Source organism: Tiliqua scincoides, chromosome 9 (genome assembly GCF_035046505.1).
Source record: "Tiliqua scincoides isolate rTilSci1 chromosome 9, rTilSci1.hap2, whole genome shotgun sequence".
Lineage (NCBI taxonomy): Eukaryota > Metazoa > Chordata > Lepidosauria > Squamata > Scincidae > Tiliqua > Tiliqua scincoides.
Genome location: NC_089829.1, coordinates 7,789,141 through 7,915,315, shown reverse-complemented (window position 1 = coordinate 7,915,315; position 126,175 = coordinate 7,789,141). Strand labels below are relative to the sequence as shown.

Genomic DNA, 126,175 nt, shown 5'->3' with positions numbered 1-126,175 from the left:
CTACAAAAGTTAAAGATTCAAGCATCTCAACAGCCCCCCCTTTTTTTGGGCCACTGGATTAAAACAGGAGTTTAATGGTCAGGGGGAATAAATGTATTTAAGCATTTAAATACTTCTTAAATACTATGGCTCTCAAACATCACTTTTGCACCCCTCAAACATTTATCATATATGACTCTTTCGTTCAGCAAGTTTACTGTATCAGTATTGGCAACCTTCAGTCTCGAAAGACTATGGTATCGCGCTCTGAAAGGTGGTTCTGGCACAGCGTCTAGTGTGGCTGAAAAGGCCAATCCGGGAGTGACAATCCCTTCCACACCGGGAGCAAGTGCAGTCTGTCCCTGGTCTGTCTCCCTGGCTATGGGCCTTCCTTCTTTGCCTCTTAGCCTCAGACTGTTGGCAAAGTGTCTCTTCAAACTGGGAAACGCCATGCTGCACAGCCTGCCTCCAAGCAGGCCGCTCAGAGGCCAGGGTTTTCCACTTGTTGAGGTCCATCCCTAAGGCCTTCAGATCCCTCTTGCAGATGTCCTTGTATCGCAGCTGTGGTCTACCTGTAGGGCGCTTTCCTTGCACGAGTTCTCCATAGAGGAGATCCTTTGGGATCCGGCCATCATCCATTCTCACGACATGACCAAGCCAACGCAGGCGTCTCTGTTTCAGCAGTGCATACATGCTAGGGATTCCAGCACGTTCCAGGACTGTGTTGTTTGGAACTTTGTCCTGCCAGGTGATGCCGAGGATGCGTCGGAGGCAGCGCATGTGGAAAGCGTTCAGTTTCCTCTCCTGTTGTGAGCGAAGAGTCCATGACTCGCTGCAGTACTGTATAGTATAGTATATAGTATAGCAAGACTATATAGTATTGAGGTTGTGGTTTGTGATATGCACATGAAGTGCCGTTAAGATGCCAGCATGGCCTAACAGAGTACCAGACTGGGGGAGTCTCTGCTTGGTATAAGGCTGTAGCATAACCTCATCACTATCCCTTAGCCCTACAGGCACCAAACCCTGGCTATTGAGTCTGGAGCTTACCAGTCCATGGGGTATTGTCATATCTTCCTTCCTGCTCTTGTCAGGATATCGCTCTGGCCAACTTCTGTGTTCCCAGCAGGCTCTATGCCCTGAATTCTGGGCAGAGTGACTGGCCAGAGAGACTTCCTGACAAGATCAGGCAGCATGATATGATGGCACCACCCAGAATGGTAATCTCTAGATGTGATGGGGAAGGCTTTCTTGTTACAGAGTAGTCTTGTGGTTTGGAAACAGCTGCTGTAGCCTATCAAACCTCCATGAACAGTTCTGAGCAATACCTGAATTATGAGGGGAAGGCAGGAAGGAGGGCTCTTAATCCACAAGACCCACTCCTTAGATCCTCCCTACCTGAACTATTGATCCTCTTTTGGCCCTGTTCTCATTTGTTCACTAGTTTATCTGCACTTGTGCTGGTACAACAAAGGGAAAGGGAGAAGAGGCACGTGACAAGCAAGCCAGGTTAAAATGATTAGAAATGTGGTGGAATTCAGCCTTCTCTAAGGCATGTTCCTGGTCTTCTGCACTGTGATGGTTTGGCTGAAAGTAGCACAGATGTCAGAGCTGGGACCCTAGACTTTTCCCTTGCATAAGCCCTTTTAATAGCTTTTAATTACCTATGAATGGCAGAAGTAGGGCCCCCTTCCCATGATGGCTTGACTTACACACATTCCCCTGCAGCTTGAGTTATTATTTGATTTGTACTCCCTTTTCTCTTCGAAGGTCACCCAAGGTGGCTAACAATGAATGAGTTCTGTGGAGTTTGGCCTGAGGTCTGTGCAGCCTGGATGCATTTGATGTGTTAGGGCAGTGGTTCTCACACATTTAGCATCATGACCCACTTTCTAGAATGAGAATCTGTCGGGACCCACCGGAAGTGATGTCATCAAGCAGGAAAATTTTTCACAATCCTAGGCTGCAATCCTACCCACACTTACCCAGGAGTAAGTCCCATTGACTGTCATTGTTAGAAGAATATACATAGTAGCTTGTTCAAAGTACTGGTCTGTAACATCTCCCCAAATGTAGTCACATACCATGGTAGCATCAAGTCTAATATATTAAAAATAAAATATTGATATGAATGGGGAGCCACCTGAAATTGGCTTGTGACCCACCTAGTGAGTCCTGAAACACTGTGTTAGGGGATGAGGGCACACAGGCTGGGTTTTCTCCCACCTGCTCAAGAGGCAGGATTTAGGATAATTTAACAAAAGCTGTGAGACTCTCTCTCCCGGGAGGAGGTTCCTGACTCAAAAACTTGCTTGAAACATGTTCCACATTCTTCGAGACCTAGTTGGGGGAGCAATTTCTTCTGTTCTCCATTCATCTTTCCTTCTCTACTCCTACCTTTTCTTGGGTGACCTCAAACCAAGAAGGAGATTGATTCAGTGCCAAAAATAAGCCCAAGGTTCAAGATCACCAGAGGAGGAAAAGCAGCTCCCTTGGCAATGTCTGCCTTTGGCCACTGGAGGGAGACAGTTGGCCGTATTAATAGGGCCTCCCATAGTCACCAACCTGTATATTATAAAGAAGCACTAATTTCTTCATCTTCCCAACAGCCAAGTCCCCACAGTGGGCCATTCTCTTCCCAGAATGCTTCAAGGAGACCATGAAGAACACTGTTCACAAGAAAAACTAAAGGGTGCAGCACCCCAGGACACCCTTCCCTCCCACCTAGCGGCCAAGGGGAAAGATGAGAATTCTGACTGTGCCACCCTACAGTGGGAGGAAGTCTCTTGTCCTACCTTCATGCCTGGAAGGCTTCCTCAACCACCAAATGGGTTCTGCAGATGGTTTAGCATGGCTGAACTACCACTCTCTCAAAGAGCAGAATTGTCATTTCACCAACAAGGCATCGGGCACTTGGTACTCTCCAAAGAGCAGCAATTTTCCTCGTTGAGCCCCAGAAAGATGGTGACTGGAAGGTGGTCCTAGACCAATAGCATCTCAACCAGCCCACCAGGTGCCACAGATTCAGGAAAGAAACAGAGACTTCATCATGGAAGCTGTTCAAACCCTAGACTTATTTCAGTCAACCAAAAGGAAGCAGACGTCCACTGTACAATTCATTCCCCCCCCCTTGACAGTTCCTAGGAAGTGTGTATATAAGTCATCTCTGCCTCTTTGTAAAGGCACGTGAAGGAGGGCCAACTTGGACACACATTCCAAATACTGTATGCCAGTGGTTCTCGCTCCTTTAGCACCGGGACCCACTGTTTAGAATGAGAATCTGTCAGGACCCACCAGAAGCGATGCAATGACCGGAAGTGACATCATCAAGCAGGAAAATTGTTAACAATCCTAGGCTGCAATCCTACCCACACTTACCCAGGAGTAAGTCCCATTGCCTATCATTGTTAAAAGCATCTTCATAGTAGCCTGTTAAATGTACAGATCTGTGACATTTCCCCAAATGCAGTCACTTACCAGGATAGCATCAAGTCTAATATATTAAAAATAAAATAGTGGAATGAATGGGGACCCACCTGAAATTGGCTTGCCACCCACCTCGTGGGTCCCGATCCACAGTTTGAGAAACACTGCTGTATGCTAAGTTGGAAAAACTTCAAACAAACGTTGAAAAAAAACCGCACCACTAGTTAAACCCAAATAACAGCTTATTTGTAGAAAAAACAGTTGATTTAGCAGTTTATTAAGGGAAATCTGTTAACCCAGTGGTTCTCACATATTTAGCACCAGTACCCACTTTTTAGAATGAGGATCTGTCAGGACCCACCAGAAGTGATGTCATGACCGGAAGTGACATCATCAAGCAGGAAAATTTGTAACAATCCCAGGCTGCAATCCTACCCACACTTACCCAGGAGTAAGTCCTATTGACTATCATTGTTAAAAGCATATACATAGTAGCCCGTTAAAAGTACAGGTCTGTAACATTTCCCCAACTGCAGTCACTTATCATGACATACCACCTCAAGTCTAATATATTAAAAATAAATGTTGAAATGCATGGGGACCCACCTGAAATTGGCTCACGACCCACCTAGTGGGTTCCAACCCACAGTTTGAGAAACACTGTGTTAACCTTTTGCTCTTTTTTGTGAGGCAGTTTTTTTCTTTCTAGTCCCTATTGCATGAAACCCAAGAACTTGAAAAATTGCTTCTACCCAAGGTTCCAGCTTTGTTCCATGGGGGGAATCAGATGAAATCCCAATAGGATAGTCCTTTTATTGGAAACCACCAAGTATTGCTCTATTTTCTTAACACATGCCCTTTAATATTCCACTCCACCATTCAAACATTTGTGTAATGCTATCAGGCAGTTTTTAAATTGCTAGATGAACCCACTTATCCTGAGGATCCAATTTTTCAAGCTTTCTTACAGTCCTATATATACCTTGAACGCATTTCTGCTTACAGAACTCTGCAACTGAAAATATTGCTCATTTCTCCCTTCCCCCTCCCTCCACAGCCATTTTTCCCCCTTCATCATTCACAATCAATCACCAGAGATGCTGATCTGAGCGTAGAGACACGAGGAGACGATTCAGTCACAGCTCCATTTTTTATTTAGTTGATTGGTGATACATGAAAGGGCCACTAATTCTCTGTTCTGTTTTTGTCAAGCAAAGCTGTCTCATCTTTCTCTGTTCTCGCAAAGAGGGTTTCTTAGAAAAGATTCTACAGGCGGAAAAGTACTCTGAAATAAAGCTCTATTACGAGGAGCGTGAGCTTGAATCTTAACAGCCTGTGTTTTTTTTTTAAGCTTAGTTTTTACATGGCTTGTTCTAAATGTCCAGCTCCCTTCATTTTCTTGCTCCTTGGGATATTGTTCTCTCTCTCTTTGCCATGGACGTTCCTGTCATTCTACCTCCAAGCAAGATCCAGAGCTCACCTTTGTAGGTTCTAGAAAACAGGAGTTGTAACATTCGGTCCAGCTGGAAAGCAACGGACTTAAAGGGTTACCTAATGCGGGATGGATGGATTGTCTTTCCCTTTAGGAAAGACAATCTACTCCTTATGGCAGGCTGGGTACAAATTTCTAACTGGCAAGATCCGTGTTAGTTTTGTAGCAGAACCCCAAGATCCATCGCCCTTAGTGGGTTGCAAAATAGTCATAGTTGTGCTCTTAACCCATTTTTGCCCAGCCCACAGGTGTACACATTTGGTCCCTGTTGCGTTGAGCAGAAATGGCTTTCAAAATGAAGGACAAGGTGGCCTCTGAACATAGGTCAGTCCAGCAGTTTCTGAAACCTAACTCTTATCACTTTCTGCATACATTTTTCCCCAAAACCTGCATTCCAATAGCCTTCTATAGGGAGAAAAACACTTTTGGGCACTGCTTTTGAACAAAAGATTCTATTCCCTTCCCCCCCCCCCCATCTACCTCATAATCAGATTCTGCCCATCACAGGAAAGGATAATGAGCTCCACACCCTACTACAACAGTCCTTCTCTTGCATTTCCATCGGCTTCAGAGATGCATGGCCCCAAATCTTTCAGGCATGCTTTCACAACGCTAAGGACTAGAAACTTGATTGCTTTATTGATTATTTTAAAAGGCACAAGCTGCACGCAGAGGGCTCCAGGGCCTTCTACGAGTCAACAGGGCTGCTGCCGCTTCCCTAGAACTGCAAAAAAAGTTTTGCACAGTTTTACTATGCTTCCGAAAGACTGCCGTCCATGTGGGTTGACTTGCTGAGACTATAGCTCGCAGAAAATAGCCACAGGCAGTGAAGCAGTTCCAAGAACTAGAAATGTTAGACTCCAGAAGCGGGACAATAGCAATCCACTGACCTCTTCAGCTGTCTGCACTGTTAATGGGGGGAAGGGAGTGGGGGCAACTTCATTGGTTCGTGTTATTAAAAGGAATGTACGATAGTTCTCCTTTGCAGACGTAGCTGATGGTTAGAAGAAATTCAGAGAGAGCCCCTCTATACACAGCAGAGTAAAGAGAATATACAGTAGGGTAAAAAGAGGAAATGTTCATTTAAGGTTTGACCTCCTGCTCTCCCTCTGCGTCCTCTCATGGCTTTGATTTGGCTGCGTTCTCCGGCTTCCTGATTTCTCTTGTCCGGAGCCGTTGGCTCAGCTCCTCAGTAAACATGGAGCAGCAAGATTTCTAAGAAAGGAAAGACGACCGTCCGTCAATCTTTTCAAGAGGCGGGAAGGGTAAAAAGGGGTTTAGCAGGCCAAATAGCGGGTCATACAGAATGGATTTTACATTTCTAGAAGAGAGAAAGCACCCATGGGCTGGTCTACAAAGCGTCCATCTGAAAATGCCTCAGATGTGAGTCTCTGCTTAGTCTAGGCACCAAGGAGCATGTGCAGAGTGCATTTCCCCTTATTTCCTGGGGGGGGGGGGAATTAAACCTACCTTTCAATACAATGATTCTCAATAGTAATTCGAACAAGCAAGCAATTTATAACCTCCATAAAACAAACAGCAACATACAATGATTGAAAAAGCTCAACATGAGTCAGTGAAACCCCAGTAAAATATAATAATAATAATAATAATAATAATAATAATAATAATAATAATAATAATAATAATAATAATAACAGGTATTTATATACCGCCTTTCTTGGTCTTTATTCAAGACTTTATTCAAGGCGGTTTACATAGGCAGGCTTTATCTAAATCCCTATTTAAATATAGACACCTGTTAACAGCAATGGGCCCATCAAAATAAACATGATTCTTTAATATTATGAAAATTTTGTTTTATGGATGTGTTTGCTTGAGGGGCATTGTTACGTTAGCCACCTTGAGGGTTTTTTTTTGGGGGGGGGTCAACTGAAATACTAACACCCCACTTTTTCCTGATGGGAGGCCCCTCAAGGCAGCTTACAACACACGTAGCAGAAACACAGCGCAATGAACTTAAAGGAACTCGGAACAAAATCAAGCAACGGCTAGCGGTGGAGACAGACGCGTCAATCAAAAAAGCAGCTCCGTGGATGTTGGGCAAAATTTAAATCCTGAGTGCAAAACAAAACAGAGTTTTAATCTCCACTGTGTGATATGTGAGAAAGGGAGATCTCTCTCCCTCTGTTAGCCAATTTGGGTCCTGGGCAGGCTCATAGCCAGGCTTCTAGAGGTGGGGGGGTGACTATTTTTTCAAGAGGGGCAATGATGCCAGGTATCTATACTGGTGGGTAAAACGAAAGGATAAGTCTGGAGAAACATCAAATACACGTAACTCCCCCAAATTTCATGAAGAGAAAATAATATGGTGGGTTTTTTTTGAAAGATGCATTCATTATCTGTCAAGCAATGTAACAATAATTTGCATAGAATAAATGCATCTCTGCATGCCATGTAAAATGTATTGCCTACATAGAAATGACATGCAACATATCCTTTCATTTACACACCAGTGCAATACACAGGCCTGCAACCCTGCAAAAGTAAAACATATCACTGTGATGCAGGTAGTATTTACTTGTATTGAAAGTGCCTACTTAACACCTATTTAACACCTATCTAACACCTATGTAGCACCTAACACCTATATAATGCCTACCTAGTGCCTATGCAACACCTAACACCTAAATAGCGCCTACCTAACACCTATATAACGCCTATCTAGTGCCTATTTAACACCATATAGTGCCTATCTGGCACCTATCTAACATCTATATAGCACCTAACACCTATATCATGCCTACCTAGTGCCTATGCAACACCTAAATAGTGCCTACCTAACACCTATATAATGCCTATCTAGTGCCTATTTAACACCTATATAGTGCCTATCTAGTACCTAACACCTATCTAGCACCTATCTAACACCTATATAATGCCTACCGTGCTTATGCAACAACTATCTAGCACCTAAATAGTGCCTATCCAACACCTATATAACAGCTATCTAGCACCTATATAGCGCCTATCTAACACCTACCTAATACCTATTTAACATCTATATCGCACCTATTTAACACCTATTTATTGCCTATCTAGCACCCATCTGACACCTATACAGTGCCTATATGCCTGTCTAACACCTATATAGCGCCTATCTAACCCCTATCTAGCACCAACATACCTATTTAATGCCTAAATAACACCTATACAAAGCCTATATAATGCCTATCTAACACCTATATAGCGTCTATTTAACACCTAGCACCTATCTAGTGCCTATTTAACACCTTAGCACCTATATAGCGCCTATCTAGCCTCTATCTAGCACCTACCTAACACAAATAGCGCCTATATAGCCTAACACCTACATAGCGCCTATCTAGCACCTATCTAGCGCCTATCTAGCACCTATTATGGCACCTATTTAACACCTACATAGTGCCTGTCTAGCACCTATCACCTATATAACGCCTATCAAGCACCTATCTAGCACCTATATAACATTTGTCGATGACACATTGCTGATGCATTGATACATATTAAACTAAAATTTATTTACTTTACATCAAAGCAAGAGGAAAGATATGCTAGTCAAATACAATCACGTCATTGGAACACTAGTTTTTTTTACAATATTCATGACTTTTAAAAAGCAAAGTACAGAAGATTTGAATGTATCGAATCTACCTGGTTGAGCTGAATTCTCCCAGGGGTGGATCCAGTGTCTGTTTGGGAGGGGGCCATGAGCATGACCTTCAGAGCCCAGGTCAACCAGGCAGGTCTACCAGCTGGGTAGACCTGGGCTCCTGCTTGAGCTTATCGCCTCTGTGGCCATTTGCTGGGTGGGTAGACCTGGGCTCCCAACTGGACTTGGAGCCCAGGTTTACCTGCTGTGTAGACCTGGGCTCCTGACTGAGCTTATAGCCTACATAAGAACATAAAAAGAGCCCTGCTGAATCAGGCCAAAAGCCCATCTAGTCCAGCTTCCTGTATCTCACAGTGGACCACCAAATGCTTCAGGGAGCATGACAGCAAGACACAACCTGCAACCTGGTGTCCTCTCCTGCATCTGGCATTGAGGTAGCCTACTTCTAAAATCAGGAGCTTGCACATACCTATCATGACTTGTAACCTGTGATGGACTTTCCTCCATAAATTTGTCCAATCCCCCCTTAAAGGTATCTAAGCAAGTTGCCATCACCACTTCCTGTGGCAAAGAGTTCCACGGACTAACTACATGCTGGATAAAGAAATATTTTCTTTTGTCCGTCCTAACTCTCCCAACACTCAATTTTAGTGGCTGTCCCCTGGTTCTGGTGTTATGTAAGAGGGGAAAGAACATCTCTCCAGCCATCTCTTGCATAATTTTATGTCTCAGTTATGTCCCCCCTCAGGCCTCTGTGGCTATTTGCTGGGTGGGTAGAACTGGGCTCCCACCTGGACTTGGAGCCCAGGTCTACCTATTTGGGTAGACCTGGGCTCCTGATTGAGCTTAAAGCCTCTGTGGCTGTTTGCTGGGTGGGTAGACCTGGTCTCCCATTCCAGCCAATCTCCTTGACACCCACCCAGTAGGTGTTCCCTGACACCTGATTTTGCTCTCCATCCTGGCGGGTGCCCTTCCCTGCTGGCAGGACAGTTGGGGGGGTATGCACCCATGGCCTCCTCCGGATCCGCCCCTGCTTAGAACCTTTCCCACACTTAAGTTCTTAGTTCTCTTTAGCTCAAATGCTTTCCATGTTTTCTCCCACCAGAAAAGGGGTCTCCCCAGCCCCCAAGCAGCAGCCATTAATTTTAAAAGTATATCTGAAAGGCAAGAACCTGCCCCCAGGATTTCTCCAAACAGAAATATTTCTCCCCGGCCCCTCCCACAGCAGTACCATTATAGTAATTAGCATGTTCCAGAGTAGAAGAAATAGCACCCTCCCTTCCCCCAGCCAGTACAAGTAGAAATCTCTCCCAACCTTCTTGTAGCTGCTCTTGACCAGACCCGCTCTCCATGTGCTCTGGATGGGGACAGGGTGACCAGAGGTCATAACTTCCAAGGAGCCCCCCAGGACCCTGTTCTACTCACTCAACACACATGCACTCTCTCCTCCCCAATCCCTGCCAGAAGCCGTCTTCCTTCCTGTGCACAAAAAATGTGGCAGAAAGGGCTTCAAATCACCCCCAACTGACACCAGATTAGATAAAGAGGTTTGGAAAAAATGCTAGGGGAGGCAAACTGCTGGCTCGGGGGGGGGGGGCAAAGCCCCCCTGGCCCCCCCCCAAGCTGTGGCCCTGGTCCTGGGTGCCAATCCAAATTATGGGTCCATCTGCAAAGACCTTATTGAATGCCAAAGGTATGCAGAGATTTAAAACATTAAAAGGCACGGATGATCAAAGGGGAGGAAGCCATGAAATGCTTTGCCTACTGGTGAGTCTTTAAACACACACACACACACACACACACACACACACACACACACACACACACACACACACACCCCACAACTGTGGGTACCTAGAGGGGTTTTTTACTGGTTGCAACACTATTGCCCAGGAATGGCAGCATGAGAAAGGAGCATTTTTAACCAAAGTAGAAAGATGCATTGATGTGCACTTCAGATGCAAAGTGGGTGAAGAAGGGGCCAGAAAGAAAGGGGAAATGGGCAGAGAGATGCGTGAGCTGGAGTCTTGTGGCACTTGCTCCAATGGAGATATGTACATCTTGCAACATAAGAACATAACAAGAGCATAAGAACATAAGAAGAGCCCTGCTGGATGAGGGCAAAGATCCATCTAGTCCAGCTTCCTGTATCTCACTGTGGCCCACCAGATGACTCTGGGAGCACACCAGATAACAAGAGACCTGCATCCTGGTGCCCTCCCTTGCACCTGGCATTCTGAGGTAGCCTACTTCTAAAACCAGCAGGTTGCAATACCGATCACGGCTTGTAACCTGGAATGGGCTTTTCTTCCAGAAATCTGTCCAGCCTGCTTTTAAAGGCATCTCAGCCAGACATCACCACCCCATCCTGTGGCGAGGAGTTCCACAGACTAATTACACCCTGGGTAAAGAATTTTTTTTTGTCTGTTCTGACTCTCCCAACACTCAATTTGAGTGTATGTCCTTTGGGTCGTGTTGTGCAAAAGGGAAAAGAACATCCCACTTGTAAAAAAAACAAACCATAAATTCACCATCTGGTGGTAAAGAGGGTGATCCTCAGGTGTCAACTCCACAGTATCCACCAATCAGATAGAGCATGGAACCAGCCAGAGGGTTTCTGAACCCAAATATGCCACTGGTTTACCACCCCCTACCCACACTCCTTTGAAATTGAAAGGGAAAGGCTTCTGTGGGAAGGCCAGACCTCTCTGGTGAGGAAATGGCCACTGATGGATTGTGGACAGCCAGGCTCTTGTTTTGTTTTGTGTGTTGTTGTTGCTTTTTTTTGGGGGGGGGGGGGCGTTAAGCTCCAAGTCATAATAAACATTCTACAAGGAAAATTGGGGCAAAGGATTTTTCTTTTCTCCTGCCGGAAACTTGGTTCTTCCCCCCCTTCTAACAAGCACACATCTCTCCATAATGACCACCTCCTTTGTTGCAAATTAAAGCACAGTGGCAGGTCAGTTCACACGACCCTCTCTGCGCATGACGGAATGTTGTTTTTCTGGGTGTGTGGCAGGCTGTCAGGGCCTTGCTGACAAATGGAGGTGGCCGTGCGGGTGCAATCAATGTACAATTGCGCGCATTGTTGTCACTCTCGTTGAGCTTGAACGCTGCAGTATATTGTGGGGAGGGGGCAAAGACCCGTTTAGTCCAGCATCCGGTTTCTCAGGGTTGCAAATAATTTTTTTTTTTCCCAGTCCTCTTAACCTAAAGTTTTTTTAAGTGGGGATGATGGGCCTTGAAATTTAGGACGTCCTATGCACAAAGCAAGTGCTCTGCTCCCCCAACCTTGGCCCAATCGTAGCCATCAGAGGGCAGACTTCTCCATTGCCAGTTCCCTTGTGAAACCCTTGCCACTTCCAGTCACAGCCACCAGAGGGCACACTTCTGGCTATGAGCTTTGGTTAAGCAGCCTATTCCTTTACCTACCTGTTGGCATGACCTTTTTTGCACAGGTGGCTCCACCATTACCTGTATGGCACTTGGCAACTTGGGCAGGAGGCTACACCTGCCCAGTCAAGGCGCTGGGTGGGTCTGATGACTTTGGCTAGTGGGCCAAATTCAGCCTGTGGACCATAGGTCGCCAGTACGTTAACCTGCCTTTTACAGAGGAGCCTGCCCTCTGGTGGCTGTGACTGGAACTACAATGGGGTTAGCATTTTTTTACTTTACATGGTGCAGTGACACTATGGTCTACTACTTGATGGTCTTCTTGTGATGTCACTTCCAGCTTCTAAGAGACTCTTCCAGGTTCTGCGGCTCTGTTTTTAGGGCAATTGTTTGTAGTAACAAACAGAGCCAGAGAAGGAAGAGGGATAACTAATTTGTTACTACAGACAGTTACCCTAAAAACAGAGCCGCAGAACCCAGAAGTTTTTCAGCGATTTTCAACCGCTATGCTCCAAACTCCCATGGCGCGTCAGTGGACCTTTCGTAGCACACCAGTGTGCCGCGGCACTGTGGTTGAAAATTGCTGGCAAAGGAATAGGCCACAAGCCTTAAATTTGGGGGCCCAGAATCTCCACTTAAAGTAAGCAGAGGTAGAGAGTTTGAGAGTCTGGGAGAGTTTGAGAGCCACTAAGTACTTGCGTGGGCAGCGGGACAAGGCAGTGGTGTGATCCCCAGGATCGCGCTGCCCAGTGGATCATGCCTCTGCCTCCTCCCTGCCTCCAGGCTGCCCCCCCTTAAGGGGGGCAGAGGCCAGGGCTCACAGGCTGGGGCGTCGCAACGCCTGTAATGGAAGATCAGAAGATCATCAGGTGGATGCTGTGGTGTTGACAGCGATTCCATGTTTTGACAGCTGGCTGACAGCTCTGGGAAGGACAGGACTGGCTCCACAGCTGTAATCAATCAAGGCCAATGGAGAACTGGTTGGACACCTGAGCTTCATATGACCTTGATGGGACTTTGAATGAGCTAAGGAGGTAGCTCACAACTGAGCTGCATTTGCACTTAATGGGACACAAAGGCTAAAAGGCAGCTTCAGAAGGACCAAAGGGGCTGAGAGCGGGACGCTGGCCCAGCTGGAAGCAGGTCACTGACCCAGAGGGAAACCCGGACCCTGACCCAGAGGGAGACGCTACCTGACCCGGAGGGAACCAGACCAAGAGGGCTACCCGACCCAGACCTACAGGAGAAGGGGACTGCCAGGACTCTGCTGGAGGACACAGAAGACTGGGAAGACTGGACTGTACTTTGGAGACCGGATTGGACTTGAATTGGAGGCTTCAGACCTTTACCCACTGAGTTAAGTGGAGTTTTGGGGAGGGAAAGCCTCTGGACAAGAGGACTTGCAGGGAGTGTCTGTGTTCATAGCAATAAATTTGGGTAGTTGCTATAGATAAGGAGTTCTGTGTTCATTCCTTTGCACACCACAGCGGTTGTTCTAGAGGTAAAGAGGGTGTTAATTAGCCAAAAAGCAGGCATTAGAAGGGAATTGAGATATTTGGACAGGACAACGCCCCAGTTTGAAAAGCCCTGGGTTAAGGGTTAGAGGGTTAGAAACAATTTTGTTGCAGCCCTGAGAAACAGGGATGCTGGATTAGATGGCCTAATCCAGCAGAGCATGTCTTATGTGTGCATCACACACACACACACACACAGAGCCCTCTGCCAGCACACAATGCCTTTTCCACACATCCCACCCATCCTACGACAGGCATCACACTAACATAAACAGCAGCCCACTATGATCCTGACCTTCTCCTGCTCGGCGGCCCGTCGGCTTTTTTTGGATAGCTCCACCACGGCGATGATCATTCCCAGCGCGAGGCCAAGAGCAAGGACGAGGAAGATCCCTCCCAGGGCTTGAGGTTCCAGGGGGCTCCACTTGTCATGGTCGTCATTAGAACAGCTGCTCTCCCACCACTTGCTACGGAGGTAGTCCAGGTCCCCAGATTCTCCCAGCTTCAGGATAGCCACTGATAGCTTGTTGGTCCAGGATGACCCTAAGAGGGGGCATTGCATAACAAAAGAGTTTGCCGGTCAGGGCTTAACACATTTAGAGGCAAGGCTTGCTGTGTAGGAGGAGGGTATGCTAGGAAGGGTACTTAAAGTGGTGTCTGGTGGTGTCCTGCACATGCCACACGTGTGCAAGACCCCTGAACACCTGCTGCCTAGCAGTGAGTTGAGCAATGCAATATGGCAAACAGTGGCAGAAGGTCAGAGCTCAGCTCAGAGCTCCAAAACATGCTTTCCGGTGCTCAACAAAGCCCTCCTGTCCTCCCGGAACCTCTCCCTGGTGTTTTTCCTGTCCCATCTGGCCTCCCAACCCAGAAGTAACTGGTGATGGTGTCATCATCAGTTATTTCCAGTGGGACTTCCAATAGATGGACCATTCAAAGCGGTACCCTGGAGGACGAACACTGAGAAACACTGGGCTAAAGAGGAAGTGTGGAAGAAATGAGGCGGTGGGCTAGACTAGAGCCTCGTCCTCCCCTCTCCTCCCCTCTGTTCTTACTCTTCTGCCCTCAATGGCATAGCTAAGGGGGGCAGGAGGGGACATTGCCCTGGGTACCAGGGGGTGCAGGTTGAACCCAAGGTAAAAAAAGTGACCTTCTGGGGCTCAGGAAGGCTGCCAGAGGGAGCATGAAAAATGTTGTCCCCAAGTGGAGGATGCCTTAGTTAACACCACGGTTTGCCCTTTTCCCCTCTTCCTTTTAAAAGCCAAAGAAAGTAAGGGTAGCAGCTGCATCTGATGCTCTGCCAGGTCTTCAGGGAAAAGACCCTTGCCTGAAGCTTGGGGAGTCATTGCTGGTTAGTCTACATCACACCAAACTAGATGAACCAAGGATCTGAGTTAGAATACAGTTCAACTGCTTCCTGCGAAGGTGCAAGAATGGGACTATTAGGGACAACCCGCGCCACCCGGTCGCTTACCTTGTGGAGTGGCAATGCCAAACCCCCTAGCGCCAATGACCTCCACAGCCCGGACCAAGTTGCAGTGCTTGGCTACGGCGAGATCTTGAGAGATGGACTCGCCAATGAAAGCATAGTCCGAATCCAGCACCCGCCGAATGGCCTCCTGGTAATTCTTGGCCAGAACGCCCTCCTTCTTGGTCATGGACTCGTAGATCATCTGCTGAATGGGGTTCTTGGAGTTCTGCAGCCACAGGGGCATTGCATTAAGAACCCTCCGAAAGGAGCATGTCACCCCCCCCCCCAAAAAAAAAGGAAGCATGGCACAGTATTCATTGTGGACAAGAGTTTGAACTAATTCTGCATACCATATATGCAGTGCATCATCATCATCAAGAACACAATATTCTCGTTTTGACAGTAGTTAACAAAAATACAGATCAAGTTTGCAACGTGGATATTGCAAACCCAGAGGACAGCAGAATTGAAGATAAAGAACACGAGAAGATCTCAAGATCTCAACACCTGAGAGACTAACTTGGGTGTCTCTGGGAGAAGAAGGTCAACATTGTGCCAGCTGTCATTGGAGCCCTTGGAGAAGTGCCTAGAACAGCCATTTTCATCCACTGTGCCCCATGGCACACTGGTGTGCCGAGAACGGTCTTCAGGTGTGCCACGGGAGTTTGGGGAAGGGTCATTTATTAGTAGGGCCGTTGGGGGATGTGAGCCCCACTGCTAGCAGTACAATGTGCCTTGTCAATTGTCAAAAGACTGATGGTGGGCATTGACAATTTTGGTACCTCGTTGGTGTGTCATGAGACAAAAAAAGAACAAACACAGACCTTATTCAGGACTGGGATCTTTGGCGAGACCTGCGTGACACCAGCCCTCCCACGTCTGGGTCGGCCAGGGACGCAGCAGCCCTAACCAGCTCACCTTGAAATACCGGAGCGTGGAGGAGCTTTCCATGGTGCCAAACTCCAGCTGCCGCTGCTTCACCAGGTCTTCGAAGGTCTCGATGGAGAGCTGGTCGGTCCCCGACTCCAAGACGAAGCTGAATCCGGCAATGTAGGCCGCCAGAAGGACGATGCTAAAGAGCCACCACATGGCGGAAATGATTCGGACCGAGAGGGACTTGGGTTGAGGCACAGCACCTGCCAGGACAAACCAGGGCCTTCCGTTACTTTATGGATGTGCAAGAGCACTGCCCTTGCGTCAGGTACATAAGAACATAAGAACAGCCCCACTGGATCAGGCCATAGGCCCATCTAGTCCAGCTTCATGTACCTCACAGCAGCCCACCAAATGCCCCAGGGAGCACACCAGATAACAAGAGACCTCATCCTGGTGCCCTCCCTTGCATCTGGCATTCTGACATAACCCATTTCTAAAATCAGGAGGTTGCGCAAGGTAACTTCATTTGTCATCCAGAAACCGGTTTCACTTTGAAAATCCTCAGACGTTTTGTTCTCTTTTCCCTACTACGAACAAGCAAGAGTAGCTGCAACTGAGACAATCCTTGAGTTCTCTCTAGTTTTCCTCTCTAGTATTCCTATCTAGTTTAACTTGTAATCCCCTTGGGGCAGAGCCCTGTCCTCTCCTTCCGAACCAAGTGCAATGTACATCGATGTCACTAGACAAATCATAATCAATAACAGTCCTCTCGGAGAGGCAACCTGAACTTTGCTTCAAACATCTTTTTCTTTTTTGAAGATTTTGGGCCCGACTCTCATCACCACTATTGAATCTTCAAGGATACTGAGGATGTAAAACAAAAAAATAGAAAAACAAAAAACTATTTCATGCAGGAGTTTCCATTTCTGGCATCTCCAGGTCGGTGGCGGAGCTAGGGGGCAGGGGGGTACATTACATTACAGGGGGGCACCGTGCATTGAGGGGGTGCCAACTCGTGCCCTCAAAGGCAGATCAAGAGGCAGGTGGGCACTCAAAGGAGTATCCAGTAGGAGTTCTGACAGGGGGAGGCCTTAGAAAGGCTCTTCCGGTTTTTACAAAGAGTGTCTTTTTAAGGTCACCAGGAGGCCTTCTAAGGCACATGGAGGCTGCACATGGCCTCCCAGTGCCTCAGACCACCTCGTGGACACACTGCGGGGGGGGGGGTGTTAAAAATGTTTGTACCCCCGGGTGCCAGAACCCTAATTTCTCAGAACCCAATTGCTCAAGGCCTGGTAAGCCTATAGGAAGCTGCTTCCTACTGAGTCAAGCCCATGGTCCAGGGGCTCTCTAGGGCTTCAAAGCTTGGGGTCTTCCCTGCTTGGAGTTGCTGCCAGTGATTGAATCTGGCACATTCTGCATGCAAAGCAGGGACTCTACCACTGAGCTTGGCCTCTCCTCCCTCTAAACCCAGGAGCAAGGGCCCAGCTCTGCACCAGCCTGCTTCGTACGTCACCCGTTAATATCCAGGAGCGAATTACAGCTCTGAATCAACTCAAGAGGCTTACCTTGCAAGGTGAGAGCTCCTACTCCGAACCAGAAGCTGTTCAGAAACGTAAAATGGGTCTCTTCGTTTCCATCCCATTCACAGGGACTCACTCTGGAGAGAGAGGGAAGAAGCATCATTCCATCAGTCACAATCAGGTGTGGTCCATCCATTAGACCTGCTGAGATGGTTGCCTCAGGCAACAGATTGGCAAGGGGAGCCCGCCCCACTTTTGTTCCTCTTTGGGCTCTCTGGCTTGATCAAGGGATGAAGTGGAAGTGGAAATGTGGAGGACGGCAGAATGGTTGGCTAGAGTGGCTTCAGTGCTTTAAACCTCCACTCTCCTCTCTACCAGGTAAAAGGGGAGGCCAGCATCTCCCTGGGGAAGAGAGTCCTGAAGATAACCTGATCCCAGGCTGATTAGGGCTTGAAGGGCTAATGAACGAGACCCGGTGTAATTAAACAGGTTGCTGGTTCAGTTGGTAGTTTTACACACACACACACACACACACACACACACACACACACACACACACACACACACACACACTCTTTCACCTGGCAGCCAAGAACAAGCAAAGGCTGGAGATCAGATAAGCCGCCAGGACACCACACCACATCTCAGTACTGAAGGGGGCCAGGAAATGGAACAGGGAAGCGTCTTCGGAAGCCGAGTCCTTCTCCAGCAAGATGCCGATGCCGGTGTAGAGGAAGGGCTGGGTGAAGTCCACGACATTTTCTCTTTCTGAGGTAATGGTTAGTGGGGCGACGGCAAGGTCTGCTTCCTGCCAGGAGAGGGAGGGAGAACCTCTTGGAGTGACGGAACGTCATACCTGACATCACTTGGGTTCCACCACCACCAGTCTGCTTCTTTCTCAGTCGCATTCCCAAATGAACAATTGTTGCCTACTTCGTGATATTTGCCCTGTCTCAAATGGCAATCCTGAAGGGCACCACCCAACCTTTTTTCCTGCGCCAAGAAGCCCCCAATATTGTAGACTTTCCATGCCAGGAAAGTTCTCCAGCCCCCTGACATGCAGGTTGTCCTCTTCTGCATATTGAAGTCACTGAGAAATTTCTCTCCACAGAGGCCCCATGAAGAGAGGCAGTCCACAGACTGAGTTTGTGGGGGGGAGGGGTGCCCCACACTTGTCCATTTGTGGAGAACGTTTACCTTTCTCACTATCTCGCCTATCATTCCAGACCAATTCCCGTTGGGACTCAATGCTCCGTACTTCCCGTCTTTCACCACAGCCACCTCGTACTTGAAGTGCAGGGTCTCAGACAGCTTCTGAAGCAGGTCGATGCAGTAGCCCTCCAGTCCGTTGTCTCGGGCCATCACGTAGGGGTCTTCCTATGGGCAGGGAAAAGGCAACAAGCTGAAAGAGCAGATTCACACGTGTCTAGGGGCCCACCCTTCTGGGACTCCAAACAAGCAAGCAATCAAATGCAAGTGTGAAAATAACCACCTCAAGTCAAATGCTTGAGATAGACCCATCAAACCACCATTTTCCCCCCCACAATGCTTCAGTGGATGATGCTACACCAGCAGAGAGCGTCACTTCCAGAAGGCATTCTAGCAAGAACAATGGCAGTTGTCTATCAACAGTAACTGGGAGAATCACCACCCCTTTCACCTTCAACACTATGACCTCCTAATTTCTTCCATCTGACCCGAGCACAGTCAATAGCATAAAAAGAAGCTGCCGTTACCAGCTGGCATCTGCCAATCATCTTCTGAGCAAGCAAACAACTTAACATTTATCATTTGATGTGATGACCTCCTTACAGCCACCATGTATAGTAGATACATAATATTGTGTCCATATTGCAGATCGGGAAGACTGAGGCCAAGAAACTGAGGCTTGCTTGAGGCCACTGAGGAAGTGCATGGAGAGGCAAGATTCCAACCAGGGAAGTCTTAATTCAAACCCTGATTTTGGACATAAATGTGTTTTGACCCTGATTTTGACGAGGCCAGCTATCCCCCTAGCTCAGGGGTGCCCAAACCCCGGCCCTGGGGCCACTTGCAGCCCTCAAGGCCTCTCAATGCGGCCCTCAGGGAGCCCCCAGTCTCCAATGAGCCTCTGGCCCTCTGGAGTTTTGTTGGAGCCCACACTGGCCCAACACAACCGCTCTCAGCGTGAGGGCAACTGTTTTGACGTCTCACGTGAGCTGTGGATGACGGTTCCCTCCACTGCTTGTTGTTTCACATCTGTGATGCAGTAGCAAAGGCAAAGGAAAGGCCAGCCTTGCTTTGTGCAAGGCCTTTTATAGGCCTTGAGCTATTGCAAGACCTTCATTCATTCATATAAGTTCCATCTTTAGTATATTCATTTATGTAAACTTAGGTAAATTTATTCAAATTTTAAATGTAAGTTAGTTCTTTTTTGCCCCCTGGCCCCTGACACAGTGTCAGAGAGACCATGTGGCCCTCCTGCCAAAAACTTTGGACATCCCTGCCCTAGCCTATGTTTTCATAATCTCCCAAGCTCAGTGTTCTTCAACCTTGGGGTCGCAAAGCCTCAGTTGTGGGGTCGCGGCACTTTACAAGAACGAAACAGGTTAAAGACCACTGGACTAGGGAACCACCAAGGAAAGGGAGAGGTATCTGATGTACCCCTTCAGGTACCAGGAGATTATGTCCCAATCCTGCTTGGGTTTCTTAGCAATTGTGCTAAAATCGCTTTCACTAGGGCCAGGCTTCGTGGTAACATTTTCTGCCATCTCTAATAAGAATCTATGGCTACAGTGAACACTGCTGGGAGGGCATAACAGGGGTGGATGGTGATGGATAGGTGAGTAGGGCCATGGGAGGGGGACGGGATTAGCAGTGGAGTCCCCAGTCTCACACTTGCATAAGAATAGCCCCGCTCAATCAGGCCGTAGGCCCATCTGGTCCATCTTCCTGTGTCTCATAATGGCCCACCAAATGCCTCAGGGAGCACACAAGACAACAAGAGACCTGCATCCTGGTGCCATTCCTTCCTTCCTTCCTTCCTTCCTTCCTTCCTTCCTTCCTTCCTTCCTTACTTACTTACTTACTTATTTGGGTAGCAGTACAAAAAAGATTGAAGACCACTACCCTGCTTAGAGGTGGTAAGAGATACCTCAGTATCCAATGCATATTATAGACATGCCCCCTTCCCAAAGGATGATATTTTAAGCCATTTTCATATAGTGCAATGATAAGAAAACAAATTTCAAACACAAAGGGGGAAAAAAGGATTTTTTTTTTTTAATTCTGGCAAGCCATTTTCCAAATGATGTTCAGAATGAAGCTACCCAATGCCCTGCAGACTTCTAGACAAGAAGCAGTGGGGATGTCTTACCAAGATGGTAGTGACGTACAGGGTCGGCCTCTCTTTCCCACTTCCTCCTGCCGAATCGGCATCCTGTGGAATGAAAACAGTGAAGGGAGACGGATCCATTTCTGCTGGAGATGCTGCAGTTGGTGAATGCTCTTCAGGAAGCGGTGGTTTCTCAGACTCTCTACCTTTCGGAAACCACTTTCCATATTGACTCGGTGGATGAGAACCATCAGGCATGCTGCAGAGGACTCTGGGACAAAACCTAAAGCATACCATACAGGGCCAAACTAGATGTGACCTTTAATTCAGAGCTGGGACTTGCACTGATCTTATTTTGTATACACCATCATCATCCTTATGGTGCAAGGGAGAAAGGGGACATAAACTTCCTCTAGTACCATCTTCTTAATGAAATTTGCCATCTCCAAAACTGATTGTACAGGGAAAACGATTGCCTTGGGGCACCTGTAACAGCTTTCCTTCCAAGAGAAATAATAGCTGGGGAGGCATCAGGAACATAGCCAGGGGGGAGGGGTTAACCCCGGAATTGCAACCTGAAGAGATAACCACAAGGTGAAGGGCAGCTTATAGTGAACCAAGGGTTTTGTGAGTTCCTCTCGCATAATTATAAGCTTGCATGCTTATAGCAACTGTAGAGTAAGAACTGTTTTGGACTGGTAAGCTTTTAAAGAACATTAATGGGTGGGGTGGGTGATCCCCTGGATCCGCATTTAATTAAAACTGTGGATACCAGATCCATGGATATGGGGGCCTGACTGTATATAAAGTACTCGCTTCCTGTTCATGGCAGTCCTGATCCCCCAAAGCTTCTATTTTGGTAGAAAAATACATAAGCACACTATAAAACAGGTAGTTTTGCATTAGATTGTGGGGATAGGACCGTAGTGTAGAAAACTGTCCCAAGTTCCATCTCGCAGCATCTCCAGGAAAGTCCCCTCTCGGACACCCTGGAGGTCTGTGGTGTTGATAGCAGGGAGCTATGTGGACCAATGATATGACACAGGAGGAGGCAAGAGCACGCGTTCAAATGCCTTTTTACATCTGTCAGCCTTTAGGCAGGTCTGGATTTGTGCACAGGCTACGTAAGTTGTCGCTTAAGGTCACATGTTATAATGTGCTAAACACGAATGGTTCCGTTTTACCTAATCTGTTGAGAAATAAAAAGACTTGCCCATGAATAGATGCAAATACAGGTGGGCCGGTGTTATCCGTGGATTCGGTACCCATGGATTCCAGTATTCATAGGTCCCCAAACCTGTGGGTCAGACCCACGTGGACCCTCCAGAGGTGAGGGGAGCTGTTCTCTCACCTCTGGAGGATGATCTGAGAGCTGGGAATGATGATCTGAGAACTGACCCTCAGAATGCCTTCTAAAGCCTCTGGGAGACCATCTGAAGACCTTTTAAAGCCTTAAAACATCACTTCTGGTTTTTATGAAAACCAAAAGTGACCTATGAAGGCCTCTCAGAGGACTTAGAAGGCATTTGGAGGGCCAGGGAGGTTCTCTTGAGGATTACAGGGAAATTTACCTTCTGAGGATTACAGAGCCCTGAAACCTGCGGATTTCATGATCCAGGAATGGAACCCCTCCAGGTAAGGAGAGTGACCCTGTATAAAACTTTAAAGTTTATATTTTCTTTGTTCCTACTGTTATATTAATAACATTTTGAGGGGGTAATATTATGTGATGGAGACTCTTAGGCTTTACATAGCTTTGGGCTCCAATGTGGCATGATCTGGCCCTGCCTGTGGGTCATATTTCTGGGACACGAAACATCTTGATACATCCTCCTTCTCCACAGGTCAGAGGTCCTGACTCTCTGAGTCAAACAGAACTTACGTCTCCCCCCCCCCTCCAACCTGCCCCCCCTGGCCCACCCCCATGTTGCTACTCCTTAATTAAACCCGATCGCTTCCATTTAACTCATGTTGTCAACACAATCTACCCAAATGGAAACGGTTTTCAGAGACCGCAGTTAACGCGCCTTTAAAAACCGCTTTCAAAGGGGCCAATTTTCTGTTGCAAAGGGGGAACAGCTGGAAGCCAATTAAGGCTTCATTAAGGGAGAATTTCACAGAGTGCAAAGCGAGCGAAAGAGCAGAACAATGAGAGCAGACTGAGCAAGAGGATCTGTGCGCCCCCTTTGAAGCAGGAATGGCCTTTGCAGAGCTCTGGAAATCTACACGTACCACCGTATCCCAGAGTTCAAAAACCTGAAGGTGCCCTGTCTTGATGACCATCACCTTCACATCAAAGCGCAACATGAACATGAACACCCGCTTCTCTCGCTGACCCGCGCTGGTGGGAAAATGCGCGCGTGTCAATCAATATCACCATTCAAAAAAACACTGGTACCTCCAGGCTGGCTAATAGGGACAGAGAACTGGGAACGTACCTTGCTAATGGAGTCTCCAGTCTCCGTTGCACCTGAAAAGTACACACACACAAAATGCAATGTGTTATTATGAGATGGCAACAACGGTTTTTATGTGTGGGTGAGCTGGAGGAATGGGTGACAGCACCCAGGCTCTGGAAAGTTCTTAATGAGTTTTACAATACAGGTGTCCTACCCATATCCGCAGACCTGATATCCACAGTTCTCCGCACGCACACACACACACACACACCCATCCATTACCTCCTGTTTTAAGCAGGGATGTTTCTTGCTTTTACAGATGCTACAAGAGGACTGCAACAAGGAAGCAGGCAGCTTGCATGCTAGGAGAACGCAGAACATGCAGCGCAATCCTATCCTACACTGGAACAGGGAGGCCAGGAGGCCTGAGATGTATCCAGCTCAAGATTGGGGCCAGCTCAAGATTGGGGCCAGAAGTGGCTGAGCCAGAAGCAAGGGGAAACGCTTCCCCTTACCCCCAGGTAAGCCACCACAGCCCCAGTGGGTCTCCTTGGATCTGTGCCACCTCAGGAGGTGACGCAAGTCTGAGAAGAACAGAGCGACTTGGAGCTGCTCTGGGCTGCTCAGGGAAGTGGGTTGGCATAACTGCCAGGTCCCAGCCCCGCCTCCCGCTCCCTGCCCGCCTGCCCCCTGGAACACCCTCTACCCACTCTCCATTCACCCCAAAATGCCCACCCCTCCTCTTCACCCTCCCAGACCCCTGCATCAGCTGACCTTGGCCGACAACCTTCCCTCCCCAGGTCGGCGCGGAGGCTGAATGTAGCCTCCACGGGCCAGCGCACATCCCTGCACCAGCCGACACACAAGAAGGCACAAACATGCTTAACGACACATTTGTGACCCTCCTGGGCCCATTTGTGACCCTCCTGGGCCAGCACAAGGGACTTGTGCCAGCCTAACACAAGGTTAGGATTGAGCCTTTAGTCTCCTCCTTCTAGTATTTAGGTTGCTTGCCTGCATGTTGTGTTCCTCTTGTGGGAGTATGTGTAGAACATTGTATGTACTTATAGGGTGTCCGCGTATCCGTGTTTTCTGAATCCGTGGGGGGGATGGAATGAATCCCCCGAGGATATGGGGGGATGCCCATATACATCATAAATCTACAAAATGGATCACCTGGATGCCAGAGTTGGTAGACTTGGCTCACCAGAGAGAAACCGCATCGATGTCAAGATACAGAGGCATAAAGAAATAGTTGCACATTTTGGCCAGCCTACACCAGAGGCATCTCATGCACCCTTCCCCCCCCCCGAGGAATTTCAAATGGCTCACACATCCTCCTAAATATTTTTTTGCATTTTGTTTAAAATTTCAGTTGCCCTTAGTTGCTGTTTTCCTGAGTTTGCATTGAACGTAGAGGGCACAAAAAGCAGAACTTCAAAAAGAAACATCCAACCCCAATAACAGAGGAAAAAAATGTGCTCACTTTATAGACTCTGAAGACGCCCAAATACTCAAGCACCAAAAAAAAAGCCAAACGCAATAAATATTCTAACCATTAAGAAAAAAAATGTTATTAAATTTGTAAAAAATAAAATAAAAAGGTGTCCTTATCTAGTAAAAAAAAAAATGTCTATCAAGACAGGTTTCTTTTTCTTAATTCCAGGAGCACCTCGCACACCACCAAGGAGTTTTAGGCCCCCACAGATTAAGAACCCCTGACCTGGTGTCGAAAGCAAGTAAAATTAAGGATCACCCACCATTTCAATCTCCTCCTCCCTTTCCGTTCCTTTGCTCTTCTCTTTTGCTGAGTAGCTCCTGGCCCTTCCATTGCGCAGACAGGCAGCCCAATCCTGAGCTGGCCGGTGCGCAGGGCTGCAGTGGCGCCTAAAATGGCTGCCACCACATCCAGCGTGCTCCAGGCAGCTGCCACTTCCTCCTCAGGAGAAGGGGACTTTTGTCCCCTTCCCCCGGGTAAAGCAAGTTGCCCTGCAATGGGGCTACTCAATTCTCCACTCAATGGGGCTCTCGATCAAGAGCCTCCACGTCAGGTGGCACGGAGGCCACCTTTGGATTGGGTGGAGCTTTGCTTCACCGGTTCTGTCTCCCTCCCTCCCCAAGCCCTCCCCCGACACATCTCCTCCCCACCCTCTCCCCCCAGGAACGCCTCTTCCCCGCCCTCCACCTACCTCCCCCCCTCCCTGGAATGCTTCCTCCCTGCCTTCCCCCACACCTCCACTTACCTCTCCGCTTCTCGGCGGTCTGCGCCGCTGGCTACCCAGCGGTAGCCCAGCATCAACCGGCACTGGGCTATCAGCGGTGCTGACCCGGCAGTAGGGCTTGCGAATGTGCCTTATGGCGATAAACCAGCATGCACTGTTGAAGATTGGGCCCTGACTCGGTCGCCTCAGGTAGTGAATAATCAAAAGTGGGGGGCTCCTCCCAGTCTTCACCCCCATGTTCCTTTTCAAATGCAGTAGGCCTTTTCTCCTTAAGGCCTGTCCCAGCTAAGGGTTTGCAGCCCTCCACCTTTTCAATGGTCTATAATAAACGGACCACCCTGTTTGCGGTACAGGCTTTCCACACCTTCTGGATATGAACTCAGAGAGGAATCTGTGTTTGCAATATTTTGGATATTTGGTAGGGTTAGAAGCACACCCCCTTGCTTGGGCTGGGTGAAGGGGGCATGTGGTTAGATATGTATAGACAGATATTTAAAAAGGCAAAAGATTTTGTTATTGTCCAGGGGAAATGAAAATGCCAGCCTGCTTACTGGAAACCCAACAAGGAAATTTGAGGCTCCTTGGCCAGTGGCATAGCTAAGGGGCCCTGGAGGGTCAACTGCCCTGGGTGCCATGCCTGAGGGATGGCGGGGAGTGCCAATGGAAATACCTCTCTCTCTCTCTCTCTCTCTCTCTCTCTCTCAATACTGCCTATAAAAAGGGGGGGTTCATTAAAGTTGCCTCCTCTTCTGTCTTGGGCTAAACTCTAAATTATCCCTCCACAAAAAGGGCTTTGACTCTCACCACGGCAGCACGCCACGGGAGCCGGGGAATGGCTCAAAAGAGCCCTCTTGTTCCCTTTCAGCTTCTCCTCGTCCGAGCCAGCGGGAGTTCCTTCGGCCCGCTTTCTGAAGACCTGCGCGGGAGTCTTGGAAGGGAACAAGAAGCTCTATTCAGGCCGTCGGCACCCCCCACCGCGGGCACAGGATGGGGGCTCCTGAAAGCCCCATTGTCAGAGATGCCTCTCAGCGAAAAGGGAAGGGGGACACACACACACACACACACACACACACACATAAACCCCAACCACCTCCACACAACCCTCCTGAAAAGAGCCGTAAATAATCAGGTGGCAGCAGTAACCCGAGGTTCGAGACAGAGCCATTTGTACAGCACCCAAATCCAACGCTGACCTTTTTGTTAGGAGCCCCTGAACAAGCAGCAGGAAGAAAGGAGGGCACAAAGAGCCGTAACAACCGTGCCTAGTTCGGTGTGCGAGTCGAGAGCCCGGAGCAGGCCGTATGGCCATCTTTGGGCCCCAGAGCATGCAGTCTGCCAACCTGCATCGCAGGCAGCGGCAGGGCAGATGCCTCCACAAGATCCACAAGTGGGGTGCAAGGGTGCGACTATGCCTCAGTTGTCAGCCCCCAACCTGTGGGCAAGAAGCCCCCTCAGATATTTTAGCAACACTCATTACTGAGCGCCTGCCTCAAAGCTCTTTAGAGGTTTGCATAAGGCCTACTCTAGGGCTAGTGTATGGAGTGGCTGGGTTGTCAGGGGAGGAGGATTGTGCTGGGGTTGTCAAGTCTGAGGATCAGGGAGACCACTATGCTCACTGGGGCCAACCATTCTCTAACCCAGTGCTTCCAAAACTTACCTGGCTCACGACACCCTTTGTGCCACAGACTCAGTGCTCAGAACCCAGAAGTGAGTGATGATTAGGTTAAACGTGTCACACAAACTCACCGCCACTTACTTCTGGGTTTGGCAACCAGAAGTGACCCGACAAAGAATGGTACCAAGGTCAGGGTGAGGGCCTGCTGTGCCAAACCTCCTACCACTGATTGCAGAGGCCTCTAAGATGATGGTTCCCAAACTTTTAAGCACCAGGACCCACTTTTAAAAATAACACTCTATCGGGACCCACCAAGGTTTACTAGACTTTTTTTTTTAAAGTGATCTAGAAAGAAATAATATTCTATTAGTTTATTTATATGAAATAATGACCAGAAAAAAAGATCCTCAAACTTTATCTCTCTAAATTTACCCATGCTTGCAAACTGCAGGAGTTCAGCACTTTGCAGAGCAACTTTGCAGAGCAACTACCTTGCAAACTGCAGGAGCTGAGCTCTTTGCAGGGTAATTAGCAGCCAAAGTATCTGATTTTTTTAATAGCCTCAGGGCTTGAGGCAATTAGTTTTCTGGTCTTTCCATCACCCTTTAGCGACCCAGCAAAAATCAGGTCACGACCCATCCATGGGTCCCAACACACAGTTTGGGGACCATGCTATAAGATGTTGTATGGGAGGGAATGTTAAAAATTTGGGGTGGGGGTTTAAAAATTTTTTGTGCCCCCTGGTGCTAGGTGCTTTAGCTACACAACTGGGCCGGCTACAGGACACTTGGTCGTGGGAGACAATCAGGGAATCCCATTTGTGCCAACCAGAATCTCCAGATGGAAGAGGGGTTGGAAAAGCAGGGTGGAAAAAAATTTGATAACTACAGAGCTCATGAAAAGAGGGAGTGGATGTGCGGAAAGCCAAAAGGAAGGTGATTTGATGGCAGATATGATGGACGGGAAACCAGAGGGAAGGGGGAAGATCATGAAAGAAGAGGGAGAGAGCAGTGTACAACCAAGACTGGCACTTAACCAGCTAGCAAAGGACACAAGTTCATTGCTAAGAAATCAGAAGTTGGCTGATATTATGGGTCCAGCTCAAGGTCTGGCGCTCCCCTCTCCTCCCTCCTCTGTTCCTAATCTCCTTGTCCTCGTCCTTTTCATATCGAAGGGACACACAGTGAAATCCCTCTGCAAAACTGCCACCTGAGGCAACTCTCTCGGTCTGCCACATGGATGAGCCGGCCCTGTCTTGAGTTCATTTCCCCTGAGGAGCAATTTCAGTGGCCACTGAAAACAGAGACTGAGCCTTTGGAAGCTGTTCCTAGTAGCCACTGTGGAGTGGGCCAATGTCCAGGAGCTTTTTAATGGCAGGAGATAAAGGGGAGATCCATCCTTTGAAAAATTCATCCTTGTACAGTGCTGAATGCCATAATTCCCACAGGTTCATGGTTGTTCACTTATTTTATGCAAGACGTTAAAATGCTGCCTGTCTATGCTCAAAGAGGCCAGGTGTCCCAGAGGACATCCAGTGACAGAGAACCTGCTTTGCATGCAGAAGGTTCCCAGGTTCAATCCCTGACAGCATCTCCAGGTAGACCTGTGAAAGACCCAAGAATTCTGGAGACCTGCTGCAAGTCAGTGTCTGACAATGCTGAGCTGGGGGACCAATAGTCTGACTCAGTAGGAAGCAGCTTTGTTTGTTCCATCCACCCAGGCACAGTGTGGTATTCTGCCAGGATTCACAGGTATTACTTGGATCAGACCTTCAAGCCCCCACGTTGCATGACACGACCGGGGGGGGGGGGTTTCTCCCAGGCTTTTTCTGTCTTCTGCCTTTCAGTCATCCCCCTCCCACTTTGGACAGCCAGTCCTACTCATGTGGCCTGGCTATCGCATCAAAGAGAGGGTGCACCGAGCAATCAAAAGCCAAGCCAATACAATGGACCCAACCTTGGCTTGAGGAGCTCCCCAGCTCTCCCCTCCCCACCATGGCCAGTTTCCAGTTCCCTGTTCCTTCACAGAAGATCTTGGCAAAGACCATCAATCAAAAACAGCGAGGGTTGTTGTGTTCTGATTTTCGGACAGGAGGAGAGGAAAGGAACAGAGGGAGGGGGGGCAAACTCCTCTGTGGCCTAAGAGGACAAGGCGAGGCTGAAATAGACTTCTGTAGGCACGGCAAGTTAAGCCAGAGCAGCCTCCCACCAGTGTCCAAATCTGGCTGCACAAGTTTTGGCCTCTGCTCTTGAGATTTTGAAACGGTCAATGAAGGGCCAGAAGAGCTCAGCTTGCTAGATCAAAGCTGGCTTTGCAAGACACACTCCTCTGCAAAAGGGGTTTTGCAAAACCTGAGCACTATTGCTTGCAAGAACTCTGCTTTTCTGCATGTCAGAGCTGCTCAACTCCAAACCATCTGTGAGGTCAGTGACATCACTGCCTGCATGCCAGGGCTGTTTCCTTTTGTAAATATGTCATACATGGGAGGGGGAGCCCAGATCAGGAGCACATCAATGGTGGAGGGGACCTCACACTTTGCCCCACACTATGGCCTTTATCTATTGCCCACCGGGGGGGGGGGGAACAGAGGAAGCATCTCTTGGTACCTATTGAACATTTTTTCCTCTTGCGAAATCGCACTTATGGGGGGGAGGACCTGATCCTGATCAAAACTACAGCAGGGAAAAAGTAGCATCACACCTACCTCCTCCTGCCTGAATCAGGCCCCTGTAAGTGTGCTACTTACATGAGAAAATAGCCCTCATGTACATAATTCAAAGACCAAAACAATGTTATCCAGCAATGTTTTCTATTTGGCCAGAATGCCACCCAATGAAGGGAACTTCGGCTGCAATCCTATACACCCAGGGTCTCCAAACTTGTCAGTACAAGGGCCACATTGTATATTTTACAAATTTTTGTGGGCTTAAAAAAACAATCAGTTTCATAAATGAATGAGTGAATAGGTTTTACTTGGATCTTTTTTTGTAATCAACATGATATCATTCAGAACAAAAGAAGAATGTGTCAATTACATGTGTGCGCCACTTACTTAATGATGGGGATATTTTCTTCAATCCCTGTTGTTATGCGATTAGGTTGTTAAGCGAACATTCAGCCCAGTCCTAGTGCCTTTGTTGTGTAAACAGACACTCCCTTCCAGAAACTAGCTGGCTGTACAGGCTTCTGGAGATAGATTGCCTCTTCTTTGCATTAAAGGCATCTTTGTTGTGTAAACAGACACTCTGCTGCAGGCTATGGGAATCCTGACTGCCTCATTAAGAGCCTCTTTGTTGCTTTGACCACCATCATATATGTGGTCCATCATTAAGCGGAAGGTTGTTAAGCGGCGGACGCATGTACTAAGAAAAAATGCTGTGCTTAAACTGAGAAATGATATGTAATGAGTAAAAATGTCAAACATTAGCAAATGGTCTGACAAAAAACAAGTTCCTGCGGGCCATATAAAATGACCTTCCCGGAAAGTCCCAATGAACTCAGAGGAGCTTACTTCTGAGTAGCCTTGCACAGGATTGTGCTATCTCCACATCCATTTACTCAGAAGTAACTCTCACTGTGTTCAAAGGGTTTTTTTTTCCTCTTTGAGGATCGCCGCCCTTGTCAATCATCGGAGTTTCAGTCCATTGAGGTTTTCATCCACTGTTTCAATGTGTAAAATGTGTAAAAATGACTCTGAAGCAAAAACAAAGCTCACCTGACTTTGTTTTTACACGATACACAATCACACAAAATGCTGCCGCACTGAGTCTGACCACTGAGCCATCTAGCTCAGCATTGCCAACACTGACTGGCAGCAGCTTAACAACAAAGAGCAGTTTTTACCCACCCTAGTTGCTGAAAGCAAAGTAGTTGCTTTGTCATTAAGCTGCAGCTCCAACCTCATAGGAAGATTCCTTCAACTGAGTGAGAATGTCGACCCATTTTGCCAGTATTGTGCCCAGGGACTGGCAGCGGGTCTCCATCTTGGAGGCAGGCCATTGAAGGGGTCTGTCCACAACAGTGCCTTCCTTCCTCGCCCCACAAGTTTGGCAATGGTCTGGTTGACAGCCCAGGGCAAAACTATCCCTGTTCTCTCCCTGGGCCCAGTGAAGGGGTAGAAGGGCTCCTCTGGGCACCAGGAGAAAAACAAAGGCAACAAAAGCAGTGGGGTGGGAGAAATTTCTGCCACAGAACCGTTTCCTCTTCACTACCCCTGAATGTATCATCTCAACTGACTGGCAAAAGGTCTCTGGGAGATTTGAACACCGGTCTTTCCCAACCTTCGTGGAGAAACTGCAGGGATCAAACCCGAGACCACCTCCTCAGTCTCAAAGAGTCACTGCCACTAACAGTCCCTCCCCAAAAAGGAATAATTGGGGGTGTCTTTAGTTTATCCAACCTTTTTATTAGATTCCTCTAGCTGTCTAAGCTAGAGGAAGGTCTAGGATATTATAGCTGTCTAACCCTAGGACAGTGTTCTTCACCCTGTGGGTTGTGATCCCAGTGGAGTTGCAAAACCTCATTTGGGGGGCCATGGCAATGTTTCGAAGCCTGGGCAAGAGAGGGCTTGGATCCAATCCAATAATAGTGTTGCCTTATCAAAACTGAGTTCTTGATATAATCCTGCACAGCCTGTTCTCTCTGTCTTGCCCCATAGCTCCTGAGCTTGGCCCCGCTCTGGCTGCTAACTCACAGGGTTGCTGCGAAGACACAAGAGGTAGGATGAATAGGGGTGGGTGGGGGCAGATTGTGTCCTGGGAGGAGGGCAGGATTGGTGGTGGGTCCCCAGTTTCTTGCTTGCTTTGTTTGTTTGGGGGGTCGTGGCATGAAAAAGGTTGAAGACCACTGCCCTAGGGTATTATATCAAAGGTCAAATTTGCACCAACATTTCATTGATCCTTTTTTTCCTTTCATTTCTTCCATAAAGCATAAAGGAAGAGCCTGTCAGGATAACAGGAAATGTTCCTTTCTCACCTGTCCAGTTGGGTTCCCCAAGGAACAGCAGAGCCGAGGACACGCACAAAGCGATCCGGAGGGCTTTGTCCATCAGTGCAGAAGTCATCCCTGCCAGGCGAGGAACCCCTGCTGAAGAAAGCACAAGGAAAGTCACTGGGATTTATTTCATCTTCCTAAAAAATGCCACAATTCTGCACCCTGCTGGGACTGTAGAAGTTTGAATTGCAAGTGTGGGGACTGAAGGCTGAATGTGGGAAAAATAAATGGCCTGACAGCGGAAAGGCTAGCGCCCCAAGGAAAAAAAGTCTGAAAGGCTAGAGTTCTACATGCAAGGAGATTTTGTCTAACACTCCTTGCATGTAGAACTCTAGCCTTTCAGGCTTTTTCCCCTTGGCACGTTAGCCTAACACAAGGAACAATCTGATAGGTGATCACCCCTTCCTGCAATCTGAAATTATACAACTCCAGCAGGGCTGTACCATGTGATTTTTGCTCTTAATGTGTCAATTGGCTCCTGACAATAGGCAAACGCTGCTGAATTTAGAATAATTCATTTTCAGAAAGAGCACATGTAGCGGTTTCACATAACCCTCTCTGCCCCCAACTCAAAATGAAGTTTAGAAAGGGAGCAATGTATTCTTAATCTTCACCCCCTCCCCCACTCCCCAATGTTGAGAGCTGAAGCAAGGTAGTTAAGAGGCAATACACCTTCCAATTTGAAGAAAAAAAAAAATATGAACACAACAGGAACCTTCAGGACAAATATTCCATGCAATTGCACTCCTATCCAAGAGGGATAAAGCCCATCAGATGATCTCACCCACCCTGGGCTAAGCCCAAAGGTGTGAGTGGCATCCCCAGAAAACACAGGTAACCTTTTCCCAGGAGCACATACAGTCTTCCTTAGTAGCTCCACTAGCCTGATCGTTTCTAGAGTTCCTTCCTTCAAAGTCCTCCTGAGGAGGGACCTCAAAATTATACATCTGTTGAAATCTAGTGGTAACCACATGTCAACCATACATCAAGATGGTTTAATTTAGCAGTCCTGTTTGGCAGGCTTCTCCTGCCATGACTGGACCTGAGTGTATCCAGTTCTCACTAGAATGAATGGGGACCCATACAGATCAAAGCCTCCGTGGGGCACAACTATGGAGAAACAACACCTCTGCGTTGTCCTGTGAATGTGCTCTTTAAATGGGGGTCTTAGGTGGGTCGGCACTGACATTTCACAATGTCAGTGACCTCAGAAGTGAATCTCAGCGTTCCACCCTAAGGGGAAACATCAGAGCGTTTTCAAGGGGATCCCTGTGAGATGCCCCAGGTTGATGTCTCAGCACTGAATGAGTAGCGAGTGTGAGGAAACACGTCTGAGACTTTTCAAGGGAAGTTCCTTTTGCAGAAGAGTTTCTGCAAAAGATGGAAAATCTCTCCAGAGGGCTGTTCCGGCACAGCTTTCGAGAAACCTGAGATTGCCATTAGCAGACAAGACAAATGCATGGAGGAAGAAAAGGCTGCCCTGGAGAGGTCTGACACACAGATTGTGGTCTTCAGAACCCAACCCTAGGCATGCCTACTCTGAAATAGGAAGGGTGTCTAGGATGGCAGCCTCAGACTCAATATCTCTTTTAATGCAGACGAGATCTGGAAAGTTAAGAAACTGACCTGGCATTGATTAGGGGTGGTGAGGTGGGGAGGATTGGGGAATTTCACTTACTGTTGGCGACCCCTTTGACCTTGGCTTGGCTGGTCAGCTCTCCAGCAGTACCCAAAGCAATGGCAGGTGCACCAACGGCTGGGCCAGCAACTTCTGTGCAACAGTCAGATAAAATCAGCAGACAAGCCCCCTTGCTCAAGTCAGACTTGGAGGAGGAGGTGGAGCCTGGTTTCGAAGACAGGGGAGGGTGTCCCAAAGGGAGAGTGTGTGTGTGTGTGTGTGTGTGTGTGTGTGTGTGTGTGTGAGTGTGTGTGTGTGAGAGAGAGAGCTGTTTGTTGTTTCCAGTTCCTGCCTCGGAGAACATTGTGCAACCCTCTTTATTTTACCAGTCACACAGCAGCACCCAGTTTAAACCACCATAAGCATAAATCTGCTGCTGAGGGACTCCCCAACAGTGACAGATGGTCCATTCAGCACCCAACTTGACATGACGCGGATCGTTCAGTTCTGTGAATGAAACTCTGGACATCTTTTTCTTCTGCAAAAAGCAGCCACCAAGGGAGTGGGGTGGGGTAATTTGGATCAGAACTGGGGGGAGGACGACCCTTTGACTCCAGTGCTGATTCACTGACTGACCCCCCCTCCCCAAAAGCTATTGCTTGCAAAGAGATAAAAACTATGTGTGCACCCCAGCAGTGCGTCTTTTCCAGTGACTGTTGCTGGTGTGTCTTTGTGTGTGTGTGTGTGTGTGTGTGTGTGTTTTAAGATTGTAAGCCCTTTGGGAGCAGGGGACCATTTATTGATTTATTTTGCAGTATGAACTATGCTTGTTGAAAAGTGGAAAACAGGTTGAGCCTCATTATTCGTGTGGGTTCCATTCCAAGCACTCCCTTGGATGGCAAAAGACGCACTATAGCAAATCCATTTAAAAAGCAAAGTTTCTTCACACCGGTGATTTAAAAACAGCCTTGCTGACCTTTGTGATGTAAGATAAGAGTCATTACGAAGACAATCCATCAAACAGTTGTCCTCTAGGAGCTTAGAAAGGAGTTTCACTCAGCCCCTCCCTTCACTAATGCAAAGTGATCACCTTTCTTTCAGGTGCTCAGGTGAAAGGGAGGGATCGCCTGGAGAGAGAAGGATTGATGGATTGTCAGCCAGCTGCCCTCTCTCTCTCTCTCTCTCTCTCTCTCTCATTAAGGAGGCTACTGTTAAAGGACTGTTCAGTTTTTTTAACTGATTTTAAAGGGATGCATTTTTTCTCCTTCTCCAGGGATCAGCACATTCCTTCTCATTTGCAGGGGCCATTCGTGTTGAGTCAAATCCCTGTATAAAAAAATCCGTGTATAAATAGGCTGGACCTGTATAAATATCCATAATAATAGCAAATGTTTCTACTTATAGTCAATTAAAACACACACACACACACACACACACCCCGCATGATTTTTGAATAATAAAAACAGGCATTTGGGAGTTCCAATCATGGTATTCTCATGACATGACTAGTTTGGGCATCAGTCTGCCTGACATGTTTGATTTCTGTATGCAGGGAGATGAGGGGAAAGGGAGAAAATTCAGTCCTGCAACCTCTCCACCTGCATTCTGAAACAATACCACCCTAGCAAGGCTGTACCATATGATTTTCCTTTACATGTTTATTAAGCAGATCAAGCCAAATTTTCTTCTAGTCCAGTATTGTTCTTGCCATGTAAGGATGCAAGTGCTTCTGGGCAGCCCTCAAGCAGAGTAGGCATTTAACTCATGACAGCCCTCTTTCTCTGTTTGTCCCAGTTTCCCCCAGGGCCTGAGCAGAGGCTTTTGGAAAGCCCATGGGCAGCCCTCTCCCACCCGCACCAGCTTTCAGTCCAGAGCAAATGCCATAACATCTGGGATGATGCAAACACATCAGGTGAGAGAGGGCTCTGACCTGCCTGTGATCTGACCAAAAGCATGTGTTCAGGCCCTGTGGAAAACCATTGGGGGGGGGGAGTTTTAAAGCATAAATATTTTGATACTTGGTTGGCAACCTTCAGTCTCAAAAGACTATGATATAAGCCTACAGCACCCAGTATTCCCAGGCAGTCTCCCATCCAAGTACTGACCAGGCCTGACCCTGCTTAGCTTCCGAGATCAGATGAGATTGGGCATGTGCAAGGTAACAGTTGCTGTCATATTTTATGTGATACATATGTGATACTTATTTTATTCATTTTATAGAGTTGCATGGAAAGGAAAAAGTGCCCCTTGATATCAGTTACTTTTAAGAATATTTACATATTGATTTCCCACCAGAAGTACCCCGATAGTTCTCAAAGCGGTTGACGTCGCTAAATAAAATGGTTCCCTGTCTCCAAAGGGCTCACCATCAAAAATATTAGCTTGCATGAAAGCTGTCAAAACTGGTCACAGATTCACTTTTTAAAGGGAGTGTCAGCAGGAGGAGGATGAACCTGGACCTGCGTTTTTGGAACAAAAACGCATGTTTCAAATCTGATGAATCTGAACCCAAATTATTTAACATTTTTAAATTTTCAATGACCTGCTTGAAATGACTTGTGCCCCAATCCTACCCCAGCTCCCACCAGTCTACAGGATGCATTGGCACCAACAGAGGGTGCACTGTATCCTATGGTGGGGTGGGTGACCACAAATAGATCTTCTTGAACGTATGCCAAATAACTGGCATAGGTCAGAGGAGCATCAGGGGGCATGTTAGGTGAATAATATAATATATAATAATATATACAGTATTTATATACCGCCTTTCTTGGTCTTTATTCAAGACTTTATTCAAGGCGGTTTACATAGGCAGGCTTATTAAATCCATGCAGGGATTTTTACAAATTGAAAGAAGGTTCTTTCTTTCAAGAACCACTACATTCAAGGTGTTACATTCTGATCTGGTTTAACATTCTGGCCTCCATCCTCCCACGCTCCGAGCAGATGCCAGCTGTTTCAAGGTCGCACGGTGCCAGTGGCCTCGAACTGGCGACCTTGTGGATGTTAATCTTCAGGCAAATGGAGGCTCTACCCTCTAGACCAGACCTCCTGCCCACCTCCTGGGGTGTGCAACTGCCACCAGGATCTACCCCCTCCTGCCTTCAAACTGCTTCCTGCTCACTCCAATTCCCACCCTGCACCTCCTCTAAACTGCTCACGCCCCCTGCCCCACCGCTATCTTACCTGCTCCAGCAGGGCCTGGGCTAGCCATTGGCCAATACCTTGCACATGACCAATCTTGTCTGATCTCGGAAGCTAAGCAGGGTCAGGTTAGTACATGGTTAGTACATGGATGGGAGACTGCCTGGGAATACCAGGTGCTGTAGGCTTATACCAGGGGTGTCCAAAGTTTTTGGCAGGAGGGCCACATCATCTCTTTGACACTGTGTCGGGGGCCAGGGAAAAAAAGAATGAATTTACATTTAAAATCTGAATAAATTTACATAAGTTTACATAAATAAATATATTAAAGATGAACTTATATGAATGCATGATGGTCTTGCAATAGCTCAAGGCCTATAAAAGGCCTTACACAAAGCAAGGCCAGCCTTTCCTTTGCTTCTGCTACTGCATCACAGACGTGAAACAGCAAGCAGTGGAGGAAGCCCTCATCCCACAGCTTATGCAAGAGGTCAAACAGTCACCCTTATGCTGAGAGCAGTTGTGTCAGGCCAGTGTGGGCTCCAGCAAGTCTCTGGAGGGCCAGAGGCTCATTGGAGACTGGGGTGTCCCTGAGGGCCGCATTGAGAGGCCTCGAGGGCCGCATGTGGCCCCAGGGCCGGGGTTTGGGCACCCCTGGCTTATACCATAGTCTTTTGAGACTGAAGGTTGCCAACCACCAACACACACAGGGCCTCTAGCCATTTGCGCTTGCAGTCTTGCAGTGCATGACAGTGGCACATCTTTTGCGTTGCCACTCTGGGACTTATGGCGGCAGATCACAAGATCCACCACCATAAACCTAAGATTGCATTGGGCTGTCAGAGGCCTACCAGGAGATTCTGCTTGACCTTGGAGGACTAACAAAGAAACTCAAAAATACTCTGTAAATATTGTTATTGTCAATAAGGTGTTTAAAAGAACATACACAGAAATGTCTGATTTGCATCATCAAATTCGTTAGTTGTCAAGTGCTTTGGGTCTCTGAGAGGAAGACCAAGGTCTTTAAAAAACATCTGGTGGGACCCAGAGAATGTGTATAAAATACCATAATTATTTGGACTGGATGGAGAAGTTTGATAAATTAGCTTGCCTGGGCTAATGAGCTCTGTGCCTTGTCTCCAGGTTCTACGTATATGACAAACAACCCCCCACCCCGAAGGCTTTTCAGACCAAAGCTAAACAGCGGTAGACTCGGAGCTGGTGCCTCGCGAATATTAATGAGAGACCTTTTCTTCCAATGACAATGCCGGACGAGTCGCGGCACATCATACAGCTCGTCTTGCCCATTGGTCAGAGCCGTCCAAGTCCTGAAGGACATTGTAGGGACATGGCAAAAGTTACTGTAGCTCCCAAGTCTAAGAAAGGGATATCCTTGTTTTTGGAAAGAAAGGACTTGGAAGCATTTTTTTTTTTTTTGGGGGGGGGGGAGTAATTGACAGAGGGGAAGAAGCTGCTGCCTTGGATTTTAAGACAATGTTCAAGATGATTCAAAGAAGCAGGAAAGGGGAGATCTGTTCCACTGGCTGCCTTCACATGGACCCAAAGTACCAGAAACTAAGACAGCAGAAGCTCCAAGGAGCTCAGGGTAGTGTTGATAGTCCCTTCCTTTTGGTCCTCACAACAACCCTGTGAGGAAGGTTACACTGAGAGACGGTGACTGGCCCAAGGTTGCCCAAGAAGCTTTGTGGTTGAGCAGAGATTTGAACCTGGATCTTCCAGGTCTAAGTCCAAGAACTACTACACCATCCTGGTTCTCACATTCCCAAAATGGTTGCTACCAAATTTCCTCAGTTGCTGAAATTAACAACAGATTATTGTGATCCCAGAGACCATTTCCGCTCCCCAGAAGATCAAATTTTACAGGTGGTGCCTTAGTATCTGCTGATGATCCCCTGTTCTCAGACCCCCCCACAAATACAAAAAAACTGTGAATAAGAATCTGTGGTTTGGCACCTTTAAGTCTTCCAAAGGTGACTAGAGCCTCTTCTGAGGCCTCTAGGAAGCCTTAGAACAGCCATTTTCAACCACTGTGCTGTGGCACACCAGTATGCCGCAAACGGTCTGCAAGTGTGCCGCGGGAGTTTGAGGGAAGGTCATTTATTAGTAGGGCTATTGGGGGATGTGAGCCCCCTGCCAACAGCATGGTGTGCCTTGTCCATTGTCTAAAAATTGATGGTGTGCCTCGACAATTTTAGTACCTTGTCAGTGTGCCCTTAGACGAAAAAGACTGAAAATCACTGCCTCAGAAGGTCACTTCCAGTTTTGCACAGGTGGCCCCTCCAAAGGTCTTAAAACATCACTTCCGGTTTTCATGCAAAACCAGAAGTGACCTTCTAAGATATCCCACTTAAAAGACCTTCCAGAGGTGACCAGACCACAGCTTTGGTTGCCTCTGGAGGCTTCAGGTTGGGCCTAATCTGGCTCAGTGTGGGTCTGGAGCACCCACATTGAGCTAGATCAGGGGTGCCCAAACCCCGGCCCTGGGGCCACTTGCAGCCCTCAAGGCCTCTCAATGCAGCCCTCAGGGAACCCCCAGTCTCCAATGAGCCTCTGGCCCTCCAGAGATTTGTTGGAGCCCACACTGGCCCGATGCAACTGCTCTCAGAGTGAGGGCGACTGTTTGACCTCTCGCATGAGCTGTGGGCTCCCTCCACTGCTTGCTTTTTCACGCCTGTGATGCAGTAGTGGCAGCAAAGAAAAGGCCAGCCTTGCTTTGTGCAAGGCCTTGTATAGGCCTTGAGCTATTGCAAGACCTTCATTCATTCATATAAGTTCATCTTTAATATATTCACTTATGTAATCATATGTAAATTAATTCTTCCCCCCCCCGGCCCCCGACACAGTGTCAGAGAGCTGATGTGGCCCTCCTGCCAAAAACTTTGGACACCCCTGAGCTAGATCCACGGGTAGCTAATCCGCGAATATGGAGGGCCCACCTGTATAAGACATGGCCACATCTACAAATTTGTATGCAGCTCATAGACTTCTATAAAAATGTGTGTTGAAATAAAGACGTTTTCAGCAGGAAGACAAAAAGGGAGACAAGGATTTTTAACAAAAGGGAATGGGAATCAAAAGAAGCTGGGTTGACTATCTGCTTTGTTCAGGATAAATAACTATACAGTCACCTTTCCAGTCTGCGGAAGACAGAGAAGTTTCAAGTAGGTGGGTGGGGGAAGGAACTGAGTCCAAGTCAAAAGCTCTGCATTTTAATTTTACATATTCAGGGTCTTGATTTAATTGTCTAACTATCCTATGCATATTTACTCAGAAGACAGCCCCACTGTGCTCAATAGGGCTTGCTCTCAGGTAAATATGTATGAAATGGCAGCCCTTCTCTGTTGGTCGGTTCTGATCAGTTTCAGTGTGATATCGTTGTCTTAATATCGTGTGATATCGTTGTCTTAATATTGTGTGCGCTTAATTGCAGCTTTAAAGCTGCACTCGTTAGTTTTTGTCGCTTCAGCACAGGAGGTGAAAAATTTTAATTGCATCCTAACTAAATATGGGATTATGAGGCACAGGGAGGGGCTATGGTTCAGCACTACAGCACATGTATTCAGGAGGTCTCCAATTCATTTCTTGGAAGCTTCTCCAGGTAGAGCTGGGAAAGGCTCATCTGAGATCCTGGAGTGACACTGCAAATCAGTGCTAGCAATGGGCTCATTCAAAAGGCAGCTATCTTTCAACATGAGGGGTTGTAGCCAGTGGCATTACTAGGGGGTGTGGGGGTTTGCAAACCACACTGGATGATGCACTTTGGGGGGGGGGTTTGACACCAAAATGGTGAAATCTTGGTATTTTTTCATAATACCATCATGTTATATAACATTTGATGTGGAATTTAATGCTGAATGTAAGGAAACACACCCTGTCGAAATATCTGTATTCTATCAAAAGTTATGACCGAATAACCAGAAAAGGAACTGCCACGTGCCGCAAAAAGTGGATTTCCTTATCTCAAAACTGATCAATGAGACTGATTGTTCTGAGAGCCAGAGGCACTATTGTGACACAGCAGGGACACACTCTAACTAACACTGTTAGTTGTTAGTAAGAGTCAGCTCTCCTTTCCATGTATCAGAGCTAATCCTAGAATTCTTATTCAGTTGTGTCATCAAGTTGGCCACAGTTTTTTTTTTGGTTTTTTTTTTGGTTTTTTTTTTTGTTTTTTGTGGCTTACTGATTTGTTGGGTTATTTGTACTCTGTTATATTAAAATGAATGAATCCAGTTAGCGGGAGTGATACCAACCCTAGAGGTGCCACTGCATTTAAGCTGTGCATATGATATTGTCATTTATTCTGTATGGTCTGGTACAGAAGGAGGTCCGTCGTGGAAGTCATGCACTGAGCTCTCGCACCAGGTGGCACAAACCCTAGTGACATCTCTGGCTGCAGCTCTCTGGCAAAGCACTCAGTTTGCATGCAGAGAGTTCCATGGTTCAAAATCTGGATAGGGTTGGGAAGATGCTGCTTGCCAGTGTTGACAATGCAGGGCTGGATGGACCAACGGTCTGACTCCGTATTGAGCAGTATCCTATACAGGTGTGCGCTACTTAGCCAATCTCTGTTGTTATGCAATCAGGTCATTAAGTGAACATTCAGTCCAATCTATTGCCTTTGTTGTGTAAACAGACACTCCCTGCCAGACTCTAGCTGGCTGCACAGGCTACTGGAGATAGACTGCCCCTTCTTTGCATTAAGAGCCTCTTTGTTGTGTAAACTGACACTCTGCTGCAGGCTATGGAAGATGTGATTGCCTCATTAAGAGCATCTTTAATGTGCTTTGACCACCGTCATATATGCGGTCCATTGTTAAATGAATGGTTGTTAAGCAGCCTGTATATGATAGGCAAGAAAGAAGCAGCTTCCTATGAGGCTGCCACACGGTGCATCCGAGACAGCTGGTCCAGCTAGCTCTGCCCTACCAGCACTGACTGGCAGCAGCTTTTAAGGATCTCTGGCATAGGCCTTGCCTACCATCTACTATCTGATGGTTTTTAGCTGCCAAGTTTGCCCTCTACCGTAGAGCATTGCTCCTGTGTGAGCCTCATGAAATACAATCTATTGTAATAGCCACAGGCTGGAACACCATCAGAGTACATGATGTTCAGAAATCAAACCATGTAAGCTTTACAACATACCTCTGAGGATTAATATCACCACGTAGATACGCCATTACAGCCTCCGTCTTTCAGCATTCCGGCACCATCAAGGTATCATCCATCTTCGTAGGAACACTGGCTGAGATCGAGCGAAGGCAGCTGGATTTGACCTACAGGCAAGATTCCCTTAAGGCTCCTTAAAGGAAGGCAGAGCAAAGGTGGCCCCTTCAGGGCCGGCCCAGCCACGGGGCAGATTGAGGTGTCAGACTTGCAGGGGATGACTGCCTTTGTCTATTCTCTCCTGTGCTTCCCTTGTGGGAAGGAGAGTGAGAGGGAAAAGGATTGGGGTGGCTGTGCTGGAGGAGAAGGCAGGGTGCCACCTATCCCGCAAACCTCTTTTAGCTCGCTTCTGGGTGCCTCTCCTCATCCTCTAGCCCCGCTAGTGCAATGCTCTCCCCACTTCTCTTCAAAACAGGCTGTGAGTAGAGCAGAACCCGGAGCAAGCAGCAGAAGTTGCCACTTCCACTCTCCGTCTGGATTCCACCCACCCAGGCCGTTCAAAAGAGAGAGCTGGAAACAGGATAGCGGCAGGGAGGATGTGAAAAGGTGGGCAAGCAAGTATAGTGGGCCCCCGGTATCCATGGCGGACCCATTCAAGGACCCCTGCGGATACTGAATTCAACAGATAATGAAATGGGGCTGCCCCAGCAAACAGGAAGTGCCTTGCAGTCACATCCGGGAGGTTCTCTGAGGCCCTCTGGCTGTGGGCTCTGCCTACATGGATATTCAAATTTGCGAACTGTATCCGTGGACATCCGTCTGTACATGCAGGCCAAACTGCAGGCAGGGGGGAAAAAGGTGGAAAATTTGGTGCTGCTTCGGGCGTGGGGGTGGCTTGGGCCAGGCATAGTGGAGAGCTAGCTACTTGTGGGGGGGGCACTTGCTTCTCTATGGCATCTGGAGGCACTGATGGGCCTAGATTTGTCACATCCCAAAGCCCCCCGCCAAACCAAAACAAATTCTTATGTTTCTTTAGCTGCGAATGAACCACTGAAAGACAAATAGGTTAAATAATCTTTATTTTGAGTAGTGTCAGATGGTTTTACAAATAGATTTTAAATTATTTCAAATATACAGAGAAGAATTGTTACAAATGAACCCATGACAACAAACAGAAGCCCTCAATCAAACCCCTCCCTCCACTGCCCTTTGCCCCATGGAACAAGGGGGCTAATATTAAAGTCACTTCTCTCTCTTTTTAAAAAAATGCAGCCTGATAAACATTCTTACCCCCCCCTCCCCATTTTCTTCCCCAATAAAATATACAGTCATTTTAATAAATGATAATTATGGAAAAACAAATTAAAACCCAAAAAGTAAAAAAAAAAAAAAAGAGGTTATTTTGCGTAACTCTAAACAGAGTTAAAGTTCTCTAAATTGTTTTAAATATTATTTTCTCTTAAAACGTATTTTGCGTGGCAGTGCAAAAACAAAGGGATGTAAAATCGGACGGGGAAAAGGTCATTCCGCACATGCTATGTACAGCTGAATCTTGAACGTACCACCGAACCGTTTTTGGATTTCTGGGAAATGACGTTTTCAGCTATCATGAGGCTAAACAGAGGAAACGGGGAACTTCCCCTGGCTGTTTCATTGGCCGCCCCAACACTTTTCCTACGAGGAAGTGGCTAAAGCAAGGAAGGTCGGACAAACTGATAAGACGGCTACCGACAGACTTTTCCAGTCTAAAGTCATGTGGTCCTCATTCAGCTCATGGAAAGCTCCAAGGCACACAGAAGGGGTTGAGTCTCTCGCACTTCTGCCCTCCTCCCCACCCCCCAATTCCTCCACTTGCCGAGAGCCGGCACTGGACATCCAAAGTGTCTGCTGCTGATCCCTGAGACCATGTCTGTTCCCAAAAGCCTTTGCTTGGTGGGTGGGGGTGACTGTCTTGGGTCCCACCTAGGTAGGAGTAAACGAGGGTAGTTTGCTGAAGATCCCCTGGAACCTCTGTTGGTCCTCTCTCTTGCTTTCCTCCAACTACTGCATGGGTTCAAAATAGGTGTCCTGCTAATAACCACGGCAGATGGGAGGAATCTTGGTGAGAGCTACCAGTGAAGGAACAAGACCCGCAGGTGCTGTGGACGTGCTCTGCCCCTGAGCCCTTTTGAAGTTGTCTCTGGGCCACTGCCTCCAACTCTTGCCCCTTTCAAGTGGTGCCTCAACCATCGCTCTCATAGAGGAGCAAAATGGACACCCTTAGTTAACCCCTAGTTGTCTCACTGTGGCAGCAAATGGAAGAGGTCAAGTCGGTAACCGACCAGGTGGGGCAAACACCCTCGTGCAGAGAGCAGTGTTTAGCCAAAATTCTGAGAAGAGACCAGGGTGATGTTCTGGGTTAAACAAAGATGAAGGAAAGGACTGCGAAAGGCAGGAGGGGACACCTATCTACATTCAACTTTCACATGCTTCAACCTTTTGTGGCTTCAACCTGAGGAACTCTGGGAGTTGTAGCTTTCTGTCAGGGCTGTGATCGGCTTGTTAAAACTGGCAAGAGTCCCTATGTCCGCAGAAAGTTCCAGAAGGGTTAAGGAAGCCATGACAATCAAACTGCTCGATCAATTACACAGGGCTACAAAATTGAGGGTCAGAAATTTTTTCCCCCAAACTTTATGGTGGTTTGATATGAATTTGGGGTGCCGATTCCAAAAATGGCATCCGTTTTGCCCTATCTAGTCTTGGAGATATAGTATAGCCTCATTAGTGAATGGTTCAAGCAGCTTCCTCATGAGGAAGCCATGACGTAGGCTTCCTCATGAGGAAGCTGCTTAAACCATTCACTAATGAGGCTATGCCGTGTCTCCAAAACTAGACGTGATAGGGCAAAACGGATGCCATTTTTGGAATCGGCACCCCAAATGTACCCGGGAATTGGTGCAACATTTAAGGAAGCAAAATGTGTGTTGGCCTGTGTTATTACAGCAGAGGGGTTTTGATTTCCCGGTGCGTGAGTCACAAGCTGCAGGGTTGGGAATGTCTTCTGGTGTGAATCTGAAATGAACACACAAGTAAGTCTGCTTGGCAAATACTGGTGTGTGTGTGCGGGGGGGGGATTGGAGGAGGTCAGGCTTAGGGTCCAGACTGAGTTACCAATACAAAACAATGAGCCAAATTAGGCTGGATGGTGGAGGGTCCCTTTGTTCGAACTTGGGTCTGCTCCAGTCATACGTACAGCAGCCATGGAAAAGGCAGTTGCGGACCTACCATTGGGTTCTATGGGGCAAATGCCTCGGGCGCGAGGTTGTAGGACCCCGCGGAAATCTCTCTGCGCTTCCCAACGGGGTCAGAAGCTGTGCTTCCGTATTTTTCCGAAGCAGTTTATAGTGTCAGGGAAGCTCAGAGAGGCTTCCCCAATGCCACCTTGGGTCATGCGAGGCTCCATGAGCCTTAGGTGAGTGGGGGAGGGCGGATTAGTGCATGGGGACACGGGGGGGGCACCATCACGGAACTTTGTCCAGGGCACAGAGCTAGGGAGGTCCGCCACTGGGAAAAGGGTCTGAATTCTAGAACAAAATGGGGTCATACTGCAGGTGGTGTGGTTTCCCCCCCCCCTGCAGACTGCCCCCACCCTGAGCTCTTTTCTCCTCCGTCAAATCCCAGTACTCAAAGCCAACTCAGCAGGGAGGGAAAGAGGCGGCTACAGAGGGTTTGCAGCACCCAGGGAAGGACTAAGCAACCCTCACCCACATGCTCTTTCGCATTAAAAGAAAGCCCTACGTTGGCATATTAGAAGAGTCAAGTTTGAGGAAGAGAAGCATTTGGGGAACTGAGAATCTTACGTCCCTACCCTGCACTCCTGTGGGCCAGGCTGTCAGTGCTGAGATGAGGGTCGGGTGGGATGGAGAGAAAGAAGGGGGCCCCTCACCCACTCACTGGAGCCCAGCATCCCCACAAACAAGGCAATGTAGAAAAGAGAAGGCAAAGTAAGCCGGGCCGAGCTGGGTGGTGGGGAAGACATGCCAAAGGAGACAAAACTGGGAGACGGGCCCCGGTCCTTTCAAACGATGGTGAAGACAATGCAACAAGACACAGTGTACACTTCCCCCACTGTTGTACCAGTAGACCATTCTGCCATGCTTTTGTAGCGGTTCAAAGCCCTGTGAGACCTGTGGAAACAGAGGCACAACACTGGGGGAGAAGTGCACGCATACATCAAGCATTGCATACACGCTCCTCTGTAAGATGCAAGACGCTTGTATCACGCCACAAAGCTCAGCTCTCATCAGAACCGGCATCTGCCTCCCATCTTGGTTCTTTTGGGGCATTTGCCAACGCTGCTTTGCCTTCAGGAATCGGATTTGGGCAATTGCGGCTTTGGAGGGAGATGGTTGAGACAGCACCGGGCGCTCTGGGAAGGTGGCAGTTCCATGTTTGCCATGTGCTGGGGACTCGGTCTTGTGAGGAGGATAGTCCGAAGAAAAGGGGCCACAAAGAACAGAAACACAAAGTCATGCGCATCCTTGGACATGCCTTCCAGAGATCATAGGCGGGGGGGCAGATGTTCTCCAGACCTGTTGCCCCCCTGTCCTATCTTGAGTGCTACAGATTGCATTCAGTTTTATTATCCATACACAGGGAATTTGGAGGCTGAGAGGAGAAGGAGGAGGAGGAGGAAGAGCGATCTGTGAATCAGGGTGTTCTGCACCACATGTGCGCTTCTGAAAAGGTTTTTGTTGGTTTTGCTTCGACAGGAATGTAAACATCAGCCTCGATCAGCCCTTCCCAGAGTTAGAGTTTGTACATAAAGAGGACTTCGGGGTCGCAGTTTTTCAAGTCAGTTTGGTTCTTGAGTTGGGATGTAAACAGACTGGGGGAAGCCGTGTCCATGCACGCCCCGCGGGTAAAGCAGCAGGCCCCTTCGGGGTTACCCCTCTCCTCTATGGGACTCCCGTTGACCAGCGCCAAGTTCTTCAGCCTCTGCCGTTCTTGTGCCTGCCTGGCCCGATTGGCGATATACCTCACCCTGCTCTGGCTCCGGGACGAGGACCTTCGCAGGAGGCCCATCCCTTCCTCTTCCTCCTCCGACTCAAACTGCTCAAGGCTGGTGGGGGACGTGATGTCGTTGGCCTGCTGGAAGGTGGTCAGTTTTTTCAAGCGCTCCGTGAGCTCGTCCAGAGGCTTAACCCTCGCAGCCCCACAGCGGCGCTGCTCCCTCATGGAGCGGGTGACGAAGCTCCGACTGATGCTGCGGTACTTGCTGTCAAAGGCGCAGGTGATGTCATCGGAGGTGAGATCGCCGAGGCTTTTGGACTTGGCCTGACTGGCCTCAGTTCTCTCCTGGTCTTTGGGCTTTGCGTAAGACTGCTTGAGACTTTCCATATACAGCCTGCTCCAGGTGTGTCTCCTGGGTATGGATGATAATCCGATCTCAGGGCCCTTGGACAGCGGTCGAGGGCACAGCTCATCTTCGCTGGGTTGGCCTGACCTCAGGTTGGGGTTGGACTTGCTCTTGGTCACAGTGGGCATCTCGTGCCCAGACGCAGCATTTGCAGACCACGGGCGCACGCCTCTTCGCTGGGCAATAACTTCTGGCCGGACGCCGAGGTCTGGGAGGCTTTTCCGCGCTAGGTTGGGCAGGGAGAGGTCTATCACTGTATCATTGGAGGACATGCTGGAAGAAGAAGACATGCTGTCCCTGTGACTGTTGGAGTCTAGCTTGCTCCAGATACGGTCATTGACTGTGGCGTCGGAGTACACCTCCGCTGCTGGGGAGAAGCCGCAGGGATGCCTCACGGTGACTGGACAGTCACAAAGTCTGTACCCTTCGCTCTTGGACCTCCTCACTACCACATGAGGTCCGGGCATAGCAGCGGCTGGAGTTAGTTGGGGAGATTCTTGAGGCGGAGTAGATGCGGTGTTTTTGTCCAGGTGGCTTTGGTGTGGTCTCCCGTTCATGGTTATGCCTTCCTTCTCCGGTCTTTTGATGCTTCTCAGCTCTTCAACTGCCCCGTCTCTTTGCTTCTGGCAGTTTCCAGCAGAATGGAGCCAATTGTTGGCCAGCGCGATGCTTTCCTGAGTTTGTGAACCAGGCTGATCGCCACATGCCTTTTCCCAGCTGTCTTCTTTGGCGGTGCTCTGTCCGACGTCTTCCCATCTCAGCACTTTCGGAATGGTTCTGGGTAGCGTCTTCTCACCTGAATCTTCCGCTGTGCGTGGCAAAAGAGGACGTTCCTCCCGCTGGTCCGAAAGGTCACGTCCTTCTGCCCCCGTTTTGCGCGAGTTCTCAGGTACAGACCCTTCTTTGGGATCACTGGCAGGTGTGCTGGGCAGAGACAAGCAAGACCGGACATGCTGGATCTCATTGGCAAAAAAGGGCTCTTCATTGATCGTCTCCAGGCTGCATAATGAAGTGACTGATCTCTGCATCGAGAATCGGCGGACTTCTGGGGAAGAGGAAAACAGGGGGGGGGGAATCATGAGTGAAGGAAACATAGGTGAAGAGTCAACTCATTAACAGCTATGACTCTTGCCTATAAAGGCAAAGCACCCCCACGTGGCCCCAGGTTCTAAGAGACGCAGTGGTCAGAGTGTTAGGCTCGGAGTGGGGAGACTCAGGTTCAAATCCTTACTTCCTCGTAAAGCTCCGTAAAGAACCACCATGGTAGTATCTCAAATGGAAAAAAAAACCCTGCCCCACAGCAGAGGGAGGTGATGCAACCCTACATGTGCATCCTGCCTCTCCCGATCTGGCCTTTGTAGGAGGAAAAGGAAAAAGCATTTCAGAACAAGTGGATTTTCTCTGCTCCATTCCTTCATTCATGGAATCATAGATTGTGAGAGTTGGAAAATATCTTTTTTTTTGGGGGGGTCATCTAAGCACAACCCCTTTTGAGCATCCCTGACAGGTGGCCATCCAACTTCTGCTTGAAAAATCTCCAGCAGGAGAGCACACGCAACTGCACAAGGCAGGCTGTTCCAGTGTTGGACAGCTCTTACACTTTGGAAATGCTTCCTCATGTCCAGCCCTGAGCCTCATGTTCTCTCCTCCAGAGTAAACAAGACACACTCCCTTAACCATTCTCCAGAGAACCTGAGTTCCAGAGCCTTCCGCATTTTAGTTGCCCTCTTCTGAACCTGTCCCAGCTTATCATCAACCTCCTGGAAATGTGGTACCCAAAAGAGGACATAGTATCCAAAAGGGAGATCTGACCAGGGTAGGGGAGAGCAGGGAACACAGGGCCCAATCCTGTCCAACTTTTCAGCACCGGTGCAGCCGCAATGCAGCCCGGAGGTAAGGGAACAAATGTTCTGTGACCTTGAGGAATCATCTGTGAATGCCTCCACACCACAGGCTGCAGCACACACCCCACTGGCATGGCTGCACTGGCCCTGGAGAACTGGATAGGATTGGGCCCACAGAGCACTGTGGTTTCTGTGGCTTGCTCAGTCCTTCATTCCACCCCTCCTGAATTCCAGTTTAACATGAAGAATTTCTAGAATTAGACTCTGGAACTGGGGAATGAACAGGTTTCCTTTCTTCTGACCCCCCACATCATTAGTTTTTTTGATGCAGTGCAAAAAAAAAAAAAAAAAGGTGCCCAAAAAGCAACTTCAGTTTCGCACAAATGTAGCAAAATTCTTCCTGCGTACATTTGACTGATGCGAGCACATGAGGATGTAAGTAAGCTACCCATTGAAACAGACCCTCGGTGATCATGCACATTGATTGCACTGAGGTTGCCCTTTGGTCCATGCCTATGAAAAAAAAAAAACATCAGGGGGCTGGAGCACTTCTCCCTACAGAGGAGAGGCTGTGGCAGAGGGGATTTTTTCATTTAGAATAAAGGCAGCTGAGGAGGGCAGCAGGCGCAAAGCTTGTCAAATGATGCACAGTGTGGGCAAGAGAAGTTTTCTTCTGCTTCGTGAAATACCAGAACTCAGGAGTCACCCAATGAAGCCGGTTAGTGGCAGGTTCAGGACGGACAGAAGCAAGAGCTTCTTCACGAGGTGCAGAACTAATCTGCTGTCAGAACTTCTGGTGATGGCCACTATCTGGTGATGGAAGGCTTTAAGAGCCTTTCTTTACTCAGCGTGTGGCTGGTCTGTGGAACTCCTTGCCACAGGATGTGGTGATGGCATCTGGCCTGGATGCCTTTAAAAGGGGACTGGACAAGTTTCTGGAGGAAAAATCCATTACGGGTTACAAGCCATGATGTGTATGTGCAACCTCCTGATTTTAGAAATGGGTTATGTCAGAATGCCAGATGCAAGGGAGGGCACCAGGATGAGGTTTCTTGTTATCAGGTGTGCTCCCTGGGGCATTTGGTGGGTTGCTGTGAGATATAGGAAGCTGGACTAGATGGGCCTATGGCCTGATCCAGTGGGGCTGTTCTTATGTTCTTAAGAGTGGATCAGAGAAATTCATGGAAGGCAAGTCTGTGACTATTAGCCATGATGGCTACCTGTTACCTCCCCTTACCCAGGGAGGAAATTGCCTCTGAATAGCACTTGCAGGAGATGGTATGTCTTCCTCTCCTGCTTGTGGGTTTCTCAGGGGCAGCTGGTGGGGCACTGTGGGAAACAGAAGGTTGGGCTAGGAGGCCTTGGTCTCTTCATACATTCAGCAGGCTCTTCGTACATCCTTATCTCTAGGCGCATCACACCAGAATCAACAGTGTGACCAACATGGATGCCGCTAGCCATATGGCGTCTTTGTGCAAATTTGAAAAAGGCACCCCTTCCTCCCTGCGGGAAGCGACATTCCACCACATTCCTCCTCCATCCAATGTGAACGGCGGCCTTGTGCAATGTGCAACCTGAACAACCATATGAAATGGCGCTGGTGATCGAGGGATTGGGTCCCACGCCTGTGAGGAATTTGTCTACACAAATCCTCATAGGCAACTGGACCACCGCAGAGCACTAAATGTTATGAAATGGCTCAGTTTGCCTATTGGAGGTTACCTTTTTTCCTCTAGAAATATCCCTTAAACTGAAGATACACACACACACACACACACACACACACACACACACACACACACACATGCTGGCATGCTACAAGAAACCATGCTAGTGGCAGGAAAGTTTTTGAGCTGTTAATACCCAGGAAAAATAAAACGTATAAGAGATCCATTGCTCCATATAAGAGATCCAAGTCAGGATACAAAAATGGCTGAGTAAGCAAAAAAATCTAGAAGCAAGAGTTCTCCTCTCCCCCCTTCTCTCCCCCCTCCGATCAAACCAAAAGCATGCAAAGAATATCTCAAGCAGTCATGCCAAGACTAGAGAAAAGCCAGAGATAATTACGATACATCAGAAGGAAATGAGGCAAGAGAAATCAGCTCAGCTTGACAGTTACCTGTGAGTTGCTTTCCTTTCAGTTCTTAACTACAGAGACAAGAGTGCATGTGGAACAGGACAGAACAGAGGAAAAAATGCAGTTAATTCAGGGAAGGCCGGAATGGATCAGGAATAAATTAGCAAGGAGGACGGGGAAAGTGCGAGAGCTGGAAGACGTTACATCTGTAGGATCTCGAGACTCCTTTTTGGACCAACCAGAGCAGCCCGAGGTGAATAGTCAACGGGGTGGACCGACATTAGCTCCCCATTCCAGCCACAAAGGAAAACAAAAAGGGGGTTCGAGTGGCAAGAAAGAGGGACGTTCCACATTTTTACGCTACGCCTCTCTTTGGAAGTTTGGGTGCAACGCTAAGGGTTGTAGCCAACCAATATGAATCTGGACATTGCTTCATTGAAATCACAAGGGCAGGCCCACCAGGGAGGCTGACTGAGGAGGCTGCTGTAGGTGGAAGATTGGCAGGGAGCACCCACCTCTATCCACCCACACACTCACTCCTGCCTGCCCTCTTCCTGTTCCCTAACTTCAGAAAGAAAGATGGAAACTAAGCAGCAGAGGAAGTGGGGAGGAGAGGAGACCTGACGGGAAAGATTGCCAGGGACAATTGCATCATCTCCATCACTTTCCTGTCCTTCACGCTTCCTCAACTCCCCTCTTCCTTTCTGAAGCCAAGGAACAGAGGTGGATGTTGCAGCCGATTCTTCACCTTGTAAGGTGGTCCTCAAGTAGAATGCGGGGCAGAATTGCCACCTTCTCTCCTTATCCGTGCCTCTGTTCCTGTTATCAGCTATGCAGAGACCTTCCAGAGTCTGCAGGGACCTTCACAATGCTTGCCTGTGACCAGCGCGGACTCCTTTAAAGTGGCTGGTGGAAGGAGCTGGTTGCAGGCATGATTCTGAAGGTCTCCACAGCATTCAGAGATATTTTGGCACTTCCTGCTACACTCAGCTGGCTTCCTGAGGGTCTCTGCTGGATTATTCTGACGATACCCCTCCCCCCAGGTATCCATTGCACCTAACCCCATTGATCCCATAGGTCCCATGATCCCATAGGATCAATGGTTCATTATCTGTAAATTCACTATCCACTAGGGTTTCCAGGCACCTATCCCTAGCGGATAACAAGAACTGATTGCACAAACCCAAATGCCCTAGGAAGTAAGCACAACCTGTAACTACAAGTTGTGTAGTTGTAGTTACATGATATCCTTCCAGAGCTTGGACCATGGTTGGAGAAGGGAGAAGACCGAGGATGGTTGCCTCTGATCAAACCTGTTCATATTACACCGCTCCAAATGATCAGAGTGGACAAGAGCAGATTAAAGACAAAGAGACCTAAATCATCATCATCATCATGCAATAAATAAATAGCTTGAGATATGTCGGGATATTAATGGGGCTGCGTTGAAAGAGTTTGCCCTCATTTGACATTTGATTCCCCCCCCATTTTTATACCCACCCTTCCTCCAAAGAGCTCAGGGCGGGGTACACAGCTGCTCCCCTCCTTTTGTCCTCACCCCAACCCTGTGAGGTAGGTGAGGTTGAGAGAAAGTGACTGGCCCAAGGTCACCCAGGAAGCTTAGTGGCGGGGGGGGGGGGGTTTTTTGCACATTTGCAGGGTGCTCTGGTTGGATGAAAAAGAAATCTCAGAATCATATGTACGTGGCACGGGATTGCAAGGCGCGCGCACACACACACACACACACACTGCAGATGTCTACAGGAGGAACTGGACAAACGAACACATGCCTGAGACTTGTCACATCTAGGCTGGAGACAATCCCAAACAGAAACACATGCGCTGCTGGTGTTTGCTAAATTAAAAGCTACAATGGTAACGTTTAAATTAAAAAAAGGGGGGGGTCTTCTAATGGGAGACAGAGACAGTGACATGAACTACGGCAGGGGGGTGCGGTGACACAGTTCTGGTCTTACCAGTGAAGAATATAGGGGATTTACTTCGAATCTCCTCCAGTTTTTCAGCAAACAGGGCATTCATTTCCCTCTGCAGGGTGCCTGCCTGCTTTCTGGAGCTCTCAGACGAGCGTTTGGGGAAATCGGGGCTTCCGAGGCTCTCCAGGCTGCTGGAGTTGGAGGAGACGGAGCCATTGCTGGCGGTCACCAAGTTGATCGTGCTGCCGTATTTGCCACCGGGCTGGCCCTGCCACCTCTGCCTGGAGTGACCTTTCACCCCGTGACCCTTCGAGTCACCATTTTTCTTCCCTGAAGTCCCAAAGGGCTGGCAGGTCCTGGGCAGGCTCTCGGCAGCCCCGTAGCCACAACCGAGCGGCAGGTCTGCCTGCCGCCTTGGCTGCTCTTGGATCCCCCACTGTTTGAGCTCCAACCGCTCCTCGTCGCCTGCAAGGCTGCTACAGGGGGTGCGGAGCGGGGCATCATCGGAGGCGGGCCTAGCGGTCGAGTGGTCGCTCCACTTGCACTCCAAATCGGGGCTCTCGCTGGAGCCGATCATGCATTTCATGCAGTTGGTGGCCATGCCAATCCTACCCGATCCGTTGACAGCGCAGCGGGCAAAGACGCCCGGTTTCTCTTGGGGCGGCTCCTGAAGGCGGACCCGGTTGGACCTCCGGATGGGCTCGCTGAAGGTGGCGTCCCTGTGCACGCGGGTTTGGCTGCTCCTACCTTTGCCAATACTTTGGGCCTTACCTTTCAACCCCTTGCCTGGAGCTTCCCTGTGGGCACCGCCCTCTCTAGGAGAAGGCGCCGGGGACGCAAACTCCGGCTCTTGATCGAAACGCGGATGGGAGAAATCTTCCAGGTCGCGGTCCTCGCTGGCCCCTTCAGAGCTGTTGTCTTTGGTGTCGATCGCGATCTCAGGGAAGCCCTTCTTGGTCCTCTTCTGGCTCTTGGTGGGCGCGCTGGCTGTCCGCCGTAAAATGTGACTGCTAAAGGAGTGTTTGCGGTTGAGTTGGCCAGCAGCATGACTGTCTAGAGAGGCCTGCTTTGGACTTCTGAGAAATAGACCTTTTAAGCCCAGAGCTTGCTTGGCCTGGAAAAGAAAAGAGAACCCCCGTAACAGGAGATGGGCATGGCTTCACCCCCAGCAAGCATATACACAAGACGTCAGTGATGGATGAAGGCATTTGCCTCGCGGGTAGCATCACCTGCCCAGGTCTGGCTGGAAGACATGAACATGATGGAGGAGGGTAGGTATGAACTGCAGTTTTTTTTTCAATCGTTCACCCCATTGGCACAGTAATGACCCCTGCAACTCGATCTTATGCCCACTCTGACATTAAATCCCATTGACTGCAATGGAACTTACGCCCTACCACTTGTCTGGGCCACTCTAAAGAGTGGTGGTGGTCTAGGCCCAGCAATCGTTGTGCCTGGCAGTATGAAGGACAGGAGGGTAGTAGTCTAGAGTACCTCCAATGCTCTAACTTGCCACACCCCTGTCCTGCATCACTTCCTCTTCTGCTCTATCCCCCACCTCCTCTTCTAATTCAATCCACTTTTTGTTTTCAAAAGCAGGAAGGGAGAGGAGGAGCAACCGTGGAGGTGGGAACTGGTGCACCACAGGTAAGAAGGGGCAGTACTCAGGGTACCACCTCAGGCACCAGGAAATCTCAGGCCCTGGTCAAGTATAGCTCAGGCAAAGGTTCTCTGATGAGAATTTGCACTGAAATCAAGGGCTGGCAAGAAGGAAATGGGAGGCCCAAACTCTTGATTTTCAAGAGTGGAATTTGCAATGGGGAAAAAAAAAAAAAACTCACTAACTACACACTGAATTGGCAACCTTCAGTCTGGAAAGACTAAGGTAGAAGCCTACAGCACCCAGTATTCCCAGGCGGTCTCCCATCCAAGTACTAACCAGGCCTGACCCTGCTTAGCTTCCGAGATCATGGTCTAAGCCTACAGCACCCGGTATTCCCAGGCGGTCTCCCATCCAAGTACTAACCAGGCCTGACCCTGCTTAGCTTCCGAGATCATGGTCTAAGCCTACAGCACCCGGTATTCCCAGGCGGTCTCCCATCCAAGTACTAACCAGGCCTGACCTTGCTTAGCTTCCGAGATCATGGTATAAGCCTACAGCACCCGGTATTCCCAGGCGGTCTCCCATCCGAGTACTAACCAGGCCTGACCCTGCTTAGCTTCCAAGATCATGGTATAAGCCTACAGCACCCGGTATTCCCAGGCGGTCTCCCATCCAAGTACTAACCAGGCCTGACCCTGCTTAGCTTCCGAGATCATGGTATAAGCCTACAGCTCACAGTATTCCCAGGCGGTCTCCCATCCAAGTACTAACCAGGCCTGACCCTGCTTAGCTTCCGAGATCATGGTATAAGCCTACAGCACCCGGTATTCCCAGGCGGTCTCCCATCCAAGTACTAACCAGGCCTGACCCTGCTTAGCTTCCGAGACCAGACAAGATCTTGCATGTGCAGGGTAACAGTTGCTGCTAACTACACAATGATCTTCTCATAGTATCAACCAATTTTCTATACTTTTTGGTGTTTTTTTTAATTATTAATTTTTAACTGGCAGCCAGTGGAAAGGGGGCTGTGAAACTGGTGGGCTTCACTCCACACCCAATGACAAATTTCACACCCCCCCCCCCCCCAAATACCACCGAAAGATATTAACATGGGAACGGGTTGACATTTTGCCTGGCAAATATGGTGTTACTGGGTTTTTTTTTTCATAAAAACAATTTCATTTTATTTAAATAGTTTTGTTCCAGCAAAATGATAACCGGTTAGCAAGTTTTGCTTGGCCTAGAATTGCTAAAGAGAATTTGATGCGAATTTGGAAGTTCGTTCTTGGGACAACCCTTTAGGGGAGTTTGAAGATAAGCCCTAAAGAGTTTCAGGGAGACTTAGAGCGCAAGGCTCATGTGCTCTTTGGCTGGCTCAAGCTCCTTGCACCGGCCCAGGAGTGTCGCAAATGTGCCGTAAGATATGTTTGTGCCTCTGGCAGAGTCAGCTAGACTGGTGTGAGGATGCTTGCTGGCCTATGGAAGCCGCATTCAGCCTCCATGTTGCCTGAACCCAGTAAGGTTTTGCTGGACAAGGGCAGTTGGTGCGGGAGGCTGGGGAGGGCATGGCGGGAGTGTTTTAGGGCAGTGGGCAGGTCAGTGGGTGAACAGGCCTGGGAGGGGATGAGACCGGTCTCCGGCACGTAAGCCAGAACCTAACCCCCACCCCAAGCAGTCTGGTATTACACCAGCAATTTCACTGGCACAGATCCGAGTAGCCCCATTGTGGTGGCTGGGGCATTACTCTGGGGCATTACTCATAAGTCCCTTTACTCTGGAGTTGTGCTCCTTCCACTTCCTAACCTGTGCTGGATACAGCGCAAACCAACCTGTTCCAGGAGTGGGCTGCCTAGAAATTACTCAGGTCGGTTTCATGCACTTTTCAAGAGATCCAAAATTCTGTATTGAGTGGCGGACTGCAATATCCTTCCGCAAGCAATCTTAAAACACAACCCACCTTGCAGGAATGGTGTTTTGTTTTGTTTTGGACAACAGCATGGATCTACACAAATATGCGCCAGTGGGCATTGTGTGTTGCTGTGTTTTATGGAGCTCCAAACACACTCCAATGGCCTCTGCCTTTGTGGTAAAATCCAAGGCACGCATGCCTACTGCAGCAAATTTATTAGGCTTTGTTCGTACTATACTATATGCTCACCTCCTCTACGTGTGTAGCATGGAGGAAGTGGGGCCACACCCATTGGGCCACACTGGGGCACCGTTCCTCACCTCTGTACATTTGCTGGCAGGTCTGAAAGGGGTTGTCTATGCATATACAGCTGTATGAGCGTCGACTTCCCACAACAGCAGAAACGCCCAGGGTTCCAGACTGCACCAAAAATCTTCCGTACTCACAGTCCCCTTTCAGGTGTCACACTGCATGTGGTCTTGAGGGGCTCCTGACCCCCGATCCCACCACCAGCCCAAATAAAAACAAGTTCCAAAATCCCAAATCAAATTGGCAAGTGCATACAAATGACCTGTGAAGATGGTGTCCGGGCTCCGTGCTCCCCAAGTGTTATGATATTTGCAAAAATTCAGGGTGAAGACCCAGAACACACAGCACACAACTAGCCATTTTGTCCCCCAACTCCACCCCAAAGAAAGAAAAGGATCCCACCAATGGAATGGGGTGAAGTGCAGTGAAGTTTCTCCCCAGTGATCAGTTTATAGTTGGCAATCAATCCAGCTAGATCGTTGGATGCATCCCCCAGTGAAGTTAGCTACTGATGCTTGAATCAAAACGGGCGATTCAAGATCCCAAATCCAGTGCAAATTTGGTTGGAAGTCAAGAAAGAGTCATTTAGAAGAAGATCCAGAATAATTTTGCAAAGCAGCAGTGGAGAATCTGTTCCCCCCTCCCCAATGCAGGTTTGAAGAAACTTGCAGCAGATCTCCTTAGTCCATGTATAAACAGAATGTCCTCGAAGTAGAGAAGTAGTGGGAGGACCAGAGAGGTCTAAAGCAGTGCTTTAAAGGAGAATTTCACACCTCCCCACACACTTTCCAAATCATTGATGGTCGATGGTGTCAGAAAGGGGATTGCAGAAACCGACAGATAGCAAAAGAGGGTTTAAGAACAAAACAAAACATTAAGACCTAGATAAAAGTTCATTCTGGATCTACTTCATAAATGTGGGGCTCTCCGTTTGTTCAATGGCACAGTAAATGTTGCAATCCATGTCATGAAAAAAAATTTTTTGTTTCAGGAGGAGAAAAAAAAAATAAGATAAAAGCTAAATAAGGAAAAGACACAGATGTTAATGATGTCATCAGTCAGAAGCATGCAAGGGTGTCACTAAGGAGCACACTACACCTTCCTGTGCCAGGAGAAGGGGAGGGGTACCTTCAAGGCGTCTACATGTGCTCTGCTTCTAAAAGGAGACCTTTTTTGATACAGAGAAGTCCACTGAAATCACAAACAGACAGAGTAAAAAGGCAGAGAGTGAGACACAAAGCAGGAAGCCAAGGGGACTTTGCAAGAGATACAGGCACATTGGGGCAGGGGGAGAAGGGCAGGAAAGAAATCACATACACGAATTCTGATGGCACATGAATCAACCACAAGACAGAGAGAGAGAGAGAGAGAGAGAGAGAGAACAAACAGGTGGCTGCAAAAGAAGAGTTTAAACCCCACGGAGCACAATTCCACAAGAGTACAGAAAAAAAATATTCAGTTTGGGTGCAGAACTCAGCGTCCTGAGGATCACAATCTACAATTTTTTTCAAAGCAAAAATCAAGTTTCTAGTCCTTAGGAGGAGACACGCCTGAAAAAATTTGTGGGCGGTGCCTGATGCATCTCAGAAGCTAGAAAAGCTGGAGGAGATGTCTAGAATCGCAAGCTTACCAGACACAAGATTAGGCCAAAGGGTTAAAAAGGCAGGCTATCTCACAAAAAAAGCAGCAGAGGTGGGGAGGGGAGGAGGGAAAGGCACTTGGTTTGCATAATTTATACAGGCTGCAGAATGCCACTTTTCCACCTGCTGAATTCATAGCATCATTTCTTTAAAGTGCAGTGTTCACAACCCATCCTGACAGTAAAGAGCTCAAGTTCAGTGTGAAACACACAGGTTGACGGCACAATAGCCTCACAACATGAGGACAGAAGCTTAGCCCCAGGACACATTTTCACCCTACCAGCACAGAAGCCTCGCCCCTGAACCTATTTTCACCTCCAAATTAGATGCAACAATATAAAAGAGAGTCTCTCTGTGCCTTTCTATGAATTAAGTTTCATGTTTTGTTGGAGGAGGGACCTGTGTTGGTGCCAAGTTGCTGTGAGTCTTGGGACAAAGCCTGGCTCTGGGCTCACCCACCACATGGACACTACTGCCAATGGGTGCTGGGGCTCCCGGAGGACAGCAGGGTGGGCTCTCATCTAGTAGCCTGCATGGTCAACCCTTGAGGCCAACTCTAGGTGGGCCTTTGGACACATCTTGAGAATTTGGCCATCAGTGTCCCAGGTGGGAGGCAGCCACAGAGGGCCCAGAGAATCGTACAGAGCTTTTGTACCATCACACAGTGGGAACTGGGGTGCACTCATGTTACCCTGCACAAGGCTGAGGGATTTTGGAAACAAAACAGCGCTGGCCTGACTGAGCCTTGCATCAAGAGACTTAGCATTTGTATGGTGCTTTTGGAGGGTGCAAAAGTACTCAGAAGTACTATACTGTTGTAATCCTTGGAACAGCCAGTAAGTATTATTATCCCCAGATGGGGAAGGCTTCCTGGATGAGGAGAGGGAAAAAAAATGGGCTCCTATATCACAATTGGTTTAATGTTCAACAGGCTAATTACGCCTTCATTACCCCCCAATCCACTCCTTCCTCAAACCCTTTTCATTATCAAGATTAGAGCCAAGTTTTAGCATGTTGAGTCCGGCAACGTTAAAGGAGGACGAGATGATAATGAGAAGCAACAAGGGGTAGGTAATAGATCTGAGAACATGAACGAAGGAAATAAAGCAATCAAAAAACAAATCAGCCTGGTAAATTGGAAGCAACTTAAAAACGGGGAGAGGGGCACAGACATCCGAGGATGAGTTCACCAGATACGACAGGGGGCTTTTGATGTACTTAAAAGTGAGCGGCGCGTGGCGGACAGCGTTCAGGTGGGGATCCGACAAATCCCCAAATTGCTGTCGAGGTTTAAAAGAAAACGTCACTCAGCTGTAAATTAAAACTATCCGTCAGCGAGAAGCCAAGCGGAACGGGAAAAATCAAAGAGGGCAGGAATTACAAGGGACTGATCAAGAGAGGTTAATAAAGGTGGGAAATTGCCTTCAACTAAAAAGGGGGGGGGGTGAGGCTGAGATGGAGAGCCTATCTCCGCTCTCGGCAACCCCAGTAATGACAGTTAGAGCAAAACAAGGGAACGTTTTGCTCCACGGTGGAGAACTCAAAGAGCATTCGCCATCTTGAATACTTGAAGAAAGGAAGCCTGGCTAATGTCGTGACTCCAAGGCCTTGACCCTCAGGAGGGGGAAGAAGTGGAGTCAGCACCAGTTGCATGTTTGGTGTCACCCAGTGCAAAGTCTTTTGTCCCCCAGTTCCCCTCCTTTAGGGTCACTCCAATGGTGTCACCCAGTGTAGTCTGCACCTGCAGCAGCCCTCTTGGGACGCCACTAGTCAGTAAGAACAGACTTGGACTCAGTCCCAAGCCTTGATGCCAGGATGGAGCTTAGGCTTGAGGCTGGGGACCCCAGATTTGGAGACAATGGAGCGGGAGACCCTGGAATGGAAGATCCAGGACCAGTGATGACCACTGAGCTAGAAGCCTGAGCCCCTGGAGGGAGCAGATCCGACCATGCTCACAAGGCCACGCTCCTTCGAGCCCGCATGTCAGTGCTGACAATGAGGCTGGAAGAATGCAATGGAGCAATGGAGGAGTGGCATGGCTCCCCACCAGAGGGCTGCCCCTTTAAATACCTCTGCTCTCCATGCAAGGAGCTGGAGCCAGAGAGGAGAGGTCTGAGCATGGGTGCATGCAAGACCACATTCTTCCATGATGGCGACAGCAATTGCTGTTATTCAGGGCTGGCCTTAGGAGCTGTGGGGCCCAATGCAAAATACTTTGGTGCCCCCCCCCTCACCAGGATAAGCAGCAGTGGCAAGACACAGAAGGGGCTTGCTGTCCTAGCTGCTAAGAATTTACAACTCAATGGAAGGTGATTATGTAGCACCTAGGCAGCCAGAAAGACGCCCATCAAGGATGGGATGCCACTGTAGATCTCCAGGGGGGAGGGAAGAGCTGAGAGGGCGGGCTTTCAGCCCCACTTCCAGAGGACAGGGTTTTTGGTCTTTGTCTCTTGGTGGAAAAGGTGGTGGGTGCACATCCTGCCCCGCCAGGACCATGAGGCCTCTTAGGTAACTGACCTGAGGATCTACAAAAGAAGCTGACCCAGGTGAGAGTCAGGGAATAATAGAGTTAGCCAGTTAGCTTTGTTGTTTTATGCTGATATGTTTCCTAGAAGTTTTTATGCCTCTAGCATTTGCTGCCTTTTGTAACTTTTTGTAACCCTATGTACTTAATAAAGTAAAAAGTCTTTTTGCCATGTTGGTTCATTGTCTGTTGGGGACAAAGGTTCAGAATCCTGCCTAGCCGTTCAGCAAACTACCAAAAATCCTCATTGTGGGCTAGTAACTTGAGGACTGAGGCTTTAAGTAAAGAAAGTGCTCAGTGCCTGCAAGGGATATAGTTAAGCCTAGAGGGTCTCGGTTTCCCTGGACCGAGACACTGGCTCTTACAGGGTGGTGGCAGTACTACCGAACAGGGATCTTTGAGGGCTCTAGGGTTCAGTACCAACAACTCTGAGCACCCCAAAACCCTGGGAGTGAGACCAAGTGTACGACACTTGGCATGGAAGATTCCATGCAAGAGTTACAGAACGAGGTGCCAGCTGTAACTGCGGGTGCTCTGTTTGCTGCCCCCGTGCAGAGCCCCAACAGGTGCAGGGCCCAATTTGGCCAAATTGCCCTAAGGCCAGCCTGCCATTATCCTCCCCAACGACACCCCTCCAAATGTCACTCTGCATTCGCATAAGCATAAGCCTGGAGAACATTCCGGAAGGAACAATGGCACCGCCCAATTCCTGGCAGGAGGGTGCACTTTCCCCCAGAATGACACCGCATGATGATGGCGTATCACTGGGAGAGACATTCTGGGGGCAAAATGGACGCCGCTGTCTGGGAAGGGTCCCCACCCTACCAGCGTTTCTCTCCGCTCCTGACATTCGCTCTGCCAAATAGCCACAACGCCCCCCTCTCGCAGACCAGGAAATGGGTGGCGTTTCCACTCAATTCCAAGACAGTCCATCCATTGGCGTGGCTTTTTGGAAGCAGAATCCAACTCAGCTTTGACTCCACCTTGAGAATTGGATCACATTCCTACAGAGACCTGTTGGCAGAATCGTCAAGGGTTGCTCGGACTGCTCCCTGCCTTGCTTCCCTGATTCGAGAGGCTGGTCTCCCCTCGCGCTTGGATTTTTTTTTTTGCATACGCTGCTGTGCAGCCCTCCAAGCTCCTGCTTCTTCTTCCCATCAGGGCCCACAACATCTGGAACTGGCTGCTCACTGGCTTCTCTTGGGCCCCTCTGAACCCAGGCAGAGCATGGCTTGTTCCAGCCTGAGCATCATTTGCGGCCCCTCATTACCATCTCTTGTCACATTTCCCTGCCTTTAATTGGGCCTCTGCAAAACCGCAATGTGGCTGAGAAGCTTTGTTTTGGACAAGCTTGAAAAAAAAAAAGAAAATCCCTCCCTCGCCCCCTTTGCCCCCACCTGCCTCTCGGTCTGTTATTAATTGGTTTCAAAGCCTGACACACACAAGAAGAAAAGGTTCCCTTTAGGTGCTTTCAGGCGCAGCTGAATGGCTGCAATGAGATGGCTGGGGGGAGAGGGCGGGCTTGTCCCTATGGCTGTGGGAAAGGCATTTGTAAGGGACACACAAACACAATTTATTGGTGTAAGGAGAGCCATGCTGGACCAAAACACGGGTCCACGTAGCCCAAGACTCTTGTTTCCAAGTGTGAGCAACCATAAGCAGGGCAATGGTCTACCCCAGTTATCTGTCACCAGCTGCCCTGGTTCCAGGTTTGAAGGGGTTCTCATAAAAGCGTCCTCTGTGGGCCCCAAACTTTGCGATTGGGAGGGCCCCCACCTGCTTAGCTTGGCAGAGGTGAGCCAAGAGGGGCCCACCACATTCACTCCTCCTCAGTTTTTCATATTGTGTCTGCGACTAAACAGGGCACTGCGTTCTGGGGGGACAAACATGGCAGGCACCTCCTGACTAAAAATGCGGCCATGTCTGCTTCTGGTATTGTTGACAAGATGGTGGGGGCAAGCTCACCTAGTCAGGGCCCACTAAACCCAAACACTTTCAAAGGACACTGGGGGTATGTGTGTGTAGTACTGGGATCCCTATGCAGCTGGGCTTGCAGCACTCACCCAAAGGTGCTGGATGCTAATTGTGGCTGCTGTTACCAGCATGCGGTTCATAGGACTACATCAAATGGGTTCAGACTGCAAGAGAGGAGATTCCAATTGGATGTGGAATTCTTGACTGTCAGGGCAGTTTTGGCAGGCGGAACAGATTGTCGAGGGAGGTGGTGGATTCTCTCTCGCCGGAGGGCTTCAAGCAGAGGCTCACCTATTGGAAATGCTCTAGGGAGCATTTCCTGCTACAGGCAGGGGGTTGGACTAGATGACCATGTGGGTTCCTCCCAAACCTATGATTCTATGATACACTGCCACTTGAAATGACAGTTCCATTCCACTACCCAGGCAAATAACCACAGAAGAACTTCTGCTCCTCTACGAATTCAACTCACCCCTTTTAAAGCCAATTGAGCCACTGCATCATCTTACTGCAGGAAACTGAACCAGGTCATTAAATTAGGTGTCAATGCAAAGGAGACTTTTCTCCAGCCCTCCAGTCCTACAGCCAGTTTCTTTGAGCAATCCTAGCCTGGCATGACGAAGAGAGAGCTCTGTCCACCATGCTTAGGGTGACGTTGCCCATTTGCACGTACAATGTTCTAAGGCAGGGGTGTCCAAACTTTTTGACAGGAGGGCCCTATCATCTCTCTGACACTGTGTTGGGGGCCGGGGAAAAAAAGAATTAATTTACATTTCAAATTTGAATAAATTTACATCAACAAATACATTACAGATGGAACTTATATGAATGAATGAAGGTCTTGCAACAGCTCAAGGCCTATAAAAGGCCTTGCACAAAGCAAGGCCAGCCTTTCCTTTACTGCTGCTGCTACGTCACAGATGTGAAACAGCAAGCAGCGGAGGGAGCCCTCATCCCACAGCTCATGCGAGAGGTCGAAGAGTTGGCCATCACGCTGAGAGCAGCTGCATTGGGCCAGCATGGGCTCCAGCAAGTGTCCGGAGGGCCAGAGACTCATTGGAGACCGGGGGCTCCCTGAGGACCAGATTGGGAGTCCTCGAGGGCTGCAAGTGGCCCCAGGGCCGAGGTTTGGGCACCCCTGTTCTAAGGGGATGGAGATATTGAGAACATCAGAGGAAGATGAAGGGGGAACTGGAAGGCAACACCAGAACAGTCAGATGTGGTCTGCTGCCGGCTGCCTTAAGAGGAACCAAACTGTGAAAGGGTGCCGTGAATGTCCACCACGTTAGCAAGGGGCAATAAAAGAGGGCAAACTCTTTGGGCTTTCCGCAACCTACGTACAAATAAAGGCACTGCATTTTGTTGTAGGAGGCATCTTAGGAAAGAATATAGAGTTCAGGACGTTGCAGAGCGAAGCCCTACCTTTTCACCCACCACCACTCCCCGACCCAAACATGCAAGCGCAATCTTTTCTCCCTGCCGTAACCCAAAAATACCCTGAAGAATCTAGAATGGCGACAGCAGGACAGAAGCAAGATGCATTTGTCTTTTGCCCCCTGGGGTCCCAGGCTACAAGGCCACGGACATGCACGCCCACGGGCAACGCCAGGCTTGGGCCCCGCTTCCATATTCAGGTGGATTGAGGTAGCGATTTGCGGAAGGGAAGAGTGATCTTCAGGGTCTGGCAGAGGCATAACTAGAAGCCCTGGTGCAGTGACGTCACAATGTCACGTGACATTATGATGTCACCTCTGGGTTCTTCCCGGAGGAGGAGGTGCTGTGGCTTCACGCCCCGTTCCTTCCCCCCAAAGAAACGGGGGCATGAATCCGCCAGCACCTTCTTCTCTGGGGAGAACCTGAAAGTGATTGCTTTGCACATGCACACTGTGCCCCCTGGCGTAGAGTCTGGGGCAGGTGCCCCTCAGGCCCCACTTAGTTACCCCTCTGGGGTGGAGTCCCCCCAATGCTTAGAGGACTTCGGGACCGAAAATTTCATCTCTTGTATGCCTATTTTCTTTATCCTCAGAAGAATTCTAGGAAGTTAGGGTCAAACAATAAGTGACATTAAAGCATCACAGTTGCGTTTACGGTTGCCTTTATCTTAGTAGGGCAACCATGATCCAGATCAGGACGGGGGCATTTAAACCTTTTAATTATTTTAAGAAAAATTACCATGGGTGGGGGCCTGCAGAGCATGCATAGTGCTTCACATGTATTATCTTGAGGTTGCCTTTACCATAACCCTATTAAGGTAAGCATTATTATGCCCATATTGCAGATGGGGAAGACTGAGGCCAAAAGGGAGTGGCTTGTCTCAGGCCATCACCACCACTGTTCATGATACAGTGAAGCCTTGATTTGCAGCTCAGTCTTGGTCACCACACCACAACAGCTCTGTGCCATCTTCCTACCAACACCCACCCCCCCAAACTGCTATGGGTCAAGAAAACATGTGTCTAAGTCGCTACCTGTCTTTTCACCTACCCCTTTGAAAAAACACTTAATGGCTCTGTAACAAGGAGTCCCCACACAATTGGACATTATTTTAAATAGCTATTAATACACAGTTCAGGATCTCTGAGGCCCCTTTTGCACCCCTGTTTGCACCCTTGTGACACCAATGTCCTTGCACAAGGGCAGAGGTGCACTGATGCAGATGTTCCAAGGGAAGCATTCCTGGATTGCTGTCTGGGCAAAGGGAGGGATGGCGCACTAATGGCAGGCAGAAAGCAGCTCCATAGAGAGAAGGTGGGTTTTTACAAGGTGGAGAAAGTAAGGCTTTTCTGTCATTGCTCTGTTCCAATGAAACATCAAATTAATTCGATGATAAAGACATCTCAGGTCAGCAAGTAACACCTGTGCCCTTTTTCTTTCCAAATACTTCACAACGGAAAGGACAAAACTCGGGCCCCTTGATCACTCACCTTACCACAGATGTCATTGATTGCCACATGAACAAAGATGGATGCCTCCTCCATGCCTTCCAAGTAGACGTGCCGATAGCCTAAGAAAGCAAAAAACAGAGCAGATGAAGGGGATGGGGCGCAGGCCTGACTGCTAGGGTGAGACTCAGATGCAGTAATGTCTGTATCCCACGATGGGGGTTTGCGTGTTCATCTAAACATAAATAGCAGCCGAGAAGGAACGCAATCCAGATTGGGACGGTGGTGGAGAAAAGGGTTAAAAAAAAACCCTTTCCAAACCACCACGGTCCCAATCAAGATCGGGGTGCTGTGTATGCTATTGACATTAAAACACACACACACACAGGCCTCAGGGTTGCAACAATTTTTGTCCAGTGTACCCACATACCTACAAAGAGGGAGGAATCCAAAACCAACCCAGTTGCAACCCCTTTCCAGTGAAACAGAATCATGCAGGCTGATAAATGCGCACCCTCCTCCCCTCCCAACACTCCTTCCAGCAAGAACATAAGAGCATAAGAAGAACCCTGCTGGATCAGGCCAAAGGTCCATCTGATCCACCTTCCTGCGTCTCACACTGGCCCACCAGATGCCTTTGGGAGCAAGCTGAGCCAGAAGTAAGGTGAGACATCTGAATCAAGGGGGAGGAAGGAAAAGTGCAGACTGAAAGCCAAGCTGAAGAGAAAGGAATCTTGCAGAAGCAGGGAGGAGAGGGCACAGGTGAGCTTGAAGGGGAAGAGAGAGTGGAAGTAGCAACAAACAGGAAAGATTCCCGAGGAAAAATGTCAGGGCTCAGGGCTGGTCTTATGACAATTGGCCTGATTTCCTCAAATTGGGCCCTGTGCTTTAGGGGGGCCCGCACTGGGACAGCAGGCAGATTACCCACTCTTAATGGCTGGCATCTCAGTGTCTGGGAGGGCAGCACAGCAAGCGGACCGTAGGCTTATGTGGGCCGCCCGCCCACCCGCTCCCGAGTCTGTTTGGTCCAAAATGGGCCTCCTGGAAGCAGTTGGTGGTGACATCATCACACCGCTGTCAACTATTTCCCGGTGCTGCACATTCTGCACCAGAAGTGTCTGGCTTGCCACGGCTACATGGTGAGTGGGGGAGAACTGGGACGGTGAGCACTGTACTTTGGGCCCAGCCACACCTGGGGTCAGCCCTGTCATCTCCTCCGCTTTGCTCTCGCCACCCAGAATGGCTCCAAAGGCAAGGGGGAGGGGCTACTTATATGGTGCATTGAGGCTCCTGCAAAACTTAGCACTGTGCGCCCCCTCTGGGAATGCCATTGCTGGTCGCTCAATGGTAGATACCCTGCTTTGTCTGCAATAGGTTCAATCAATGACAGCATATCCAGGTAGGCCTTGCTTGAAACTCTGGAGAAGTTGCTGTCAGCCAGTGCAGACAACACTGAAACGTACGGCCCAAAGGCCTGACTCAGCAGGCAGCCTCTTTATGTTCACCAAGAGCTCCTATAGCTGCTGTGCATGTGTCTCCAGGGAAGGTTGGGGTATTATGCGTTTCAGACCCTGAGCTAGAAGGGCTGGCGGTCCGAGGCATAGTAGAAGTTGCTGTTATCCGTGGTTCAGATGCAACATTTACAGAAAAAGGGGACTGACCCAACAGCAGGGTCCAAGCAAGGAAAAGAGCCACCACAGTTCTTTTGACCCAAGGGAGCTCCTGGACCTGCTGCAGCAGTGGGGGCTCCTAGGGTTTGAGTTTCTGCTTGGTTCCTGGAAGAGCCAAGTTGGTCAGGTCCTCCTCTGCCACTGGACCTCACACTCAGGTCCTCTGGACCACAGGCCTGCCACAATCAGACCCAAGAGACCTCTCTCAACACCTCCAGGAGAGCCGAGCCTGTGTCACCAATCCTGATGAAACCAGAGCCGGAAATTAACAAGCTCGGCTTCCAGACCCACCCGGCTGCCCAGATTTCCATGTCGGCTCCTTTTATCCTGGTGCCATCTTTGATTTGCCTGAGAAGGGAGCCCATTTGCAAGCTTCAGAGGCATCTTCCTCTACCTTTATTATCAAAGGGACCCTCCCCCATGCCTCCTTCAGGACTGGAGCTGTCAATCCCGGAATGTTTAATTGATTCCCCTCTCCCTCTGGAGCTGCTCTGAACGTCATCATCAGAAACTTCCTTTTCTTTTCATTCTTTCCTTTTTTTTAAAGCCAGATGGGTACTTTCCCTCCTCTTGGAAAATTTTTTCCCCTGCCAAGTTTCCTTCGCTTTGAAGAAGAAGGGGGAAAACACACACACACACACACACACACACACACAGAACAACAGCAACAACACAGGGTGCTTTTATCTGAATTGGGAAGCCGAAGAGAGAGAGAGAGAGAGAGAGAGAGAGAGAGAGAGAGAGAGAGAGAGAGGAGGAGGAGGAGATTGACAGAGGCAGGGTGTGGGGAGAACAGCGTTCAAAGCTTATGCATTTGGAAGCTCCGCAGTTCCTACCCTGCTTTAACATTGCAGGCAGTAATTGCAGCGGCTGGCGCACGGCCCGCAAAAGTGGTCTCTTTCAAGAGAAGCTTTGAAGCTCACCCCGTTGACAATGAAATCTCGCCTCTCATGCTGGGGACAGGCACATTTGAAGCGGGCCCCCATATTATAATTAAGTCACATAATACCTGGCATTACGATGGGTTGGGGAGGGGGGCAGCAGAAAAAGGGTTCGTAAGCTGCAGGGGGCCATGACACACATACGATAGAGGGGTCCAGCGGGGGTCTGCAAGTGCAGTGCTTCCATTCGTCTGATAAGAGTGAACAGAAACTGCTGGGTTATATGGAAGGCAGCTCCTGTCCTCAAGCCTGTTTCTAACTGTTCCACACCAGACCACTGAAGTTCCATGGTAATCGCTGTTTCTGCCTTCTGATCACAGATTCATCAATTGCTGCATTTATATTTTGCCCTGCTGTACAGGAGCTGTTCCTATTTGCATAGCTCCACCTCTACAACCCCACAGACCTGCCTTCATAGCAGTCAAATTCACAGTGCCTGTGCTGTGACCCCAGTGTGGAATAGCAGCCCAGACAGGCCCAGAGAGGAGGAGCAAGCACAAGGAGGAAGGCTAGCAATGCCAGCTGCATTCAAGAGCCCTCACATTCAGAGACGATGTACTGGATCTTCCGCTGGCAACACCCCCTGAACTCCATTTCCACAAGAGAGAGCATCCACTTTGGCAATGGGTGTCTCATGCCCACCAGCTGCCTACAAGCAGACCACACACCAGGTGAACATTAACATGGTGCTGAGCTCCTGATTAGAGGTCTACCGCTTTAAGGCTCTCCCTTCCTCAAAAAGGGAAGGCTGGGCACATCCAGGAGAAAGGCTCAGACATCACTGGAGCAAAGTGTCTGCTTGGAACTCTCCAGGGTCCTGCAACTTCAGACTGACTTTGTTGTAGCTGTGGGTCATCCCTACAACCCCAGAATCTCTTCTGGACCCTCAGATTCCTGTCTGCTGTCAGGACAAAACACACACATCCAGACACTGGAGAAGAAGCCAGACTTACCTAGGTAAGAACTGAGGCAAGGGGAGTAGGGCAATTACATAATTCTAAGGATTTCTTCCAACTGGGTTACTCATGCGCCATGCCTGTCCTAGAATAACCCAATTGGAAGGAACCTTTAAAGGCACACCCCTTCTGAATAAACTGAAGTGTTGCACGACAGCCTTGCCTTGAACTTCCCTGGACTCCAGCTCACCTGGCATCATGCTTGTAAACGATATCGTCCTCTGTCCAATAAAATCCCTCCCAATGGGATCGTGATCCCACACCAGGAACCGAATCAGCGCAATCTCTGGCATGCACAGGGGAAAGACCAGTGTTTCTTCCCACATGGGGTTAAAACCTGCAAAGGAGAGACAGACGAGAATTTACTATGGACGGGTTGCGGAGACAGTTCACAGCACCTGGCACTAAGACAGACCCATGATTTCCTAGACATGCATTCATACTGAGAGTTCTCCCCTCCCTAGTGTACTGCAAGGAGAAGTGATTGATGCCTGATAGACCTCTTTTATGTGGACAACCCCCCCAGGGAAATGTCACTGGCTTTAGAGAAACCTGTATAGCTTCCCATGAAAATTCCCCAATATTTCTCCTGGGGAGAAACCTGGGAATTTGGACTGTTGTAAGCTGGGTTTGGTGTAGGCTCCAAGTTTGGTGTGGTTGAAGACCACTGAGCTGTGTAACATACACTCTCTCACTCACATACACACATGAACTTTAACCTCTGGTTACCCCACGGACTACTACCTATGAGTAACTTCAGGGTAATTCTGCTCTTGTGTACTGTGTGTAGTTGCAGGGCTGGCCATCGCCAGATCCCAAAGCCAAGGAGGGAGCTGAAGCCATACCATTGTCGTCCACCACTCTTGTCTGCTCCTTGCAACAGTCCATGGGCAAGCCGATCACCTCCACTTCTACAAATGGATCTATGATCTGGAAAAGAACAAGGTGAGTGGGCAGTGACCATCATGCACTAGGATGTGTACTGAACATATATGGATATGCTTATGCGAAATGCATCGGACACCTGAGTCGGAACATTGGTGCATGTGACCCCACAATGGCTTTCCAAGGTTTCAGGACTTGGGAATGCCAATGGTTGAAGCCAAGATGTTTGACACACGAAGTGCATGCTCTACTGAGGAGCCTTTGGCCCTTCCCCCAAAAGGCGCATGAACATACAATGTTGTCTTGGTTCATTGAGCCCGGTAACATCTATACCAACCGGAAAAGCTCCCCGAACCTTTCCCATCATCATCTAGGAATGCCAAGGACTACATGATAAGCATTGGTCCCATGGCCTCTGGGATCATTCTATCTGGACATAAGAACATAAGAACAGCCCCACTGGATCAGGCCATAGGCCCATCTAGTCCAGCTTCCTGTATCTCACAGCGGCCCACCAAATGCACCAGGGAGCACAACAGATAACAAGAAGACCTGCAAGGCCTCTTGGGAATTGTAGTCAAGAACATAAGAACAGCCCCACTGGATCAGGCCATAGGCCCATCTAGTCCAGCTTCCTGTACCTCACAGCGGCCCACCAAATGCCCCAGGGAACACACCAGATAACAAGAGACCTGCAAGGCTTCCTGGGAATTGTAGTTAAGAACATAAGAACAGCCCCACTGGATCAGGCCATAGGCCCATCTAGTCCAGCTTCCTGTATCTCACAGCGGCCCACCAAATGCCCCAGGGAGCACACCAGATAACAAGAGACCTCATCCTGGTGCCCTCCCTTGCATCTGGCCTTCTGACACAGCCCATTTCTAAAATCAGGAGGTTGCGCATACACATCATGGCTTGTACCCTGTAATGGATGCATAATCATGGCTTGTACCCCGTAATGTACCCCGTAATGGACCAGACTTCAACCAGGGGTGAGGATCCAGATCGGATGGGTGGGTACAAAGGACTGAAAGTCCCCTTCCCCTGATTCAGATCAGGGTCCCATGCAGCTGATATTTATGTGTAAGATAACAAACTTACAGCCCCCAGTCAGGCAAGCAGCACATCTAAATGGGGCAAGAAAGGAGCATTTTTGTAAGTGTGATTCTCTTATGTTTAAAAAGGGAACAGCAATTCTCCCTAATCAACCCAGCATAGCATCCCTTATAGTGGCTGTTTGGTGGGTGGCTTCCTTGTATTTCACTTTTATTGTGAGCCCTATAGAAAGAGGGTACTATATATACTTTTTTTTCTCATTTATGTAGTGCAATGTAATCTGAAACTGTTGAATTCTAATCAGCAGAAACAATTTGAACCTTAGAGATGGACTCTCCTATTGCTTCTACATTAGGTAAACCCCTCCTTCTTTTCCTAGGCAAGGTATTCCACCAGTCCCATGCCAATACAGGGAGAATCCTATCCTGAGTACAGACCTCATATGCTCTATGTCAGTTCTAAACAGGATGCATGGATTTTGGATTCCCACCTTTCCTTGACAGAATACACAGAAATGGGTCATCAGGCAAGGACCAGGCAGTTTGGGAAAAAGAGCTAGTTTGAATGCACCATTCAAAAAGCACCATGCACCAAAATTCAAAATGATGCCCTGTGCAGGAATTTCATGCTCAAGGATCCTGCATCCAAATAGACAATTTCAAGGATCTTAAGAACCTCGTTCTCCCACACAAGCCTCCGTGGTTGCTGAGGTCACTAACAAGGAACCGGAGGGGTCAGAAGGCATACACTAGGAGCAGGGCCTTTTTTGTGGTGACACCAACCCTAATGAAACTCAGTCACACCAGAGACCCATTAAGACCCCCCACCTGTATTCCATCCAGCATACTGTAAATAATAAGTTGTTTGGAGCTGGTTCAGCATAGAGACTCAGAGAAATTAGCTGCTAATCAAGAACTTCCCTAATTTGAATCTTCCATCAGCCCACTGAGTGGGGCCTGAAGTAAGCTACTCTTTCTCAGAATCAGTGTTCCCATCTGCAATATGGACAGAATAACTAAGTACTTACCTTATTGGACTGACACTCAGAATGTGCTATACAAAATGTTAGGTATCATCCAGCTTTGGGGGAGGGGGTGATATTTGACGGCTCTTTATATTTAGTTCAGATTTTCCCCCTCTGTTAAAGATAGCTTTGGCTTTTGGTTTTTTTTTTGAGAACCTGGCTGTTGTCTCATTGCTGCAATTGCCTTTCCCTACTTCACTGATTGCCTGTTGACCCCTCCAGCGCCTCCGGATTGGAAAGGCCAAATATAAATGCTTCGATGTAAAATGACAATAAAAGTGGTTCCGGAAAGCAAATCCGTAAAGCAAACAGACTGGATAAGACATTGGAGAGCTCAATGAACTTGGCCAAGGTGTGGGGTGTGTGGGGTGGGGGTGGGGGTAGGACAAACAGAGCCCAGAGCCCAGAAGTTGCCTCCAAAGTCACCCCATTCATCTTGGCTGACAAGCCTGGAGGCTTTCTGTGGTTTTGCAGCAAGGTTCCGGGTTTGCGCTTGGCTCCCTTTTGGAGGTGTTTTTTTTCCCCCCCTTTCTTTCCCGAGAGGTGCCCTGAATGGGGTCTTGTCATTTTGACTGAGCATCTTGGCACTCTGCAGCCATCTCCCCAAAGGCACCCCGGGGACAATACAGCCAGGCCAGCTTTCGCACAAAGGGAAGGGGTTGAGCACCTGCTAGTCTGGTGGAAAAGAAGAATGGTGGTTGCGTAATTGGTCCAATAGAAGGGGGAAGTTGTAGGATCTCCCTCCCACAGTCAGACAGTTGCTGGGGACTCTCCTTAAGCAGCCTGCAAACACTCTGGCTCTTCAAAAATTGAAACGGGAAATAGCAGTCTCTCTCTCATAACCATACGCGCTCAAACAGCACATCTGCACTGCAAATAGGCTGATCAGGGCTGGAGACTATGAGAGGCAAATTGAGGCAGTTGCCTCAGGAGATGGACGGGCACAGAAATTTTAAAAAGGAATTTAATTAAGAAAAGGAAGAGGGGAACGGAGCAGAACAGGATGTGTGAAGGAGAGGAGGGAGGTGGAGCCTATTTATCCGCATTAGTTCTGTTCTGTGACTCGGTGCGATTGACAAAAAACATGTTGTGCTAAATTGCATACAGTTACGCAAATAGGCTGCAGCCTGACACTTCCGGATGGAAGGAAACTAAGGCAGCTGTTCTCAATCCCCTCCCCTCCATACTCAGCCCTCCCCGTTGCCAGCTGCCCGGCTTCTTTCATAGTTGGAATGCTGGTTTTTAAGAGTCCAGCCCTATGCGTTTCTACTCAGAAGTAAGCCCCATTCAATTAAGCCCCCTCTCCTCCCCCTCCTGCCTCCCTCTCCGTAGGTGAGGTGGGAGGGAGGTGGGAGGGAGGCATTCCTGGGCGGGGGAAGGGTGGGCGGTGGGCAACCCCAGGGGTGGGTGGGTAGGGAGTGGGAGGCGGGACTTATGCTGGATCCCAACCCCTGTTCCCAGGTAGTTTGGAGCGCCTTCAAGTCACTCCGTTCTCCTTGGACTTGCACCACCTCAGGAAATGATGCAAGTCTGAGAAGACCTATAGGGGCAAAGGCCCACTATATATTTTTAGCATCATGCGAATTGTGGTCCAAGGTGAGCCTTCAAGTTAGCAGTGGCAGCTGATGGAGCCAAGAAGGTGCTTCCCACGAGTGCCTGTAGCTGGTGGTTCTGACTGCTACTGCTACAGTCCCAGTAGCCTCTGCATACAAACCAGACCCCACTGCTTATTTCTCCCCCCCTTTCAACTCCATACCTCTCCTCTGTCTCCAAGCATGGAGTCTCGGGGCTTTGGGAGCTGCTGTCCACTGATGATCCTCAGCACCAGCTGCTTCTTCATCTGGCTCATCAGCGAGTCTTCAGAATTTGGGTTGAAGACCCCTGGGAAAAGTTCGCGGAACGTGTAAACAGAGTGAAAGGCCGAACGGACGTCAGTTCTTCACAAAACTCCTTCTCCCTCCGGTGATGCCAGCTCGTGGCTCATCTATTCATGCTTTGAAAAGCTAAATTAATACTTTAACCTGGTAAATAAAGGAACTCTAACCGGGAAAGGATCCCACCCACCTGTCGCCAGAAGTTAATTAGAAAATTTCAGCGGAAAACAATCCTGTTAAGAACAAGAGAAATCTATTTAATTGTCCCCCTTAGGAAACTGAGAGACGATCAACTTGACACTCTCAAGAAAAGGATCAATACTTTGAAGCGAGGACTAAGTTCTATTGTACCCTTTGTTGAGAAGTGGTATATAAATATTCTTATAACAACACCCCCACACTCCCCCATTCCACCTGGAAATATCCTACAGCAGTGTTTCTCAATGTCTCTCCTCTGCTGGACCACTTCACATGGTCTACTATTCGAAGTACCACTGGAAGTAACTCACGATGAAATCATCACCAGTTACTTCTGGGTGAGGAGACCAGATGCGATGCAATAGACACCAGTAAGAGGTTCAGGGTGGACTGGAGGGCTTTCTCAAGTGCAGAAATGCACGCTTTGGAGCTCTGCCCGCTAAGCCCTACCCACAGCTCTCCTACTGTGGTTTGCTGCATGATATTTCTGGTCTCGCTGGCAGGTGTCCAGGGGTCCCACAAGTACCACCAGGCACCACCTCAACTACCGCTGGTGGTACCCATATCACTGGTTGAGAAACTTTCTCCGATAGCTATTCTGGCCCTGCAAATTATACCCCATTGTTGGTGCTGGATATGTACTAACATCTCTAACAATGTTAGTGATGTTAGTACATATCCAGCACCAACAATGGGGATGTTAGTACATATCCAGCACCAACAACAGGGCCAGAATAGCTATAGCTTCTGGGAATTGTTAGAGAAATCTGTGCCTATATTTCAGTGAAGGCTTGCAGATCTTCTGCCTGAGAAAGGACTGATCCAGATCCATCCCTATCTCTCTAGCACTCAGTCGGCTTGTTTGCTTCTGCTCTGTAAGCACCTAGTTGTTGGCAACCTTCAGTCTTGAAAGACTATAGTATGCTGCTGCTTACAGAGTTTGGTTAAAGCCAGACACACACCACAAAGGTAATGGCTGGTAAAAGGTTATTTTAATTTAAATTCTTGTATTTTCTTAATGCAATGCAAGGACATCTGCAAGAGGGATCTGAAGGCCTTAGGAGTGGACCTCAACAGGTGGGAAACCCTGGCCTCTGAGCGGCCTGCTTGGAGGCAGGCTGTGCAGCATGGCCTTTCCCAGTTTGAAGAGTCACTTGGCCAACAGACTGAGGCAAAGAAGAAAGGCCCATAGCCAGGGAGACAGACCAGGGACAGACTGCACTTGCTCCCAGCGTGGAAGGGATTGTCACTCCCAAATCGGCCTTTTCAGCCAAGCTAGACGCTGTTCCAGAACCACCATTCAGAGCGCGATACCATAGTCTTTTGAGACCGAAGGTTGCCAACAACTGTACTAACATAAAGCCGGAGTCCCTGAAGCAGTTCATGTTTGAACACAGTCATGTTCTGGCAACTCCTGCGACGCTGCTGGAACCAACCACATTGGCTTCTGCCTTTCCATTGGACCATTTCAGCGACGTGGAGAGGGGGGATTTGCTGCATGGGTAACAGTCTATCCTCCATATCTACCTTACCCAGGCTTCGCGCGCTGGAGAGGACACTCCATTCCAGAACACTATTCAGAGTGTGATACCATAGTCTTCCGAGACTGAAGGATGCCAACTACTGATACCAGAGTCGATGGCATCACATAGCCTCATGAACAGGCTGGCCCTGAAGCTTTATGTGCATTTGAAAAGTTGTTTCTCCTTTGCCATGAGGGCCAGAAACTTATTTTACATGGTAAAAAAAAAAATGGGAGGGTGTCATGAATATGCACAGTTCAGGCCTAGTAACATATAAAGCCTGAACCAAGCTAAAACAGTAACACAGAAGTGGCTTGCAGTCCTAGCTGCTAAGAATTTACAACTCAATGGAAGGTGATAATGTAGCACCTAGGCAGCCAGAAAGATGCCCATCAAGGATGGAATGCCGCTGTAGATCTCCAGGGGGGAGGGAAGAGCTGAGAGGGTGAGCATCCAGCCCCACTTCCGTAGGACAGGGTTTTCTAGTCTTTGTCTCTTGGTGAGATAGGTGGTGGGTGCACATCCTGCCCCGCCAGGACCATGTGGCCTCTTAGGTAACTGACCTGAGGATCTACAAAAGAAGCTGACCCAGGTGAGGGTTAGAGAATAATAGAGTTAGCCAGTTAGCTTTGTTGTTTTATGCTGATATGTTTCCTAGAAGTTTTTATGCCTCTAGCATTTGCTGCCTTTTGTAACTTTTTGTAACCCTATGTATTAATAGAGTAAAAATCTTTTTACCATGTTGGTTCATTGTCTGTTGGGGACAAAGGTTCAGAATCCTGCCTAGCCGTTCAGCAAGCTACCAAATCCTCATTGTGGACTAGTAACTTGAGGACTGAGACTTTAAGTAAAGAAAGTGCTCAGTGCCTGCAAGGGATATAGTTAAGCCTAGAGGGTCTCGGTATCCCTGGACTGAGACACTGGCTCTTACAGGGTGGTGGCAGTACTACCGAACAGGGATCTTTGAGGGCTCTAGGGTTCAGAACCAACAACTCTGAGCACCCCAAAACCCTGGGAGTGTGACAAAGTATACGACAGGGGGATATAATGTAATGTACAGTAATATAATTGTAATGTGTACAAGTTCTTCTTCTGGGGGGAAAAAAGAGCGACAGAGAAAGATGCAATCTTGTTTGGCAGTTAATTTCAAGTAAGGAACATGGACTGATTCTTCCGAGGCCAAGATGAAACAGGGGATAACAAGGAATGTACATCACCCGCATTGTAAGAACAAAAAACAGCAGGGCGGACATGAAGCTTGTCAGCAGAGCAAGACTGTGGCAACAACATTAAATTCAATCAGAGTCCAGGGGGCAAGCAGGCATCAAGAAGAGGCACAGGGAAAAGGGCCTACATGAGACAAGTCTAGGGCCTTGACAGCATTAACAGTGATTAGTCCTGAGTTGTTTTATCTGCTGCGAGCAGGACTGCAGATAAGGGATATATCAATGAGGCGGGGAGAGCAAGAGATGCATCATGGTGAGAGCTGCAATCCCAGGAGGAAGGGCCAAGCAGAGAAAACTGGAAAAGGCAACGAGATTCAGTCCAAGATTTCAGGATGACAAATGAAGTCAGCTTCCACCCCACCCCCCACCCAATCAAAAAGGAAGATGGAACAGAAGAGGAAGTGTGTAGGGGAGGAGAGTGGTGGGCTAGAGCAGCCCCCTCCAAACCCTGACCTGCGGACCAGATCCAGTGTTTGGGCAAATTCTCCCCCCCCCCGTGACTGGCACTTACTGTTCCGGTGTGCCGCAGGACTTCATGTTCCCAGATCAGGAAGATGCGACGCTCCAGGCAGTTGCAGCTGCCCAGAAATCCGGGCGCAATGCCTGCTGAGGCACTGCACCATAGACGCGACTGGCCAGAGCGTCATGTTGTCCCGATCTGGGGACATGAAGTCTCGCGGCGTGCTAGAACAGTAGGTGCTGGTTGCGCCAGGGAAAGCAATTCCGGTGGGCAGCGGTCTCTGGGCTAGAGCATCTGACATGCTTCCTTCCCTATTTCCTCTTTTACATTTCAAGAGCAGGTAACAAATTTCAAGGGCATGGGGGAGGAACTCAATAGCACTCCTGCCAAGCTGGCATTATACCTTCCCCTGAATGGTCCAGAACATGATGAAAAATCCTCCCGAAGGGGGTGGGGAAACACCATAGCTACCAGCTGGGAGGAACCAAGAAGAGTGCCAATGAGTCCCACCACCCTAAAAATCCATACATGCCCCACCAAAAAACAGTGGAAATATCCCCCAGTTTTGTCACCTCCAAACCAAACTGTAAAAAAAAAAACACCCCAAAACACAACCATTTTGCAGCCCTACCTTACAAGATTGTTGTGGATGACCAAGATAATCTATATGAAACAGCAAAAGATTGCAAAGGGATAATATAAATGCCGTATATCTAATAGTTTTTTATTAAAAGCAACCTTGGGAGATGTCAACAGGGTGAGATGCGAGAGATAAAAATTAATATTATACCCATATACCAATCAAACGTATCCTAACCAACCTACTGCTGGACGTTGACTGCTCTCCTTACCTTGACACATACACTTGGGTTTGAGAACGTAACCACAATTTCCGTTAGCACTGAACTTGGCGCGATTCAGCTGGAGCATTCGCCCCTCCGACTGGTAGTTGAGTGCAACTGCGGCATGAAAGAACGAAGAAAGAAGAGCAGCCCGTAAATTACAGGAGGCAGTTCTCAGTGCTGAGCTGTCAGGTCAAAATGAGATACCGCCACGCTGGAAAATGAACGTGATGGACAACTTCCTTGATAGATATGCGGGATGCCACGGATCCAGACGGAGAGAAACTCCGGAGAGAACCATTTTTATTCTTTCTTGCAACATCCAATGAAAGAGGTGACATTTGTTTTCCTCTGACTTTTAAAGGATGTCGCTGAACCACCCCAGTGCAAAATGGCAAAGAAAATGGCGGCACAGGGGGGGCATACGCGCCCCCTCCCAAAACGCAATGAGCTAGAGCAGTGGTTCTCAAACTTTTTAGCATCAGACCCCCCTAAAAAAAATTTTTTTTTTCATTTTACCAGCTGCTCAAGCCTCTGTGGCTTGAGCGGTGATTATAATGGTGGCTATAATTGCTGTAATGGTGATTTGGCAGCAGTGCTTCCCCCCCCCTCAAGTAGCAGGCTGTTTGATGCACATAGCCTAATCTCCCCTGATGGTTGGCAACCTTCAGTCTGGAAAGACTATGGTATAAGCCTACAGCACCCGGTATTCCCAGGCGGTCTCCCATCCAAGTACTGACCAGGCCTGACCCTGCTTAGCTTCCGAGATCATGGTATAAGCCTACAGCACCCGGTATTCCCAGGCGGTCTCCCATCCAAGTACTAACCAGGCCTGACCCTGCTTAGCTTCCAAGATCAGACGAGATTGGGCATGTGCAGTGCATAGCCTAATCTACCCTGCTGGTTTCATGAGCCACCAAAAATGGGGTCGTGACCCATGGACCCACAGTTTGAGAACCACTGAACTAGAGCATGGAACTTAATCACAGTGGCTACTGGATGTTTTTTCTTAGTTTCCTTATTATTATTTATTTTATTCACATCAAAATGACCATATACACACAAAAAATATAACATTTATCAGCTGGTAAATCCTCATCCACACGGACATCTGCCTGACATCTAGGTGCAGATGAGGTACCGACAAAGGATGGACGCTGTGCCAATTATGGCAGTCTTCTATTATTATTATTATTATTATTATTATTATTATTATTATTATTATTATTATTTCTTTTGCAGAATGTTGGAATACAAATCAATAAATGAAACCAAGTAATAATCTTGGTGGACGGTCCATCAACATAATCGAATGTCTTAAGAAATTTGATTCCATTTTGTTTGGCTCAAACAAAGGCATGGGTGTTTTGTTGTGGTGGTGGTGGTTTCAGAACCTTGCTCAACAACTTACAGTGAAGTCCTGTGCGTGTCTACCCAGGTGCAAGTGTCATTAAATTCAGTGAGGCATACTTCCAAGGAAGCGTGAATAGGATGGCAGTCTTGGTTTAGCAAGAAAGACTGTACTGTCACCTATTATTGCTGATGTAAATGACTGTTATCATTAATAACTACGTATTAGGGCAAAGTCCTAGCTTGTGCTGGAAGCAGACAGGGCAGTGAGCCTGCACTGCATCCTGAGCAAGTTTGGGGCCAAAAGCAGCACAACCTGAGGCAAGGGGAAGCCTTTCCCCTTACTCCATGTCACACTGCAGAGGCACCAATCGGTCTACTCGGATCTGCACCACCTGACAAGGTAGCACAAATCCAAGCAACCCGGGACTGCCCTGGGCCATCCGGGATCAGGATCCGGTATAAGCGCCAGATCCTGGCCCCACCCCTCACTTGCCGCTTCTGATCCCCTCCCGTTGTCCATCCTGCCCCCTCCTGCCTTGCTGAGCTTGGATGCCTTCCAGTCCTTTTGGTCCATGCCCTGGTAAGCCTGACCTAAAAGACTCTGACTCAAATTTGGGAGGGGGGGGTGAGTCAGCAAAAGGTGCCCTCTGGGACTTGTGCACAAATTGAGTTGTGGGGGGGGGGGGGAGAGAGATTTGGGACTTGACTAGAGTCTTGCCACGTTGCCAAGTTCCCATCCCTGATTCTTGGTTGCTTTGGCTGCAGTAGACTAACATGGTTCTTTCTCTGAAAGTACGCATTATGGTTCCTTAGTTCATTTATATCCTGCCTTTCTTCCCATTGTGGAACTTGAAGTGGCAGACATAAAGCCCCCAGGGGGTCTCTGGCCCTCTCTGGTCATACAGATGGAATTCATGCCCTCTCTGTGCTCCAGAGCTTGGTGTTGGTCAATTGCCATTGACGAGCTCTCCAGAGTCGCCCTTGTGTTGCCACCATATGGCTCCCTTGAAAACTAGAGGGAACACTGGGTGTCTTCCTAAGCCAGTCTCAAACTGTGGGTCAGGACCCACTAGGTGGGTCGTGAGCCAACTTCAGGTGGGTCCGCATTCATTTCAATATTTTATTTTTAATATATTAGACTTGATGCTACCCTGGTAAGTGACTGCATTTGGGGAAATGTCACAGATCTGTACATCTAACAGGCTACTATGAAGATGCTTTTAACAATGATAGTCAATGGGACATACCCCTGGGTAAGTGTGGGTAAGATGGCAGCAGAGGATTGTTAAAAATGTTCCTGCTTGATGATGTCACTTCTGATCCTGACACCACTTCCGGTGTGCTCTGACAGATTCTCATTCTAAAAAGTGGGTCTAGGTGCTAAATGTATGAGAACCCCTGTCCTAAGCTATGATCAACCTGCTAAGTCCAGTAAGGGGAGCTCATCACGTCCCCCCAAGACCACAGATCCAACATTTCAGGAGGACAGAAAAAAGCCTGTTTGATGAGGTTGGGAGAAGGAACAAAAGACAAATTAATATTAATATATGGGCCAATTCACATAGCATGTGTTTTTATGACCAAGGGCATCATCTAGTTCTCGTGATCTACCTCCATTGCTTCGCAGTTTTGCTCCGACTTTCCCTCCTTACCCAATTGGCACCCAGCATTCCAGAAGGGCTGAGGGTTGTAGTTGCTGGAGTCCACACGGTAGGAGGAAGGGTAGATGCGGGACAGCTGGTGCTGATTGAAACGCAGATACTGGGCCGGCTTCTGCTGCAGAATTTGGTGAGCTTTTGTCTCGCTGAACGATGAAACTTGCCAACTGGAGGAGACTGGAAAAGAGGAAATGGGTTTCCTAATGTGGCAGACCGTGGGGCAGTTCAGGGAGAAGCCGTGGGGACTTCCAGGGCTGACTCAGGGTCAGTAGAGATAGACACGGGGAGCCAGGCAGGACAGAACAGCTTGTTCTGTATCTTCTCCCAGTGCTATGCTGTTCAAAGGAGCAAGCTTAGATGTTGGGATTCTACAGATGCTGGTTTTAGGAGTCAGCAGGTTGACCTTGCAGCCTGTGGGTACGGCTTGATGCAGTGGCAATCCTGGCCCCTGGGCTGCCTGGGGCCAGGACCGCAGAATGCTGCCTCCCCACTGGTCATGTCCAGAAGCCTTTTGAGGCATCTGGGAGGCCTTAAAACATCACTTCTGGTTTTCAGCAGAAAACCAGAAATGACATTTTAAAGTACTTAGAAGGTCTTTTGATGTCTTTGGAAGACCTCCTAAGTCACTTCCAGATGTGATGTTTTAACGCCTTCTGGAGTCCTCAGAAGGTCTCTGGTCAGGATTAAAGAAGGTGTTGGTGGGGGGGGACGCACCCCTCCTCGCAGGTGTGGCTCCACAGGGCATTTGCCCCCACGGACACCCTCCTAGGTACACCAGTGACTTGACACACAATTCACAGCCCAATCCTATCCATGTCTACTCAGAGGTAAGTCCCATTTGAGTCAATGGGGCTTACTCTCAGGAAAGTGTGGATAGGATTGGGCTGTCGATCTGCTATGCTTGTCAAATAACTGAAATACATTACACAGTAAAGATTCTGTCACCAGCTCACAACACTGCTCACCGGACACGTAACTCCTGATAAAACCATCAATAGAATCCCCACTTTTTTTTGAAGGTCATTTTAAGTAGACTGCAGTTTCCACCTACTTTCAGATTCCACATCGTGGATCCCGACAGATTTTGTATACTTCACCAGGTCCGAGAGAGCACGGGATAATTTCATGGTTTTCTTCTGCCGGTTCGTTCTATAGGGGGCACAGAAATGGGGTTATGCTGACCTATTGTGATTCAAGAATCTGAAACATTTTTTTCCGTTCCCTTAAACTGATTAAGGTGTACAGAGGAGAGAAACCTCCAAAGATAAACAAGAGGGGAAGGCAAATTGTAAAGGTGAAATTTTGAGAAAAAACAGAGATTGTAAATGTCCAGCACTGCAATTAACAGATAAACATTTTTGCCCTTGAAAAACCAAATCTGGGATTAACTGCCTGATAATATATCCCCAGGTATATAGGTTTACTCAGAAACACATCCCACTGTGCTCAATGGGTCTTCTTCTCAGGAAAGTGTACTGTATAAGACTGGAGCACTAACCAATTTAAAATGCAGCACTGAATAACTTCAGGTTCTGCAAATGACAGCCGAAATCTTATCCAACTTTCCAGCGCTGATGCAGTCATGCCAGCAGGGTGCACGCTGCTTTCTGTGGTGGGGGGCAGTCATGGAGATCTTCCCAAGTTAAGGCAATGTTTGTTCCCTGACTTTAGGGCTGCACTGTGTTGGTGCTGGGGAGTTGAACAGCATTGGGCCCTAAGTGTACTCTGCAATTATGTGGCTCTGACGACCCAATGAAATAAATACACACTGCATAAGAGCAGAGTTGTAATGTAATTTCACTGTTTCTGGATGGAGCTCCAGGTTAGAGCAAGTCCTGCCTGAGTGACTCGCAGAATACCTTTTGGTGTCTGCTTTCCCAAGGTCCTCTCTGCAATCATATGGCTGACAAACTTCCCCTCTCCCCTTCTCTGTCCTATCCAGTTAAGCATGATGGAAACACGCAGCTCTGCAAAGGAAAAAAATTACCCAGAAAGCACTGCCACTTACTTGCTGTAATGTACAGAGCCTCTGGCGAGGTTTCCTTGACAGTCAAGGTCGTCTACGCCCTCTTCCAAACTGGACGCCCTTTTGAGCTTGCTTCCTTTTTTCTGTGTGAAGGTGGGGACAAGAGCAGTGAAAAACAAGCAGTAGATGACTGGCTGTTATCTGCGCACGCCAAGAGCTGAATACAGACACCCGCTTACCAAGTGTTAACTCACCATAAAGGTATTTAACTCCTTGGTAAGCCAGTGGTCTGTGCCTGGAGAGAGAACTTTCTTTAAGGGAGTTGGGGATATGTCACTCCCCCATAGCGCACGCACTCAATTCTTTTGTCCCATTGTAGTTTCTGCTCAAACAGGTTTGAAAGGCCTTACCCCAAACCTACACAACCAATTTAACCAGAGGCAATAGGGGGATGTTTGTGTACACCACGCGCAACCATGTGTTCTTTTTATGTTCTTAATGTCTCTTATATACCACCTTGAACATCCTAAACAACCATCACAGGTCTCCAGCCTCTAACATCCCATTAAGTGGCAAGGATAATTATATCAGCAATTTCATGGAATTCTGAATTCCCTCCCTCTTTGGAGAAAACCAACCAACCAACTTTGGACAAGCTCATTTAAATTTGATGAAGAAACAGGAGAGCTCTCTGTTGCCCACCAATGGTAAAAGCAGTCAGCCAGTCAGCAAATCTAAGTCTCTTAGATTTGTGTGATGACCTGATGATAAGCTTATTGATAGAGTTAACTGACCTCAGTCACTGCTCCAAAAGAAGAACCTGAAACAGCAAGAACTTTCTGAGTTGCGGATCCCTCCATTCTTGGCCCCATATCTAACCCCAAATCAAGCATCATCCCAGGTTCCCCCTCTTTGCTTTCAACTTCAAATCTCTACCCCAACCCACAATCTCTTCCTAAATCAATTAATTTGCAACCAGGGAATGGGTTCCCTTCTGCAATTTTGGAGTACCAAAATGAATGGAATTAAATCCCTTCCAGGCTCCCAGTTGCCTCCTGCATTCCTCAAAAACTTTTCCCCACCTTATCTTTCTGCCCTAGTCCTCTGTTCCTTCAGCAATCCTCCCTCACCTGCCTAATTCCTCCTAATTCTCGAGGGAAGTGCACTCGAGTCCCACAACTTGGTTTTCAGTCAAACTTAAGCCGTGTCTATCAAAGACTCAGACTCAACTTAGGACTCAAAGTTGGGGACTCGCAACTTGACCAGGGACTCAAAGTCATTTTCGCCTCTGAGTTCCAGTTTGTATAGTGTGTGTGCATGTGCGTGTTCTTGCTTACTTTTTTTTTTTTTTTAACTACCATCAATCAGCTGGGCGATGAGGAGAAGGCACCCAGAAATGCCTTCTCCCACAGCCCAGCTGATCCATGGCTATCAAAGAATTTGAGTCAGAGACTTGAGAGTCTAGAGCTGGGGTGGCCAACCTTTCAATGTTTGGGCTCCTGGACCTTTAGCAATTGTGTAAAGGAAGGAATTCTAGTAGGTGCAGCTTACCTCACAGACAAAAAGCTGCACCTGATGAAATTCCCTTTTCTACACAATTGTTAAAAGTCCAGGAGCCCAAAAGCTGAAAGGCTGGCCACCCCTGCTGTAGAGTCTTGGACTCAAGAATTTGCACAAGAACTTGACTTGTGACTTGGGGTTAGGCACCTAAACATTTTACTGCTCTTTCTTGTTCTCAAATAATTCTGCCTATTCTCTCATACCCTTGCTAAGCCTGGAGTTTCTTTCCAGATCAGGCCAAGTTGAAATTTCACCCCTTCCCCAGTTGCGAAGCCCAGTTCCTGGAGACTCTGGGACAAAGTTCTGCACTGGACCCCCCCAAAGCTTACAAGCAGTGGACAACAAGTAAATTCTGCTCCTACCCTCCATATCTGTGAATGGAGTGGGATGGGGAATCTGCAGCTCACCAGAGTTGGGGGGGGGGGGGCTCAGGGAATCAGGCCTGTCTTGTGAGCCCTCTGAGGGGTACAGACCCTCAGTTGGTGCCTGACTTGGCCAACTCCTGAGGGTGGGAGATGACAACAGCAACAAAGCTCCTTTTCATGGCCTTAGTTGGTTGTTTCGGTTCCCCGCTCCCACCCCCTGAATCTTCCTTTGAATGATGCGCCAACATTCTGTACCATCATTCTGGGGTCCACACCTCCCTCAATCCCCTGCTCAATTTAGATAGTAAGCTCCTGGAGGCAAGGATCCATTTTTTACTAGTATGATCCTCAGGGGAAAAGCAGCATGTGTGCTGATATCACCAGAACTACAGCGTGGAACGCTAATGAACCAGACATGTACCAAACAGGAATTAAGTCACCATTCAAAAGACAGATGTACAGAATCCCCAAGGCTTGGACCAAGATCTGGGTTTAAATCTGTGCTCAGCTAGAAAGCTCCCTGGGTGATCTTGGGTCACTCACCATATCTCAGCCTAAACAACTCACAAGATTTTTCTAAGGGGAGAGAGAGAGAGAGAAGGGGAGAATTTATGCACATTGCCTGAGCTCCTTTGAAGAAAGATAATATACAAACTTAAAAAATAAATTCATGTTTATTTTCCTCTTTTGCTTTTCAAATTTCAGTGCAGACATTGTGGATGAGCAGAACCTCTTCAAGAAGTTTGATTCATCCAAACAATCTCACTCTTTCCCTTTGGGAGGAATCCTGAAATTTACTTTGAAACTGGGCAAAAACAAAGAGCACACAAAACATATGAAGCTGCCTTACATCCAGGACGGACCCAACACCTTCTAGCACCCGGGGTGGGTACTGCCCTTCTCTTACCTCTTGAAGTGCCAGTCTCTGTTTCTCTCACTCCCTAGATTGGAAAAGGGGGATGGAGCAGAACAGGAAGTGTGGAGGAGAAGACAGTGGTGGATTTGAACAGTGGAGACACTCTAGCCCAGCATTCTCCTCTCCTCCACACTTCACCTTCCTTTTCTAATTCAGGGCATGGGAGGAGGTGGGGGTGACTGGGCAGATAGAAGTGAGTGCTGTCCTATCAGTCTGCTACCTGATGCAACCAACTCAGTTGGTCACATGGATGGGCCGGCCCTGCTTATCAGACTTGCTTATTAGGTCAGATCACTGCACTACAATCCTAGACTGATCTAGTCGACTCCGGGTGACAATGGGTCTCTGGAATCTCAGGCACAGATCAATTCTCAAACTGGCCAGAGAGGCCCAGAATCGAATAGGGACCCCTCCAGTATTCAAAGCATGGCCTCTGCCATTGAGCTACAGCTCCTTGGCCACAGCAAAAGCTACAGAGGCAGCTGGGTTCTCTCCAGGAAGGCTCCAGACTTTGACAAACACCGGTTGCCTAACAAGCATTAAAGGCCCTTCAATGAAAAGCCTTGGAGGGCCATCAGTGTGGTGGTAGATATTGCTTAGCGCAGAAAAGGCTTTCAAAACGGATTAGCCTGACAGTGGTGACGCCGCTGCAAGAAGTAGCTCTGCGGTCTGCTTCTCTGCAGAGACAGAAGCTGGAATTTATGGCTTTAGGGGCTACTTCGGAAGTTGCCACAGAAAGAGCCAGACCTTAAGTCCGTCGAGCACAGCGTTGCCTATGCAGCCTGGCAGCAACGCCCCGAGGTTTCAAAGGGGTATCTTTCATGCCCAGCCCTGCTTGAAGATGCCAGGGAACGAACGGAGGCTTTTCAGGGTACAAAGCAAGTACCCTGAGATCCAGGGTGCAAAGCAGGGTGGTCTGGGTGTTATATCAGCCTACTTGCTTGCTGCCTCTTTGCCTTTCATGCCTCCTGGTTCACAGCAATGACACCAGCTGCTAAGCAGCAGTGACCATTCTCTCCCCTGCCCCCCCCAACCGAATGCCCATCTGAAATGGATCTCTGCCATCCAGAGGGGCATTCATGGCGAGGGGACCTGCTGGGCAGATCGCTATGGTGTTGGAAGTTACGTTCACCCCCTGCTGTCATGGATTCCTCACCCCTCTAGCCTGCAAGCAGGGTGGTGAAATGGGGATGGGCATTTGGCTTCTGCATGCCACCTTGCAGGCAGAAATGCAGCCCATTCGAAAGAAGAAGAAAAAAGACCTTGAGTCCTTGCATAGGAGGTTGTCAGTAGCAACTACACACTAAGTTGGTCACCTTCTCCTGCCCTAACTTCTCACGGCTCGAATGCTCGAGCTCTTGAAATCCACCAGGAGGGGAGCAAAAAGGAAAAGTCTATGAATAAACAAGTAACCTTGCGCTTGGAAAAGCTGCCCATCAGCGAGCGGTTGTGCCGTTTGTTGGCGACCGAGTCTTCCCCAGATTCCGCATCGTCCTCGTGTTTTTTCTACAGCAAACAGAGAACGACAACACACAAAAAACTATCAGTGGTTGAAGACGGACAAGACAAACAAGAGGGGCCGCCAGGGAGATGAACGTGGACTCTGTACAACACCACATGAGTATACACCACAATTATGACACCACAACCTTACGCACATTTAAGCCTCTCTCAACCTTTTCTCTGAGCAGTTGTATTTGTATCCAAGGAACTCAGGGCAGCTTCGATATACTGTTTTGGGGATCTCACAACAACCGTTGGGTGGTTGACTCCCTGGGTTTCAGTCCTCCTGCTCCCTTACAGGAATAACCTAATTATCCACGGATTTTTCACCCGCTGTTTCATCTCAACCCTATGAGAAGTGTTCTTTAAATTAAAGGAAAAAAGTCATTTAATAACCTCAATGTGAGAAAGGGCAGCCGGCTGACAATCCATCAATCATTCTCTCTCCAGGCACTTAGAACAGCTTCACTCCGAGGCAAGCGACCCCTCCCTTCCCCTGAGCATGTGAAAGAAAGATAATCACTTTGCAGTCTCTCCCAGCATTGCGATCTGGGTGAAAGGAGGAGTCGCTGGCTCAGAGTGAAGCCTTTCTGTGCGCTTGGAGAGAGAATGATTGATGGATTATCTGCCTAATGACTCTGTCTTACATCACAAAGGTCAGCAAGGCTGTTTTAAATTGCCTAGCAAAGGGACATTGTTTTTCAATGGATTTGCTTAAATGAGATTTTTTGCCATCCGCATGAGTTCCAGGAACAGAACCCTCATGAATAATGAGACTCAACCTGCAATTTGAAAAAGGGGGAACGGAGCAGAAGAGGAAGTGTGGATGACAGGGGACGCTCTAGCCCACCACTCCTTTCCTCCAGTCTTCATCATCTTCTCCATTCTCCCCCCCCCCTTTTTTTTTTTTGCTTTTCAAATAAAGGGAAGAGGAACAGTAGCTTGTATGCTGCTGAGGGCATTTACTATACCTCCTCTGACACTGTAAGGTTTTGGGCCAATCTGGTCTTCCTCCCCCAGGAAGAGGGTTCAGTGGGTTGCACAAGAGAGCACAAGAGAGAACAGCAAGACAACAGAAACATGTGCATACATAACAGGCAACAAGATGGCCCTATTGTAGCACCTTCTACTCTCTCAAAAACGATAATCTCCGCACTCGTTTGCACTTTCACTGCTCTCCGCAACTTAACGCGGGTGTCGGCGAGGCCACCGTGGTGAATTTTGGTGATCCCAACAGCTTCTCCTAAAAGCTTTCCACAGCCTCCCAAGGAAAGCGGATTCAGACCCTCGACTCTGACCGGCCAAGCATGTTCTTACCAAACATGTCTATTATGAAATTAACATACATTGAAAGGTGGCGCAAGGCACAGGTGGTGGGGAAAGAGACATTTTGCTATGAAATTGCCAATTATTATTAAAATGCACAGCATTTTATGATGGGAAATAAAGTCCTCGGTGCTCAGGGAGAGAGAGAGAGAGAGAGAGAGAGAGAGAGAGAGAGGCAAAGATCAGCTGTGTACATGTCACGCTTCAGTTGCCTTGTGCCAGCCACTGATGGACGCCCATCCTGGCTTGAAAAAATCCCGCTCACCTGGTTTCCTCATTAACTGTGCGCACTCAGCTATGGAAGCCGGAGTCGTTAATAAACAATTTAGGAAGAAAGCTAATAAAAATCCAACCAAGCTGGCCGCTAAAGACAGCTCTCTCCATCCCCTCCCCATGTGCATTTCCAAAGCTTGCCATCTTGCATTATTCATTTATGGGACAGATTATCTGCTGTATCAAATAAGCATCATTTACAAAAAAAGAAAGGCTTGTGTGCTAATCAAGATATTATGACCGGGAAAAGGCAGGGAGAGACCTCCAAATGTACATCCATGGTGGGAGGAAAGACGGGTTCCTGCATTGCGGAGACACACACACACACACACACACACACACAAAATCTAAGAGAATCAAAACAAGACAAAATCTTACTCAGCTGTGGTCTTGTTAGCTATTGTCACCTGGAATTAAACTTCAGGAGAGATTATGCAGCCAAGCAGGCCTGTTTTGGGTTCACCCAGGGCTCAGAATCTGTCCCTGACTGAAGGAAACAAGTAGGCAGGAAGCTAAACAGCAAAAGCAACTGAACTTGAGAGCACTGAACTGGGGTCTATAAAGCAGGGTCTATAAAGATGGCCAGATTTCTAAGCCCAGGGTACTCAGAATGCCAGAATTAGCCCCTAGTTCCCCATCTCCTTGAAGTGCAAGCTCATCAGAAGCCACTTCAGCTTCGCTGGTTTTCAGGGCCGGCCCATCCATGAGGCCAGCTGAGTTACTCGCCTCAGGTGACACCCACTTCTGTCCATCCACCCGCACTGTGACTTCTCTTGGATTCAAAAGGAAGAGGGGAACAGAGGAGGAAGCACGGATGAAGGACAAGAGGAGGGGTGGAGGGCTAGGGGAATACTCTAGCCCTCTCCTCCGTTCCCCTCTGTCTTTTCAAATCCAAGGAATGGGAGGGGCAGGGGTTGGAGTGAAGAGAAAGGCATCTGGCGCATGCTTCAGGTCTAGCCTTCCAGAACATCTGTTAAAAAAAGCAGGAAGAGGCCGCTAGTCCACAGCTCCAGTTAAAACTCTTTCAACTAGCTTGGGCACTTCTGCCGGGCCCGTTGTCTTGCTCTGTCCAGAGTCTCCTGGTGCTCACGAACCACAATCATTTACCCTCAAATTTCCCAGTTCTGTTTCAATCTACTCTTATGGGTGCCTGGTCTCCAGTCTTACAATCTGAGAGGAGAGGGGAGGCATTTGGGGCCTAAGGAGTGGAGTCTAGCACATGGCAGGAGGAGCACAGTGGAGGCAAGAGGCAGAGTTGGGCTTTGCCTGGTGGCTCGGGGGGAGTTTGATGTAATTAGGACAGTGGTTCCCAAACTTCTTTGACAGGCAGCTCCCTTGACCTACTGGGCCATTGGCCATGGCTCCCCATTAGGGCTACAGTTCTATACATTGTATAGCGCAGTAGGTTTTTCATGAGGATTCCACTGCTCTCCTGGCTGGTTTCTATGACTCCCTGGGGAGCAACGGCTCACATTTTGGATAAAGCTAATTGCCAAAGCTTTCATTGGGGTAAATGAAAAATAGCCTGGTTCACAGGCTATTGATTCTTCCTTGATTCCCTGCTTGATGTGCTCCCCCAAAATCCATAGAAAGAGGTCTGATACCCTGAGATCTGGCACTCTAGGTAATCCTTAGGCAAATCTAGCCTGAAGCCACCTGGGGAGTGTTCACGACAAGTGAGATTTGAACCGAAGATCTGATTCTCAGTTTAAGAACATAAGAAGAGCCCCACTGGATCGGGCAATAGGCCCATCTAGACCAGCTTCCTGTATCTCACAGTGGCCCACCAAATGCCCCAGGGAGCACACCAGATAACAAGAGACCTGCAAGGCCTCCTGGGAATTGTAGTTAAGAACATAAGGACAGCCCCACTGGATCAGGCCAAAGGCCCATCTAGTCCAGCTTCCTGTATCTCACAGCGGCCCACCAAATGCCCCAAGGAGCACACAAGACAGCAAGAGACCTGCATTCTGATGCCCTCTCTTGTGCAAGTCTTGCCAATCAAACAGCAATTGCATTGGCTATTTTGGATGGGAAAAGAATTAACCCCCTAGTTACCGCACAGGGGACCCACCAGCTGTTGTAAAAGAAAAAGCACAGAGAGTTTCAATCACAGGATTCCAACCCGATCCTAGTTCATCCCCAAAGACTTAACCCTAACCAGAGTGGTTCCGAGGGGAAAGCACATTGCCATGAGCTCCTTGGAAGAAAGGAGGATTGAAAGGTACCAGGAAATACAACAGGAATATCAACAGATAATCTGAACAGGACACAAGGCTAATGGAACATTTACGGTCAGTGCAATCCTAGGCATGTTTACCCAGAAGCCAGTCTCGCTGCGTCTGATGTTCAGCGCGAACTGGCTCTATCAGTACAAAGAACAGGGCAAGATGAATGACTCTCCCTGGTCATGAAATCATGGCACCTCTAGAGGGCAGCATTCATTCACACAGAAAGACAGCTGACAAAGGTAAGAGATCAGATTTCTTGAAAATAAATTACAGAGGGACAAGAGCGAGACTGCTGGCTTCACCAGGGTTGCTCCTTCCGACATGTACAGTCCCGCAGCCAATTTGCTGTCCCTTGATTTACCGATGACTTGATGCCTTGCAGGTAAACGGCGTGAAGTGGGACGATTGGAAAGCAACGTCTTTATCGACAGGGCTTGATTTGCGGTGGGGCACTGATACATGCACATTCGGGGCAGAAACAGAGAATGCCTACTTTGCTGGACTCGGGATTTCTGGACCCTTCCCAGAGGTCTGGCTGGAATGACTGGGCATCTGGCTTGGAAAAGATCCAAGCCATCACCAAGACTTCAGACCTTGGATACGGACATAAGAAGCCGCTTCATACCAAGCCAGGCCTTTGGTCCATCTAGCTCAGCACTGACTAGCAGCTACACATCAATGTTTCAGACAGTCCCGTGTCTGCCCTGTGTGGAGATCCTGCCAGGGATTGAACCGGTGATCTTCTGCAAAGCATGTTGCTCTCTGAGCAAGAGCCCCCCACCCCCCAAATTTTATGATGTTACCTGGCCAGCATGGATTGGTTCCTTCCTGCCACTGTCAGAGAATCAATAACAGTACCTATTGGGACTAGGAAGCACCTTATCAGTGAGCACGAGCAAGCATGCATTCTGCTTGGGAGCCACACAGGTCTAAAAGAAGTGCCCTTAAATAAGAGGAAGAAAGCAAGAAAGGGAAGTGTGTTCTTTTCCTCCCCAAGACCTCTCCAGTTCCAAAATGAGGATTGCAAAAAAAGAGACAAGTGGACAGCGCTGTGTGTTTAAAAAAAAGAACAGAATGCAACACACACACACTTAATTTTTTTAACAGCGCTGGAATCTTAATTATGACGGGATAATTCTAATGGGAGGTGTGCATTATGGCCCTCTGTGAAGACTGTGTCCTCCGATACAGTGGTGAGGGGCCAGCCCCCAGTCTGTGCAGATTGGCTGTGGCTCTCTGGGATTGTGGGCCTGGGGGGTCATTCCCTGCCCCACATGGGGATTGAGCCTAGAACCTGTTGCATGCAAGATGTAGACCCTGCCTCCGAGACACAGCTCCCCTCCCCTACGGATGGGCTCAGGAAGCATAATTCCCCAATCTGTCCTCGTACTGCCTGGCCAGCACTCAAGACACCAAAAAAGAAAAAGACACATAAATGGTTAGCATGTCTCTGCTCCCCCCTTTGGAGGGGGGAGGTGACAAAGAGTTTGCAATCAGTCTCCTTAAGGATATTGTCTGCAGCTTTGAAAGCTAGCTAAATATTCCAAGAACGTCCCCCCCAAGGGCATCTGTACTTCCTCTCCCTGATGACATTCGAGAAGTGCTCCCTGCAGACCACTTGAGCCTGCAGTTCAGTCAAGAAGCATTAGAATGTACACAACCTCACCTGCCAAAGCCAGCAGCGCAAGCTGGGGGGGGGGAGGAGGACACAGGCCTAATTCCCACAGAGGTAGCACAGCAGCACTGCAGACAGTGGGAGGGGAAGGAGAGGGTCAGCATGATGGGATGCTCCTCTATCTAAACCAGGGGTGCCTAAACCCCGGCCCTGGGGCCACTTGCGGCCCTTGAGGCCTCTCAATGCGGCCCTCAGGGAGCCCCCAGGCTCCAATGAGCTTCTGGCCCTGTGGAGATTTGTTGGAGCCCACACTGGCCCAACGCAACTGCTCTCAGCTTGAGGGCAACTGTTTGACCTCTCGTGTGAGCTGTGGGATGAGAGCTCCCTCCCCTGCTTGTTGTTTCACGTCTGTGATGCAGTAGCAGCAGCAAAGGAAAGGCCAGCCTTGCTTTGTGCAAGGCCTTTTATAGGCCTTGAGCTATTGCAAGACCTTCATTCATTCATATAAGTTCATCTTTAATATATTCATTTATGCAAACCTATGTAAATGTATTCAAACTTTAAATGTAAATTAATTCTTTTTACCCCCCGGCCCCCGATACAGTATCAGAGAGACGATGTGGCCCTCCTGCCATAAACTTTGGACACCCCTTATCTAAACCTTGTAAAATCCCCTGTGCGTAAGAAGACTTGGATGCCGGAGAGAAGGGTCTCAGCCTCTCTGTTCTGATGTGCCAGTTTCGCCATCTGCAAGGAACATTTTGGTTCTACAGCCCAGGCACGGACTGCCCTCCTCTCTGAGAACCTGACTCAGGGGAGAGCGGCTGCAGCTTGACCAGAGCCCTGCCTGGCTGAATTCTGTCGCCCCCTGAGCAGAAAGCGGCTTTGTTCGTCTGTTCAAAAAGATCACAACAAGGCTTTCAGAACCCAGATCTTACATTGGGATTCGGCTGGGAACTCCTATCTTAATAAGCCAGGAAAGGGTTTTGGCTGTAGGATTAGGAACGAGACAAAAACTCTCCTGCAGGTTGAGCTGCTTTGCGAGCCCAGGAGGTTTCCGAGGCCCATCAGAACAGCTTATGAGCCAGCACCCCGCTAACGGTAAGTGCTCTTCAGCATCTCAACTCAGGTGCGGCGGTTATAAACAAGAGCTCGGATGCCTGGGGGTCTCTCTTGACTCCCTGAGCCTCCAAGACGTTGGAAGTTACACAAACCGGCGGGAGGTGCCTAAAATGTAGGTTGGCCATCAAGGGAACAACGCAGAGAGCGTTCAGAACCTGTGATCCACTGTGATTTTCTTGGGCTCCTATTTAAGCACAGAAGCAAAGCATGAATGCACAAGCCTTATCATACCCCTGGGGGCTGGGGATAAGAATAGGCCCTCAGTTTGGCTGTACTTGTCGTAAGAGGCGATTGAACAGCCACCGGGTAGATGGGACTCGTCAGCCTGGGAAGGCAGCTCATCTCAGAGAAGGAAAACTCTGATCCCAAACCTCCACTGCCTTGTGGCTACATCCAGTTAAGGAAAAGGCTTCAGGAGTCAACCTCGAGGCAAAATCCGGAGCCGGAGTCCCTGAGGCAGTTCATGGCTGAACACAGTCACGTTCTGGCAACTCCTGCGACGCCGCTGGAACCAACCGTATTGGCCTCTGCCTTTCCATTGGACCATTTCAGTGACGTGGAGAGGGGGGATTTGCTGCATGGGTAACAGCCTATCCTCCATACCTACTTTACCCAGGCTTCGCGCACTGGAGAGGACACTGTGTTCCAGAACCACCATTCAGAGCGTGACACCAGTCTTCCGAGACTGAAGGATGCCAACAACCTGATCATGCGCCCCTTTTTGGTTAAGTGAAAGAGGCCAGAAAGACATGAACAAGAGGTGACCAGGAGGGAAAAACAAGGGCCCTTGTGCAAACAGAGCATCGCCGCTGACAGAGCTGCACCCAGCAGAGAGTGCAGGCCCAAGGAGTCTGCCAGCAAAGCAGGCTGCAGCAGAGTTTACACACTTTTGCCAGTGCAAGGCAACTACCTGATATCTCCAGGTAGGACAGGGAGAGAAACCTGTGCCTGGGTGGAGCCTGCCTGAGCTGCTGCCAGCCACTGTTTACACTACTGAGTTGGATGAACTAATGGCCTGACTCAACAGGAAGCTGTCGCTGCATTCATCAGGAGCAGCCATGGCTCAGTGATGGAATAACTGCTCTGCATGTAGAAGGTCTCAGGTCCTTGACTCCCTGGCAGCCATCTCCAGGTAGGGCTGGGAGAGACCACTGCTGGAACACTCTGGACTGCAGTGATGCTGGAGAAATGTGGACAGTACTGGATTTGATGGCCAAATGGTCTGACTCTGTTTCTTATGGAAGTCATTCATTACGGTCTACTTTCCTTCTTTCAAATCTTGGGAAGTTCAGGACCGTCTTTCCAAGCCAGTTTGAGGACTGGAAGCTTACAGGAACATTCCAAAACCAGCAAATAGCCCTGTAGCACCTCAAGACTCACCCATGTATCTTATTAGGGAAGCTAAAAGCTCCCTAAATTTTTGCGGACTACAGCCAACTTCATCAGATGCACTGTAGTCTCTTATTTAAGCAGATGTCAGAGGACGATGCCAGCCTCTCTACCTCCCCTTTCAACACCGTTGACAACAGCCAGTGCCTCCCTAGGAGGTTTTCTGCTCCCCCTGTCTCAGTCTGGGTGGGAAGGAGGTTGAATGCACCCAAGTCCTCCTCCTTGCACTCCCTTGAGAGTTCTCACAAGGCAGGAGGAGAATTGGAGCTGTCACCTCCTTGGTTGTTCCTTCCTGACTTCCCAACCTCTTGCACATAATAACCCAGGAGCATAGCTGCATTTTCAGTGCAGCAGGATTAGTCAAGGAAGTAGAGAAAAGAGCAGAAAAGGAAGTGTGGAGGAGAGGAGAATGGTGGGCTAGAGTGTCACCCTACACTTGCTTTTCCACTCCTCTCTCCTCTCCCTTTTCAAATCCAGGGGACGGAAGGAGGAGTGGTGGAGGCAGCTTCTGGTGTGCCGTGGGCGGTTGGCAACCTTCAGTCTCGAAAGACTATGGTATAAGCCTACAGCACCCGGTATTCCCAGGCGGTCTCCCATCCAAGTTACTAACCAGGCCTGACCCTGCTTAGCTTCCGAGATCAGACAAGATTGGGCATGTGCAGGGTAACAGTAAGTGGGATGTTAGAACATAAGAACATAAGAACAGCCCTGCTGGATCAGGCCATAGGCCCATCTAGTCCAGCTTCCTGTATCTCACAGCGGCCCACCAAATGCCCCAGGGAGCACACCAGATAACAAGAGACCTGCAAGGCCTCCTGGGAATTGTAGTTAAGAACATAAGAACAGCCCCACTGGATCAGGCCAGAGGCCCACCTAGTCCAGCTTCCTGTATCTCACAGCGGCCCACCAAATGCCCCAGGGAGCACACCAGGTAACAAGAGACCTGCAAGGCTTCCTGGGAATTGTAGTTAAGAACATAAGAACAGCCCCACTGGATCAGGCCAGAGGCCCATCTAGTCCAGCTTCCTGTATCTCACAGCGGCCCACCAAATGCCCCAGGGAGCACACCAGATAACAAGAGACCTCATCCTGGTGCCCTCCCTTGCATCTGGCATTCTGACATAGCCCATTTCTAAAATCAGGAGGTTGTGCATACACATCGTGGCTTGTACCCCGTAATGGATGTTATTTGCGGCAGCATCTCAAACACCAGCCCTGAGTGAGGGGGTCAGGCAACTCTACATGGGGACCATTTCGTAGTTTCAGTGCCACAACGGAGGAGGTTCTGTCCTTATGGACACCTGCTGCATGGGGGAGCATGAAGGGGGTGCTTCCATAGGGAAGCAGAAGGCATAGGCTGGCTTATTCTGGAGAAGGCAGGCTTTTGGCTACATGCACATGCATACACAGCAGTTATCATCACAGCAATACATCTGCAGTCTTACAAACTCCACAGCTTGGTCGGTGCTGATTCCATTGTAAGAAATACCTCTTTGTGACAATTAAAGGGCAGATTGTCAGAACGCCACGGAGCACAGCAAGCAAAAGAACAGCGGAGCATGTGAAAAACGGCTTTTCATTTCCCCTCCAGGAGCCACAGAACAAGTCAGGGGCGTCATCCAAGATCAGATTAACTGTGTTTTCACAGGCAGAGCCCTGATGGAGATGTGGGAGGCAGCAATTCATCCCCTTCCCCTTTTCATTCATGAACGTGGGCCAGAAATGGCTCCGTATCAATCGGAGAGCGGCGAGGCACAGGCAGGCCAGCGAGCGACATTCAAAGCAGAGGGGATTGGAGGAGAACTTCAGACCAATTAGCTGGAGCAGCTGCTTCCACAGTCCTCCTGCTGCGTGATCCCACCTGGCCCTGCCGTCTGTTCTCTCTGGATGGATCCCAAAGGATGCTCAGCCCAGAGGCAGCCTAACCAGTGCCTGAGGCAGCACTGGGGCACCAGATGCCACCCTCACCTTACCCAGGGTGCTTCTCCTGCTTCCTGGATTCAAAAAGAAGGAGAGGAGCGGAGCAAAAAGCGACACGTGGAGGACAAGAGATGGAGACGCTCTAGGCTTCCGCTCTCCTCTCCACCACATTTGGAGAGGCTTCTGCTCTTTAGGTTTCCGGTCTCCTCTCCACCTCTTCCACTCCCCTACACTTCCTCTTCTGCTCCACTCCTTTTCACATTCAGGAATCCAGGACAAGTGGAGGAGGAGATAGAGACAGTCTAGGCCTCCACTCTCCTCTCTGTGACATTTCCTTTTCCGCTCTATGCTTTTCCTCTTCTGCTCCATTCTCCACAACCTTTTCAAATCCAGGAAGTGGGGCAGAGAGAAGAAGAATAGGGAGAGACCTCTGTTGTCCTCGTGAATAGGTTGGCCCTGTTCACGATTAATCACAGCCTTTTTATATCCGAAGTCCCTTTTCTAGCAACAGGCAATCCCTCAATCCTTTCGCAGCCTATTATTCTGAGCGCTTTTCAGTCCACTGATGATGCTGACCATAAATTCACGGTAATTTAGTGGGGGGGGGGCCCCCAAACAAAATTCGCTTTGCCGATCTCTCCTCATTCCCTTCGCCTGACCCCAGGCAAACAAACGCCTTACCAAGCTGGAAGTGGCTCTGCTATCTCTCCAGGACGGCCTCTGGAAAAGCGATACTAATGGCCTCACACTGGGGAAATAAAAGCCATTCTCCTTGCATCACTGCCCCCCTGCACCTCCCAAGGTATGCGGCTGAAAAACAACAGCCAAATCTGGGCGGACGATAAATATTTATCATGATTAAGGGAGAAGCCAACAAACCCCATTAGTGCTCTGAGCGCAATTGTCCTCGAAGAGCAAAAAGCCAGGGAGGTGATCAGTCAGGATTAACTGTGATTACACACCCAGCTTCACTGCTGCAATGGGTCTTCTAAACAGTCACAGAAGACAGGAGCTCCAAACACTGGCAGTCCCCCAGGACGGATTTGGAGAAAGGGCCACTGCTGGAGCGATGCCAAATATCCTGCAATGGGTTTCTCACACTGCAAAGAACAGCGGAAGTGGGCAGTTCATAGGAAGCGGTTTGGACAGAGTCTGATCCTTGGCCCATCTAACTCAGTATTGTCAGCACTGATGGGTAACAACTGCCTTCTGCTAAGTCTGACCCTTGTTGCATGTAGCTCAGGGCTGTCAGTACTGACTGGTGGGGAACTCAACGGCTGCAAACAAGGGTCCTTCTCACCACAATCTGAAGATGCCAAAGATTGGATTTGGAACCATGCAAACCACCATCTTCAGAGGATGGCAGAGCCCCCCCACCCCATCTTCAGAGGATGGCAGGTTACACTCTAACCATGCCTCACTGCAGTTATCCAGTCACAGTCTGGTTATATATAAATTTGCATTGACCTAGCTCGGCTGATGCAGGGGCCCGGAGAGGTGGGGAGGAGGTGGAAGGGAGGTGTTCCAGGGTGGGGGGAGGGTGGTCCAGGGGTAGGTGGGGGGGGAGTGGGAGGTAGGGCTAGGATCCAGCTGTTATGCCGGATCCCAACCTTGTTCCCCGAGCAGCGCAGAGCGACTTCGTCTTGGACTTGTGCCATCTCAGAAAGTGGTGCAAATCCGAAGAGGACCATAGGGGTTGCAGGGCTTACCTGGAGGAAAGGGCAAGAGTTTCCCCTTAGCTCTGGCTGGGTCACTTTGGGCATCGATCCCGCACCGGAGACAGCACAAGCATCTTAGCTTGCCTGTTCCAGGGCAAGATAGGATTACGCCCTAAGGCACCTAAGGCAAGGGGCACGACTGAGGCTTGTAAAATCATGCAGAAATTATCATCATCAGTTTGCACAATACTGCATATTAAAATTATGCATAAAATTATGAGGAAGTGGGGAGAGAGAAGTTTTCTCTCTCACTCACTCGCCAGACTAGACCTGAACCAATGAAACTGACTGGCAGGAACTTAAATGAAGGCAAAGGGAGAAGTGCTTCACACAGTGTACAATCAATCTGGGGAACTCCCTGCCACAAGATGGCCTGAGGATTTGGAAGAAAAATCTATTGATTGCCATGATGGCAATATCCCTGTTTTCACTGCAGCATCTGCTACAGCTCACTGTTCCCCTTAACTCACTGAAACTAAGCCTAAGGATGCCATATCTGAAATAATTACGTATTTTCCCATTTGCCTTGCCACTGACGGCCTCCTCTTCCTCTGTCATCTCTGCATTAGAAATAGACTGCAAGCTGCTCAGGGCAGGGACCCTGTCCTCTTTTCTATTAAAAGGCAATCGACATTGATGGTGCTATACAAAATAATAAGGAGCTTGAGCCTGTCCCTCCCTTCCCCACCCACAGACCCACCCTTAATCTAAGTCTACCTCAGAGGGTTGTTTGCAAGGATATAAATGAGAAAAAAGATTGCTCAGAGCTAGTTGACATGAGGGCAGGATACAAATGCCCCAAAGTAATACATAATACAGTGATACAAATACATATGTATATGAGTCTGGTTTGGCCTTACTGTGAATAAAGTTTTAGAAATTAGCTGCAAACGTCAACAGCAAAAGCAGCATTTAAGCAATTAGATATCCGTAGATTTAATATAAGCTAAATTCGGAGGTAGATATGTCAGCACATGATGTACAAAAGATCTACCCCAAAATAGAAGGATTTCCAGACCTCAGCTGCTCTCCAAGGCAGTGGGGGAATTGCGTGGGTGTTTGTGTTGACAAACAAAAGCATGCTGTTGCTCTAAAAATATAGCCGGATTTATCCAAGCCCCGCTCAGTCACTCATGCTCATGGGAAGGCAAGCCTCTGCTTCAGCCGGCACATGGCAACACAGTCAGGCTTGCCACAGCAATGGAGACTAGTGGGGGCGCACTGTATAAACTAGTTCCCTATCTGTGAGACAACATAGGCCTCGTATATGAAGAATAAGGATATCCTTTACTTCTCCCTTGCCAATTTAGAGCCAAGTTCAAGAAAAGAACATGGTACGGTCTTCTCAGGAGCACACCACGACATCAGACTGCAGGCTCAATTATATATCAAAATGATCCCTGACACCAAAAGGTTTTAGATTATATGATGAGGGAGGAAAGTAGGAGGTGATGAGATGGTGTGAGCTCTAATGGGAAGAAGGGAGGCATGGTAATTGAAATCAAGGCTCCAGTCCTCACTGAGGTAAGTAACCTTGTGTCTGGGTTGTACCATGAAACAACAATAACTACCATAATAATTAGTAGCATTGGTACACTGCTTTTTGGGATGTGTGTAGTGTACTTCATAAGTACTGATGTTGTCATTACAATAACCTGTAAGGTGAGAGTGTGATTATCTCCAAATTGCAGCTGGGGAAGACTGAGGCTGAGAGGAAGTGGCTTCCTAAGGTCTCCTGTTGAGTTAATGGAAGAGCGGAGTTTTTATTTCAGGAAGTACTGATTTGCAGAAGTAAGGCTCACTGTATTTAAGGAGGCTTACTCTCAGGTAAGTGTGTATAGTATAGTAGTCTGAGCTGCACAATGGAAAGTTCCTTTGCACAAAATATTCCCTTCACACAGAAAACTAGCATCTCAGGAAGACCGGTTCGATCTTCATCTTCTCCCTTGACATGTTAGTTTTCCATGTTTGGGGAAATATGCTGTGTATGGTAGGGAATTCAGTGAAACTCCTCTTGCAGTTCAAAGTGGCACAGCATGGAAAGAGTTGATCATCTCGGCGAGAACTAGAACTTAACTACCCATGTTGCTTTGCTGCCTTTTAAGGCAAATAGATGAATCAAAACAGCAGTAATGTCTCACCTTCTTCTGATCTTGCTTGTGGCTCAGCTTCCCAGAGGGCGACAGGGTGGTCACTGTAAAATTATTTGGGTCTTCACAGTCACGGATTTTGGATTCTTTGATCAGGGAATCCAGTTTCTTCTTGGCAATGTTCTCCACCCGCTTCCGATTGGAGGAGGCCTACAAGCAGGAAAGGAGGCAGAGGGAGGTTAGGACAAGCAAGGAGCTGTAGGACCTGTTTTTCTCTAGTCAAAACACCAGCTCAACTGAGGGCCAAGGCAGAGGTGACTTGAATCATCTGATGTTCTTGCTGATGATGCTGAGCATCTTGCCTGATGTTCTTGCTTCCACTGGCTTCAAAGGGAACACTTTTTTCCCCTCCAGGTTAAAGAGCAAGTTCAGTGGAGCATCTATCCAAGGCTGGCTCATCCATGAAGCAAACTGAGGCAGCTGCCTCAGGTAACAAATTGGAGGGCTGCTACTCTCTTTCATTGTCCTTCTGGAAAGAAGGGAACAGAGTGGAAGGGAAAGCGTGCTCTAGCTCACCAAACTCCCCTCACGTTCTATTCCCCTTCTCATTGTTAAATCTGGAACAAGGAGCAGTGGTAGATGTTACATCACCTGGCATGCTGCATCACCTGACTGACTGCCTCACCCAAGGCTGGTCTAGACTGGGACCATGCAAGGCCATTAGGGTTAAAGACCTTTCCACGGTCTTGATCTTAGAAAGAAAGAAAGAAAGAAAGAAAGAAAGAAAGAAAGAAAGAAAGAAAGAAAGAAAGAAAGAAAGAAAGAAAGAAAGAAAGAAAGAAAGAATACCAGAATCACTCCCACCAGATAGGCAATCTCATGGGACATATCAACACTACAAACCTGTATTGGTTTCATACCACTTATAATAGTTTCCCCTGCAAAGGATCCTGGGAATTACAGGACTACAATTCCCAGGGAACACTAAACCAGCCTAAGTCCAGAGTGCAGTTATGACCCATGGTTTGCGTCTTGTGCAGCAAAGTGTCATGCAAACCTCTTTGCTGGCATGATTCTCCCCAATGCTGGACTTTTGCAAGAAGAGTCCTGAATTGGACAAATCCTTTTGGACGGTGTCCTAAAAGTATCACCTGTGATCGCAACGGAGTGAAATTGCTACATAAAAAGAAAAAAGAAAAACTACATATCAAGAAAGTACTCAGGGCTGTCCCATCCAGGAGGCGATTGCCTGAAATGTCAGTTATAGGGCACTTGATTCCCACCTCTGTCTGTCTGTCCCTGCTGCTTCTCGGAAAGAAGAGCGGAAAGGAGCACAAGAGGATGTGTGAAGGAGAAGAGAACGGTAGGTAGAGCAGTGTTTCTCGAGGTTTGTCCTCCACTGAGCTACGTTACATGGTCCACCTATTTGAAGTACCACTGGAAGTAACTGGCAATGCAACTGTTACCCTGCACATGCCTGATCTCGTCTGATCTTGGAAGCTAAGCAGGGTCATGCCTGGTTAGTACTTGGATGGGAGACCGCCTGGGAATACCGGGTGCTGTAGGCTTAGACCATAGTCTTTATCAGCAACTGTTACCCTGCACATGCCTGATCTCGTCTGATCTCGGAAGCTAAGCAGGGTCAGGCCTGGTTAATACTTGGATGGGAGACCACCTGGGAATACCGGGTGCTGTAGGCTTAGACCATAGTCTTTATCAGCAACTGTTACCCTGCACATGCCTGATCTTGTCTGATCTCAGAAGCTAAGCAGGGTCAGGCCTGGTTAGTACTTGGATGGGAGACCACCTAGGAATACCGGGTGCTGTAGGCTTAGACCATAGTCTTTATCAGCAACTGTTACCCTGCACATGCCTGATCTCGTCTGGTCTCGGAAGCTAAGCAGGGTCAGGCCTGGTTAATACTTGGATGGGAGACCACCTGGGAATACCGGGTGCTGTAGGCTTAGACCATAGTCTTTATCAGCAACTGTTACCCTGCACATGCCTGATCTCGTCTGATCTTGGAAGCTAAGCAGGGTCAGGCCTGGTTGGTACTTGGATGGGAGACCGCCTGGGAATACTGGGTGCTGTAGGCTTATACCATAGTCTTTCGAGACTGAAGGTTGCCAACCAGCTGGCAATGACATCATCACCAGTTACTTCTGGGTTGGGAGGCTAGATGTGACATGAGAAACACCAATAAGAGGCTCAGGGTGGACGGGAGGGCTTTTTTGAGCACAGAAAAGCATACTTTGGAGCTCTGCTCACCGAGCCAAGCCTCCAAGTGCCGTTTGTTGTGCCACATCCCTGGTCTCGCTGCCAGGCGGCAGATGCCCAGGGGTCCTGCAAGTTCCTCAGATACCACTGGTTGAGAAGGACTGGGCCAGGGTGTCTCTGCCACACTTCCTCTTCTGTCCCTTTCTCCTCTTCCTGAGAGCATCCAGGAAGCAGAAGGACGAGAAGGATTTAGTGTGTTGCCAGGTAAGGGGGCCACGGCATGTGGTCTTGGGCTGACCCTGCGAGTACTTTATAAAACCGGGGTGGGGGTGGGGGGGGAAGAAACCACAGAAGAGAAACGAGAGAAATAAAATAATAGCTACTCTTAGCAAAACAAGAGCGGTGATACGTGCCTAGTTACCAAGCCACGGCCATTCCAGCTGAAATAACAGGTTCTGGGGTGAGTCTTAAGCACACTCATTGTTCGATTGTTCTAACGCTGAAATAAAATATGATTGTGTTGCAGTCTAGTTTTATCCACGAAAAACAGAGATTGTGTGATGCAGTGGCAGGCAATGACAGAGAAGGGTGCCAGCAGGGGTGTAAGTTGCCGGTAAAAGAGCAAAATGCCAATTTCGAAGGCTGTTATTTAGGCTGATATTTAGGCTGGTTGCCGGTAAAATCAACCGTTGCCGGTAAAAATCAAAAAGTTGCCGGTAAAAGAACAAAATGCCAATTTCGAAGGCTGATATTTAGGCTGCAGTGTTATCCATGCTTACCTGGGAGTAAGCCCCAGTGACTAGAATGGCACTTGCTTCTGAGCAGACATGCCTAGAATTGGGCTCTCAGCTTCTTTTAGGGAAACAAAACTTGCTGCAAGGAGCAGAGCGATTATCAGTAGTGGCCGCTTGCCGGCCAACGGACTTGGAGTGTGTTGGCCAGCAGCAGGGCAACCTCAGTTGCACGTCTGCATTATGGGGATAATAAATTCAGACCAGCTTTGCAGAGCAATTCTAAGGATAACTGAGATCTTGTGTGTGCGTGAGTGCGGGGTATGCATGTCTATGTGTACTCACACAAAGTACCGCCAAAATGATATGAAGTACTGTGCAGATAACAGTCACTGATATACGTTCGACCTTAAACTCTGGGGAAATTTAGGAAGGAAGAATCTACACATTTCTTGGTCGTTATTTGTGGCCACCACCGTTTTCGCAGAATGCCCTTCAGGACAACATGATGGAATTATGTAGCACAGGGGTCTCCAAACCCCGGCCTGGGGGGCAGATGCGGCCCGCGGAGGGCCTCTATCTGGCCTGCGGCCAGCCTCTGATCCTCTGAGAGCCTCTGGTCCAGTTGACCAAACACAACCACAGTTGTGCTTGTGAGGTGGGGGAATGGGGGCCCATTTAAGTGTGTGCTTTATTTCTTGGGCTGTGTTGGTGCTTGGAGAAATCCTGGACATTCATTCATTCAAGCTCCATCTCTAATGTATTTAAATTTTATATTTAATTTTTTCTCCGGCCCTCAACACTATGCTAGATATTTGATGTGGCCCTTCGGCCAAAAAGCTGAGAAACCCCTGATGTAGCAGAAAAGCATTCTGGGGGGAAAACAGCAGCCACCAACTGGAGGCCACCGGAATCACTGGCGACAATCACTGTCAACCAATGCTTGAGATATACTTGCTGCTGATCCCCCAAAAGCAACTGAAACAACCCTCTACTTTTCACAGACCATAAATGTGATGGAAGAGGCTGCTTTGGCTCAACATTGCATGGAACAGGCACCTACCCTGAGCTGGGGGTTGAACTCGATGGCCTCCAAGCCTAACATCCCATGAACATACGTGTCTCAACTTCTTTGCGGGTTCCAAGCTTTGCGCCTCCAGAGGAAAACTGCCTCCACATTTGTAATTAGCTTCCTAACACGACAATTAATCCTACCAGAAAACAAGCTGTCATTTTCCGTGCTTTTAAAGCCTCACACAGGAGTGGAGTCTACCACACACATCTGGACGTCCAGATGCTGCTTTGCGGAAAGACAGAAAAACCGTCAGACAAAACAAATTATGGGCTAATGAAGATGAAGCTGCGACACAACACAGGGAGTGTACTGGCTTTCGAATCAAAAGGGATGCCAACGAGCTGCACTAATGCATGAGGGAAGTCAAATCTCATAAGGGCATAAGAAGAACCCTGCTGGTTCAGGCCAAAGGCCCATCTAGTCCAGCATCCTGTATCTCACTGTGGCCCACCAAATGCCCCAGGCAGCACACAAGACAATAAGAGACCTTCATCCTGGTGCCTTCCCTTGTATCTGGCATTCTGAGGTAACCCACTTCTAAAATCAGGAGGTTGCACATTACACATCATGGCTTGGAACCCGTGATAGACTTTTCCTCCAGAAATCTGTCCAGTCCCCTTTTAAAGGCATCTAGGCCAGATGCCGTCACCACATCCTGTGGCAAGGATTCCCACAGATTAATTGCACTTAAAACCGCTTTGTGAACTTTTAGTTGAAAAGCGGTATATAAATACTGTTAATAATACATGCTGGGTAAAGAAATAATTTCTTTTTGTCTATCCTAACTCTCCCATGAAGAAGCAATGGCAATGAAAATACGTTTCGTGTCGTCTCACTGCAAAAAAAGCTGGTGCTTGAGCGAAGCCTGGGAAGATTCCAGGTATCAATGGTCAGTGAGTGGCAAGGAAACGGCAGCAGTTTGAGCTGGATTAAGTGCGGCGGTTTTGGAGTTTGCAGAACTCTTAAGGAAACAAGAACTAAAACAGGGTCGGGGATTCTGGCTCAATTTTTTTTAAGTGAAGGCAAAATCCAGGAATAACACATTCTAGACCAATTGTGTCAAGGACTGTGGAACCAAGAACCTCTCTCTTCTGGAAGCTGGGGTCCACTGAGCTCCTCAGGACTGCGCTCTAGTCTCAGGGCAGGCTCCGCTGCCACGTATTTTTTCCGGAAACACATGTAGCCCTACACGCTAAATTACAAAGGAAAAGAAGTGAGAGCTACAACCTCTGCCAGCTAGCATGCTCTTAGTGCTGCTGCCACGTTAGCTGGAACCAAAAACTTATTTTTCTGGGATGGGGTCTAACAATGTCAGATGGTGCTGGTGTTGTAAGATCGCCCACCCTTAAAAAGGCAGGTGTGTTTAATATTGAATCAAGTTTGATCCTATGGTTATAATGGAAGTGGATAAAGAAATGGCAGATCCAGTGGATCTTAGGTCCAAGGTCTCCAAATTATTTATTAAGAATATGCTGCTTTTCAGTAAAAATTAGTTTTGATCCACAGGTGCTTTTGGGAAGTCTCAGGTGTTTCTTGGGAAGGGGGCAGCACTGAGTAGAAGCTGATGCTCTTGTGTCGGAAGCAGGGTGTTCAGGAACGGCACAGAGGAAGATGGACACCTGCAGCTGCTACTTCTCTACCTGCAATGCTTGTTAAGCTTCAGAGACATGTCTCCAGTGATGGACAAGCAAAGGGCACTCCCAGCATCAAAGGAGAATGATCCTCTGTCCACTGCCTGGAAATTGAGCAGGAGCTGGAAGTGAGCTCCCCTCCACGCCCCTGCTGCCTCAGGTGGGTACAAGGGCTTCAGGGGTTGGTGGACCTTCAGGGAGGACTTCCTATGCCCACCTGGGTCAACCTCTGATGCATGATATAAAGTGTTCCCCTACAAATATATGTGTTTGAGGCTTTCTTTAAAAAAAAACAAAAAACAAAAAACAAGCACAATGTGAATTTTGTAGTTTTGGTGAGCATTTTAGATCACTTGTGCTCATAACAACATAAAGATGTCAACCTTCTCCCTCAACAGCACCCCCCACCACTGCCAAAGTCCCTCCACCCCTTGGACTCAGTCGTGGTTTGGTAACGCGACAGCTCACTACAGTGCTTCAAAGCTAGACAAACGAAAATGTACGATTGACGGTTTGCTCGTACCGTACCTTCCACTTCAGAAAGGATGTGACACCAGGCAAGAGAGAGGGAGACAAAAAGCCATAAAGCATCACCAAAGGAAGCAGGAGTCACTGATGAACTGTCAACCATGTACTCCCCGGGAGGGATTGTAAAGGAACATTCTTCTCAGGCACAGAACACATTCCCCTCCAAAGAAGCTTACAGGAAGGGGTGGGGTCTGAGGACGGTCACCGAACAAGGGCCCACCTGGCCAGGCCCTGAATCTGCAAGTACTGGTGGATGCTGGAACACCCAATTCTCTGTCAGGGTATGCAGGACCTTCTGGAAATCTGGGTCCAGCAGCAGGACAAGTAGGATAAGAAGTAACCTTATTACACAGCAAACTGCCCTGAAAAAGCATTCAGCGTTCCAGCAGTTGTTGTTTCTGCCTGCTGGCAAAAGCAATGCCTGCCGCGTGGTGGAAATGTAAGGTGTCAGCAGAATCGGGTGGCTTCTTTTTAAATAAAAAAGGGGGGTGGAAGAGAGAAATGAAAGAGCTTTGTGGACTCTGGAAAAGAAAATAGAAAAGGGCTCCTTTTTCCAAACACTCTGTGGAGCAGGAGCCCATCAGCTCAGCTTTCAGGAACCTGGAGAAGCTCTGGGAGTTGGAGGCGGGAAATTAGAGACCTCTGGAACAAATTAGAGAAATTCAGCAGCCTTATCAGCAGTGTCAGCTATGGATTTAGGAAGGGTGGGCGGCTTGATCACTAGAAGGGCTCTTTCTCTGAGTTGGCATCAGAAGCCACCCTTGGTGTCCATCATCAGCTCTTTCTGCCCCACTCGCTGGAGGGAGGAAGAGACTAGAGGCTGGACTATGTCCTCAGTTGCCACTGATACTCATCAATGAGCTGTGCTTCTGTAGACAGGGGCCTTTACCATTGCCTAGAATTTATTTATACTTGTATATCGCTTTTCAACAAAAAAGAGTTCACAAAGTGGTTTACAAAGAAGTAACTCCGCTCTCTCTCTCTCTCTCTCTCTCTCTCTTGTTCTCTCTCAGCTCAGTTCTCAAGCTCTCTGGGAGTTTGAGCCCCTCTGCAGGTATTCGAGAAGAGAGGGGAATGGAGAGAAATGATCACCTGAATCACACTGCTTTTGAGAGGCTCGGGGGCTTTCCTGCACTCACCAGAGGCTGCAGCAGGCTCCTGGGGAGTGCGGGGAGCCCTCTGCAAGCCTCTGCAGGGCTCCCCAAAGCAGGCAAACTGTCCAAATACAGGTTGAGACTAATTATTTGTGTGGGTTCCGTTCCAAGCACTCACGTGGATTAAAAAAAACTGCACTATAGCAAATCCATTTAAAAAACTAAGTTTCTTTGCTCCAGTGACTGAAAAACAGCCTTGCTGACCTTTTGACTCTAAGATAAGAGTCATTAAGAAGACCATCCATCAGCACTTCACTCAGCCCCTCCCTTCACCAATGCAAAATGATCACCTTTCTTTCACGTGCTGGGGGAAGGGAGGGGTCCGCAGGAGAGAGAAGGATTGATGGATTGTCAGCCAGCTGCCCCCCCCCTCTCATTAAGGAGGCTGTTGTTAAAGGACTGTTCAGTTTTTAAAACTGATTTTAAAGGGATGTATTTTTCCCCTTTCTCCAGGGATCAGCACATTCTTTCTCATTTGCAGGGATCATTTGTGTTGAGTCAAATCTGTGTATAAAAAAATCCGGGTATAAATAGGCTGGACCTGTAATGATTGCAAACCACTTCTGGTCTCACAACCAAAAACAGGAAGTGGGTCGTGATTGTTATTTTGAGTGTCTGCGTGCTTTGGGGAGCTCTGTAGAGGCACGCATGGGGCTCCTTGCACCCCCGGAAGGCTGCTGCAGTCTCTGGTGAGTGCAAGAAAACCCCTAGGCCCCTCAAAAGTGGTGTGATTCAGGTGATCGCTCTATTTCCCCTCCCTTAAGGGGGCAGAGGCCAGGGCCCTCAGGCTGGGGTATCGTGGCATCCTATTTTGAGAATGACTGAAGTAACTAAATGGCTAAATAGACTACTTACAAAATGAAATACTAAACTAAAAAGTAACTACATAGAATTTCATATTCTATTCTAATTTTAGACAATAACAAAACAATAATTCAAAGGGCAAAAGAGTTGGGGGGGGGCTCCAAATGTTTGCCCTAGACATTGTATGTAGACCCCTTTCCAGTGCTGTTCACCCAGCTGATCCCCTCTGCAATACCATTTTCCCCCACCCCCATTTTCTTACCCCTACCCAAATGGTTCCAATCAGAGTACATGTACTGAACCCGATGGCATCAAGACACCAGGTGCCCAATCAGCACAAAAGCAGAAATACTTCCTATCTGCACTTGGAAGGAATGTTCCCCAAAGGCATCCCCAAGGGATGGGATGTTTTCACAGCGACGGAAAGCTCTTTTCAACCCAACCTCAATACCGATAAACATTAGCCGCCCTGGGTCCCTTTTTGGGAGAAGGGCGGGATAAAAATAAAGTTTTATTATTATTATTATTATTATTATTATTGTTGTTGTTGTTGTTGTTGTTGTTGTTGTTGTTGTTGTTGTTGTTTGCCAGGATAAACCCTCAAATCCAAACTATTTGGCACTCAGGGGTCCCAGTCTCTACTTCCATACTTACATCTCCATTCATTAGTTTACAGTCATCATCAATCTCATCAGCGCTGTCTTCGTCCGACACTTCTCCTTCCTCGGCGTCCTCGCTAATGTTGGCTGGAAGCTTCTTCCCCTGGAAGGCAAAAGGATCATTAAGCTGACAGGGGAGCAGCACAAACCGAGGGAAGGATCGATACGAAGTACTGTATGGGCCAAACCCAGCAAGAATCAAAATATGAATCTTGGTTTGGATCCAAAGAACCAGCGAGCGAAGGGAGAAAATGACTTTGTGTGATTTCTTGCACCATCGCTAGTGGCAGGCTTCTAGCCAGGAAGCACCACAAGATAAGCTGGGTTTGCATTACCGTATGAGAAAAGTGGCAAATAAGGAAGGAGCGCGCTGTAGCATATAAATTGCGATGGGCCATAAGGAGGCACTGCAGTCAGCTTGTATGAATGGAAGAACTGTTCGGGATTTGGGTCACGCTTCTCACGCAGTGCTCTTCACTAGGTGATCTACCACTGCGGTCATCAATTTGCTAAGAGGTGGGACTTGCCTCACATAACGACTTGGGACCCACCTTCAAGAGCCGAGAAGGGCGGGTAAGAGAGTGGTCACAGATCCCTTTTTGCCCCACGCAGGGGCAGCCAATCAGCAAGCACTGCTAGTGTGTCATTCTGCCCCCTTCTTTCCTTCCAGGCCAACTGGAAGGAGAGGAGGGGGAAGAGAAAGTGGCAAGACTGTGCTCAGAAGGCAGAGGGAGAGAAAGAGGAAGGAAGGCAAGCAGGTGGAGTGTCATGTTGGAGAAGGTGCAGGCAGACGGGTGGGAGACTTAGGTGACCCACTGAAGACTGAGGAATTTGGCCAAAGCAATCCTTCCAAAGCTAAGGTCTCTAGCAATATTAATCTCAACCACAACTGCAATCCTAGGCATACCATTCTAAAAGTAAGCCCCAATGAACACAAGGGGACCTAGTGCTGAGTAGACAAACATAGGATTGTGCCCGGGGACTCCTAGTTCTGGCTATTGCTCAAACTGTGCAGGCCTGCGACTCAAAACAAAATGGTAGACGCAGCACTGCCACAATCCATCTGAGGACAAGGCTGGGTCCGTTTCATTCTGGGTCCGTTTCACCTGTCGAAGACCTAAACGAACACACTAGCAACTCTAGTGGCCGGAGATGTGAGCTTAAGGTGATCAACTTATCGATGGCTGTTCCATTTGGGAGCCAAAAATAACTCTACCTAATATGAAGTTTCTGTCATCATAAACAAACAAAACTTTGCCCACAGCCAAGCAAATCCCTCTCGTTCTTCTGCAATCAAAGTCAAGGTGTTAAAAGCGGGCAGGTGATATATACGTATTGATTGATAATCTTCCCTGCAAAATCCTAAGAGGGTGAGATCGAAGGGCTACGGCTCTCTGGCCTGGGAAGCTGGGCTTGCTGCTGTGAGAGAAGCACCCCAGTTATTTAGCAAAGCTTCATCGAGATGGATTGCTTTTAACGCACAGCTCAGGCTGTAGGAGAAAGTTGCATTGATCTGGGGGCCTTCAAAATTCAGTCATCTATAAATGGCCAGAAGGAACAGCAGATTGGATTGGAAGGACAAGCTGAAGTATGCAGGTTCTTCCGTTTGCCACATGGAGAAAGTACAAACTGGATCATCATCAGGGGAAATTATTTATTTTATTTTACTTAATTTTTCTGATTTTTACCTCCCTTCCTCCAATGAGCTCAGGATGGCATACGTGGTTCCTTCCCTCTTTTTTTATCCTCACAAAAAACTCTGTGAGGTAGGTCAGGCTGAGAGAGAATGAATGGCCCAGTCACCCAGGCAGCTTCATGGCTGAGTGGAGATTTGAACCTGGATCTTCCAGGGCTAAGTCCAATACCAGAATCACTATACCAGTGCTTCCCAAACTTTTTAGCACCACGACCCAAATTTGAAAATGATCATCTCCTGTGACCCATATATCGCAGTCGGCACGAGGCCTGGGCTTCCACTCTCACCGCTGTGCGAGCCTCTGCTTGACTGCCTTCAACCCACTCTGGGCCTTGTTGTGTCTGGAGTGATGAAAACATGATGCAATGAGGCCCAGAGCAGGCTGAAGACAGCCTAGCGGAGGCTTGGACGGAGATAAAAATGGCAGCGGGTGGTGAGTCCCAGACCTTTACAACCCACCAACAATCTGCTTGTGACCCACTGATGGGTCATGACCCATGGTTTAGGAACCACTGCACTACACTGTAATATCTTTGGATACCTAGAGGCCCCAAAGTGGTGTTTCCCAAACTGTGGGTAGGGAGCTGATTTTTGGTAGTTTTCAAGATAGGTTTCTGAAATGTATTTTTTTAAAAAGGTTGGCAAGCACCCTTGCCCAGTTTCAGAAGAAAACTGCAACAGTGGAAAATCTATGTGGAGTAATCACTCTTGTTGCTGGAATGCTAATTTGGAGGGGGGGTCATCTTCATAACCCCAAATTACAATATCACATTTTTCCATTTTCTCTAGTAATTGGCACACTGTAGATCAGCATTTCTCAAACGGTGGGTCGGGACCCACTGGGTGGATCGCAAGCCAGTTTCAGGTGGGTCTTGTAGCACGTAGCTCAGCCACCATCGAAAAAATAGAGCTGAAAATTCAGCTGACTTCCGAGCAGAAATGTTTGAATTCCAAGCTTTGCAAAATAACAGCACAAGTGTGGGACCTTTGGCTGATCGTGGCTTAGACTTGAAGCCTAAATTGATGATGTCACTTCTAGCCATGACATCACTTGCAGGTTTATGACATCACTTCCGCTGGGTCCCTCCAGACCGTCATTCTAAAAAGTGGGTCCCAGTGCTACAAAGTCTGAAAACCTCTGTTCTAGAGGGTTCTTTATCTCTGCCTCTGGTTGGATGACTTCTAGAACGTTCCACCTGACACTGGCTTGAAATGTTCTGGTTTGGCTGCAAAGGATTCAGTTTTGCCAGGTCTCTTTGTTGTTGTTTTGCTACAAAATGCATTGCTCTTCACTGCTTTTTATCCTCCATGAAAAAGGATAACTGCCATAACAAACAGGCAAAGGTAAGGCTATTAAGAAGCTAAATTTCCCTTTGCTGGCGTGACAGTTTTTCGGAGTGCTCAGAATGCCAAGGGGCTAATTAGGCTTATGTGTATGGCTCTTGAGTCTACAACTTTAATTCCAGCTCATGCTTGGGTGACACATTCTCACTTGAGGCTGCCGTTGGCAGAGTCAGATTCTTGGATCCAACTAGCTCAGTATTGTCTGCACTGACTGGTAGCAATTCTCCAAGATTTCAGCCAGGGGTCTTTTCCCTACCTGGACATGCAAGGGATTGAACCTGGGACCTTCTGTATGAAAAGTGTGAGCTCTCCCACTGAGCATCAGCCCCTCTCCAGCCGGTCTGGCTCCCAGAAGGCTGGACCACCTGTGTCTAGGCTGTATCAGTTCTGTAAGTAGAGCAGGAGCTCTACAGTCAAGTGGTGCCTTCTCCCTTTACACACAAGCAGGGTGCATCCATATGGCACATTATTTCAGGGATTGGACATACCACAGGGAGTCAGACCCCACCTGGAATATTTGTCCAGTTCTGGGTGCCACAGTTTAACCCGTTTTTGCCCAGCCCACAGGCGTACACTGTTGCGTATATGCAATGTTGGGCAGAAATGGCTTAAGCGGTTTTGATTCAACATTAGGAACAACTTAGGAAGGAGTCTACCACCCGCCAAGGCAGACTGTTCCAGCCCAACAATTCTTACATTTGCTGGTAGGAAGAACTGCTAGGCAGTGGAACAGTCTGCATGGCAGTCAGTCAACTCTCCGTTACTGGAGGCTTTCAGAGGCTGGACAGCCACCTATTGGAGATAACGCAGCCATGCGCAGCCAGCACTGGCAAGGGGGTGCACTTGATGATCTTGTAGATCCCTTCTGCGTCTATGATTCCCTTCTAAGATTCTATTTGCCTTCAAGGTCCACATGACTAAGGGACCATCTAAAGCAGCAATGCTATACAGCATACACACTTTCCTGGGAGTAAGCCCCACTGAATACAATGTCTGAGTTGACATACATAAGTTTCTAATTTTAACCGGCAAGATGGTGCCTTGATGGGGGGGGCATGGGATGGGACCCCCTCCTCCTCCTCCTCTTTTTTTTGTGTCTAAAAACATCTTTGGCACTGACGTTGAACCTCCCTGATGGACTCACCCTGAATAAGTAAAAACAACAGAAAGCTTTCCTTGCTAGTACAATAGCTCCCCCTCCCAAAACACCCCAGTGCTTGTCGCCCACTGACGACCCAACATAACAAATGGCATTGATAGCCACTTTCTTTGTCGGCTCTTATCCAGACTCCGTTATTTCACCACAGTCCCTGGAAACTTCATGATTTCTTTTACAACATCTTCACGTTCCCCTTTGAAGGAGGACAGTGTCCCATTTTCCAGCTGGCAAACTTAGTTTTCAGGAGACTAACGAATCTATCATCTCCTACTAACAAATTCATCCTCAGGGGCAGGGCTGCAGCCAGGGGTAGAACCTCTGCGTTGCATGCAGAAGGCCCCAATTTCAATCCCTTTCTCAAAAGCTGAGAAAGATCCTTGCCAGAAACCCTGGAGAGCTGCTCCCAGCCAGTGCAGATAATACTGAGCTAGACCAGTGCTTCTCAAACTTAGAGCGGCCCTAGAGGCTGCTGTCTGGTTTACAAACGCCATGGGGTGTGGCTATTATAGTGATTGGGCAGCAGTGCTCCCCCCACCCCAAGCAGCCAGATTGTTTAAACCCTTGACGCACATTACCTAACCTGCCCCATCAGTTTTGCAAACCACCAAAAATTGAGTCATGACCCACTGGTGGATCCCAGACCCACTGTTTGGGAACTGCTGAGTAAGATGTTTGAAGGGGTTGACCCAGTAAGAAGCAACTTTGGATGGATGGATGGATGGATGGATGGATGGATGGATGGATGGATGGATGGATGGATGGATGAAAGAAAGAAAGAAAGAAAGAAAGAAAGAAAGAAAGAAAGAAAGAAAGAAAGAAAGAAAGAAAGAAAGAAAGAAAGAAAGAAAGACTTTTCTTTCTACCACTGGTAGACTGTGCCGGCACATAGCACATCTGCATGCACAAGCTGGGAACAGGAGGAACCAGGCTGCTGACACATTGGAGAGGAACAGGAGGTAACGCCAAAGACTCAGCAGCTGATCCAAGGTCAGACTGGCTCTCCTGAGGCTTCTTTCACCAGCTTCATTGGAACCCGGCATGCGAGTTTGATTGACGTCGGGAGGACTCTGCAGACACTCAAGTTTAAACGGTCAACTGCGGTGGCTAATGAAGACGCAAACGAACAGACCTTGCCAGCTGGGCCTAAGTGAGCCTCAACCATGACAGATGAAGCAGAGAGAGCTTGTTTTGCTCCTCTTACAATCAGAGATGGCCACGGCAGAGGGCGACCAGATGCCAAGGCACCAGCTGGACCACCCACCGCAGAAGAAAACATCGCTGAACATCTCAGTGTTACCTTGACTAAGATTTTTCCTTTTAGACTCTCCGGAGAAGGCAGCTTGGTGGCATCGTCGCTGCTGACCGAAGACAGGTCCAGCTTGTCCCCCAGGATCTCGATAAGGTACAGGGCCATTTTCTTCTGCTGGGCGACACTGCAGTGGTTCTCTATTGACAAAATGACAGGATATCTAGGGAGGCAAAGGGAGACGAGAGAGAAACTCTAAGTTGCCATTCCAACACGGTGTTGTCAAACTACCACCTGCTGATGGACACGCAGCCGCGTGCCTGCGTCCAGCCTGGATCCCAAGAGAGTGAACAGCAATCCCAGCACGGGTTGCAACACCAGCATTGGTGTCTCCAATACTCTAACCCAGCAGTTTTCAAACTCTCTAGGAGAGTTTGCACCAGTGTAAGTCCTTGCAGGGGCAGGAGGGAGGCGACGGGGGGGAGGTAGTGACTCAATCCGTAGGATCGCGCCACTCAGGAGGGTTGCAGGGACTGGGATATACTCACCAGTCCCTGCTGTAGCCTGTTGGGGGTGCGGAGAGCCCTGCGCGACCCCCTGCACTTTCACTTCTAACGAGCTGGGGAGCCCTGCAGGTGCTTGCACAGGGCTCCCCACAACCCCGACGGGCTTCTGCAGGGACTGGTGAGTGCAAACCAGTCCCTGCAGCCCTCCTGAGCGGTGCGATCCTGGGGCTCGTGTTGCTGCCTCCTCCCTGTCCCCGTCCCTTAAGGGGAAAGAGGCCAGAGCCTTCAGGCTGGGGAGTTGCAACGCCCCAGTCTGAAAACCGCTGCTCTAACCCTACCACCTCTCTTCTAAGTATGAGGGGGGCAGCATTTGGCACACCACCCCAGGTGCCAGGAGGTCTCAGGCCAACCCTGGTCTCCAATTCCCCCTGCGCCAGGGAAGACCAGGCCACGTTGCACCCTCATCTGCGCAGCGCAACTTGGTCTCCATTTTCCTTAATGCTCCCCTTGCCTTCCATGAGCTTAAAGCTACTACTGGATGATGAATCACATAAACAAGCTGAGCACAATAGCTTCCTCCTTCTCTCTAAATTGCTGCACCACAGTGACTAGAGTGGGGCAGAACTTACCGGCAGGTTCTGAGCTGACCCTTAATTAGTGCATTTATGATCGTGGTGGGCTTTGAGGTTTGTCTCGCCTTTCTCTCTTTTTTTTTTTTTATTTGTGCCTTTTTCAAAAGTCAGAGTATTCACAGGCGATAAACACCGAGACAAAGTGTCTCATAAATAAGAATGTGGCTGGGAAAAACAGCAGAAAACACTGCCCAATTTCCTCTCAGTTCAGGCATCCAGGCAGCTCATTACAATAAGCTACCAGGCTACTCAAACGGAAAACGGCAGAAGAATCTGCATGTGTTTAGAACCCTGGAGACAGGTCAGGCCACAAAGCAGAAGGAAGAATTTCTTCACAGCAGAATGAAGAACAAGCAGTCCTTTCATGATGGAAAAGGGAGTCAGAAGCCCATTGGGGAGCTTGTCGTCATCTTATCTGGTAGCGGCAATGCGCCTCTGTGTTCTGTGCTCAGAGACACATTGCCTTAAAAAGCCGCATGCCCTCAACACACATTCTCAAACTCTACTTAAAAAATTATGTAAGAAGAAAAAAACACATATACAGTAGAACCTCCAAAGTTGACCACCTCTCTATATTGACCACCTCCTTAAGCTGACCTAATTTTCACAATATGGACAGACACTGCATGCACACTATGGGAGACCAACTTCTCTATATTGACCACCTCCGTAAGTTGTATCTTGACCACTTCGACCATTACACAGAGTATTAATTTACTGAGGGTAAATTTACCCTCAGTAAATTAATTTACCCTCAGTAAATTAATACCATTCAGTAAGTTGCCCACTGAACGAGATACTGTGGGCCTGCGTTTTGTCTGGTTTGTCCCATCTTGGAAAAGCAAGAAGCCAAGCGACAATCCCTCCCCTACGCCTGCTAGCACGTGTGCAAAAGGGTTTTTATAGGTGGGCACACTGCACATAGCCTACAGACCTGCGCTGACTGCCAATTGTACCTGCACATGTACCAAGTTGCGAGGGACATGAGGTTGCTTGTGCATAGTGAAGCTACTGTCCTTCCACTTTGGTTCCCATTACAAGTGCATTACTTTACACACTGAAACACAACTGCTATTTTGCTGCCTATTCTCCCAGTTTGGAGAGATCCTTCTGGAGCACTTCACAATCCCTTCTGGTCTTCACCACTCAGAAAAGTTTAGTGTCATCCACCTCCCTGCTTATTCCTGTTTCCAGGTCATTTATGAAGATGTTGAAAAGCACCAGCACCAGGACAGATCCTTGAGGCACTCCATTTCCATTTCTCTCCACTTTTTTTGGCAATTGCCCATTGACACCCACTCTCTGTTTCCTGGACCTCAACCAGTTCCCAATCCATGAGAGGACCTATCTTCTTCCCTGAGTGTGCAGTTTTCTCAACAGCTTTTAGTGAGGGACTGTATCAAACACCTTCTGGCATTTAGTGAATCTGAGGAGACCCAGTGGAGGCCAGGCAGCCTAAGTAAAAGAGTGTTTTTGGGGTTTTTTTAAGCTTTTGGGGCTATGTAACATGCTACATGCTATGGGCTGGCAAGGGATAGCATTGGTCTGCCTGTCTGCTATGAAACCAAGTATTTTTTTTTTAAACTTACAATTTTTTTTAAGCTTATGAATTTTCAGGGGTTTTTTTAAACATTGATTGTGGGCCGTTTATTATCTGCCTCTTGATACAGATATAGATGATATAAATAGTAAGCATCACAAGAGGATCAATTCTCATTGATATTTGCAATAAAACTTTTTAAAAATCCAATCTAAATAATAACTTGGCCTTGCATTTGTTGTCCTGGGAGCTAAACATGATAACATTTAAATGCCTTCCCCCTGTATGTTGACCACCTCCCTATGTTGACCAATTTCCTCCAGTCCTTTGGGTGGTCAAAGAGGTTCTACTGTATTGTGAAAACTTAAAGAAACGTGTTAAGCACATTTTATTTTGCATATTCTGATTTTGCCAGTCACAGAGGGAGGAGGGCAAGGAGCTACCTTAGGAAATTAAGTCCTGCCTTCTGACTGTGGGAAATCAAAGCTAATTATCATCTTCTGAGATTCCACCAGTTATTATTCATGCACTTCCAGCCATTAGAATGCCCACTTCCCAGCCGTAAGAATTACGCAGCATGCCATTAGTCTGTGGAACTCTGTGCCACAGAAAGTAGTGACGGCATCTTGGTTAGCTGCCTTTAAGAAGGGATTAGACACATTTCTGGAAAAAAATGTTCATCATGGGTTACAAGTCATGGTAGACATGTGCAAGCTCCTGGTTTTAGAGGTAGGCTACTTCAGATTGCCAAATGCAGGGGAGGGTACGAGGATGCAGGTTATGTCTTGTTGTCTTGAATATGTCCTGAAACATTTGGTGGGCCGCTGTGAGATACAGGAAGCTGGACTAGAAAGCTGACCTGATCCAGTGGGGCTCTTCTTATGTTCTCATGCACTCCCCATCATCATCAGCTCTGCCTCACTAGCGCTTGGGAAGGATGAGACGCAGAGCAATGGAGGAAGTGGAGAAAAGCAGTGAGCTAGGGTGGCAGGGAGGCACTTTAACGCACTAATCTTCTCTTCCTCTTCCACTATAGACCACAGCTGCGATACAAGGACATCTGCAAGAGGGATCTGAAGGCCTTAGGAGTGGACCTCAACAAGTGGGAAACCCTGGCCTCTGAGCGGCCCGCTTGGAGGCAGGCTGTGCAGCATGGCCTTTCCCAGTTTGAAGAGACACTTGGCCAACAGACTGAGGCAAAGAGGCAAAGAAGGAAGGCCCATAGCCAGGGAGACAGACCAGGGACAGACTGCACTTGCTCCCGTTGTGGAAGGGATTGTCACTCCCAATTGGCCTTTTCAGCCACACTAGACGCTGTTCCAGAACCACCTTTCAGAGTGCGATACCAGAGTCTTTTGAGACTGAAGGTTGCCAATGTGTTGGTCACTTTTAGCCTTAGAACATTTTTACTGAGTGTACTGAGAATACAAACCACACAGAGAGAAAGCCAAGTGGCTGCTTGCCAGTGAAGATTCATTAGCCAGGTCTGACAACTTCGGCAGCATACTGTAAAGGACAGGGCTTGCAAGTCAATCAATCACTTCTCCAGGCTTTCTTTTTTGGGGTTTCAGTATCTATTCTTGGATTCCCTGGGCTTAGGCGTTGAAACCGCTCCATATGGCTTGTCACTCATCAATACCATTTCAAGGGAGAGGGGATCCAAGGTGAGCTTCAAGAGCCACACAAGGCAAATACACTCTTGGCTGTCTGACATGGGGATAAACAGTGACGATAGACCTGCTGTGTTCACACTGCAATAATATTTGTTTTGCACGGGTCAGGTGTGATTAACTCACACACACACAAAGGAAACTGGCAACGGGACAAATTAAATGGGAGTTTGTCAGGATTTGGTGTCAGCACAATGTTGATGGCCCCCAGGTCGATTACTTTTTTCCCAAGGAATCAAGGTGAGGCTATCAGCTATTCAGACTCTGCACCTCGGCTGTTCAACAGTTTTTGCAGATATCACTCTGCCAAGTGGCAACTTTTGCAGGTACCACTTTCCCAAGATCTGTCCCTCCCTCCAGAGACAACAGCGGTGCACAGGAATGGGTAGCTTGCCCTACAGCAGCTGTTTCACCCTGCACCCTCTCGTCCCTGAACTCTGCCATATCTTGCCCACTGGTGCGTCCCTGCTCCTGCCATCTCCCCTTCCAGAGGGGTCCGGGACAGTGCCACACAGTCACCATGGCAATAAGACCGCCTACTGACAGCACTGGTCGGGAAAGCACAGCACAACACCCCACTAGAACAATTCATTTTCAAGATTAATTTGCTCTGCTGTTGGCTTTATTATTGATTAAAAACTACTTGTAAACCACTTTGAAAAAGGTGACCAAACAACCCTACGCATCTGTTTTAAACCCATTTGACCAAACTTTACCAAAATCCAAGCTGGAATTTTGAGCAGTGTAAAGTATGTGGTCTTGCTTTTGAAACTTTCAGTGTCAAGGAAAATGGAATAAAAAGGTAAATCTTGAAGCCTGGTAATGAATTAAAAGAATTGTATGCACTGGTTGCATTTAATACTTATATTCTTGTAAGTATAACTTATAACTTATCTCACAACTTATGTGAACTTTTAGTTGAAAAGCGGTATATAAATACTGTTAATAAACAATAATAAATAAATATTCCTCCCCCTCCCCTATTTAAAAAAAAAATTCCTAAAAACCCAAGGGCATCCATAAGCAGGAATACCAGGAAAAGCAAGTGGAACAAGAGAATAGAAATATTATTTTTGCAAGCGCATTCCAAGCAGAACAATTTGGTAAAGATTTTTTTTGCAAAAATTTGTTGCTGCTCTAGAATCTTCACACATCTTATTTTTCCTTCCCTACAGACATTTATTATATCAACACTATAAAAATTATATTGGATCTATACTCGTTTAACTGCCACAGCTTTCCCCCAAAGAATTCTGGAAACTGTAGTTTTGCATTACAAGCTGGGACTGAACTGGGGAGCAGAAGTGCAGGTGGCCGGAAGGGCTCAGATCTGAATATGTCTGGATGTTTCAAACCTGAGAACTAATTTTCCAACCCTTCCTTCCCTCCTGTTCCAAAATTCGCTACTGTCACTACAAAGTACAAATGACAGGACAATACAGCTTGACAAAAATGATGAAGGTTCATTTCCTCTTATGACTTTTAATTCTAAAAATTTTTTAAAAACTGCACAAAATACATACTCGCTCTTGACAAAGGCATATTTGTTGATGGTCTCAATCACGTCTTTAAAAAGGATCTTGGAGGTCAGGGTGTAGCCATGGTGGACAATCGGCTCACCATCTGGTCCATCCCAACAGTCAACTGGAGAGAGAAAGAGAGAGAGAGAGAGAGAGAGAGAGAGAGAGAGAGAGAGAGAAGCACGTTTGGTAGTCAGGTCTACATTTTTATATATTCCAACCTCATCAGAGCCTATTTTGCTTTTAGGGAAAAGCAAGTGATGGGAATTGCCTGTGCCCTCTTTTGCCTGCCTATACTGGAATGCACAGTGCTGGAATCTGTGGAACTCCTTGCCACAGGATGTGGATGGTACAAGACTATGAAATACACAGATTAATCCAGATAAAGCGTTACTCTTTGATGGCATAGTGGGGTTGGCGCTTCTGGATCCTGACCTTAGCCGCCTTGAGCTCTTACCAAAAAGGCAGGATATAAGTTTCTTAAATAAATATACATACCTTCCACACAACGGCACCCGGACTGCAGAACCCAGGCATACATGTCGACTCTGGACTGAGACATCAGCTGGTCCCCCACGAGGTAGGTATTATGGGAAGAGGTGATAAAGTAATGGCTCAGGGGTTGGGTCATGTCTTGGTTGACCTGGTAGTGTTCAGGGTTGAATATGTCCCCAGCTGGGCTGCGCATGTAATTGGTGAATCCTGTGGGGAAGACAACCAGGTGGGCTGAATATCAAGTGGTGTTGAAAGTCTGGAACACACTCAAGGTTGATTAGTGGGCTCTCACCTGATTTAAAAAATCTTTGTTAACCGTATGAGTTTTAACTGATTAAGGGCACAATCCTAACCAGGCCTACTCAGAAGTAAGTCCTATTTTGTTCAATGGGGCTCACGCTCAGGAATATGTGGTTAGGATTGCAGCCTAATTCATTGATTAAATTGCATACATTTGTATTTTAGGGAAACTCCACTCCTGAAGAAGACAGCAGCCCACCTTCCCAGCCTCTTTGATCCTCTAGTGCAGGGATGTCCAAAGTTTTTGGCAGGAGGGCCACATCATCTCTCTGACACTGTGTCGCGGGCAGGGGGGGGAGAAGAATTAATTTACATTTAAAATTTGAATAAATTTGCATAAGTTTACATAAATGAATATATTAAAAATGAACTTATATGAATGAATGAAGGTCTTGCAATAGCTCAAGGCCCATAAAGGGCCTTGCACAAAGCAAGGCTGGCCTTTTCTTTGCTGCCGCTACTGCATCACAGACGTGAAACAGCAAGCAGTGGAGGGAGCCCTCATCCCACAGCTCATGTGAGAGGCCAAACAATCGCCCTCACATGAGAGCAGTTGCGTCAGGCCAGTGTGGGCTCCAACAAATCTCTGGAGGGCCAGAGGCTCATTGGAGACTGGGGGCTCCCTGAGAGCCGCATTGAGAGGCCTCGAGGGCCACAAGTGGCCCCAGGGCTGGGGCTTGGGCACCCCTGCTCTAGTGCTTAACAATCTTTTTGCTGTTGCGACCCATTTTGTTGGCGGCTTCTGGGTACTGCCCCAGAGTGCCTACGGGCTTCCAGGTAGCGCCCCAGAATGCCTTGTGGTTTCCATGTAGCACCAGCGCATGACCCACTTAATTGGCTGTGTCACATCCCAGAATGCCTTGTGGCTTCCGTGTAGCACCGGCGCATGACCCACTTAATTGGCTGTGTCACATCCCAGAATGCCTTGTGGCTTATGATAGCACTGGCACATGACCAATTTAACTGGTTGCATCACATCCCAGAATGCCTTGCGGCTTCCAGGTAGCACCTCAGAATTCCTAGTGGCTTACAGGTAGCAGTGGCTCATGACCTACTTCATTAGACATGTCACAACCCAGAATGTCTTGTGGCTTTCAGGGAGCATCCCAGAATGCTTCTGAGCTGCACCAGCATGTGACCCACAGTTTAAGAACAGCAGCTCTAGAGGATTTGGCACCTCTGCTCCCTTGGTTGGCAACCTTCAGTCTCGAAAGACTATGGTATAAGCCTACAGCATCTGGTATTCCTGGGCGGTCTCCCATCCAAGTACTAACCAGGCCTGACCCTGCTTAGCTTCTGAGATCAGGCATGTGCAGGGTAACAGTCTCTGCTCCCCTGTTTCTAGTTCAAAGGCACGACTGAGAATGGCCATCCCAGAGAAAAGACACTGTGGAGACCAGCCACTCCCTCTGCAGCAGGCAGACTGTGTAGCATTCTTAACCTCTCCCCACCGGCATGCCGCAGGGACATCTTTAACCAATAAGGTTAAATGCCAGAAGCCTTCAAAGGAATTCTACTATGAAAACTTAACAGCTCTGCGGATAACAGGACAGCTTGCAGAGATAAGGGAAATCAATGCACACAAAAGATTTATGGGATCAGAAGGTAACTTTCTCTTCACCCCAAAGCTATGGCTGGCTGGACATTAACAGACAGGTCTAGGGAAGATGTCACTGGAAAATAGCTTGCTATTTTTTTTTTTTAATCACTGATATGGAGGCTTAATTTAGCTAATCCTCACAAAATAACTTAAATTAGTCCTGGGCAATCCTCCCCCCTCCCCCAATCAGTTCCCTAATTAATCTGGAGGAAAAAAGTGCATTAACTGAAGTGACATCCACAAAGCACCCAAAAATTAATCCAAGGGGCTTTCCAAGTTCATAGAAGCTGAAGGCAGACAACGGTCTTGTCAAAGAGTTTAATGCAATTTGACGGAGAGGTAGCTCTGGTGTGCCCACTGCTGCTAGTGACAAACAGGGCCTTTGAGTTCCTGGTGGCTTCCAAAAACCTAACAAACCTGTTTGATGAGAGGGGAGAAGGAATGAAAAGAAATGCACCAGGACACCATAGGAAAGGAAGCCTCTCTCAACCCGTTTTCAATTTGTCGGCAAAAAACTAGTGCCTATATTGAACCTAAGACTTTTTGCTGCGGCTGAAAAGGTGTGTGCTGTTTGTTTTCCTGTCTACTGCTTGTGTTTTTTGACTGATATGTTTATTTATTGCTGAGATTAGCAACTCAATCCCTCATTCAAGGGGTCAGACCGCAAGATACCTCTTGCCCTCTAAAACCTACCCACTGATGCCTTGAACATGATAGGTGAGAGGTAGTAATGTGTCCACCTCCAGATATGGAGGCTGCCCCTTTAAGAGTCCTGATCCTACAGCAGTGGGGTGGAGGCTGGGAGGTGCAGTCAAGAACTGGAGACACTAAAGGGCTGGGACAAGGCACACTGTCCTTTTTGCTTTAAAAAAAAAAAAAATCTCAAAGCAATAACTGTTTACTATACTTGTTAGATTTTTATCCGTTTTCTCATTGCTTTGTGTGAAGTTATATAATTTTCAATTGCAAAGCAGTGTTAGGTTAAACAGAAGAATAAACAAACAAGCAGACTGCACTGTTTATAGCAGCGATCCCCCCTTCACTCCATCCCCCACCATCCTCCATCCTCCATTCATCACTCCATCCTCCATCATTCAGACGTCTAAAAGTGCTTTCCAAAAAACTGGACCACCGAGATCTATTTACTGATTTGTTCAATTATGGAAACTGCTTTGTGAACTATTTTTTCTTGAAAAGCAACACAGAAATATTCATGATGATGAGGATGATGATGACAACAACAACGATGATGATGATGACAATGATGACAATAAACTGGTGTGCAGACCCTTGTGTTCTGGATTGCAGTGGAGATATTAGCTCACAGTCCCTGCAGTTTGTTATCTCCAACTAGGATGGAATACTGGAATACCTCCATGCCTCCCCTCTGCGGCCCACAGGCCTATCCAGCAAGGCTGCCCCAGTATCCCATCATCCCAGTTACCTACAAAGCCAGTTTTCTTAAGTTCTGTTTTCTGCTTAGAAAAGTATCCAGATCAGCAAATGCGCCATAAAAATCAAATGCGCCCTCCTGGGCAATCCACAACATGTGAGCAATCGAGGTCCAGAGAGAATTAATTAAGCCGTGCAGCGTGCCCAGAGGACTGGGCTGAGATACAAAAGGCCGCTTCTGAGATGCACCAAAACTCCCCAAGCCTGTTGCAGCTACTGAAACTTTTCCTAGGCTGCACGGCGACCTTTCAAATGGTCCCACTCGGGGCAACAGATGCGAATTTCGATAGGGCAAATCCTCTCCAAAGCAGCTTTGAGAGCTGACAGCTTCTTCTAATGTGGTTTCTTGGACCCACAGGAAAGCCAGGCTGAAGATTTTTATTTTTGTAAGCACTTTCCATCAAGCCAGCCTAATGATTTGTGATTGGTTTTTACGTTTCAGCTGATTGATCAATGCCTTTCCACTGGCAGTTGCTCTGTTTGGTCTAGATATTTCCTTATCTTCCCCGACCGCGGTTTTGCTACTTGACTCTTGGGCTACGACGGCTTTGTTGCTATAGAATTCCTAGCAACCGGCCACCAAATGTATTGCAATGTATTCACCTTACATATCTGAAGTTAAATTGGTGTGCAATATATATCATTTGCATGTACAGGCCCTCACCGAGAACCTTTTCAAGAGGCCCAACTTTTACATCACAACCTGGAGATGATTCAGCGGTTGAGAGCTTAGGGTTTTGCAATTATC

General features: G+C 48.3%; 2 protein-coding genes and 4 pseudogenes across 2 annotated transcripts; 4 read left to right on the top strand and 2 right to left on the bottom strand.

Moving 5' to 3' along the window:
• Positions 1-6,016: 6,016 nt before the first annotated feature.
• On the bottom strand, positions 6,017-33,550 carry LOC136660517 (probable glutamate receptor). The gene is made up of 11 exons (XM_066637736.1): positions 33,504-33,550; positions 31,808-31,918; positions 23,036-23,067; positions 20,640-20,702; positions 18,482-18,661; positions 17,866-18,092; positions 17,330-17,421; positions 15,807-16,024; positions 14,892-15,114; positions 13,713-13,960; positions 6,017-6,112 (listed from the first exon to the last, which is right to left on the bottom strand). The coding sequence occupies exons 2-11, from the start codon at positions 31,893-31,895 to the stop codon at positions 6,017-6,019; spliced, it is 1,467 nt and encodes a 488-aa protein (XP_066493833.1). The 5' UTR covers positions 31,896-31,918; positions 33,504-33,550.
• Positions 33,551-46,475: 12,925 nt separating this feature from the next.
• PLCH2 (phospholipase C eta 2) lies at positions 46,476-123,832 on the bottom strand. The gene is made up of 17 exons (XM_066637404.1): positions 123,817-123,832; positions 122,079-122,282; positions 121,584-121,704; positions 115,764-115,935; positions 110,263-110,370; positions 101,520-101,678; positions 87,695-87,787; positions 83,483-83,583; positions 82,526-82,623; positions 81,469-81,651; positions 78,473-78,580; positions 74,097-74,221; positions 70,221-70,305; positions 69,566-69,712; positions 65,851-65,930; positions 53,010-54,081; positions 46,476-48,157 (listed from the first exon to the last, which is right to left on the bottom strand). Exons 1-17 carry the CDS (start codon positions 123,830-123,832, stop codon positions 46,503-46,505), a joined length of 4,527 nt encoding a protein of 1,508 aa, XP_066493501.1. The 3' UTR covers positions 46,476-46,502.
• On the top strand, positions 102,918-103,036 carry LOC136660936 (5S ribosomal RNA; annotated as a pseudogene).
• Positions 103,052-103,168, top strand: LOC136660832 (5S ribosomal RNA; annotated as a pseudogene).
• Positions 103,184-103,300, top strand: LOC136660853 (5S ribosomal RNA; annotated as a pseudogene).
• Positions 103,316-103,432, top strand: LOC136660946 (5S ribosomal RNA; annotated as a pseudogene).
• Positions 123,833-126,175: the final 2,343 nt, after the last annotated feature.

Coding starts and splice junctions, on each gene's coding strand:
- LOC136660517 (XM_066637736.1), bottom strand. CDS start 31,895: ATGACTTCTGCACTGATGGACAAAGCCCTCCGGATCGCTTTGTGCGTG. Junction 16,025..17,329: donor AGGAGCTCTCACCTTGCAAG/GTAAGCCTCTTG, acceptor TTGTCCTGGCAG/GTGCTGTGCCTCAACCCAAG. Junction 15,115..15,806: donor CCACGCTCCGGTATTTCAAG/GTGAGCTGGTTA, acceptor CTGTGGCTGCAG/AACTCCAAGAACCCCATTCA.
- PLCH2 (XM_066637404.1), bottom strand. Junction 101,679..110,262: donor GTAAACTAATGAATGGAGAT/GTAAGTATGGAA, acceptor TCCTGCTTGTAG/GCCTCCTCCAATCGGAAGCG. Junction 74,222..78,472: donor ACCCAAGTGTATGTGTCAAG/GTAAGGAGAGCA, acceptor AACTTTTCCCAG/GGGTCTTCAACCCAAATTCT.